Source organism: Rana temporaria, chromosome 6, assembly GCF_905171775.1.
Source record: "Rana temporaria chromosome 6, aRanTem1.1, whole genome shotgun sequence".
Lineage (NCBI taxonomy): Eukaryota > Metazoa > Chordata > Amphibia > Anura > Ranidae > Rana > Rana temporaria.
The window spans coordinates 42,573,162-42,717,340 of record NC_053494.1 but is presented as its reverse complement, the minus strand read 5'-3'; the positions used below and the strand labels follow the sequence as shown (position 1 = coordinate 42,717,340).

At 43.3% G+C, this 144,179-nt stretch overlaps 1 long non-coding RNA gene across 1 annotated transcript; it reads left to right on the top strand.

Annotated features, from left to right (window-relative positions):
- Positions 1-42,173: 42,173 nt before the first annotated feature.
- Positions 42,174-139,458, top strand: LOC120943418. Its single transcript, XR_005750287.1, has 2 exons — positions 42,174-42,269; positions 139,259-139,458. It is a non-coding gene; the product is annotated as an uncharacterized LOC120943418 (long non-coding RNA).
- Positions 139,459-144,179: the final 4,721 nt, after the last annotated feature.

Sequence of the window (144,179 nt, the reverse complement as noted above, 5' to 3'; positions counted from 1 at the left end):
GGGCACAGTGAGGCAGGGAGATGGGCACAGTGAGGCTATAGATGGACACAGTGAGGCAGGGAGATGGGAACAGTGAGGCATGCAGATGGACACAGTGAGGCATGCAGATGGGCACAGTGAGGCATGCAGATGGACACAGTGAGGCATGCAGATGGGCACATTGAGGCAGCAGATGGACACAGTGAGGCAGGGAGATGGGCACAGTGAGGCATGCAGATCGGCACAGTGAAGCTGCAAATGGGCACAGTGAAGCTGCAAATGGACACACTGAGGCTGCAGATGGGCATTGTTGACCCTCTTTTCCACAAACACTCGAGTCAATAAGTTTTCCCAGTTTTTTGTGGTAAAATTAGGTGCCTCGGCTTATATTCGGGTCAGCTTATACTCGAGGATATACGGTAGTCCAAAATGTTGAGTTGTTACCGGAACAGAAATGTAGGGGAAACTTTCAATGGGCACACTTGTTTGGTCGACACTTTAGAGAGACTTTCTCTCACTTCCTGTTGTGTCTTTGAGACAGGAAGTAAAGGAAAATCTCCTCAGTGGGAGAAAAAAATGTGACAGTGGATTTAACCATTCACACTCTATCCATGGGGAGAGCTGTAGGCTCATGTAAAGTGGAACTAAACCCATCAATTTAACAATTTAAAAAAATATGTTTATGTAGCATTACCCCCAGTGGAGCTGCTGGATTTTTGGGTGGCGTGTTACCTCGTGGCTCCTCCGAAATTCCTAGGGGGTGAATGATGCGTATTGCATGTAGTAGAAGTAAAGGAATGTCCAGACAGGTGCTCTTTGCTGTGCTCTTTTTTACCCAGCCGGGTAAATCTTATGGTGAGGAAAGTAAAGTTGAAGAAGAGAGGAGAATAGCAGATTCAGGTGTAATGATAGGAAACAGTCCTGCTCCCAAACTTAACACTCCTTTTCACCACTCCCGCCGGAGTGGGTTTCGTGTATGCGGACAGGCCTCTCTCACTGACCTGGCAGCCGGAGTATCACTTGGACAATTATAGGATGAAGTCTCTGCCACAGACCCTCCTTGGTGAACTTGAGCTTGGGAGAAAGTCTCTTCCACAGACCCCTCTCAAAGAGCCTCAGAAGATACCTCTGCCACAGGTCCCTGCTGGGTTGAACTATTGGAGATATGCCTCCTTAATTGAGTTACGTCTGGATCTCCTTCAACTTGCTGCCCAGGTACCGACCGACAGGTGATCAATCCCTCGGTGTCCGGCTACCTTGATCCCCGGTGGTTTATCCAGGCCCTTTTGGACCGCCAGCCTCTCAATGGCACTCCTCACACCGACTCCCCACCGAACAGCAGTACAGCTTGGGATCTTCAAGAATGGGAACCCAGTCACTCACTGGATCCCCGTCGCTGTTCAGATGTTCCGGGTCAGCATGCAAGGTAGGCCATAACACCGGGGCGCCGTGATGTGGCCACCCTACAGGTGGGTGCCACACTGGACGAAGAAGACCCAGAACCAATGGTGTCTGCCCAATAAATACCCCTCCCCTGCATGCACAGCGAGGACAAACCCCTGTGATTGGCTGCTGGGAAGAGCACCCAAACCTTGACTCCACTGCTGCCACCTGCAGCACTGGGGCTGGAAGAACACCCCAGTACAGCAGAATGGACTCACAGCACATCCAAGCTGAGACAGAGACCGCATTTTGCTACTAAAAATCTGGATCAGAGTTTAACTACACTCTCTACACTCACCTTCCATTTTCCCTTAACCCTATTTCCTTTGGACACTTGGGCAAAAATAAAAAGCCCTGTGTTAACTAGTCCTTCTGGTTGGAGTGTACATAGAACAAAGAACTTTCTCCCAATTCCCACTTAATGGTGTTAGGACCTGGCAACCCTCTGCTCAGGCACCCAGCACTGCATCATAGGAGTGGAAGAGACTTACATGTTCCCCATGTGGGCGAGGCCAAGAGTATGATACCCATCTGATACCCATCTGAGGAAACAGCACAAACAGAGTCCAGGTAAGCTTTTAACAGTTGTGTTTAGAAGATTGCAAGTTGAAGGATAACAGGGACGCTTGTAGAATACAGTCATTATATTTATATTGGTACTGTTAGCAACAAATGTGAAACAGTTGTGGTTACGGGTATGGGAATACTTGACAAGTTTAGTAACACTTGCAGTAACTGGTATGATTGCCACTCCACACAGGGCAGCCCCCTCCGGGTGCTGCTTCAGTGCTTAATGCACAGGAAAGAGGAAGCAATAGAAATTGGCTAGTTAGTTCCAGGAGGTTGTGACCCTTGAACACAGATGGGAAGTGATATATCCTCAGCACAGGAAGGCACAACACAGAAAAGGTCTACATTATCAAGAAGACACTTGCTGGAGAAGTGGCTGACTAACAAGGTGGTGGCAAAAGCAGCACTTAGGGAGGCTGAGAAGGTGGAAATTCTGCAGACTGGTAGTAAAGGAGGTATACACGGGTGTCCCTATACTCCCCCTTCCTTTCACTGGAACCTCTCCTTAAGGGTAATTCACTGTCCCTAGCAAGTGGGGTTCCTCACCCTACTCTATCCACTCGCAAATACGTGCCAAGCTCAGAACTGCTATTCATAAGTACTGACCCAACCAAGATGGCTGCAGAAGGTCACAGGGGTTGCAGTGTCCAATCGGACCACTGCTCCCCAGGTGACACCTACAGAGGCTGCAGGGGAACATCATCCCCATAAGATGCCACTCCATCTCCAAGGAGACAAGGATGGAGTAGGAACTACACCTGCCAACACTCATACCCAAAAGTACACGGCATTTAGGATGATTATAAGCAGCGTGGGGAATGGTAGGGGCGCATAGCGGATGGACCCTGTTTGGAAATCTGTGTTAGAACTTTTCAGATGTATACACCTCTTGCTGGAAGAATAAAGGATTTCCTCCTAAATTAGATTAAATATAAGCCTAATTATACTTATCATGTACAGGCAGTCCCCGAGTTACGAACACCCAAGTTATGAACGACTCCTGCTTAGGAACGGCCTCAAATGCCAGCCACTTGTGCTCCACACTGGTCCTGGATACCTCAGAGTGCCTCTGGACAACATCCCACACGGCAGTACATCCATGCATGGACGGAAGTTAGACTTACGAATGCAGTGTTCCGACTGGAAGTTACACTTACAAATGCAGTGTTTCGCGACTTACAAACAACTTTGACTTACAAACAAACCTACATTCCTTTTTATGTTCGTAAATCAGGTTCTGCCTGTACTGTACAGAAGTTTACAGACAAATATATTATAATTTACCATGCCCATGTCTCTGTGAGGAGGTGGCCATCTCGCGCTGGGTACGTTTTTCTTCCTCCTGCTGGTTTTGCTTCCTCATGTCAGAGCTGCCTCCTTGATGACTGATGATTTCATGACTAGGGGAGAAATAATCTAGCAGCATCAGCACCATAAGAGATTCAAAAAGAACAAATTAATTTGTAAAATAATTTATTAAAAAGAAACGTCACCCTCTGCTTCTGCTTGTGCTAAAAAGACACACTCACTCAATGAATGCAGGTTTGTTCTGTAGGGATATGCTGCTCTGCTTCGGCACACCACATCCCGTGCCACCATCTTCCTTTTCTACATCATTGGGAACAATGTGAGAAATCCACCCCTCCCCCACATAACACATCCTGGTAATATACAATGAACTGTGGATCACCTCATATTATGATAAACATAACATAACATATGATAAACATGTCCAAGCTAGATATGTAAATAATCTGTCACTCAAAGCAAGGAGAGAGGAAAGGACTTTTTATTTAGACAGGTTTTTATCTGGAAGTCTGTTAATTTTCACTGAACAATAAAAGAGGATTGCTCAGAGCTGGATTAACTCTGTGTGGCAAGACTGGAAACAGATGATAGGAAATTTTATACTCTACATTGTGACATAAAAAAAAAAAAAAAAAAATTGGGTTTACATCCACTTCCTCCTGGGATATCCACGTCAGCGGAAACCAGTGTGACATCATTCTCGCATAGGCAAGAATGAAAGCATGGGGGCGGATAGCACTATAGAACCCCCACCAAAAAAAGTTAACAACAAAAAAGAACACATTGGTCAGATACTTCAAGTTAAGGAGAGGGAAAGATACGATAGATGGAAAGGAGTGTTTTAGAAGGAAGGTTCATTTTAAAATAACCACAAATTTAGTTGAAAGGGTCTAATAGACTTGTAAATCTGCGTGTTGGTTGGACTGGTACACTTAGCTGTTAGACAGCGAACAGGGCTGGTGCAAGGATTTTTGACATCCAAGCGAAACCTAATTTGGACTGTGTCTATATATTATATTTTATTTTCAGTGATTATTCAGTGATCACTTGATTCACTTCTTTTTTTGCAGTGTTTTATATGTCATTTTTGGTTATTTACACTAATATTCTTTGCTGTTCACCATCACGATCAGCAGTGTTTATGTTATACACACATATATGATATTCTTTGTATGGGTTTAGTATACACTATTAACTTTTTTCATGTTATAGAGGGGGGCATCCCACCTCTTCTTACACTTAGCGCTGAATTTTATCACTTTTGTTCTGTTACAATATTTGTCCTTTTGTTGTGTTAGCAGCTTTTTTATTATTTATCACTTTTGGCGCAATATTCTATATATATTTTTTAAACCTAATTTTGCCGCCCCGCCCATTGGCTCCACCCCTGACTCCACTCCCTTTGCCCTGCCCATGTATACCCCATTTTTTAATAAAGTGCCCATCACATTCATCCCACCAGAGCCCATCAAATGCAGCCTCGACCCTCAATGCAGCCTATTAGTGCCCCACAATGCAGCCTACCAGTGCCCATCAAATGCAGCCTCACCAGTGACCATCAAATGCATCCTCACCAGTGGCCATCAAATGCAGCCTCACCAGTGGCTATCAAATGCAGCCTCACCAGTGCCCATCAAATGCAGCCTCACCAGTGCCAATCAATGCAGTCTCACCAGCGTCCATCAATGAATGTTTGCTTGCTTCCATTAATTCCGGAGTTGGGAAACATCACATGCAGCCCACCAGAGCCCATCAAATGCAGCCTCGCCAGCACCCCTCAATGCAGCCTATCAGTGCCCCTCAAAGTAGCCTACCAGTGCCCATCAAATGAAGCCTCACCAGTGCCCATCAAATGCAGCCTCAATAGCACAAATCAAATGCAGCCTCAAAAGCACCCATCAAATGCAGCCTCACCAGTGTGATGGAAGTGAAATAAAATGAATATTTTATTCTCTGCTATTTTGTGTTAAGCTAATTCTTTTATTAGAACCACTGAAATGTTTTCTTTTCTTATATTGTTTTTATATTCTTTATATAGATATGCATGTGTGAAACACATATATCACAATAGTGTTTATTTTCCTTGAGAAGTTTTGTCAGATATTAAGTTTTAAAAGTTACAACTCAGCATTGGAGAAGAGACAAAGAAGAGCTATTTAGCTGCCATTTCCCCCTCCTTGCTCCTCATCTTCCAAAACCCCCCTCCTTGTCCTCGTTTCACTGAAGGAACCATATATGGAAAAACCCTTGCAGAGCTGACCAAGGACCCCTGTACATGGACATTCCAGAATGGACTTGCACGAGGCTGCTTGTGTTACGAGAGCCCCCATACCATATATGGACTTACAAGGAAAATGTGTGCAGTGTGCAAAGATCAGACGTCACAGGGGGCGTGTAATAAGGTATTGAATTATATGAAACTGACCAATGTGTATCCTTATGTTTGTGATGTCATATTGTTAATAAAGGAGCCGCACAGGCTCCACCTCTTCCTCTTGAGGTTGGACGCTGCAAAGGTGAGGATGTAGATTTTTTTCTAGTCTACATGTTTCACTATTATGATTTGGGTCAAACGGCAGAAATGGGTTTCGCCCTGAGAATTGTGTCAGGGGTCATCATTATCACCAATGCCTATCAAATGCAGCCTCACCAGCGCCCATCAATGCAGCCTCACCAGCGCCCATCAATAAATATTTGCTTGCTTCTATTCATTTTGGAGTTGGGACACAGAAGCAGTCCTCTGCCGCCGTTGTGCCTCTGACAGAGCACCAGCTGCCTGCTGATGCTGAGATTTAGTTACTTGCTGCAGAGAGAAGAGAGTAGGAATACCAGTGGCTGGGCACCCTAGGCAGCAGTGCGCCTTAGGTGGCTGCCCAGTTTGCCTAGTGGTAGCATCCGCCCTGACAGAGAACCAAGTAACCATGAAAGGCACAAACAGGTTGGAAACCCACCTTGCGCCTGTATGGAAGTCTTTCTTTGTTTTATAGAGTATTGGTCCTCTACCAAAAAATAAAGTCTATCCAAGGCTTAAAGCTGCTGCTGGATCTTCATGGTCTCATTTGTTTATTACACACAACATTGATTAATCCACCTCTAAATCCTTCCCCATCAACAAACTGCGGTACTCATAAACAAGCAATCTGCCATGTTGAACTGTCAGTACTTCTACAACTCACAAACAAAAAGGACCCAAATTGCATATAAATCGAAGTTATTGATGTTTACTGGTGACTTTCACCCTAACCATAGTCTTTAAATTTACAGTAAATTGAATCAGTCCGAAGATGTTCTGCAGCAGCGCGGGTAGCAGAAAACAATCTCCTTTTTTTGGGGGGGGATAAGTCTGATCAGTGAACTGCAGCATCTGCAGACTCCTGATACTCAGCACAGACTCCTAACCAACAGACATCACCCCTCATCCTTGCAGGCAATTTACACAGCATTATTAAATTCCAAAATCCATTCAGCACCCTGGAAAAAACTGTGCTTTGTTATTAAGGCTGATTTCTTCTGCATAACCGCCCAAGGATTGTGTGTGGTGTCTTGACAAATGGATGCCCAACAGCAGAGTAATTTATTACCATCATTAGTTATAGCCCTAGTTAGCAGCATTTTTTTTTATTCTTTAGAGTTTTGGTATTTATTTTTATAGAGTGCAGTCAATGTGCTTCGAGATCTTTGTATGATTGGACTGCAAGCTGCCAGCACACGCAATTATTCTTTCCAAAGGCATACTCCATTCAGATAGGCACATTTTCCACTTAAATAAACACAGTGGACACAACTTACCTACAAATTGCCTTGAGTTTTCACCCAAGTACTGATTTTGAGAACCAGGCCGCCTTTCTCAACAGATACTGCTGATTGACTTTTGATCTGAACTCAAAGCGAACAACTTAATACGTATTTAAAATATATATACAGTAGCTGTTTTACCTGTAAATGGGATTTTATATTTGTTCATCAAATTCTGGAATATGCACAGCCCTAGCAGATAGATACCACAGGTTGATGGCTATACTTTTCTCTACCAAAGCTAAGCCAACAGCCTGTGACTAGACAGTGAATGAGTAGTAGCACGGCCATGAACATAGGTGTGAAAATGCTAATGCACACAGGGTGATTAGGGTGTGCCCAGGCACACTCGGCACACCCTGTGCGCACACCTATGGTCATGAACAATCACTCTCTTCTCTCCTCCTGTCAATATTATTTTCCAGCTAATATGTAGTTGTAGGTGTGTCGCAGGCTCACTGCCCACAGGGGAAAGAAACTCACACAGAGACTGGTCAACGCAGCAAAGTAAATTATGGTAGTAATGTCGAGAGAGAACAGCAAACTCTGCAGAGACGGCCACACCGCACCTGAACGCTTACATTAAACCAAAGAGTATGTTACACACTGGAGAAACCTGACAGCATCCGGCATGGGAGTGGCTGGAAGGCAGACTGGAAACCTTGTCCAAAACAGGAAGGCTACTGATGGTGCAGAGTGGCAGTCCCTTTACTGTTCTTTCTCCACTTGAAACTAAGCCTAAGTTACTCTGAATCTCCCTAGCAATGGGGAGATCTGTCCATAACCTGCCCACATGCTGAATCGCGCGCCAATCCAAATTGGACAGTGCTTTGTGTAAGCACTGCCCACCTCAAAGATGGCCACCAAGTCCCACCATCTGCCTACATACTGCAGTGGAAGATTGGCCCCTAGAGCTGCCTCTTCCTCTCACTATCTGAGTGCTGCTGTACTTGGGATTATAAGTGTAGCGCTACCCCTGCAGGAGCCGCTGGTTAAATTGGGTCGGCATGTTATGTTACCTCTGTGATGTATCTAGGGACGATGAAGATGATGATCGAAGCAATGACGGAATGTCCAAACAGCAGGGCGTCGTTTTCTTTGCTTTTATTCTTGCCCAACACAGCAAACAATTAACTTGAGGTAGATAGAGATAGGTTGGTGAAAGGAGAACTTGCAGATTCAGGCCTATGAATGACGGAAACAATCCTAGTTCCAATGGGACTCTGATCCCTCATCGCCACTCCAGCCGGAGTGGGTATAGTGTACCTGGACAGGCCTCTCACACCGACCTGGCAGCCAGGGTATCACTCCGAACTTTGAGAAGGAACAAGTCTCTGCCACAGACTTGGCTAAAATAGAAATAGGAGTGGAACCTCTGCCACAGGTCCGTGCTCTGGAACATAGATTATAGAACGAATCCTTCTCAATAAATGCAAATTTGCCTGTATCTCCCTCAGGTAGTCTCTCTCACCGACTGACAGGTTGCCATCAAACAAACTGTCAGTGTCCGGTCACCTTGATCCCAGATGGATTGTCCAGGCCCTGTTGGATAGCCTGCCTCCGGGCTCACCTCAGACTGACTCCCCATCGAACAGCACAACTCACTTGGGATCTTCTTTAGAACTTTGGGGACCCAGTGGATGACTGGGGCCCCACCACAGCTTCAGTTGCTCTGGGCCATCATGGTCCCGGAACTAAGGACACTGCGTAGCACTTGCGCCCCGGCCTGGTAGGCCATATCTCCGGGGCCAGCGATGTGCGCACACCCTAAAGGTGGGTGCCGCACCTGGAACCAGGAACAGAACAGCCTAAAAATGGCGTCCGCTCTAGAAGTACCCTCCCCCAGCATGCCCTGCGAGGGAGAAACTCTTCTGATTGGCTGCTGGCGAGAAGCGCTTCAGACTGACCTCCACTGCTGCCGCCTGTCGCCCAGAGATGGAACGGTATCTCTGGAACACAAAATGAACTGGCAGTACAGCCCAGCTAGAGTAGAGGCCTAATTTACATAAATTAGCTGGATGAGAGTAAAGTAACTCTCTCATCCCCCTCTAAATTTAAGATAACACCTGGACTGAAAGTACACAGGCACTACATAAGAGTCTGTTACCAAGTCAAAATCAGATACTTACATTAGTTGCATAGAGCAGGCAATTCCAGGAGATAACTTACATGTTCAAATTTTTTTTTTATGTTATTGACCACAACATATTTATGTGCTCTCACCTTCCCATTGGTCAGCTAATGAGATGGTTTATTTTACTGGCCAAAAGAAAAGCATGGGGATGGTGGAAGGGGGCCATCTGTGGACCAGGGAAGCTGTGGTCAATGTTTATATAATATACCAGAGTGCTCTGATGATAAAGTAAGGCTGGCCACAGATGCTTTGTTTTTTTCCAATCATCCAGTGGGCTAATTGAAAAAAATGAACAGATTCCCCCATCAGCACATTCGAGGGGGATAAAGGAATCCTCTGTGCTGTGCCATTGTATTCTAACAGTGGGTCTCTGATTGGCTGCGGCCGCTGATTTAAAAAAGTTTTCCAACAGTACCGGTCAACAGTTCAATCGTTAGATAGACTTCTGTCAAGCAGAAATGGCCATAGATGGATTGAAATTCGTCCAGTCCCTGCTAAAATGACTGAATTTCAATCCATCTATGGGCAGCTTAAGACTGCAGGTTCCTGAGTTCCCAACACCTCCCAACTGACAATAAAGCACAAAACCACTTATGTATTATAATATGGCTAATAAGATGCCAAACTGCCAACAAAAGCAGAAAAGTCTTAAGTACTGCTGTTCCTGCACAGGTAATGCATTTGTGTTGGTGAAATAGTGTACTGTGTGTAAATTAGGGATGAGATTTGGGTTTGGGTTCGATGTGGGTTCATGGGAATCCAGCTTGTTCATGGTTTGGGGTTTCTGCCAAACTAATGAGGCTGTTGTAATGTAAAAAGACAGGATCCTGCGTGACATCATTGACCAAATTTGGTCACTGACCACATTTGATGAATTATGTCACTTGTGTTCTCCGGCGCCGTGGTAATGTAAACACAACACAACAGTTTGACATGTACACATCGCTGGGTGTTGGGTTCTCGCTATTGATGATGTATTTACATTGTAGACGACGTGATTGATGATGAATTCACATTATTGAAGTTGAATTACATTGGAGGACATTAAAGGGCTTTTTCTAAGGTGTGTGTTTATTTACATTCAACTGTTCATGGGAATGGGTAGGGTACCCTAATGTACAGAGGACAGATAGTTGGAGTTCCCTTTATTATTAAATAATTCCACGGTAAATCTCACCAATATTACGCAATGGAAGTTGGTAAGGGGCCCCTGTCCTTCAACATTGGGACAAGGGTGCTTTGCAAAGGGGAGGAGGCTTTCCCATTTCCCCTTTTTCAAGGTACTCCCCTTTCCCAATGTTGAAAAGCATATAGTCTGATCTGGTACAGGAAGGGGGGGTTGCTCGCTGACTACCCTCCTTTCCTGTATTTTACGTGCTATCACTGGACGGCGATTTTTGATCTTCATACCTCCTTGGCTCCTCTTAATGTGCAGGAAAATGTCTTCCTATACCGCGAGTGCGGGAAAATTGTTTCTATGCGAGGAAGTCCCGCAGAATCCATGCATGTTAGAAGGTATGAGGGATGACAGTTCCTTTTTCTGACCTAGACTAGGAAGTGACATCACTCCGGTATTCCAAGACCATAGAGGCGATCAGAGATGATCTGGTCTCTGGTAACCTCTTTGTCCAGCCGCGTGACCCTTTGGATCTTTTCTCGAGCACACCGGTAAAAACGATAAGGCAGAGAAACACAGATAAGGTAGAAAGCAATCCAGTGGCTTTTTAGCTGCTCAAAGTAAGCATGAGAAAGACAGTTGGCTGGCTGTAAAAAAAAACTACCAGGGTTATAGCTGATAGTTTCAATAATCCACTTGCAGGCTGCAACATATATATACCTATTGCGACCGACAGGTGGTAATGTGCCTACTAAAGATCGATTTTGACCTATCGATTAGAAATCCATCGGTTAAATTTAAAGCAAGTTGGCTTTTTTTTAAACCGATGGTTAAATAACCTATGGGGCCCACACACGATCGGTTTTGACCGATGAAAACGGTCCATCAGATCGTTGTCGTCTGGTTAACCTATTGTGCGTACGAGGCCTGTAATGGTTTTAAAAGAATCTAAAAAAAGGCATCTCCAGTTCCATAGAAAAGTCTGCGCCAGGTAACTTAGAAATTGATTCATCCCATTAGTGTACTCACTGTTACCCTATTGCTCTCTGCAAATGTCACTTTTTGCTGATTAGTGACACGGCGCTCTCCCTATTACTCCGTACAAGAAGATAAAAACGAGGCCAGCCGCCGAAAAGTTCAGAGACAAAGTGCCTTACGTCTTCCAATTTCTAGCTTGTAACTTTTCAGTTAGCGCCGCGTGGAACTAGTTAACTTTCACTTGAAGGGCCCTGAAATATTGATGAATAAATTAGAATACAGGATAGCAGGCTTTGTGAAATCTATTTTAACAAAAACCCAAGAAAGCCTGCCTGTATGATAATTCACGACCCAAGATTTTCTTTTGACTCCTCTTGAGAGCGCTAACACTGTACAATGAGGAGCAATCATTATAAATTCTTTTAGCTTCCTTTTGTCAAAACAGTAATGCTTCCGGACCGTCTTTGACTTTTTATATGCATGTGTGCTGTGAAATTCCATAGGAATCACTCAGCAATGGGTAATTGCTGAATCTTCGCTGCACGGCGACCGCGTCTAGGCCTTATCTCTCAGACATTTTGTTATGTAAATAGCGATTCTCCTATTGTACTGCACAATCGGGGCAATAGCATTGAAGAGATAGTTTCAGCGATGAAAAAGTATGGCTTCCGAAAAAAAAAGAAAAGAAAAAGACATTTTACTGAAAGTTTGCCATCTTTGCCCGCAAACATATGCAAAGACTCCCACATGAACTGAAACAGTCAGCGGCATTGTTTTATGCTGTTTGCACTTTAACTGCAATAAGATAAATGCACCCAATTATAAGAGCTAGACATGTGGTATAGCATATGTGCTGATAACCTAAAACAGAGATTGGAATGTACTTTGCCAGATAACCGACATTGTTTTACATACAAACGGATTAAATTTCCAGTGTGCTATCGGAGATTCTTCAACCTACTTTTTAAACATCTGGCACATTATCAAATGAGGTTAAGAGAGGCATTTTATGCCTGGGAAAGCCCTCTATCCCTGGAAACAGAAGAAACCGGCAAACTCAATCAATACCAAGTATGATAATAATACACAGTCACTTATCTAACAGATCTCATAATTACAGACTGGAATCCTTAAAAAAAAAAAAAATTCAGTCGCGCTGCCTGAGGCTTAAGCCGAGTTCCAATTTTAATCTTTTTCAATTGCTCAGAACGTCAATACCAGAACCAATATTGGAAGAGAAGGATCAAAACCATGTTCAGGCTGTGAAATTGGGATTTGTTTATTTATGTAAAATATATTTTTATTTCTATAGGGAATATTTCAAGAAGTACTTATTAAAAAGGATGTAGGGAATCTATGATGTTTTTAACCACTTCCATACAGGGCACTTATACACCTTCCCGCCCAGACCAATTTTCAGCTTTCAGCGCTGGTGCACTTTGAATGACAATTGCGCGGTCATGCTACACTGTACCCAAACTAAATTTGTATCATTTTGTTCCCACAAATAGAGCTTTCTTTTGGTGGTATTTTTTTTTCTGCTAAAAAAAATAATAAAGACCGAAAATTTTGAAAAACAAATGCTTTTTTTTTTTTGTTTCCGTTACAAAAATTTTGTAAATAAGTACGTTCTCTCCTTCACTGATGGGCACTGATGGGGCTGCACTGATGGGCACTGATGAGGCAGCGACTGATGGGCACCGATGAGGTGGCACTGATGAGGTGGAATTGATGAGCACTGATGAGCATTAATATGCAGCACTGATGGGGCACTGATAGGCGGCACAGATGGGCACTGATAGGTGGCACGGATGGGCACTGATAGGCGGCACGGATGGGAACAGATTGGCGGCACAGATGGGCACGGATGGGCACAGATAGGTGGCATGAATGGGCACGGATAGGCGACACGGATGGGCACAGATAGGCGGATTGACATCCATTGTGGGCACTGATTGGCATTCATTGTGGGCACTGATTGGCATCCCTGGTGGTCTGGTGGCATTCCTGGTGGTCTAGTGGCATCCCTGGTGGTCTAGTATGGGCATCCTCGGGGGGGCTGTGCTGATAATCGATCAGCACAAACCCCCCCTGTCAGAGGAGCAGCCGATCGGCTCTCCTCTACTCGCGTCTAATATACACGAGTGAGGAAAAGACGATTACCGGCTTTTCCTGTTTACATCGTAATCAGCCATGATTGGACACGGCTGATCACGTGGTAAAGAGTCTCCGACAAATAAAGGTTTTTCTTGGTGGTATTTGATCATCTCTGCATTGTTTTTGCACTATAAACAAAAGAAGAGCGAGAATTTTGAAAAATACACAATATTTTGTACTTTTTGCTATAATAAATATCCCCAATTTTTTATAAAAAGAAGCAATTTTTTCCTCAGTTTAGGCCGATATGTATTCTTCTACATATTTTTGGTAAAAAAAATCGCATCAGGTGAATATTGATTGGTTTGCACAAAAGTTATAGAGTCTACAAAATAGGGGATAGATTTATGGCATTTTTATAAAAAAATATATATTTTACTAGTAATGGCAGTGATCAGTGATTTTTAGCGGGACTGCAACATTGCGGCAGACAAATCAGACACTTTGACACTTTTTTGGGACCACAGACATTTATACAGCGATCAGTGCTAAAAAATAGCCACTGATTACTGTATAAATATCACTGTAAGGAAAGGGGTTAACACTAGGGGGCGATCAAGGGGTTAAGTGTTCCCTCAGGAGGTGTTTCTAACTGTGGGGGGAGTGTAGTGACTGAAGGAGGAGAGAGATCGCTGTTCCTAATCATGAGGAACAGCAGATCTGTCTCTCCCCTGTCAGAACCGTTATCTGTCTGTTTACATTGACAGATCCCCGTTCTGTCTCTCTCAAGCCGTGTACACACGATCGGTTTGTCCGATGAAAACAGACATTTCCATCGGTGTTAAAAAATAGAACATGTTTTAAATATTTCCTATGGCTAAAAAAACGATAGAAAAATCTGATCGTCTGTGTGGAACTCCATCAGAGAAAAATCCATGCATGCTCAGAATCAAGTCGACGCATGCTCGGAAGCATTGAACCTAATTTTTTTCAGCTCGTCGTAGTGTTTTACGTCACCGCGTTTTGACATGGTCGGAATTTAGTCTGATAGTGTGTATGCAAGACCGATGAAAGTCAGCTTCATCGGATATCCGACAAAAAAATCCATCGGATTAGATTTCATCAGATATCCGATCGTGTGTACAGGGCTTCAGAAGTGAGCATTGGCTCCGGCATCACGCCACGGGTGGGATACACAGGGCCGGATTTGCGCTCCCTGCCGCCCCAAGGCCAGGTTCCACAATGCACCCCCTCCCCGCCAACCGAACCACCCCCTCAAATCAACGGAGAATGGCAACCGGATGGCAGGGGCGGCACGGTTAGTTCAAATATTTTTCTTTTTTTTTTTTTACTTTCTTATCACTTTTTTTACTTTTATTTATTTGTAGCTTGTCGCTTACTTTTTTTTTTTTTTTGTATAATTTTCTTATTATTTTTCTCATTCTTTACTTTTTATTGACTTTTTTATTTTATTAATTTAATTATTATTTCTTATTATTTATTTATTTATTTTAGCAATTTTTTTTACTTAACTTTTTTGCTATCACACAGGAGAAAACAATTCCCTGTGTGATAGCAATTGGAGGTGACATGTTCTCTTTATTGACCCTGTCACCTACAAAACAGGAGTCCTAGCACTGTGCTAGAACTCCTGTCACAGCTGAGATTGTAAGAGTACAGCTCTCCCCTCTCACTGTGTACATCGGCAGCAGGAACAGGAGACAGACTCGGTGGCCAGGGGGAGGACGGAGTCGCGAAGACAGAGCCAGCAGAGAGAGGTATGTGGGGTGGGGGGGGGGGAGGGGAGGACGGACGGGAGCACACATTTTACATCGCCGCAATCACTTGTTAACAAGCGAGCGGATTCCCCCATAACTTACCGCCCTTTACTGTATGTTCCGGGCATCGGGGGAATCTATGCCACTGCCGCCCCTTGGCGCCCTGCCGCCCCAAGGCCTGGCCTCAGTGGCCTTGTGGGAAATCCGGGCCTGGGGATACAGCGGATACATGGAGGCTGCCATTCAACCTTATAGCATAATAGTATTATAAATATACAGTATGTATTGCTATTGTCCCTCAAGAAGTGCTGTGCATAGACACCAGATTGGCACAAAAACTTTCCTAAAATGCAATTTTACCAACACAGCAGTATAAAAGCAAAAAGCAAACACTGGAAATGTCCATGTTCATAATTTATTGTCCCTCTAGCTCTCGCAGTGCACAATGCCATTATCCAGACAATCTCAACTTCAACAGCAAAATTAAATTAAGGTTGGTTAATCTTGTCCTATTGACCTTGGATCTTAGAAGGGTCTTATTGACCAAACCACCAGCTAGTTTGCGAAGGATTTTGAAGTGGTTAAGTCAGGTTCATTACATAACAGTACAAGGGGTGGAAACTTGAACCTCGCCTCCCCTCCCTCCTCTGACTCTGTCTGTCACTCTGTGAATGCAGGATCTGCCATATGGGAAGCCTTGGCTGGACCAGGCACACAGAGTAGCATCATGGCTCTGATAATTGGAGTAAACATTTGCTTGTGGTTTCCCAGCTAATTTGCCTTTGTTTTCTTTGGCTCCTCTGTCGGCGATGTGACAAAAGCGGCACATCTAATCCAATGATGGCTCTCACCATTCTGACTGGCTTATAACAGACAAAGCTAGTCCCTCCATAGCTCTAGTCATGGCTATTAATATTAATATTATTCAGGATTTACTGTATATAGTGCCAACAGTTTGCCCAGCGCTTTACAATATAAAGTAGAGTTAAAAAAAGGTTCAAGACAAGGGTGAGATGAGCCCAGCTTGTACTATTTTTAATGTTAAAAAAGTATTAAACCTAAAATAAAAATATAATATATTGCAGCTTACTTATCCTTGGCTGCATTTGTTTTCTTTTTTATACTTTTTCACCTAATTTTTAACCTGGTGATCTGGCCATTAACACACTCCCTATTAGTGGCGGCTGCTCCATTTGGGGCCCCTAATCTACATGCAGGGCACCGGAACACATGGATTCCAATGTTTTATTTTTTTTTAAGCACATGATCCGAGGCTCCAATTGGCTTTAAAAAAGGGTAGGCTCGGGGCGCAGAGCACTGCGCCCTGAGCCCACGTAGTTGTAATCCTGACATCCGGTTGGCCGAGATGAGAAGCGACCCTATTGGCTGCCGAGGAGGAGACAAAGGGCGAATCCGCCAAGGAGAAGGCATTGAGGAGGAGACACAGAGGAGGAGACGCAGGCCCACGACCTACATGGGGTAAGTGTGGGGTTTGACAATTACGGAGCGATGGTGGGGGATTTTGACTGACCGACCAAACGTGGGGGGGGGGATTTGGTTTGACTGACTGACCGACCAAAAGGGGGGATAAGGTGGCGTGTGGTTTGTTTGCCCCCCCCCCCCCAAAAAAAAATAGAGCACCAGCCACCACTGCTCCATTTATTAGAGTGCCTACACTTTAGATTAAGGAGCAACAGAGGCACCTTTGGACAGCGGCATTGCTAGTCTGTGGAGAGGGGAGTGTTAGATATACAGATTTAGATACACTATCAAATTGAAGAAAAAAGTCCAGCTAACACTTTTTATCAATCAGTGTATACTGCTATACTATCTCTAAACTGTAGCATGGTGAAATCTAGTGGGTCTATAATTAAAGTGGTTGTAAAGGTCAGAGAGTAGGATTACTGCCAGCCCCTTTGTTCTAATAAGGTATATACTATATTAGACTAAATGTTTTTTATGATGCTGCTAAATACCTTATTTCAGATCGCCTCTGTGTGGACACCGCTCTCCACCCCAGTTCTAGGGGCTACAGTGGGAAGGGCTGAGACTCCCCTCTGAAGTCCCCCAGGATCAATATGCTGTCCGCCTAACCCCTGCCTCCATAGCCCTTAGATTGGGAGTGGTGGAGAGGTGAGAGGTCACGTGACTACTCCGAGGCGAACTGAAATAAGGTATTTAGAGGCATCATTTAAAAAAAAAACATTAACCATGTGTAGTATATACTAGAACAGAGGGGCTGGCAGTAACTCTACTCTCTGACTGTACTGCCAGCTACTAATAGTGGCAGGAGGGGTAGGGAGGAGATTGCTCATACACAGGAGCTGACAGGCAGGGAGGCAGGGGGAGAGGGGGAGATGGGGAGAGAGGAGAGCAGCAGGATGGCAGAGACAAGTAAACTGACCACAGTATCATGGATCAGCAGCCATGATTACCATGGTCAGTTCACCTAGGGGGACACAGGAACAGGCAGGATCAACCAGTTTGTTTTACAGCATAAATAGGGACAGTTTAGACAGCATAAGCACTATGTTTGACCTGTTTTTTTTTTTTTTTATGGTTACAACCTCTTTAAGCATACAAGTCAGATTTGTCAAATCAAATTATTATTTTAAATAGCATTTACCATGAAAAGCCACAGCTTCCAGGTTACTTTTGTGACTAACAGGTGCTTTGTGGATGTTCAACATCATTAGAGCTTGCAAAGTGCCATATGAGGGGAAGCATGGCACAACTATTGTGCAAGAGTACAAAGCCTGCTTATAAATTTAGCAAATAAAGCTGTCTTTATTGCATGCACAGATATTTTTACAAGTTACATATGGAAACAGAGGGGGTTATTTACAAAAGGCAAATCCACTTTGCGCTACAAGTGCAAACTACAAGTGCAAAGTGCACTTGAAATTGCACTGAAAGTGCACTTGGAAGGACAGTCACTGTAAAATCTAAGGGGTAGATCTGAAATGAGGGGAAGATCTGCTGATTTTATCATCCAATCATGTGCAAGCTAAAATGCATTTTTTTTTTCCTTGCATGTCCCCCACGGGTCTACAGCGACTGCACTTCCAAGCGCACTTTCAGTGCATTTTCAAGTGCACTTTGCACTTGTAGTTTGCACTTGTAGTGCAAAGTGGATTTGCCTTTAGTAAATAACCCCCAGAGTATTAAAACACTAACACAATGGCTAAGTGGTTCGTTTTTCTGCCTTGCAGGTTTGGGGAATCCCAACTATGTCACAACCTGCCTGGAGCTTACATGTTCTCCCTGTGCCAGCGTTGGTTTCCTCCCAAAGACATACTCGTGGGTTAATTGGCTCCTGTCTAAACTGGCCCTAGTATGTGTGTGTATGAATGTGAGTTAGCACTCTAGCTATGATTAAGCACTTGGCTACAGTGTGAAACGCGTCAGCTCCTGTTCTATTTTTTGCTGCGGCATGTATTTTTTGTGACCAGTTTTAATAAAAAGAACGTTTTTTGGAGTGCAGGTGTCCAAGTTTTCCTCTACAATCTTGAGTTAGCCCTCGTTGACACTGAACATCGCTTTGAAATTGTGCAAGGTCATTTGAACTCGCACATCTCAAGGTCGCATTTCAGTCCGAATTTGGGGGCTACTTGAAAGACATCTGTGCAGGTTCATGTACAGATGTCTATTGAAATCGCCCCCGAAGTTACCAAAAGTAGTGCAGAAGCTACTTTTGGAAATCAGGGGGCGCCGCAAAGTGGGCGTCGCACCGATTAGGACGCTCCTATTGCCGGCAATAGGCTCTGATTTGACATGCGCTGATGTGAACAGGGGGCTTAGGGACCTTAGATTGTAAGCTCCTTGGAGGCAGGCACTGATGTGAATTCACAATATATATATATATATATATATATATATATATATATATATATATATATATATACGTATGTAAAGTGCTGTATAAACTGACGATGCTATATGTACCTGTAGCACTAACCACGAAGGAGCTGCTGGTTTGATTTGGGTGGCGTGGTACTTCTATTCCTTCACTGTCTAGGGCAGAGGTGTCAAACACAAGGCCCGCGGGCCGAATTCGGCCCTCCAGGCCATTTCATGTGGCCCTCGCACCTCTCCTGCAGCTGCAGGAGAGCTTCAGCCCTCCTCTGGTCTTCCTCCAGACCCTTCATTTCTGCTTTCAAGCAATGCATCCAGCTTCTTCCCAGCAGCAGCATAAGGAAAGGGGGTGCACTGTGATGTAAGGGAGAGTGGGGGACTCAACTTCTGGTGGTGGGGTGGTTCTTGACATCTAGATTATGGGGAGGGGAATGTGCTGGACATCTAATCTTACAGATACAACCGGCCCTTTTGAGGGCAATTATAATGCTCATGCGGCCCACGATAAAATTGAGTGTTACACCCCTGGTCTAGGGTATACAATGAGCGCTGAGAAGAACTGCAATGTCTTTTTCTGTGCTTTATTACCCAATGGGGTAAAATAATAAAAGTAGTAGTTGAAGAGGTAGAAAGAGTAGTAGGTAGTAGGTTCAGGTGTATAACTTTGTTCGGAAACAATCCTGCTTCCAGCGATAAAACTTTCGTCGCCACTCTAGCCAGAGTGGGTATTGTGCACCTGTATAGGCCTCTCTCACTAGTCTAGCAGACAGGGTGTCACACGGAAACTTTAGCAAAGTCTCTGCCAAAGACCTTCCCAAAGGTGGAGATGTATTCGGTCCAGAATCCTTCTCAACACAGGATTAAGCACCCGGATCTCTCTTAAATAAATTCTTGTGAACTCAGAACTGACAGGCGACCATCACTCAGTAGGGTGACCACATGTCCCGGATTGCCCGCATTTTGCAGGTCTGTCCCGGGCACATTCATTCCAGGACAATACAGTGTCCCGGAATGAGACTGACACAGCCACCCCTCGGGCCAATCTGATGCCCCCAAAAAAGGCCGCCACATCACTGATTTACTCACTGACATTACTTGTCCTGGCCAGGAATGCCTGGAGGAGCACAATCCCCGCCCCCTGCTTGTGATTGGAGAAATCATAAATCCCACCTCTTGTGTCCAATCACTGTGCTGTGATTCGTTACAGCACAAGCTGATTTTTGGGAAGTGGGGGTGTCCCTGAATGGTAGTTTTGAAATGTGGTCACCCTATCACTCAGCCTCTCAGTAATGGTGCGTCCTTCGATGAAGTTCAAGGCCTCTCCTGAGATACCAGCCTCTTGCTTGGTGCTCTCCAAGACAGGTTCTTCATTGAGCGGCTTCCTCCCTCAGGACAAACAGCACAGGACCACTCCGTGATTATAGACCCAGTCTGACTACTGGGCCTACTGAGAAGAACATAACCCTGGACCAAGGTGGTCCTGGAGCCAGGAACACTTGAACACGCACCCCTGTCCATGAGGGCCACACACTAGGGACGACAGACCAGCGATCGACAACCGCAACCGACAACCGAACCAATGACGTCTGTCTCTTAAATACTCTCCTCCAGCATGCACAGCGAGGCGATCAACCCCCACTGATTGGCTGCCGAGGAAAAACACCCAATACGCCTGGGGTGGTACCAACACCCCAGACAGCAATAGTGGTCACTCACAGTACAGCCATGGCTGGAACAGAGGCCCAAATTTGGCAAAACAACACGGCCAGAGGTAACTAAATCTCTGACCACCCTCTAAATTTAAAGCGGAGTTCCGGCCACAATTTCACTTTTTAAATCTAAATACCCCTGTAATACACAAGCTTAATGTATTCTAGTAAAGTTAGTCTGTAAACTAAGGTCCGTTTTGTTAGGTTGTTACAGCATTTAGACACTTTATAAAATAGAAATTGACTGGGGGCCATCTTAAGTGTGGGCATCATGAAGCCAGACTGTATGACTTCCTGCATTTCAGCCTTGCAGATCTCGCACATGCTCAGTGCTGCACAAGCAATGTAATCGTTTTCAGATCAGGTTTCAGCACCTGTACTGTCCAAGTCACATGATTCTTCGAGACTGGGGAGTGCACAGACTCCTGGAAAGTTACACCCACTACATTCCCAGGAGTCTGTGCGGTGTAGGTTAGGAAGCTTAAGCACCTAGGTGCAGGAAGAGGGAAGATTAACTATTCTGCCTAGCAACAACACTTTGAAGACATCTAAAAAAAAAAAAAAAAAATTCTTAAAGGACTAATGACATTTTTTTAAAACTACTGATGTAATGTTATATTTATGGGTGGAACTCCACTTTAAGAGATAACCCATAAAAATTCACTGGTAATTCTTGTCTGCGTGTTTGGTAAATTCCCATTGGTGAACTCCCTGATAGCGAGGGTCTGCCTTCTATAATCACTGACTCTCTTGCAGGCTTGCAGCACTGTAATAAGAAATATTGCACACCCAGCATTGCTGTAGATGTGCTGCTTCTATAGCAAGCATATGACCAGCTTGATAATAACATGCTTACTGCAGGTAAACATAAGGTCATTGCTGGAGAAGCCTGAAATTGTGCTACAGGCATGAAAACAAAAGCAGTGAACCAATTACATGAGCAGGGGGATTATTTTTCAATAAACATCTATCTATCTACCAAATTGTATAGTGGCTATTGGTTCAAGGAAGAGAAATTTGAATGACCTTGACATTTGATAGGCACTGGGTTGCTGGGAATTGGGTTAACTACTTGCCTACTGGGCACTTTTACTCCCTTCCTGCCCAGGCCAATTTTCAGCGCTGTTACACTTTGAATGACAATTGCGCACTGCAACACTGTACCCATATGAAATGTTTATCCTTGTTTTCACACAAATAGAGATTTCTTTTGGTGGTATTTAACCGCTTAACGACCGCCGCATGTACATATACGTCCACAGAATGGCACATACAGGCAGATGTACGTCCCTGCCTTTCCGCGGGTCGGGGGTCCGATCGCGACCCCCCCCGGTACATGCGGCAGTCGGTTCTTCCCTGGGAGCGATCCGGGATGAGGGCGCGGCTATTTATTTCTAGCCGCCCCATCGCAATCGCTCCCCGGAGCTGAAGAACGGGGAGAGCCGTATGTAAACACGGCTTCCCCGTGCTTCACTATGGCGCTGCATCGATCGAGTGATCCCTTATATAGGGAGACTCGATCAATGACGTCAGACCTACAGCCACACCCCCCTACAGTTGTAAACACACACTAGGTGAAACATAACTCCTTCAGCGCCCCCTGTGGTTAACTCCCAAACTGCAACTGTCATTTTCACACTAAATAATGCAATTTAAATGCATTTTTTGCTGTGAAAATTACAATGGTCCAAAAAATGTGTCAAAATTGTCCGAAGTGTCCGCCATTATGTTGCAGTCACGAAAAAAATTGCTGATCGCCGCCATTAGTAGTAAAAAAGAAAAATGAATAAAAATGCAATAAAACTATCCCCTATTTTGTAAATGCTATACATTTTGCGCAAACCAATCGATAAACGCTTATTGCCATTTTTTTACCAAAAATAGGTAGAAGAATACGTATCGGCCTAAACTGAGGAAAAAAAATAATTTATATATGTTTTGGGGGATATTTATTACAGCAAAAAAGTAAAAAAAAAAAGAATTTTTTTCAAAATTGTCGCTCTATTTTTGTTTATAGCGCAAAAAATTAAAACCGCAGAGGTGATCAAATACCACCAAAGGAAAGCTCCAATTGTGGGAAAAAAAGGACGCCAATTTTGTTTGGGAGCCACGCCGCACAACCGCGCAATTGTCTGTTAAAGCGACGCAGTGCCGAAACGCAAAACCTGGCCTGGGCATTTAGCTGCCTAAAGGTCCGGGGCTTAAGTGGTTAATCACCACTGTGTTTCTTATGTTTTGCAAAAAAAAACTAAAAGACAGAAAGTTTGGAATTTTTTTTTTCATGATTTGTTATGAAATTTTGCAAACAGGAAATGTTTCTCCTTCACTGATGTGCACTGATGAGGCGGCACTGATTGGCACTGATAGGTTGCACTAATGAGCAGTGATGAGGTGACACTGATGAGCACTGATAGGCTGCACTAATGAACAGTGATTAGGTGGCACTGATGGGCACTGATATGCTGCACTGATGGGCACTGATGCACCTGCACTGATAGGTGGCTCTGATAGGCAGCACTGATAGGTGACACTGACCTGGAGCCACTGATGGGCACTGATGGGCAGCACCAATAGGCAGCACTGATAAGCTCTGGTGGGCACTGATTTGCAGCATTGGTGGGCACTGCACTAATAATCAGGAGACTAAAAATCAGTGCCCTGATTATCAGTGTAAATGAAAAAAATCGCAGATCGCTGTCATTATTAATAAAAAAAATAATAATAATAAAAATGCCATAAAACTATCCCCTATTTTGTAGACGCTATTACTTTCGCACAAACCAATCAATAGACACTTATTGCGATTTTTTTTACCAAAAATATGTAGAAGAATACGTAAGCTGCGGTTTCCAAAGCGAGCAAAGTCCTTTCTTGTATTAAGAGAGGTATGGACTCCAGAGACAGAGATATAATTTTGCCCCTGTACAAATCATTAGTAAGACCTCATCTGGAATATGCAGTTCAGTTTTGGGCACCAGTTCTCAAAAAGGACATCGGAGAACTGGAGAAAGTGCAGAGAAGGGCAACCAAACTGATAAGAGGAATGGAGGAGCTCAGCTATGAGGAAAGATTAGAGGAACTGAATTTATTCACTCTTGAGAAGAGGAGAATAAGGGGGGATATGATCAACATGTACAAATATATAAGAGGTCCATACAGTGAACTTGGTGTTGAGTTATTCACTTTACGGTCAACACTGAGGACAAGGGGGCACTCTTTACGTCTAGAGGAAAAGAGATTTCACCTCCAAATACGGAAAGGTTTCTTCACAGTAAGAGCTGTGAAAATGTGGAACAGACTCCCTCCAGAGGTGGTTCTGGCCAGCTCAGTAGATTGCTTTAAGAAAGGCCTGGATTCTTTCCTAAATGTACAGAATATAACTTGAGTATTAAGATTTGTAGGTAAAGTTGATCCAGGGTAAATCCGATTGCCTCTCGGGGGATCAGGAAGGAATTTTTCCCCTGCTGTAGCAAATTGGATCATGCTCTGCTGGGGTTTTTTGCCTTCCTCTGGATCAACTGTGGGAATGGAGTTGGGTGTATAGGATTTTACTGTGTTTTTTATTTTTGTTTTTTTATTTTTTGTGGTTGAACTGGATGGACTTGTGTCTTTTTTCAACCTGACTAACTATGTAACTATGTAACTATGTAACTATGTATCAGCATAAACTGAGAAATATTTTTTTTTATATATTTTTTTTGGGGACATTTATTATAGCAAAAAGTAAAAGATATTACTTTTTAAAAAAAATGAATTATTCTTGTTTTCACACAAATAGAGATTTATTTTGGTGGTATTTAATCACCACTGTGTTTCTTATGTTTTGCTAAAAAATATATAAAAGACAGAAAATAGAAATAGATGTACATACATGAATAATACAGCATGGTAGCTCAGCCAATGGATTTGCACATAATAAAGGTAATTAAAATTGATACAAATGTTATTCAATACAGTATATACAAATGCACGCATCAGAGAACCCGACGCACGTTTCGCGAGATCATTGCTCGCTCATCAGGGGTGGATGCGGTTGGAATGTATCTAAAATAAATAAATAAGGAGATGTGTCACAGTGGTAAATGCAAGAACAATGGCAGAATGGGCCAGAACAAACTGGCCCAATACTTACCAATGATGAAGCCAGTGTCTCCATTGCTGAACCCCCAAATGAACGGCAGCAGCCAAAGTGTGGTACAGGAGCTGAGGGGGAGAAAACAGACACATATACCCCCAGGGAGGACGTCAGGCGGCAGACATGGCATGGGTAAAGGTGAATGGTCCTAATTGTCTCAGTATGCAACTTGATAGATATCAGCTGTAAAGATAATTGTATGTGTTTCATTGATTTGCCAAAACTAGTAAGATAAATGTCAAGGTATATAGTATAAAAGTATTTTTATGAGAGCATGTATGCTCTGACATGAGTATGTATATCAAACCTTACTAACTAAGCAAAGTAGACAAAATTTATTTGTATAGAAACATATATGGACTAACCTGATCCAATAATGGAGCAGACATAGAGACCATGGGTAAAAAAGTAAATCCTGTAAATCCAGTAATCTGTACATTTTTATAGCACTGATCGCTGTATAAATGACAATGGTCCCAAAATAGCACCAAAAGTGTCCGATGTGTCCGCCATAATGTCGCAGTCAGAATAAAAATCGCAGATCGCTGTCATTACTAATAAAAAAAATAAAACTTATCCCCTATTTTGTAGTCGCTATAACTTTTGCGCAAACCAATCAATATATGCTTATTGCGATTTTTTTTACCAAAAACATGTAGAAGAAAACATATCGGCCTAAACTGAGAAATACATTTGTTTTATATATATTTTTGGGGGATATTTATAACCGCAAAAAGTAAAAAATATTGCTTTTTTTTCAAAATTGTTGCTCTTGTTTTGTTTATAGCGCAAAAAATAAAAAAACCACAGAGGTGATCAAATACCACCAAAAGAAAGCTCTATTTGTGGGGAAAAAGGGACGTACATTTTGTTTGGGTACCACGTCTCACGACTGAGAAATTGTCAGTTAAAGTGACGCAGTGCCGAATCGCAAAAAGTGCTCTGGTCAGGAGAGAGGTAAATCCTTCCGGGGCTGAAGTGGTTAAGAACATGGAAACATTAGCATGGCCCCACAAAGACAATTGGCCAGATTCACGTACAGCGGCTTAAAGTTGTGCGGGCATAGCGTATGTAATTTACGTTACGCCGCCGCAAGTTAGAGAGGCAAGTGCTGTATTCACAAAGCACTTGCGTCCTAAGTTACGGCGGCGTAGCGTAAATGTGCCGGCGTAAGCGCGCCTAAGGCCTCGTACAGACGGGCAAACATGTACGATGAAACCGGTCCGCCGGACCGTTTTCAGCGTACATGCCCACCCGGAGATTTCTGTATGATGGCTGTACACACCAGCCGCGACGATGACGCAGCGACGTGCGCGGCCCTGGCAGTTCAATGCTTCCACGCATGCGCCAAAGTCATTCGACGCATGCGAGGGATGGCGGCCGCTCGGACATGTACGGTAAGTCTGTACAGACGACCGAACATGTCCGACGGACAGGATTCCAGCGGGCATGTTTCTAAGCAAGTTTAGAAACATTTGCCCGCTCGAAAACGGTCTGGCGGGCAAATGTACGCTGGAATCCTGTCTGCTCGGCTGTACAGACGACCGAACATGTCTGCTGAAACTGGTCCGCGGACCAGTTTCAGCAAACATGTTCGGTCGCGTGTACGGGGCCTAATTCAAATTGGGAAGAGGTGGGCGTGTTTTATGCTAATAAGGAATGACCCCACGTAATTTACCTTTTGAACGTACGGCGCATGCGCCGTCCATGGACGTAACCCAGTGCGCATGCTCCAAATTACGCCACAAAGACTCATTGGTTTCGATGTGAACGTAAATTACGGCCAGCCCTATTCACGGACTACTTACGCAAACAACGTAAAAATTTCAAAATTCGACGCGGTTCCGACGTCCATACTTAACATTGGCTGCGCCATCTTTTTGGTGGTTTATCTTTACGCCTGAAAACACCTTACGTAAACGGCGTATCTTTACTGCGACGGGCAAGCCTACGTTCGTGAATAGGCGTATCTCGCTGATTTACGCATTCTAGGCGTAAATCAGCGTACACGCCCCTAGCGGCCAGCGTAAACAGACAGCTAAGATACGACGGCGCCGGCGGTCGTATCTTAGCAACATTTAAGCGTATCTCAATTTGAGAATACGCTTAAATATACGACGGCGCAGATTCGGAGTTACGACGGCGTATCTACTGATACGCCGGCGTATCTCTCCCTGAATCTGGCTAAATGAATGTTAGCACATTATGGTGCTCGTTTCATAACTAGCTAGATATAGCAGATTTCAATTTTATTTTTGGGCTTGAGTGACCCAATAGGCACGTCCTCCCAGTTCAAACAACAATATGCAAATTTTGACAACTCCTCCTCCAACCTGCCGATGATACGTCTTCCATCCACTGATAATGACTTCTAAAGTGGTTGGATGACCTCCAACCCCCCCATCCCATTTTCTCATCAGCTCAAAATCAAGGGAGGGAAAAAAAAAAACAGGAGAGTGTCAACATCTCCATGATTGCAGAAATGGAAACTCATCCTCAAGGTGAAATTTCCAGCGCGACTGAAGTCACTTTCATTCAAGGAGACAAGCCTAACATCAGCCCCCGCACCATAGCTCGCTCCATGCTCCTTTCTCCTATTGCATTTAAATTTACTCCACTTTTCCTTCCTGACACCTGTTTAAATCAATATCTTCCTCTCCAGGTCGCGAGCCGAATGTGCTGGTGCTCTCCGCACAGTGCTTCTCAAATCCACTAAAATCAACACAATAATTGAAATATTTTCAAGCTGATTACACTGCAGCCGGAGGCTAGTCTGGTTGCTAAGGGTAAGCTCCCTGGTTGCTAGGGGGAGTAAATCATCTTGCATTATTTGATTTTTGTTATAGATATGAAACCGCTACTCCCTCGATTAAATGTCTCTCAGTCTAACACCTATGGGACCTGGGGAGAGAAGGAAAAGAAAAGCATCAACCTTGACCCTGTCAAATAAATATCTCTAACTTTTTCTGTCCTCCGGCTTCAAAACCAAACCTGTCTCTCTCTCTCTATATATATTTTTTAACCTGACTTTAAATAACAAAGCTGTAGGGAAAAGCAGATAAGAAGGAGGGAAAGAAAGAATAAAGTCTAGTACGGGTTTTCACAACATGGCTAAAAGCACGAAATGTATACTATTCGTGTTTGCGTTAATATACAGCATGTCGCAAGATGTGGCGAGGGGAAAGACAGCGCCAAAGTTTAATGGATTTCTCTGACACTTTTTAATAAATGCAATTAGTTGACATATGACTGTATTAAATGGCAAGGGTTCAACATTAGCAATTTGTGGTGGCTGGTCCGTAATATATTGTAAGGGGTTAGCTCGGTAGCGGGGGGGGGGGTGACCCCCTGGGTGGGTTCACTACACACGGAACGATACAGAGAAACAGACGAAGACGGTTGAAAACAAAGAATTTGGTTTATTCTTCCATCTTGCTGGAAACAAGTGCAAGCATCCAAACAGCATAAACAAAATCAAACATAAAATAAACCCTGGCCACTTGGGGTGTCTACCTTAACCACACAGGAACCTATCTATTGAGTCTGGCACAGCCTATTGCTGAGCAGACACTGCTGGTCATACAGCCGAAAAACAAATAGTCTTTTTGATCTTTATTACACATAAAAATCAGAAATCAGAAGTATTTCTGATCACTGCTCTTCTTCACTCAAAAAGCCTTAGGACGCAGCACTCAGTAGTAATCCTCTGGATTACTTATAGAGGCCTTAATTGCCTCATTCTGAACAGCTGTAGTTTTCCAACGCCCTTAAATCTTTCTGGCTGCTTAATAATAATTGGTATATTGTCTAAACAAGGCAGAAATGTATCTCCCATTTATAAAAACCCCACAGATTTACCTGACTTCCTGTCACAATATATATATATTTTGTATATATCTCATCATCATTGTAGTTATTTTATTTTGTATATTTATTTGTTTCAGATACTTACCGTATATACTCGAGTATAAGCCGACCCGAATATAAGCCGAGGCACCTAATTTTACCACAAAAAAATGGGAAAACTTATTGACTCGAGTATAAGCCTAGTGTGTCCATCTGCATGCCTCACTGTCCCTCACTTTACCTCACTGTGTCCATGTACATGCCTCACTGTGTCCATGCCTCACTGTGCCCATGCCTCACTGTGCCCATGCCTCACTGTGTCCATGACTAGACTGATGTTTAACATGGGAGTCTATGGAAGGCAAGGATGGACTGGCCATTGGGACTACAGGGAGTTTCCCGGTGGGCGATGGCTCAGTGGGCCGGCTTCAGTGACAGTGGACCGCCGCCTCCCTCCGCTCCTGTGTCTCTACCTTCATGCAGCGCTGACCTCCTCTCCCTCCCCACAGCGCTCACCTGGGGGGAACAAAGAAGCAGGGGGAGGACCGGAGGAGCAGGGGGGACGACAGAGGAGCATGGGGGGAGGGGACAGACAGCTGACTCAACAGCTATGGCCTGGGAGTTTCTCACTTCTGCCTAATCTTGTCCCATAAGGGGGGGCACCAAACTGATTATTTGCCCCGGGTGAAATAATGTCTAGCTTCCCTACTGGTACTGCCTATAAGAGTACCAGTACCAGCCGTTCTACTCTAATAAAGTAGAATGGCTAGTGAAGGGGGAGAGGGTGCTTCTGTGGCCAGGGGGGTGTGGGAGTTGTCCAGAGGGAGCCGTGGGAGAGACCTGTCAAAGTGGGCCAGTCTGGATGAAGTCCAGGGCCAAATTTTTGTCCCAGTCCAGCCCTGATGGAAGGGGTGCCCATCTTTGAAAAATTGGTGCTCCCCAGCCGTAGGTCCCCCAGACAACAATCTTTGCACACGTGTAGAGGAAGAGTGGGGCTACATGTGTGCCAAGTTTGGGGTCCAGGGGACCTACGGCCGGCCAGTACCGGGTCCCCAAAATCCGGGAGATCAGGTGCAGAAAGGTGACTCGAGTATAAGCCGAGGGGGCATTTTCAGCACAAAAAAATGTGCTGAAAAACTCGGCTTATACTCGAGTATATACGGTATATTGCGGCATCAATTTACGCAGCACTTTTACATATACAGTATATTGTACATTCACATTAATTATTCTAATGTAGCACTCTGCATCTCTTATGCCCCGTACTTACGATCGGAATTTCCGATCGAAAAAGTCAGACAGACTTTTTCCATCGGAAATTCTGACCGTGTGTATGCCCCATTGGATTATTTCCATCTGAAATCCCGAGGAATTCCGTCAGAGTTTAGATAGAGAACATGTTCTCTTTAACTAACTAATAATAATAAATAAAATAATAACTATTAAATTAGAGGTATTGGAATTTCCTTTAAAATGTGGCTGTTAGTCAACGTAACAAATACAAATTTATCTGAAGTTGTGAATTATCCGAAATAACAAATGCCACATCTGAACAAATGGAATGGAATGAATTAATAATAATAATAATAAAAAATTGTTATTATTGTTATTTATTATTCATTTGTTACGTTCCATTTGTTTAGATACGGCTTTTGTTATTTCGGATAATTTGTAACTTTGGATACATTTTTTTTGTTACATTCTCTAACTCTTCCCAAATTTGAAAGAAATTTCCAATATCTATATTTATCCGAATTTACGAATTTTCTAATATTCTAATTTACGAATTTACAACTGAAACAACTACAACTGAAAACTACAACAACTGCAAACAACTACAACAACAACAACTACTGAAACAACAACTGCTGAAAAAACAACAACTGCTGAAAAAACAACAACTGAAAACTACAACTGAAACAACAACAACTGAAACAACAACAAGTGAAAACAACTACAACTCAAAACAACTACTGAAACAACGGAAACAACAACAACAACTGAAAACTACAACTGAAACAACAATAACTAAAAACAACTACAACAACAACTGAAAACAACAACAAAATCAACTGAAAACAACAACAACAACAACAACTGAAACAATATAAACTGAACACAACTACAACATTTTCGAATTTACAAATTTTCGAATAATCAAATTAAAAAATGTACAACTGAAACAACTAAAACTGAAAACTGCAACCACTGAAAACCACTACAACAAAAACAACTGAAAGAAACAACAACTGAAACATCAACAACTACTGAAACAACAACAACAACTGAAAAAAACTACAACAACTGAAAACAACTACTAAAAACAACAACAACTGAAAACAACAACAACTTAATACAACAAAAACAACTATAACAACAACTGAATACAACAACTACAACAACAACTACAATTCAAAGGACAACTACTGAATTTTTAAATTTCCGAATTTTCAAATTTCCAAATTTTCAAATTTCCAAATTTTTAAATTTCCAAATTTTCAATATTCAAATTTATGAATTTACAACTGAAACAACTATAACTGAAAACTACAACAAATGAAAACAACTACAACAACAACAACTGAAACAACAATTACTGAAAGAAGCAACACCAGAAACAATTACAACAACAACTGAAAACGACAACTGAAACAACAACTGAAACAACATCTGAAAAAACTACAACAACTGAAAACAACTACTGAAACAAAAACTACTGAAACAACAACAGAAACAACAACAACTGCTACAACTACAACAACAACAACAACTGAAAACAACTACAACAACAACTGCAACTACAACAACAAATACAACTCAAATCACAACTACTGAATTTTTTAATTTACGAATTTTCGAATATTCAAATTTATGAATTTACAACTGAAACAACTACAACTGGAAACAACTACATCTGAAAACTACAACTGAAAACAACTACATCAACAACAACTGAAACAACAAGAACTGGAAACAACAACTGAAACAACAACTGAAACTAACAACAACTGAATACAACAACAACTACAACTGAAACAACAGCACCTAGAACTGAAACAACAACTACAACATTTTCAAATTTATGAATTTTCGAATAATCAAATTTACGAATATTCAGAAAAATGTGTTAAACAGATTTTTGTTAATTCAGGTATTTACGAATTTGTCATAATTTGTTAAACGAATTTGGAACAAAATGAATTGCACATGTCTAGTACATTATAGTGTTGACTAAAATGTACTCAACCTACAAAGAACAGATCATAACTCAGACAGGTTACAGATGAAAACTTACCATGTGCATGAATCCAAGGGCTGCCCATATAACTTTTTTTTCGCATCTAGCACTACATGAGGGGTAGTATCAAACATATTTACCTGTATGTGTCTCCTAACTGGATGCCACTTAAATGGCCCCTTTGGTCTTTAGAAGCTTAAACTTTCTCAAAAATCTGTTTTTGTCTGATTAGAAGGTCAAAGACCCTTAAGCCTAGTACACACTACTAGTTTTCGTTTTACCCAGTGGGCTGAACGAAGAAAACCTGGCAGCTCAGGTCGGAGCCGGTGTACTAACAATCCAGTGTTAGTACATTGATCTCTAATACTGTGCTATTGTGTTCTGACAGGAGGACAGCCCCCCTGCCAGAACACTCTGGTTAGTGCTCCCAGCCATTGGCTGGGAGCCGGTTGGCAGACCGTTTTTGGTCATGCCCCTTTAACGAAAGCCAGCCGAACGGCCAGCTTTCATCTGATCGGCTGCAGTACACACGGGACAGATGTTGGCCGGTTTCTATTGAACATTCCGCCCGTGTGTATGGAGCTTTAGTTAGTATGTTTGATAATTGTTTTAGCAGGTAAAATATATCCTGACAGTTGTTGCCACTAAATGGTGTCTCTTGCCCTTGGGTACCAAATGAGTTTCCAGCAGCCGCTGATCAGCCTGATAATTGACACTGTACCAGGATGAGGGACATGCTCATGGATAGTTGAATCCTTGCTGGATGCATGTCAGGCCCTGTGTTGCTATAAAGGAGAGGGAAAGCTGTCCACACTGTTACATTAGATATACAAAAATCCTCTGGCAGATCCACTAGATATGCTCACTGACACACAGGTATGTAATGCTGTGCTGAAGACATAGGCCCCGTACACACGTCCGAGGAACTCGACGTGCCAAACACATCGAGTTCCTCGTCGAGTTCAGTGTGGAAGCCGCAGAGGAGCTCGGCGGGCCAACTTTCCTCATTGAACAACGAGGAAATAGAGAACTCCGACCGAGTTTCTGGCTGAATTCTGCCGAGAAACTCGGTCGTGTGTACGGGGCCATAGAGACAGAGAATGATGTTCAGAGGGGCATGTGGTGAAAAGGAAGCTAGAGTGTTCTGACACTACCAAAAGGGTTGATTTCCAGATGTGTGTAACGGCGGCTGAATTTGAGAAAATATATGATATCCCAAGAAACTGAAGGCATGGTTGGTGAGGACATTTTTTTTTACCTTCTCTCTGACCTATTCAGCCGCTAAAGTCTAAGGTGGTGACAGGGTCTCTTTAACAGCAGCAGAGAAAATCCAGGTTTCCTGCCCTGTCAGACAGGGCTGTATTATGTGGTAGAGCTGGGTAAAGCTGGCCATCCACGACTTGAATTTTAGCTTATTCCCATGAATCAGCTGATGTTCAACCCGTAGGTGGCCCTGGTGACAAACTTTGATTTGATTAAGAAATTGAAGGACAAAATAAGTCTATTGAACAGTGACTGAAGCCAATCAGCTGCAGGCTCTGTTCAGGTAATATGACAAGCGAGGTTCCGGCTGTGAAGAATATAGTAGCCAGCAGCAGGAGATTTAAACATCCGCTGTTTGCAGTGATTGGCGGAATCTATGGATATTCAGCTTGCTGGGCTGAAGGAGAGAAATGTTTATGTGTGGTCAGTTTTAATCTCAGGACTGGATGTACAGAAATAGAGATCTTTTGGCAGGTAAAACAGTCCCCTTTTTAAATGTTGTCTCTGTGTTTAGCTGTTTCCCTTTTTAATTAGAAATTATAATTTTTGGTTTTAAATTGGCGATTGTATAGATTTATTTTTTTAAGTGTTAACATGATGGTAATGCTTTCAAATGTGAGTTATGGCCCCTCAATCACCACACTGGGCCCCACAAGAAAAGGATAACATCTCACCGCCCAGTGACACCTGTCCTGGTGTTCTGCCAAGATGTGTCCCCCTGGCGCATAATGTCCGCCCTGGACTGTGCAGGTGCAGCGCCCTAGCAAACGGAAATGCCGAAAATTGCCAAACATGAAGAGCGGGGAATCAGCTGTAGCTTGCGTCTGTGCAATGAACAGGACATTGTGAGAGACGTTGCCGCACGCTCCCGATGCTCGCTCCACTCTGCAAGGGGCGGGTGTATTAAAATTATAACGTGTAAGGGGCGGATCGCTACAGCAAGGGGCGGATGTATTATTAGGGTAGTTTTATAAAGAAACTACACTTGTTTGCGGGCCATGTTTAAACAAATGAAGGGCAAAGAGGCCGTATTTTAAATTGATGGACATAGAGGGGCAGATCCACGTACATCGGTGCATTATTGCGTCGGGCGTAGCGTATCTAAGATACACTATGCCGCCATAACTTTTTTTTGGAATCCTCAAAGAATTTGCGCCATAAGTTACGGCGGCGTAGTGTATCTTTGGCGGCGTAAGGGCGCGCAATTCAAAACGATGTGATGGGGGCGTGTTTTATGCAAATACGTCGTTACCCGACGTAAACAAAGTTTTTTTTTTAACGGCGCATGCGCCGTCCGTGGGGGTATCCCAGTGCGCATGCTCGAAATTAAACCGGAACAAGCCAATGCTTACGACGGTGACGTCATTCTACGCAAATCCCTATTCGCGAATGAGTTACGCAAACAACGTAAATAATTCAAATTTCGACGCGGGAACGACGGCCATACTTAACATTGAGTATGCCTCATAATAGCAGGGGTAACTATACGCCGGAAAAAGCCGAACGCAAAGGGCGTAAAAAATGCGCCGGCTGGACGTACGTTCGTGGATCGCCGTAACTAGCTAATTTGCATACTCGACGCGGAATTCGACAGAAACGCCACCTAGCGGCCGGCGGAAGATCCGACGGTGTACTAAGACGTACGCCTGTCGGATCAATCCCAGATGCAGTCGTATCTTGTTTTGTAGATACAAAACAAAGATACGACGCGGGAACTTTAAAATTACGCCGGCGTAATTCTTTTGTGGATCTGCCCCAGACACTGCAAAACCTGCCCTTCATTTGTTTAAACATGCCCCACAAAGACATGTAGTTTCTTGAAAAATACACCCTAATAATACATCCGCCCCTTGCTGTAGCCACCCCCCCTTACACGATAAAATAGTAATACACATCCGCCCCTTGCTGTAGGCTTCCGCCCCTTACACGATATAATAGTAATACACATGCGTAGTGGAGTGAGCATCAGGAGCGTGCAGCGTGTGTTGATTGCGCCGTAATCACGGCAGGACCATCGATCTGTGTGTGTAAACATACAGATCCATCTCCTGTCAGAGGTGAGGAGACTGATGTGTGTTTCCAGTACAAAGGAACACAGATCTGTCTCCTCCCCTTGTGAGTCCCCTCCCCCTACAGTTAGAATCACTCCCAGAAAACATATTTAACCCCTTCAGCGCCCCCTAGCAGTAACCCCTTCCCTGCCAGTCACATTTACACACTAATCCGTACAGTTTTATAGCACTAATTGCTGTATAAATGTGAATGGTCCCAAAAACGTGTCAAAAGTGTCCGATATGTCCGTCGCAATGTCACGGTCACAATAAAAATACTAGTAAAAAAAAAACTATCCCCTATTTTGTAGATGCTATAACTTTTGCGCAAACCAGTCAAATACGCTTATTGCGATTTTTTTCCCCAAAATATGAAGAATACATATCGGCCTAAACTGATAAAAAAAATATTTTTTAAAAAAAATTTGATATTTATTAACTCAAAAAGTAAAAGATATTGTGTTTTTTTCAAAATTGTCTCTCTTCTTTTGTTTATAGCGCAAAAAATAAAAACCTCATAGGTGATCAAATACCACCAAACGAAAGCTCTATTTGTGGGGAAAAAAGCAGATTTCATTTGGGTACAGCGTTGCATGACCGCACAATTGTCATTCAATGTGCGACAGCGCTGAAAAGTAAAAATTGGTCTGGGCAGGAAGGGGGTGAAATTGCCCTGTATTGAAGTGGTTAAATATAAAATTATTAATATATTAAAGTAGTGTGCTTGGGCTATGCTGTGGTGTTCCATACCTTTTTAGAATAACTTGGTTTGTTTCCCCGCAAGGTAGTAAAGTTGGTCAATTCCCCGCTCCATACACTCGATGTGGATAGGGAAACCTCCCCATTGAGCCTTTGCAATCTTATGCCGCGTACACACGATCAGAATTTCCGACAACAAATGTTCATTGGGAGCTGTGTAGGCTCCATCGGACATTTGCTGTCGGAATTTCCGACAACAAAAATTTGAGAGCTGGTTCTCAAATACAGTGAATGAATGAATGAAAATACTTATATAGCCCGGCACATGCGAACCAAATCGCCTCTGGGCGCTTGTTGTTCCTGTCTCCTTTGATATCAAAAGAGATGAGTTTTGATCTTTCTCCTGAAGGCTGAGTGGTTTTCCTCCAACCGAATGCTGGTTGGTAAAGCGTTCCATAGTCTGGGACAGTGATCAGTGTTGTCGGCTTTAGCTGGCGACACTGATCGATTGGGAAAAACCCTACAAGCTGATTAACTTGTGTGCAACCAGCCTGCTTATACATGGATTAAAATTCACCCTGCTGAACTGGCCAAATTTTGATTAATGTATGGCTGCCTTACGTCCATTGTCTCATACAAGGGTCCTGCTCTGGGGTAGCACCAAACTTGGTATACAATCACATCTCACATGTATGATCTCATTCCAACTTCCACGACCATGAGACCTGACCTCTTCTGGCATATATCACCTTAAAACAATAAGTGACATGCGTAGGGTGAATTGGAACCACAGCACACGTAAACTAAGTTACCAAATATCAATCTGTTAATGTATAATGCTACACTAACATTGAGGAAGCTACAGTACATACACATGTTTGTGACGTGAGGTTGTTGATGTGTATATAACTGTGGCAGGGACATTAGACTGCAAGTTCAATGTGGAAGGGAATGTTGAAAGCGATTAACTATTCTCTGTAAAGCACACAGAATATGTACGTTTTATATGAATGGGGTTAATAAATAAAGAAAATGAAATTCATCTCACTCTGGTCTCACTACAGTAAACTTAATCTAATTGGTTGCTAGGGCTTACAGCAGGTTCCACTGTCAATGCTGTCTGGCTTTCTTTATCTTTTTTCAACAGTATTCAGTAATAGTAATGATAATTTCTCAATTATTTTAGAAAAATCTTTATCCATTTTGGCTTTGTTGGAGACATACAAGACTTTGTTTTTTGGGCAACCTATGTTGCCATAGATAAGGGACCTGGGTCTTGTTTAACTGAGGAATACACATTCTGATTACAAGGAACCTTCACTGTTAAAAAAAAGTAAGCACTAAAAGGGTCACAAGTGTGTCATTCATGTGGCTGGAGTGTAAACTGGAAATCCCTGCCAATACAAGCCACTAAACAGCTTTACTCATTTACTGCCTGAACAAATCAATACTCCGGCGGACTGCATGCTGGAAGGCCAAACTGGCTAATATAGCTATAACTACACATGTGCAATGTAGGGTGACACCTTATCTGTATTAAATTACCAATCTGACATCGGAACACACTTACTCTAAATAAAATAAAGGCCAGTCATTCTTTGGGGACGTTGGCCTACTGTAAAAGATACAGTTAAAGGATAAGTTTACACAAGTCATAATATTACCGAAACTAGTTCAGGCTCCGTAACCACTGCTGCTCTACTCATCATCTCTTGAAAATAAACTTATATGGCCAATTACAAAGCCTAGGAAGGGTGGCTTTAGACCCATAGGTGCAGGCAAGAATGGTAATTGGACCAGCAGTCCAGAGACTCAACAGGATCTAGAACGGAGCAAGGGGGCTGCTGGGGAATAATTGGTATACAGGCGGTCCCCTACTTACAAACATCCGACTTACAAGCAACTCCTACTTACAAATGGAGGGAGACAACAGGAAGTGAGAGTGAATCTACCCCAAGGAAGGGAAATTCACTCCTGTAAGAGTTATTATGGGTAAAAGATACCTCCCCTGATGCTTTATCACCAATCCTTAATTCCACAACAACCCAAAATATTCTAATTCCAATTGTCATTGGGACAGAAAGCGAGGTGAAATCTTCTGAACAGGGGCATAGACAGCAAAATAAATGTTACAGGGGTGATAACCCTTTCCTATGCTATCCAAAAAGCTTAAAAAAATGTTTTTGGGCTGGAGCTTCACTTAAAAAATGTACCTGTTCCGACTTACAAACAGATTTAACTTGAGAACAAACCTACAGACCCTATCTTGTTTGTAACCCGGGTGTCATGAACAATTTCGGCCACTAGATGGCAGTAGCGGCACTTCGGCGCGCACGGGCGCGCGCACTAGCAATCGCGGCGCAATCGTGGCACAATCGCGCACCGTAATGCGCACAGGCGCGCGCACCGGCGGCGGCAGCGCGCGTGCGCGTGAGGACGCCGTTTTGGCGCCAAACTTGGATTCAAAAGGATCCTGATCCCTGCACTTCTTGCTGACCTGTCTACAGCGCTCCCTGTGACCCTTGTATCCTTGTTCCTGTTGTACCTGTTCCTGATCACCCGGCTTGTACCTGTTTCTCCTTGCCTGCCGCCTGCCCTGACTACGGATCGTCTGACCATTCTCCTGCCTGACCCACTGTACCTTCTGCTGCCCACCTGTTGCCGACTCTGCCTGGACTTAACTCTGCTTGCCTACCGCACCTGTACCGGATCCAATACCCATCAGTGTATCCCTCTGCTGGGACTTGTCCCCACTGGACTACAATACACCTTCCCCGCTGTTGCTGCCTCGTCTGCTTCCTGCGCCTCCACCTGCCTATTGGGTCCGCCAGCCTGCACCTGCTTCCCTACGCAGTCCGGGACCTCTGGAGCTCCTCTCAGCTCAGCACCAGCGCTGCAACCGGCACTCGTGCAACTCTGTACCCCCGAGCCCCCTGTCTGCTCTACCAGGGGTCTCGTGGTCAGAGGAGCAAAGGCAGCCACTCCTTGCACGTCGGGCTCGTCAACCAGGTACGTGACACCGGGGACCACCTGTACTATAAGTCCTCAAAGTCAGATGGGTTTGGATGAGAATTATGGAGCCAAAAGGATGAGACTTATAGACATATGTACATAGACTGGGGCAGTTGCCAGGAGTAACATTCCCACCCAAGCACTAACACCAACTCAGAGAGAACACACATAGTCAAATGTCACGGGTTAAGGTAGGCAGACTAAAAGTATGGTCTGGATGAGCAAGATCAACAACAAAGGTTAATATTAGAACAGCAACGTTTGGAACTCACAAGACAGAAAGGGAACCTAATGCCGCGTACACACGATAGGTTAAACCGATGAGAATGGTCTGATGGACCGTTTTCATGGGTCAAAACCGACAACTGGACTGCATATCCTTTACTTTTCTAGTTTGGGTGTGCTTACTAACATCAATTTGGAGATATTTTTTGTTGTAGATGCATGTGTAATGCATATTGGTGTGTTCAACTTGATTCACACCTGAGTTCATAGTAAAGATTAATTATCCTTTAAGTGACTCGTCGTAAGTGTGCCCAAGTGTAAAAATGAGTGGCAAACATAGTTTAACCAACAGTGTGTAGATATTCTAGAATAATTTAGTACAGCCAGGTCAAAAATTAACTGCCTATTAATGTTTACAATGTAAAGTCAAAGTCCCTGTGGCATTCCATCCTTTGTTATAAGATTATGCGTATTATTCAGTTAGCCTCAGGCACAGCAGAACGCTATTTAGGAAAACTCAATCTGTTGATCAACTTTTGTCTTTCAGAGTTTGACATCTAGTTTCCTTCACTAGTAATATAATCTCAAATTACTTAAAGCAGAACTTAATGTAAAGTGTAAAACATTACAAACAGCATACCACCCAACTTTTTGAAACGGGAACGAGGGACACCTATTAGCAAAAGTATTAAGGCATAGGATACACCCCCTGCAATGCCCCCCTCAAAAAAGAATTATTAAAAAAAAGGATTAGTTAAACCCACATGGGTGTTTTTTTTTTTGTTTTGTTTTTATTAACATTACTATTTCTTTATACTGGCTCTTGAAATTTACAAATGTAGCAATTTAGAAATTGGATTAAAGGTTTAGCACTGGGAAACACTTTTTGAAAAATAAAAAGTGCATTTTATATACAATTCTATCCACTTGAGGACCAGGCCTTTTCTGGCACTTTTTGCAAAGTTTAATTTAGTATTTTTTGTTAGAAAATTATTTATAACCCCCAATATTATATATTTTTTTTATAACAGAGACCCAGGGGAATAAAATAGGGATCGTTGCAATTAGTTTATGTCATACGGTATTTACGCAGCATTTTTTCAAGTGCAATTTTTTTGGGGAAAAAAAAAAAAAAATATATATATATATATATATATATATATATATATATATATATGTTGCGTCGGCAAGTGTCTATAGATAAAATCAAAATGAGGGACAAATGGGAAGGAAAGAGGGACAGAGGGACTTTGTTCCAAATCAGGGACAGTCCCTCTTAATTTATCGCAGAAAATGTATCCAATATCTCTACAGCCAGAAAGTACACTTACTTGCCAGTTGGCAATTCTTTGCAGAATCTTCACTGAGCTGGGCATGAGCAACTCAGTTTACATTCTGGCACAGTACCAGTGTGCCAGGATGACTGCACTGAGTGCTGTCATCCTGCTCCGGCCAATCAAAATGGTTAAAGGCCAGCACCCATAAGAACCTGGAGGAAGATACCAGTGCTGTGGTTGTTGCAATTCTGTATGTTCGCACAACATTTTTGCAGCTGTTTTTCAAACACAAATTTTCAGAAAAAAATACACTTTAGTGCACCACATAATGCATATAATACCCAATTTGGTAAAATATAAAAGATAAAGTTGCACCGAGTAAATAGATACCAAACATGTCAAGATTTATAGTTTTGCACACCCGTGAAACTATGATAGCTAAAGATCTGCATAAAGTATGCGCTACTCTACATACTGGCTGGTAAACGATGTGCCCCATAATGTGCAATGTGCCCTGATGTGCCATGTGCCCTGATGTGCCATGTGCCCTGATGTGCTATGTGCCCTGATGTGCCCTGTGTCCTGATGTGCCCTGTGTCCTGATGTGCTATGTGCCCTGATGTGCTATGTGCCCTATGCCCTGAGATGCCCTGTGCCCTGATGTGCTATGTGACCTGATGTGATCTGATGTGCCCTGTGCCCTGATGTGCTATGTTCCCTGATGTGCCCTGTGCCCCGTGTTCTGATGTGCTATGTGCCCTGTGCCCTGATGTGCCCCGTGCCCTGATGTGCCATGTGCCCCAATGTGCTGTGCCTCAATGTGGTGTGCCCTGATGGGCTGTGATAGGCCCTGATGTGCTGTGCCCTGTACCCTGATGTGATGTGCCCTGTACGTGTTGTGCCCTGATGTGCCCCATGCCCTAATGTGCTGGGCTCTGCCCCCTGATGTGCTGTGCCCTGTACCCTGATGTGCTGTACCCTGATGTGCTGTGCCCTGTAACCTGATATTCCGTGGCCTGATGTGCTGAGCTCTGTACCATGCCTTGATGTGCACTTTACCCTGATGTGTTGTGCCCTAGGCCAGTCTGGATGAAAGCCCCCTATGTGATGGTGTATGTGTGGGGGGACGGCATTGAAGGACCCGGCCTTGGGGCAGCAAAAGGGAGTAAATCCGAACCTGTGCACAATGCATTGCTATGCCAACTATGGACAGTTGGAGCAAAGGGGCAAAGAACGGGCGCAGGGTGGTAGCCCATTCTACATAATACATTAGGAGAAGAAGAGGGGGAACAGATCGGCTTCCTCACCATTGGTGGTGGAAGAACCTGTCCTGGTACTGATTGTCAGTAGTTGCCTAAGCATCTGGAAAGCTCCCGACTTTCTGGATGAGCAGTCTGTACAGGTAACTGTATATATCTAGAGGAGAATTAATAGAAAACAGTTCTCAGTCTAGGCCTAAAGGAAAAAAAGCAAAGAAAAAAACCCATCAAATTAATGCATTTTTACAAGTAAAATAAAGACAAGTATAAAATAAATGACACACACTTGCTCCCACATTGAAAATCATATCATGTTCTGCAGAGGAGATTATTAATAGCTCAGAATTTATCAACCTTTAACTGGAGTCTCCTGACCTTTACTGAAAAGTCTATCAATCCGCGGCATGAAAAGTCTTTCCCAGTCATTAACAAGCTCTCTGCTGTCGGCGGTGACCATTTCCTTTTCCATGTCATAACAACAATTCCCTGAAGGAAGTTCAGGTATTATGTGTCTGTTTTATGTGTACCTTCTGGTAATGGGTAGGTACTGATAACCTTGTTTGTCCTCAGCTCTACTTGTCCTGTACTCATTATCCTTTCGCTGTACCGGTGTGACTGTTGCGTGTTCCCAGAATCCTTCGATTCCTGTACTATGGAAAGCCATGATGCTGCACTTTCTCATGCATGTACTTTATCTACACAGAGCCAACAGATTTAAAACGTCTTCACGGAGACTAGTCACATAAATCTGTAAAGGGGATGGTAGCCTACTGGCCTTTTTATGGTGCTGCAGGCACGATAGAGTTAGTTTGGGCAGATGAATTTTAACTTACTTGTGTGTGTTTTGGCTTGCAGGAGAAAACTGGAGCAACTCAAGAAAGAAAAAACATGCAAAACCTCACCCAAGTGAATATCATTGTTATACACTTACATAGTTAGGCCTCATTCACATGGGCATACTACAACATAAACCCTCCTGAGGGCTGTGTTTGACCACACAGGGATGCACAGGTGTTCCATGGGAAACTGATGGGAATCTGTTATCTAGAAAGTAGTGATGCTGCTAATCAAAAGGGACCACAAGGGTGTTGGGTGGGCATTTAATGGGGTGTGTGGGACCATGGAGCCCTAACCTATAAATTCCCTTTAAAGTATATCTATACCCACAACTTTTGTTTTGGATAGAATGTCAGCCTGCTATCTACACGTGAGAACCCCAGTGAAGGTTCCTGTTATTAGCTGCGAGTAGGCAGCCTTGATCAAAGCAATGGGAGGCTGCTGGCTAATCACACCAACTTGCATGTAATCTGTCATGCTCTGATCACATGCAGGTGAGTGGCCCTGGACACAGGCTGCCTGCATCTGGGGCCAATCACTTGCATGTGATCGCAGCATGACAGATTACGTGCAAGTGGGGATGATTAGCTGTGAGAACCAGTAGCCTCCCATTTCTTTCAGTTGGGATGCCTACTTGCAGTTAATCACAGGAACCTCAACTGGGGTCCTCTTATTTGCCAGCAGGGTGCATTCACAGGTGCAAATGCACCCTAAACCCCCCCCACTATTCAAAACTTTAAAAAAAGTTATACAATGATCTGTTAGATACCAAACACCCTGATATTACAAAGTGCAGAAAACTGATGGGGCACATTGCCCTTTCTGAGGAAGTTATATATAAGATCTATATCATGACTGGTCTCTATCAAATCATGATTTCATTCTAAGCAATAATATTATATTAATATAATATTCTATGCAATAATACTTTTGTTGTTGACTGTACATATATGGGCATCATGAAATAGTAATATAGTTCCAAAAACTGTCAATGAGGGAGTGTCTATTAAAATATATAAATAAATACTTTAACACTCCTATATCACACTCTTAATGCTCTTGATTGGATAACACCCTCTGGATGGTCAAAAAGACCATTTGGCAGCTGGAGGGCTTGTTTTCCACTGGAACCATTTACAATGCTAAGACTAATTTCTGAGGGCCAGTGACTCTGTCTGAATCATTAGGGATGTCTAAACCGGAACGAGCGGGACCACACAGTACGCATTCCAATACCTAAAAAAGTGGAATCTTTAAATACTCTCATCAGAAATAAAAGAATCCTTGCCTATGTGTGAGCTAGCATATATAAAATTCTGCTATATTCCTGTCTGGTTTGGCAGTTTTAATAAAAACACATAGTGGTCTCTACGATCTGGTGTGAAATGGGTTAATTGCAGAGTTAACCAACCCCAGGAAAGATCACTCTTAATCTAGCGGTGCTCAGATTGTTGTTTCGCAAGCTTGAAAATCTCTACACAGGGTAAGACTGGGTGTGCAATTGTCAAATTCTGATGACAGAAGTGGAATTTGAGACTGTCACCCTCACTGGTAAAGCTACATTTTACAAACCTTTGTAATTGAAATCACATTCTGGTTCTAACACATAGCTGAACGCACATCTTGCATATTCTAAAATTTGCTTCCACTGCACACTCACCCAACTCTCACAAAACATAAGTTAAAGCGCAATTAAACTCGCCCGGATTCAGATAGGAGATACGGAGGCATATCTCCTGTGGGCCGTCGTATCTATGCGCCTGATTCAGAGAATCAGTTACGCATAGATTTCCCTAAGATCCGACCGGTGTAAGTGTCTTACACCGTCGTATCTTAGGCTGCATATTTACGCTGGGCACTAGGTGGCGCTTCCGTATAGTTACGCAAGGAATATGCTAATTAGGTATTTACGCCGATTCAGAAACGTACGTCCCGCCGGCACATTTTTTTACGTCATTTACGTTAGGCTTTTTTCGGCATATAGTTACCCCTGCTATATGAGGTGTAGATAATGTTAAGTATGGACGTCGTTCTCGCGCCGAGATTTGAAAATGTTATGTCGTTTGCGTAAGTCGTTCGCGAATAGGGCTGGACGCCATTTACGTTCACGTCGAATCCAATACGTCCTTGCGGCGTACTTTGGAGCAATGCACACTGGGATATTTTTCGGACGGCGCATGCGCCGTTAAAAAAAAACGTCAGAAACGAGGGGTCAAGTGAAATTTAAATAAAACACGCCCCTAACAACCCCATTTGAATTAGGCGGGCTTACGCCGCAACACATACGTTACACGGCCGTAACTAAGGGCGCAAGTTCTTTCTGCATACGGAACTTGCGCCCAAAGTTATGGCTGCATAACGTATCTCATATACGTTACGCCGGAAGAAAGATAGAGCATTCTATCTGAATCCGGCCCATGGAGTCCAAGCGAAGTGACAGAAGTATATTGTAGCAAAAATTCTCAAAACAGTACTCAACCAGCTCAGTGGGAAGACAACCTGCCCGCGACCACTTACTAGGTGCAACAGTGAGAGAACAGAAGTCTGGAGACCCAGGAATGGCAACGGCATCTGCCACAAGGAGCAGAATGAAGCTATACCCAAGGGGGAGGCTTTTCAGAAAGGGTAGAGTAGCCCCTTTGTTTTCTCTACTCCTACGGAACCTTTTCTTGGTTCTAATTACTGTCAGATGGGTGACCTATCCCCACACTAGCCACTGACAAAATGCACCCCGTATCTGGGTGACAAAGTCTTAAAGAGACTCTGCTTGACCCAAGATGCCCACCAAAGTCCCATGGGGCGCCAGTATCCATTTGGATAGTTGCCTCCCTGTGACCGAGGAAACCATAGAGGAACTAGGTTCCCCATCTGCAACAAGCGCCACCTTCATCGAAGACTATAGACTGCACTTGCCTACAAACCTGTCAAACGATCCCCTCTAGTGCTGCATTACTGGTCATGGGTACTTCCTTCCTTCTCCCGATCTTTCTTCCAAGTTTGGCCACTTGAATAGCTGGGTCGTAGTGATGTCACGCCTTTGCATGTGCCGAGTGGTGACGTAAATGTGTAAATGAGTGTACATTACCGCTGACAGTTAGGGCAGGGTCCCTCCTGTCATAAAAACCCAACCTGCCCCTACCCTGTTAGCCGTTTTAAAAATTTTAGGTTCAATTCGGCTTTAAATGCTGATTGGTTGCAGTGCATTATAGTGATTGTTATGACTGAGCAATGTAAGGAAAAATAACGTGTATTGTCACATAAAATAAATAACTACATAATGGCTTAGTAAAAGTGTCCATTCGTTTGCAGTAATACTGTTATCGAGCCGCAATCCCAATTTCCCCAGATAAAAAAGCAGTAGTATACAATGAGCCTTGACACAAAACAAGACCTCGCCGACCTGTTTCCTCAAATAGATGTACATGCCAATTCAATTAGCCCATTCCGCGAGATAAGAACGCTGCGCGACAAGGCTTGCCTGGATGGAAGGAGTGATTGAGAATGGTGAGCACTAGTTATTACCAAACAACTGCTAACTCACATATTTATCTGTGTTTGCGGAATTTTCTGCTGCTTCACTACTCTCTTCCTAGAAAAAAACACTTCTTACAAAAAAAATAAAAAAATCATTGAACATGTTACTATATCAATAAAAATCCAGAGCTAAAATGTTCTTTTTACATTTCTTATGTTCTACACCTAATGTCACAGGCATCGGGAACTGTCCTTTTTTCAGACTTTGAAAGCTGAACTCAATGCAGATATAAAAGCCACAAATTAATACAGTGCTGTATTACTAAAATACCATTAAATGTATTTTTTATTTTATTTTTTCTAAATACCAGAATCTGACTTGATAGCAATATCATGCAGTCCCTGTACAGCTCAGACCAGGAGAGAAAGAAGCAACACAAAGAGGCTGTGATTTGTGCTGTAGTGCTCTTGGGTTAACAAGGAGAATGCTAATATGAGAAGAGAGCAGAGTGACAGAGAGATGACCTTATCAGTCTGCCGCTTCTCCTATTGCAGGGGAGGGGTGGGAAGGAGATCTGTCAGGACCCATTGACTCTGGTGCATTGTAATACATTAAAAAAAAATCTGAAAATGCAAATCTGTTTTTAGCGTGTTTTTTAATGTATTGCGTTATAATTTAAAGAGGTTGTATACCCCAATGTAAAAGAAAAAGGGCTAGATTCAGCATTGAATTATGCCGGCGTATCTATAGATACGCCGCGTAAATTCAAAGCTGCGCCGGCGTATCTTCTTTCTGTATTCAGAAAGCAAGATACGCCGACATTAGCCTAAGATCCGACTGGCGTAAGTCTCTTACACCGTCGTATCTTAGGGTGCATATTTACGCTGGCCGCTAGGTGGCGCTTCCGTCGTTTTCCGCATAGAATTTGCAAATTACCTAGATACACCAATTCACAAATTTACGTACGCCCGGCACTATTTTTTTACGTCGTTTACGTTAGGCTTTTTCGGCGTAAGGTTGCTCCTGCTATTATGAGGCGTACGCAATGTTAAGTATGGATGTACTTCCCGCGTCGAATTTAGATTTTTTTACATCGTTTGAGTAAGTCGTTCGCGAATAGGGCTGGACGTAATTTACGTTCACGAAACCAATAACGTCCTTGCGGCGTACTTAGGAGCAATGCACACTGGGAAATTCCACAGACGGCGCATGCGCCGTTCGGGAAAAACGTCAATCACGTTGGGTAACCAAGAATTAACATAAAACACGCCCCCTCATCCTCATTTGAATTACGCGCGCTTACGCCGGCCCCATTTACGCTACGCCGCCGTAACTTAGGAGGCAAGTGCTTTGTGAATACAGCACTTGCCTCTCTAACTTACGGCGGCATAGCGTTAATACGATACGCTGCGGCGCCGTAAAAATGCGCGCCCCTACCTGAATCTAGCCCACAGCCTGTAAGACAAAAGCATAATGAGCTGGTATGCATCGCATCGCATGATGAAGTTGGAAAAACTTTGTTTTTTGAGCAGGGTGAAAAACGTTCGTTATACGCGGCATAAGTGTTACTTGACTGCAGAAAGGAAAAATCTGGTCCTCTTCTTGCCAGACAAGGCTGTGCTGAGTTGTGTAGATCTCAGGACTGGATGGACAGATGTACAAACCCTTCAGCAGCTAAAAAAAGTTCTCCTATATGCCTGTTAATCTCTCTATTTAGCTTTTTGCTAGGAGTTTAGGTTTAAATGCCTAACGTTCTCAGTTTATTATATCTTGTGTTGCAGCAGTTGACAACATTGCCTGATGTTCGGGAATAACACTCAGATTTATAAGATCTGTTCAAGGAAAGTGTTTCTAAAACCTTTAATTAGAGTAGGTTTACATGTCCGCATTTGCGCAGGCACAGGTTCGCGACTACAGCAACCGATTATTTGAATTGGCTGCTGTACCCATGAGAAATGCCAAGAAATAAGTCGTCGACCATTTCTTAAATTGTGCTGAACGTGCCGAGGCACCATGCAATTTCACACACACAAAAATGCGCTGCATTCTCTGATGCATGGGGGTGAATTAGGAATTAATGGAACCCTTAAGTTTCTGCCAAAGAGCAATGCATATTACCTGCGGGTGAAGAAATCATGTGATTAGGAACGCATTCCCGTCCTGCACATATGAATACTTAGGCTTAAAGATGTGTTTAAAGTGGTTCTAAAATTCTCTCCATGTGTGTGTTCATATACAGTACTGTGCACAAGTTTTAGGTAGGTGTGAAAAATGCTATAAATTAAGAATGCTTTCAGAAATAGAGGTATTAATAGTTTATTTTCTTATCAATTAACAAAATGGAAAGTAAATGAGCAGAAGAGAAATCCAAATTCGAATCAATATTTGGTGTGACCGCTCTTTGCCTTCAGAACAGCATCAATTCTTCTAGGTACACTTGCACGCAGTTTTTGAAGGAGCTCGGAAAGTAAGGTGTACCAAACATCTTGGAGAACTAACCACAGATCTTCTGTGGATGTAGGCTGCCTCAAATCCTTCTGTCTCTTCATGTAATCCCAGACAGACTCCATGATGTTGAGATCAGGGCTCTGTGGGGGTCAAACTATCACTTCCAGGGCTCCTTGTTCTTCTTTACACTGAAGAAAGCTCTTAACTTCTTCAGACCCGCGCTATAGTCGAATGACGGCTACAGCGCGGATCTGAAAATCCAACTGGACGTCAATTGACGTCCGCCCCTTTGCGCGTTCCCCACGCGCGCTCCAGAGCGCGCAGCGGGGAAACTCTGTGTTGCCAATTACAGATCGCCGCGAACGGCCAATCAGAGTGGCCGTTTGCGATGCAATCTGTGCGGCCAATGAGAGATGATCTCATATGTAAACATATGAGATCATCTCTCATTGCCGTTTTACACAGAGACAGCGTCCTGTCTCTGGAGAGGAGACCGATCTGTGTCCCTTGTACATAGGGACACAGATCGGTCACCCCCCCCAGTCACCCCCCCTCCACCTACAGTTAGAACACAATGCAGGGAATACATTTAACCCCTTCCTCACCCCCTAGTGTTAACCCCTTCCCTGCCAGTCACATTTATACTGTAATTAGTGCATATTTATAGCACTGATCGCAGTATAAATGTGAATGGCACCAAAAATGTGTCAAAAGTGTCCGATGTGTCCGCCATAACGTCGCAGTCCCAATAAAATCGCAGATCGCCGCCATTTCTAGTAAAAAAAATAAATAATAAAAAATAATAATTCTGTCCCCTATTTTGTAGGCGCTATAACTTTTCGCTTATTGCGATTTTTTTTTTTTACCAAAAATATGTAGAAGAATACGTATCGGCCTAAACTGAGAATTTTTTTTTTTTTTTAAATTGGGATATTTATTACAGCAACAAGTAAAAAATATTGTATTTTTTTTCAAAAATGTTGTTTTTTTTTTTGTTTTTAGCGCAAAAAATAAAAACCGCACAGGCGATCAAATACCACCAAAAGAAAGCTCTACTTGTGGGGAAAAAAGGACATCAATTTTGTTTGGGAGCCACGTCGCACGACCGCGCAATTGTTAGTTAAAGCGACGCAGGGCCCAAAGCTGAAATTTCACCTGGGCAGGAGGGGGGTATATGTGCCCTGTAAGCAAGTGGTTAATGACATTGGCTGTGTGTTTGGGGTTGTTGTCCTGCTGCAGAATACATTTGTTGCAAATCACACATCTCACTGATGGTATGGCAAGATCAATATGTATCTGCCTGTATTTCTCTGCATTGAGGACACCATTGATCCTCACCAAATCTCCAACTTCATTTGCAGAAATACAGCCCCAAACTTGCAAGGAACCTCCACCATGCTTCACTGTTGCTTGCAGACATGCATTATTATACCGCTCTCCAGCCATTCACCAACAAACTGCCTCTTGCTATAGCCCCAAAGCATAATGTTTCTACCTCCATGCTTGACTGTAGGAATGGTGTTCTTAGGGTCATAGTCAGAATATTTCTTCCTCCTCAAGAAGGCACTTGTACAGTTATGCCAATGAACATCTAAATGATTTAGAGAAGGATTATGAGAAAGTGCTGTGGTCAGATGAGACCAAAATTGAGCTATTTGGCATTAACTCGACTTGCTGCGTTTGGAGGAAGAAAAATGTTGACTATGACCCTAAGAACACCATCCCTACAGTTAAGCATTGAGGTGGAAACATTATGCGTTGGGGCTGTTTCTCTGCTAACGGTACAGGTCAACTTTGACGCATTGAGGGGCCAATGGATGCGGCCATGTATTGTAAAATCTTGGATAAGAAGCTTCTTTCCTTAGCCAGAACACTGAAGATGGGTCGCATGACAATGGCTAAAACATACCACCAAGGCAACAAAGGAGTCGCTCAAGAAGAAGCACATTAAGGTCATAGAATGGCCTAGCTAGTCTCCAGACCTAAATCCTTTAGAAAAATTGTGGAGGGAGCTGAATCTTCAAGTTGCCAATAGACAGCCAAGAAAAATAAGGATTTAGAGAAGATCGGTAAAAAAGATTGGACCAAAACCCTCCCCAGGATATGTGCAAACCTGGTCACCGACTACAAGAAACGTCTTACCTCTGTGCTTGCCAACAAGGGTTTCTCCACCAAGTACTAAGTCATGTTTTGCTTCATGATCAGATACTTATTTTACTCGCTGAACGTGGAACTCAATTTATAGATTTTTTGTTGATATTCTGTCTCTATCATTTAAAATACATTTATGATAAAAATCACAGACCCTTAATTTCTTTGTAAGTGGGCAAACTTACAAAATCTTTAGGGGATCAAATAATTATTTCCCCCACTGTATGTTAGAATGTGTCTATAACATTGTATGTTTACAACTACTTTACTTTTTATATACATATAATATATGTATTTTCAGCAATAAGGGCCCATTCACGCTAGGGGTGCCATTAATGCTGATACTATGTGTTGTACTGTGTTGTTAAAAATTTTCAAGCAAGTTTTTCATCTATTAACTTATCACCCGTTAATGCGTGCCATCACATACGTGCATTAACACCGCAATGTAACACTTAAATATGAATGGTCCCTAAGTGTATTTTTACTTTGCCAAATAAAATATATGAATATATACCACTCACAGCCTGTAGATGGCAAGCTTCGGGCAGAGGCAACCGCCTTGTCCAGTTCCTTCTACAGTGGACTTTTTCCAAGGAAGAGGATAGACCTGTGCCCTGTTCTGGGATCCAAACATTCCCCCAGAAAGTGTATTGCGGGTTGTGATTCTCTGTATTTTCAAGAGGATTCACTTAAGGCCCATACACACCATCAGATTATCTGCAGATTTTTGTCTTCAGATTTACCAAAACCATGTAGTACAAGGGCCTGCCTGATTGCATACAAATTGAAAACTCTTAGGCCCCGTACACACGGCCGAGGAACTCGACGTGCCAAACACATCGAGTTCCTCAGCCAGTTCAGCCCTGAAGCCGCCGAGGAGCTCGGCGGGACGAGAGCTCCCATAGAACAACGAGGAAATAGAGAACATGTTCTCTATTTCCTCGCCGAGGTCCTCGTCGGCTTCCTCGGCCGAAAGTGTACAGACGGCCGGGTTTCTCGGCAGAATTCAGCCAGAAACTCGGTCGGAAGCTGAATTCTGCCGAGGAAACTGGTCGTGTGTACGGGGCCTTAAGGTTTGACCTCATATTATATGGTTTTGGTAAATCTGAAGACAAAAATCTGCAGATAATCTGATGGTGTGTATGGGGCTTTAATCTTTAGTCAAAAAGCACAATCAATTTACAGTCACGTGAAGGCGTTAGTACACCTCTTTGGAATTATTGACTTTTTCAACACATTTGAACAGGCAAACATTAGATCTTTATTCAAACCATGTCTACAAATAAGAGTGATATACTTAAATAACAACACAAGGGAAATTCTCATTTTCAATTATCTATTCAAAAAAATATCAATAAACGTAATGAGGTACTGTGTGAAAAGTAAATACACCATTGGCCTTTAGAAGCTGGTATTGCCCCCTTTGGCATCAATGACTTCTTGAAGGCATTTTAAATAACTACTCACCTCTCTCAGACATTGTAACAAACCTAACCAGGACAGGGGCTTTTGGAGGGGACTAGGGGTTAGCATTCTACCCACTGAATATGGCCCATGGAGGAGACCGAGGATTTTGTCTGCTTCTCCTGGTCAGAGCATGGAAAAGAGCTCTGTTCAACCTCTGACCCCATGGAGAGAGCAAATCATTCTCTAATGATGGACAACAACGTGATGAATGCCGAGAGCGAGGCTTGGATTAATTCTCTGAATAAAGACAATAAAACTTCCCTTCTTTAGTGGTTGGAAAGGTGTAATATTAATCTTGTATAGGTTAATGGCCAGAGGAAATATGGTGGCCCTCCTCCAGAGTTAAAGAAGCTCATCCACTTGGGACAGCAATATTTATCAACAAACTTCCTAAAGAAATAAAGATAAATTACCGTATTTATCGGCGTATAACACGCACAGGCGTATAACACGGACCCTAACTTTAAGAGGGAAATTTCAGGAAAAAAACTTTCCACAGCCCCCTACGTATATCACACAGGCACAGTTTACCCTCTATTTTCAGGGTAAAAAAGTGAGTGTTATACGCCAATAAATACAGTGCTTCCACTTTTTCAGACTGCTGGAACATTGTATGAGTTTTGTCTTCTGATAACTTGTCTAGTGGACAGATTTGCACAAGTGAAAGTTGGTCAATGAGATTTGGATAGCCCTGGGTCTTCTTTATGGGGAACTGGTGCCAAACTGTCTGGGTGGGCACTGACCTGAGTCACCTAGGCTTGTCTAGGTGAATAGTTGTTAAAGGGGTTCATGTTTTTTCACCTTAATGCATCCTATGCATTAAGGTGAAAAAAACATCTGATGTTTTCCATCCCTCAGCCCCCCGGTTTACTTACCCGAGCCCTCGAAAGCCCCGCGTCGAGAACGTGCTTGATCTCGACCCGGTCTTCTCAGCTCTTCATTGGGTAGATTGATAGCAGCGCAGCCATTGGTTTGCGCTGCTGTCAATCAACTCCAATGACGCGAGGGCTGGGGGGTCGAGTCCTGTAGTTGGCTATGGACGCTGCATACAGGACCCAGGAGCACGCCCGCAAGGTAACCCCCTTGGGAGGGGTTACCAGAAGTGGGGAGGAGCTGAGACAGCCGCCGAGGGACCCCAGAAGACGATGATCAGGGCCACTCTGCAAAACGAGCTTCACAGTAGAGGTAAGTATGACCTGTTTGTTATTTAAAAAATAAAAATGTAAAGCTTTACAACCACTTTAATTAGATCACTGTTAGCTGTTAGTTACTAGCTTTTGATTAGCTTACTATGTATGTTTATGTTAACTGTTCATTAAATGTACAGTTAGATGTACTAATGATAATACTGTTTAAAGTATGCATTGTTTAGGATAATGTGATCAAGTTCTTATACTGTGGTATATATTCTGTGTGAGTTTATAATAAAGGTAGCTCCAGTTTCTAGCTTAACTAGTGGTGATACCTGGTTCCTTGTTCCAGAATGGAGGAAGCTGTATCTTGGTGAAAGCTCCCAAGCGGGGTGACAGGTGGTTCGTCACAGACATCAACTAATTTTTGAGACCCTCACCCATTTAAATTTTCTTCAGTTGTAAGATTTGGGGTTTGTGCTGCCCATTTTAAACCCCACCACAACTATTCAATGTGTTTCAAACCATTTAAACCAGGGCTCTGACTAGGCCAGTTCATATCCTGACATTTCTTTATTTTGAGACATTTATTTGGGATTTGCTAGTGTGCTTTGGATTATCATCACATTGAAGATTTACTTTTAAATTGCAAATTTCAAAAGATGGCTTCACATTCTAAACAATCACACTTTGATATGATGCAAAACTCATAGTTGACTCAATGACTGCAAGCTGCCCAGGCCCTGAACCAACAAAGCAATCCCAAACCATAACTTTTCCACCATGCTTTACAGTTGATGCAAGGTTGTTCTCCTGACATGCTGTCTGTGGTTTGCTAAAGACATGTCTACTGTTACTGAGGTCAAGCAACTTCACCTTTTGTTCATCAGTCCCTGACAAATTGCTGTAGAAGGCTTGGTCTTTGCCTAAATGTTGAATGGTAAACTGTATTCTTGCTTTAATGTTCTTTTTGGACAGCTTATGCCCTGTACACACAAGCGGAATTTCCGTCGGAAAAAAGTTGAATGTTTTTTCCGATGGAATTCCGCTCAAGCTTGGCTTGCATACACACGTCACACCAAATTCCGACAGTCAAGAATGCAAACCCGGAAATAACTCCGGGAGACACGTTGCCAGTCACATCGGTATGCAGGGACCGCTGAAACAGCTTTGATCTAAAGTAAGGTATGCGATGCATACTAGCTCATTATGCCTTTGTCTTACAGGGTTTTTTGGAGGAGTTTACAACCACTTTAAATGTGTGAGGTAGTCTAGCTCAGTTAATTTAATTTTCAGTTTTCATTAAGGTGTACCTTTAAAACTCTTGTACTAAGATAATATTGTCAAAACAAAGTCCCTAAGAGCCGGTTCACACTGGGGCGACTTGTTAGGCGACTTAGCCGCCTGACAAGTCGCGTCCCATTCTATTCAATAGAACCGTTCTAATAGGAGCGACCCAAGTCGCTCCGACTTAGAAAAAGGTTCTTGTATGACTTCGGGGGCGACTCAGGGCGACTTGCATTGACTTCTATACAGAAGTAATTTTTCAAGTCGCCTCTGAAGTCGTCTTCAGGATGCCTTGCCGAGTCGCCCCCAAAGTCGTACCGCCCCAGTGTGAACCGGCTCTAAAAAGAGGATTGTAAATCCCAAAGACTTCAGAACCTGACACTTCTGAGAATGTTGATATCATGGTCTCCTGCTGCAGCCAGTGGTTTGATCCAACAGCTCCTTCATTACTACTGTGGCCTGTAATGAAGTAGGGGTCAACAGGAGGAACCACAGAGTGCAGTAGGGGGACCAGGAAACTAATGCTTCTAGAAGAGCTGAATTCTGAAGAGTCTTTGCATGGCTGTTTCTCTTCATTACAGTGACATTTGTCAGGGAAAGGAGGGTAAATTCAATCTTTATTCCAGGAGACCCTTTTTCAGTCTTATTTTAGCAACAGAGCCGCTTTAACTCCAGCATATGGGTATCATTTTGTACTGCTGAATCAGGCCTTGTTAATTTTGGTGACAGATGCATTCTTACAGCCAGATGTGTGTCACAGGTGCTCTCCTTCATCAATAGCCGAATAATTTCAACATTATTCACCTTTTTCCCACCATACGAGCTGCTATGGAATTAAACAGAATCGCCCATTTGTACAACCCAGCATCTGTCCAGAATTTCAAAAATTTAAATTTGTCCACGCTCTCACTTACAAAAAGAGAAAAAAAAAGGTTTTATAAAATAGTATTATGTCTGAGACTCACCACTCTCACCATGATATTGTATTGTGTGCATTTGTCGAGTGCCTCGGAAGAGATTTCTGGAAATATACTTTACAAATTGTATCTGAAGACAGCGGTAGCATTTCATCCTCTGCAAATTGTTTGATGCCACCTACCTACTTCAAGAAGTTTCAGATCTCTTTAGGACAGATATAACTGCCAGCTAAACTTTAACTACAACCATACCCAGATTCCATCTGTGAGACAGCAGGTGGGCCTATGAGACCCTCAGTCCTGCTGGGAAACTACCAGCTGTTCCTACGAATGTTTAGAAGCTTGGATAAATTAACAAACACTACACAGGCCTGTCAATTGAATCATTCCCGATTCTCTGAAATCAAGATAAGGCCAGCTGAAGCACAGAGTGTGTAGTGTGCAGTCAAATATGCTGCTACCTAAGCTCCTATCTACGTGTTTCACAAGGGCTAGAGGATGAGGAGTTTTAAATGTTTGCTTTGTATTAAATTAGAACTGAGATTATTATTTTTTAGAGATAGTCTCATAGGAGGGAAAAACATCTAAACAACATGCAGTTTCTGTACTCGTTTTTCAACAACTTATGGGTATTGAAAATAAACGCATTTTGGAATACAATTTTGGAGTGATCACCTGATTCGCTATTTGAGAACACTTCTGGTCCTTCACTGATTCTCAAATGTCCAAACTGTAGCTGCAATTCACCAAGTATTAAAACAAGGTTATGATCTTCCCCTCGAATTCACATTTGACTAAGGCCGGGTTCATACTGGTACGACACGGCAGTCTAACCACTTTGGATCTGACTTTGCCTTGCGACTTGAAGTCCGAAATGCGTCCGAATTCAATGAACAGGGATCCGACTTTGATCTCCGACAATACTAGGCACTGTCTGGTATGAATCTTTAGGGGGAACTCCATGCAAAATGTTAAAAAAAACAGCATGGATTCCCCCTCCAAGAGCATACCAGGCACTTGCGTGGGGGTCCCCCCCAAAATCCATTCCAGACCCTTATCCGTGCACGAAATCTGGCAGGTCAGGAAAGGGGTTGGGGACGAGCGAACCCCCCCTGAACCGTACCAGGCCGCATGCCCTCAACATGGGGTGATGGGTGCTTTGGGACAAGGGGCACGCCAAAGCACCTTGTCCCCATGTTGATGAGGACAAGGGCATCTTCCCGATAACCCTGGCCGTTGGTTGTAGGGTCTGCGGGAGCTTATCAGAATCTGGAGGTGCCCTTTAAAAATCTGATTAGCAGATCCCAGTCATAAATTGTTGGATGGGACCTGCTGATAAAAGCCCGCTGTTGCCAGTGACATTGCTTGCCCCTAACTCAAAACAGGCTGAATGACAAACATCAGGGGTCAGCAACCTTTTTCCACTTAAGGGCTGAATTCAATGTATGTGAATGCATGGAGGGCCACATTCACCTGCTAATAAATGAAGATAATAATAATCCTAACATAGTAATAATAACAGTACAGGTTTACCCCACTTTAAGGTGCTTCACTAATACAAAGCCAGTTCACCCTGAGGGAGAATGCAGGTTCACTCCCTTGAGGTTCTTGCATCACTGCAGGGTCTAACACCTACCCACACTCCCCTTACGTTACACAGCCCTGCACCTCTGGACCCTTTTACATTACACAGCCCTGCACCTCTGGTTCCCTTTACATTACACAGCCCCCTGCACCTCTGAACCCCTTACCATTACACAGCCCCCTGCACCTCTAGACCCCGTTACATAACACAGCCCCTGCACCTCTAGACCCCTTTACATTACACAGCCCTGTGCCTCTTGTTTCCTTTACATTACACAGCCCCACACCTCTGGACCCCTTTATATTACACAGCCCTGTATCTCTGAACCCCTTTACATTATGCATCCCCCCTGCATATCACACAGCCCCCCCTGCATATTACACACCCCCCTACACACAGACCCTGCATATTACACAGCCCCCCCTGCAGTTCTGCCCTTTCCTACCTTGCGCCATGCAGATAGGGAGACAGAGCAGAGCGCAGCAGGGAGCAGGAAGCTGAATGAGAACACAGGAGAGACACACAGCAGCGCTGATAACACAGTGGGTGCTTCCTTAGTTAATTTTTCATATTAACAAGCTGGTGATTGGTTGCTAGGACCACCTAGCAAATCAATCACCTGGAAAGTTAATTCCAGAAGCTCCCTCTGTCTAATCAGCGCCGCTGTTTGTCTCTCCCATGTTCTCATTTAGCTTCCTGCTCCCTGCTCCGCTCTTACTTAAATTGTCCATGGGTCGGGTGAGCGTGAATTCACCATGTGCACTGACAGGCCGGACATTTGGCGGTGGTGGGTCGGGTGCAGCCCACGGGCCGTAGGTTGCTAACCCCTGATGTACATGTACATAATCCAGTCTGCCCGTGCTAAATGCAGGATCTGGCAGGACCTTACTTGGAGTGCAAGGCTTACATAAAGTATATTTGAACACTAAGGTTGGATTTTAACTATTCTGTGAGCATACAGTGTGCATGTAATGCACAGGTGTAGGTATGACTGTGCCCTTAGTTTACCTTTGTCTTTCAAACTAAATTGTAGCAAATAGATGCAAACCTGCCACATAGCAAAGAAAGGTATTTTCATGCAGTAAAATGAAAGAGTTTTGTGGCATCAAAGCGGACACATGTAAATGGATGATATTTAGTTGGCTAAAGAGCTTGCTTATCGTAAACAATCATGCCTTTTTTTTTTTCCTTTTATGGAATGCTTTTTCACTCTTTTATTTTGTATTATATTTGCATCTCAGTGCTGCTGATCTAAAAGGGAAACAGTACAGTTACAATATAATAAAATACAAGAGGGTTACGAGGGCCCTGCTCATAAGAGCTCACAATCTAATAGGGTGGGTAAAGAGGTACAAAAGGTGGTAACTGTGGGGATGACATCACAGAGCTGATAGAAGTGATAAAAGATTAGTTGGAGGTGTGATAGGCTCAGTGTTGCTAGCCCCCCCCCCCCCAGTGAAATTTACTGACAAGATGCCAAAATTTACAAATGACACCAATTTTTTACTGGCACTGCAAAAAGGTACCTACAGTTATGGTTTTTGGTGCTAAACTGTGCAACTACAGTGGAACCTCGGATTACGATCATAATCCGTTCCAGGAGAATGCTCGTAATCCAAAGTACATGTATATCAAAGCGAGTTTCCCCATTGAAGTTAATGGAAATGAAAATAATTTGTACCGCATTGACTTCAATGGCATGCAATACCGCATGCGGCCAGAGGTGGGGGGGCGTCGGCGAGCCTTGGAAACGTCCGGACAGGCCAGAGGACAGCCGTTTTGTAATAGGAGCTGCTCTCTGCTACTCTATTTTAGCAACCTCCTTTGACAAAAGATTCAGGCTAATTTCTCTATTTACATGAAGGTCAGGTTAAAGCGGGGGTTCACCCTATAAAAAAAAAATATATATATTTTTTTCTTCTAGCATAAAATTCGGCATAGTAGCGCGAGCTACCGTATGCCTGTCTTAATTTTTTTATCCCCGTACTCACTGTTATATCGTACATAGAAGATTCCGACTGCCCACGGGGAATGGGCGTTCCAATCCAGACGGAAGGTGATTGACGGCCGGCTCTGGCGCGTCACGCTTCTCCGGAAATAGCCGAAATAGGCTTGGCTCTTCACGGCGCCTGCGCATAGTCTGTGCGCAGGCGCCGTGAAGAGCCGAGACCTACTCCGGCTGTCTTCGGGGAGCGTGACGTGCCAGAGCCGGCCGTCAATCACCCTCCCTCTTGAAAGGAACGCCCATTCCCCGCGGGCAGTCGAAATCTTCTATGTACGATATAACAGTGAGTACGGGGATAAAAAAATTAAGACAGGCATACTGTAGCTCGCGCTACTATGCCGAATTTAATGCAAAAAAGTTGTTCTGCAGGGTGAAACACCGCTTTAATATAACCCAGCCAGCAGGTTCACACTTAGGCGGCACGACTTCGTGGGTGACTCCGCAAGGCGTCCTAAAGACGACTTCAGAGGCGACCTGCAAAATGACCTCTGTATAGAAGTCAATGCAGGTAGCCCCGAGTAGCCCCCGAAGTCGTACAGTATTGCATAGAATGGGACGCGACTTGTCAGGGGGCCCAGTGTGAACAGGCTATTACATGACACCAAGGAACTCTGTGGACCTTGATATAAAGGACAATGCCACATGATCTAAGGGAGAACTTTGATGTAAGGGGGGGGGGCTCTGCGCTCCCCTTTACATCAGAGTTCCCACGTACATCAGGGTCTGCAGAATTGTCCTTTACATCATGGTCCTTTACATTTATTTACATATGAATGCTGCCGACTGCCACTATTTACATATGAATGTCGGTTATTTACATGTAAACACAGGGTCTGCAGGTGAGTCATCTGTACACAACAATAAGGCAGAGCTGGGCAGCATTAGTAGCAGCACTTTACACTGAGATATCAGGATGCAGCACAGGACTAAAATTTCAAGGGACAAGGGAATTTAAACTGTGATGGTTGACAAGTATGAGGCAGCTGCTTTGGGCCCCACAACGACAGGGCCCAGGGCAGCTTCCCCTTTTGCCCTGCCTTAAAAACTGCCCTGATGGCAGCACTGGGCTATGACCAATTTTATATAGTGCTGCACACTACTGTATCTGCCTCCCATTTAAAATGAATGGTATTACAATTCACCCCAATACAGTATGTGTGTTGCAGTAATGATTAGTATTTTACCTCTCATTACCGCAACACATAAGCGTGAACAGGCCCTAAAAGTTTGAGTGATGATTACGAACACCTCAACAGAAAAAAAGTGCTTATATGTAGAAACAGAGCTTGTTCAAACCTATTGAATTCAATGTTTATGTTATAAGGTATCCAGGGAGATACACACCAAATAAAATATACATTTCACATAAATTTTAGATTACTTTGAACGAGAGCGTCCCTGTATCAGGAAATTGCATTGGGAGGCTAATTAATCATATCTGGAAAAACAGAAAAAGCATTTTTCATAAAACTATACTGAAAAAAGCAGCACTATATGGATTCGTAAAGTTTAATACTGTCAGGATGTTCCCGCTACCAGTGAGGTTTTTGAAGATGAGCTCCAAGCAGAGATAATTAAAACACAGATTAATCCAAAAATAAAAATAATGAAATTATTTTAAAATAGACATAGCTCTAGCCATTTATTTTTATTTTTTAAGCTTTGAACAGTGTTCTGTGTTTCCATTGGGGATATTTTACCTCACTTCCTGTCTTGGAACAGACTGCAGAAAAACTAAAATTTTCCAAAAAAATAGAGGCGCCATGAATTCATTGCTTCTGGGGAGGGAAAAAATGTATGAACATTTTTTTTTCAAAAATATTTCCCTGTCTCAGGCCTAGTACACACGAGAGGATTTATCCGCGGATACGGTCCAACGGACCGTATCCGAGGATAAATCCTCTCGAGGATTTCCACGGATTTGGATCCGATGGAGTGTACTCACCATCGGATCGAAATCCGCGCCAAAATCCCCTCGCGATGACGTGTCGCGCCATCGCCGCGATGATGACGCGGCGATGTGCGCGACGCTGTCATAAAAGGAATTCCACGCATGCGTCGAATCATTACGACGCATGCGGGGGATCCCTTCGGACGGATCGATCCGGTGAGTCTGTACAGACCACCGAATCGATCCGCTGGTTCCGATTCCAGCGGATAGATTTGTAGACATGTCTACAAATTTTTATCTGCTGGAATTCGGAAATATCCGCGGATAAATATCCGCTGGAATGTACACACCATAGAATCTATCCGCTGAAAACGATCCGCTGAGATTTTTCAGCGGATGGATTCTATCGTGTGTACGGGGCCTTTGTCTTGATGTCCTAGCAACAGGAAGTGCGTTGAAAATCCCTTCACCAGGGTCCCTGAAAATAATAAGAAATAGCTACATATGTATATAAAGCTAAAAGAATGTTGGGCCTTCAGTTCCTATATCTGTCTTGATATCAGGTTCTTGTAACACCCTGCACAGTGTACTGAGACAAGGAGGGTGATCATTCTAAGCCGATGTTTACAGGAAACATTCTTACAGGAGGGCGTAGCACAAGTATGACCTCATCTTTGTGCTTTAGCTCCTCCCACAGTGTCCAATCACATGGTGGGGCAACTTGGTGTTCAAGTTGTAGACCTTAACGTAAAGGATATTGTATGTAAAAAACCCAAACCGGGGAGGTGCATGGGATTTTAATGGCGCCTAAACATATAGTTATACTAGCATTCAAAGAGAAAGAATATTCATTAAAAAAAACACCGGTATGTTTTTTTCATATATAAACATTAAAAAATGCGGAAGGAAATACAATGCAGTGTACTTCCTCTGTGAAAAGTCACAAATTTGCTGTCCTACATGTTTCGCCTAAAGTTAGGCTTGTTGGTGGCAGAGGGGGATAGAGGCAATGGGTGATGTGACTAAATAATTTACCCTTATTATATTGAAAATAACAAAAATATGTTTTTTTACCTTAATATCTACCTTAAATCACATTGCTATTTGCCTAGCGTACTTGTTTGTAGCCTAAATACTGAAATTTGCACCCAAAAATGTAATTTAGTAACTTTTGTGAAATGCCAGTAAAAACGTGGCTGCGCCAGTAAATTTCAGGTGTCGCGCCAGTAAATTTTAATCTGGTAGGTTGGCAACACTGGAATGGGCATTAATAGCAACATTGTAAGCTGCCTACTAAAACACACTTTATTTGAAAAGCTGCTATGACTACTAGGACTGGTAGTCTCAGAATGGTGACCACATGTGACATAATGACACCTTAATCACCTCAATACAGGGCACTTTCATATTGATTGGTTTGCGCAAAAGTTATAGCGTCTACAAAACAGAGGATAGATTTATAGCATTTTTTTTTTTTTTTACTAGTAACGGCGGCGATCTTTGACACTCCTTCGTGCTGCCAACACTGACCAGGAGCAAGATGAAGCTTTAATGATCAAATAGCCACTGTTTTGAAATAACTTAAAGGAGTTGTAAAGGTTTGTTTTTTATTTTCTAAATAGGTTCCTTTAAGCTAGTGCATTGTTGGTTCACTTACCTTTTCCCTTCATTTCCCTTCAAAATGTTTTTTTTTCTTTGTCTGTATTTCACACTTCCTGTTTCCACCATCATCCGAGCGGTGGTTAGTCAGCCAGAACAGCTTACTGAGGAGGAACAGGAAGTGAGAAATTCAGACAAAGAAAACAAAGAAAAAAAAACATTTAGAAGGGAAATCGAAGGAAAAGGTAAGTGAACCAACAATGCACTAGCTTAAAGTATCCTATTTAGAAAATAAAAATGAACCTTTACAACCCCTTTGAAAGAAACAAGGGACTTAAAGCGGGGGTTCACCCATAAAAAATGTTTTTAACATTACATTCAGGCGAGTTGTTAGAATCACAATTGGGTGTTTTTTTTTAAATCGTTGCCGTACATACCATTTTATAGATATATGTTCACCGCAGCTTCCGGGTATAATCTGCGGGACTGGGCGTTCCTAATTGATTGACATGCTTCCGACCGTCGCATACAGCGCGTCACGAGTTGCCGAAAGAAGCCGAACGTCGGTGCACAGGCGCCGTATAGAGCCGACTCGCAGTCCGGCATCTTTCGGCAACTCGTGACGCGCTGTATACGACGGTCGGAAGCATGTCAATCAATTAGGAATGCCCAGTCCCGCAGATTATACCCGGAAGCCGCGGTGAACATATATCTATAAAACAGTATGTACGGCAACGATTTAAAAAAAAACACCCGATTGTGAACTCGCCTGAATCTAATGTTAATTTTTATTTTTTTGGGTGAACCCCCGCTTTAAAAAAAAAAAAATCAGTAGAGTGGGTGGAGGTTAGAAAAAAGCTTTTTTAAAGATACAAGAGTTCTTCTTTGACGCAATGTGCCGCGTACACACGACTGTTTTTAATGTCATGGAAAAAACAAAGGGCCAGATTCACAAAAGAGATACGACGACGTATCTCCTGATACGCCGTTGTATCTCTGTGATCCGCCCGTCCTAACAATGCGGCTGATTCATAGAATCAGTTACGCATAGATAGCCCTAAGATCCGACAGGTGTAATTGACTTACACTGTCGGATCTTAAGGATGCAATTCTAGGCCGGCCGCTAGGTGGCGAGGCCATTGCGGTCGGCGTAGAATATGTAAATGACTAGTTACGGCGATTCCCGAACGTCCGTGCTGCCCGTCGATCTAACTTTACGTTGTTTCCGTCGAGATACGCTGCGTAAAATTAGGGCTGAGCCCTAGGTGTTCTAAGCCATGTTAAGTATGGCCGTCGTTCCCGCGTCGAAATTTAAAAAATCACGTAGTTTGCGTAAGTCGTCTGTGAATGGCGCTGGACGCCATTTACGTTAACGTCTAAACAAATGACGTCCGTGCGACGTCATTTAGCGCAATGCACGTCGGGTAATTTACCCGACGGAGCATGCGCAGTACGTTCGGCAGGGAACGCGCCTAATTTAAATGGTGCCCGCCCCATTTGAATTGGGCGGGCTTGCGCCGAGCGCTTTTATGTTACACCGCCGCAAGTTTACAGGCAAGTGCTTTGTGAATCAGGCACTTGCGCTGCAAACTTGCGGCGGTGTAAAGTAAATGTATTACGTTACGCCGCCGCTGCGTAGCGGAAATGTATGTGAATCTGGCCCAAAGTTTTTCTCGACGTGATTCTTGTCAAGCCTGCCTTGCCTACACACAATCGTGAAAAAAAAAATGCTTGAGCAAAGCGCGGTGACATACAACACGTACGACGGCAATGTAAAGGGGAAGTTCCATTCGGATGGCGCCACCCTTTGGGCTGCTTTTGCTGATTTCGTGTTAGCAAAAGTTTGGTGAGAGACGAATCGCGCTTTTCAGTCTGTTACAGCGTGACGAATGTGCTATCTCCATTACAAATGCTAGTTTTCCAGAACGAGTGCTCCCGTCTCATAACTTGCTTCTGAGCATGCACGTTTTTTTCCCCGTCGTTCAAGCCTACACACGACCGCTTTTCACGACATGAAAAACAACAACGTGAAAAACAACGAGAAAAAATATAGCATGTTCTAAATTTTTAATGCCCATTTTTCACGTCGAGAAAAATGCTCTGGAGCCCACACACGATCGTTTTTAACCCTCCTAGCGGATTCTCGAGTCTGACTCGGGGTGAGATTTTCATACCAAAAGCGGTAACCCTGAGTCAGACTCGGGCTTGCCTCGCTGCAGCAGCAGACAAAGTTACTTACCTTGTACCTGGATCCAGCGATGCCACCGCACTGTGTGAGCGAGCGGGACCTCGCTCGATTCGCACAGTGTCCTCCTGTGCCGCCGATCTCCGTTCCCTGCGACGTTACAAAGCACGGGAGCGGAGAACGACGCCAAATTCAAAAACGTAAACAAACACAATACATACAGTATACTGTAATCTTATAGATTACAGTACTGTATGTAAAAAATACACACCCCCCCCTTGTCCCTAGTGTTTTGCCCAGTGCCCTACATGTACTTTTATATAATAAAAACTGTTCTTTCTGCCTGCAAACTGTAGATTGTCCATAGCAACCAAAAGTGTCCCTTTATGTCAAAAATGGTTTTAGAGCAGCTAGGAAACAGCGATAATAAATTATAATCACTTGCAGAATTGAGCGATAGCGATTTGTGGGGAAATTCGTCATAAAAAAATAAAAGTAATGACAGCGACAATTCTGCAACTGAGCAAATGATTTTGATTTTGAGTTGATTACATTATTGAATAATTTTTCTTATAATTATATTATTACTTGTTATAATTATTTATAATTATTTATTATATTGTAATTTATCATTTTGTTTTTAAAAAAAATGTCATACCCGGGATGCCTACTAGACTCTTGTTTGGTCAGATTTAAGTGAGTTATTCCTAAAAATTACAGGCCTACAGTATAAAACGCCAAATTTCCTTGCAAATAATTGTACCGCTTTCAGCACCTTTTTTCTGAAATAATCATACCGCCAGGGAGGTTAATGACCAATTTAAAAAATTGCATTTTTCACGTCATAAATAACGCTCGTGTGTACGCGACATAACACATACCTCCTGGTTTTCTTTCCATATTGAGATCTCATTTAACATAATGAGAGCTATCATTAACAAACATATAGCTAAATGAGTCAGTGCCACAATTATTTTCATAAAAAAATGTTACGGAGTATCAGCACAAAATGAATGCCATGAAAATTCACAAGCTTCCCCTCCGACTCAATATTCCTGAAAGTGTTAAAGCCAGCTGCGAAATACAATGTACATAAAATATTATTGAAAATCAGCATGCAGTAAAGTGTTTTCACGACCAGAGGAGATGACAGTAGGGGAAAATAAGAGTATACAGGTATTGTAAATGCTCTGATTGTTCGTGGTGGGGGATCCCGTTCCCGGCTTTGATAAGTTAATTTAGGTGGCTTGGAACGCTGACAATAGAATAGGTCTAAGTGTTTACGTAGAAAGGAGTTGTTGGCATAAAGGACAATAAATCTGCAGAACAAGTTGCCTTAGGAAACATTACTATTGGATATTGTACCAGAATTCAGATGAAAACTAAATAGGCCTTTTTTTTTTCTGATCAATAATCCCAGCCAGGCAACGAGGCCGGAACACGGCGGCCATAGTTTTTTTAGATGGATGGAAGAGGTTGGGAGAGCTAGGGGCACAAATATCAATTATGTTCCACCGGTTAGGAGCGCTACACCCTCATAAATCCTTTTATGATTGCACGCAGCCTGAGTCAATGGTAGATGGGATTCTGCCCAGGAAATACTTTCTCATGTTGTCCTTTATTCAATTAAAGCCACAGTGAAAAATCAACAACGAAATACATGGCAAACAATCGCTACGTCTATTTTTCAAAAATACTTGTCTAGAAATAGGTTAAGAAATATGTTGGATAAGCTTAGTAAATAGGCTCCCTAGGATGCTGTTCAACAATTTTACCTACCAAATATTGCTTTTTAGATACACGTACTACAGTGGGGGTTCTTCATGTCATATGTCACTGCATTGTAATTAAGGACTTGTGCTGTGTACGCTCCCATGTGTCTGCAATACTTGCATTGTATCCTTTCTGCACTCAATGTCACAGTGATCAGCTGGAAAATAAGTTTTTCTTAAACATAGCTTTGTTTTAAAAAATGGCTTTAACCAACATTAAAGCAAACCTGTGCTTTGCCCATGAAGGTATAGAGTCTATGGCCCGGATTCACAAAGCACTTACGCCGACGTATCTCGAGATACGCCACGTAAGTGTAAGTATGCGCCGTCGTATCTATGCGCCGTGCCCATAAACTGAGATACGCCTGAAAATAGGCTTCATCCGACCGACGTAACTTTCCTACGCCGGTGTATCGTGGGCGCATATTTACGCTGGGCGCATTTGCCGCTCCCATTGATTTTCTATGCACATATGCAAATTTATTATTTATTTATTTATTTATTAAAATGCTTATTGGGAGCGCAGTCATTACCAGAAGGCCTCGATGCGCTCATAGAACCAACATATACAAGTACAAAACACATCTCTCATTACTGTAAGATAACAATATAAAACCACATAATAACATTTAAAAGAACTAAAAAATACTACTATCTTACCCTAATTAGGGCCATACACTTGAAGAAATAAAAAAGTTTTTAAAAAAATGAGGGAGATATGCCGATTCACGAACGTACTTGTGCCTGGCGCATAATATACGCAGTTTGCGTAAGTCGTACGTCCGGCGTAAAGTTATTCCCCATATAGGAGGCGCAACTCATGCAATGGTATGGACCAGGGAACACAAGCCGTCGTATCCGTTTTCCCTCTCCACTTTATTCAAAGCTAAAGAAAAAGTTTTGACTTCTTGGGCCGCTTCCAGATATCTACAAACCCCTTTAACCACTTGCTGACCGCCGCACTTTTACGTTGACAGAATGGCACAGCTGGGGAAATGAACGTATATATACGTCCCCTTTAATTTGCCGGCCATGTGGTCGCACGCGTGACCCTGCCGCGAGCTCCGTGACCATGCCCGTGCCTCGATGTCCGCTGGTGTACCGCGATCGGGTCGCAGGGCTGAAAACACAACATCTCCCCATTCTGCCTAGTGACATGTTACTGATCGTCTGTTCTATATCATCGGGATCAGCGGTCAGTGATGTGTCACGGCAAGCCACGCCCCCTAACAGTTAGAAGCACTCCCTAGGTCACACTTAACCCCTTCAGCGCCCCCTACATGTTAACCCCTTCACTGTCAGTGTCATTTTTACAGTATACAGTGCATTTTTATAGCACTGATCGCTGTAAAAATGACAATGATCCCAAAATGGTGTCAAAAGTGTCCGATGTGTCCGCCATAATGTCGTAGATAAAAATCTCTGATCATCGCCATTACTAGTAAAAAATATATATTAATAAAAATGCCATAAAACTATACCCTATGTTGTAGACGATATAACTTTTGCGCAAAGCAATCAATAAACTCTCATTTCGATTTTTTTGCCAAAAATATGTAGAAGAATACATATCAGCCTAAACTGAGGAAAAATAATGTTTTTTTATATATTTTTGGGGATATTTATTATAGCAAAAAGTAAAAAATATTGATTTTCTTAAAAAATTGGCGCTCTATTTTTGTTTATAGCACAAAAAATAAAAACCGCAGAGGTGATCAAATACCACCAAAAGAAAGTTTTTTTTTTGGGGGGGAAAAGGGACGTCAATTTTGTTTGGGAGCCTCGTCGCACGATGGTGCAATTGTCAGTTAAAGAGACACAGTGCCGAATCGCAAAAAGTGGCCTGGTCTTTGGCCAGCAAAACGGTCCGGGGCTTAAGGCTCCATTCACACCTTGGCGACAAAACGCCCAACGCCCGACGCTCGATACGCTGGAGGGGCGAATTTCCATTGCTGTCTATGAGATGGTTCACATCTCACGCCGAAACGCCGTACGCCTGCCGCCTGAAAACAAGTCCCGGACCCTTTTTTTCAGGCGGCATTGGCGTTCGGCCATAGACAGCAATGGAAATGATTTGTTAAAAAAAACCAAAAAAGTTAAACGAATCGCGGCAAAATACGCCGCATACGCGGCGTTACTTGTCGCCTAGGTGTGAATGCAGCCTAAGTGGTAAGTAAGCACTGGCACCTTGTAGTGCCTACACCCGTGTCAATTTTTATTTCTCCCCCATCACAGGTTTGTTAAGCACTAGGTATTCTTCCTATAGTTACAAAATGTTGTTGTGCTGCTGAGCGCCGCCTATTATAATTACTAAAGACTAATAAAGCAATTTTTTGATTCAGGGAATTGATCAAGCTGCCCTGGGGGAAATCATTTTTTTTTTATCTGGTGGTTTAGGCCCCCTTCACACTAGTGGACTGATCAGGTCCACCTGTCAAGCCTCGTACACACGGCCGAGGAACTCGACGTGCCAAACACATCGAGTTCCTCGGCCAGTTCAGCACTGAAGCCGCCGAGGAGCTCGGCGGGACGAGAGCTCCCATAGAACAACGAGGAAATAGAGAACATGTTCTCTATTTCCTCGTCGAGCTCCTCGTCGGCTTCCTCGGCTGAAAGTGTACACACGACCAGTTTCCTCGGCAGAATTCAGCCAGAAACTCGGTCGGAAGCTGAATTCTGCCGAGGAAACTGGTCGTGTGTACGGGGCCTCAGTTTTTCAGGCGGACCTGATCAGACCCTTCATTATCCTCTATGGAGTTGCCTTTGCCTTTCTCTGGCCCAAAAATGTGTTGTTAGAGCGTGAACCTGGCCTATAGGCTTAGAAGTAGATGTCTCCTCCATTAGAACATATGGAGGAATGGCTGCATGTTAGGACCAGAGAATTGTCTAGAATGGCACAAGCTGGGGATCCTGGTCCACATTATTGGAGATCTGCAGATGGGGGGTACACATGGCTTGAGGAGGGTAAGGAGCAGTGTTGCCAACCACCAGTATTTTTACTGGCAGCCAGTAAAAAATGGGCATTTTCTCCTGCCAGAAAATGCCAGTGAAAAAAAAGTTTGCCAGTAAAAAATATGGCTGTGATGCTTGGCCGAGACCATCCGAGTGCCTGCTACAGTGTGTTCGGACTGTGCCGACCGTGTGTCACATATAGTCATAGTGCAAGGGAACAGAGAAGCCGGAGCCTCATGTGCAGGTCTGTGGAACGGGAGGAAGGCAAGCAGGGAGTTGACTGAAGGGACCACCTGGCATGCAGAGAGAGGGTCACTGTGACTCAGGAGGGGACATGGCATGTTGGTGAGGTGCCATCATCATCTCTGCTGTCAGTTTCATTTTGAGAGTAAATGTCATGTGTATGTGCCTGTCCCTGAGCTACTTACTATATCGCAAAATAAAGTAAGAAAAATGTTTTTGCCTTAAAGCAGAGGTTCACGCAAATAACATCTATATCAGACCAACTTCTTTATACTTCTAACATGTACAGTCCGCATTTTAATTTATTTTTTTACGCTGTACATACCGTATAATCTTTATTTGCAATCTGGCTTCCGGGTACTTCTCCCCGCGGGAGTAGGCGTTTCCAAGCTGAGGAGGAATGTCCTCTGGGAGGTCGCCCAGATGATTGACGTCCTTTCAGAAAAAGTTCACCCCGGTGGATAAGGCCCCGCCCCCAGGATTGCGTAGGCGCGTCACGAGTCGCAGTGTTTTCGAAAGAAGCCGAACATGCAGCGCTGCGAGTGGGCTCTATACGGCGCCTGGAGAGCCGTGTAGAGCTGACTGCGCAGGCACGGTATAGAGCTTATTCATGTTCGGCTTCTTTCGGAAACGCCGTGACTCGTGACACGCCTACGCAATACGGGGGGCGGGCCTTATCCACCGGGGTGAACTTTTTCTGAAAGGACGTCAATCATTTGGGCGACCTCCCAGAGGACATTCCTCCTCAGCTTGGAAACGCCTACTCCTGCAAATAAAGATTATACGGTATGTACAGCGTAAAAAAAAAAAAATAAGTTGGTCTGATATAGATGTTATTTGGGTGAACCTCCGCTTTAATACATACCTTAAATCATTTTTCTAATTGCTTATTGTACTTTTTTGTAGCCTAAATACTGAAATTTGCACTTAAAACTGTAATTTGGTAACTTTTGGATATGCCAGTAAAAACTTGACTGGGCCAGTAAATTGTGGGTGTTGTGTCAGTAAATTTCAATCTGGTAGGTTGGCAACATGGGTAAGGAGGGTGTTAGGATTATGTTTATTAAAGATATTGTTTGAAGGATGTTTTATTTTGTCTTGTTGTGTCTGTTTGTTTACTAAGAACATTTTCTTTTTATATTTTTAATTTGAGTGTTATTGCAATAAATTCACCAAACGTTTCACTGTGCTTTTAGATGGGTGGGGCTGTTACCTTATGTTATGTAGCCAGGGTCGGCTAATATGCCTATAATCTAGAGACATTTTCTGTGTTGTTAATGTGAGGTTGGCTCCCTCTAGTGTTTGCTGGACTCTATGTGTTAATTTCCTTTTCCTGTTTGAGGTTTTAGAGCAAAGCATCATGGGATGTGTAGTTCAGAATGCTGAAGTGACTATGCCAGCAGGAGTGATCTGAACTACAAACAACAGAATGCTGAGTGAACATAACAGACTGCTGGGAAAGGATATAAAAGGGGCTGACGGGGCCTAGATCAGCTTCTCTGGGCGCCATTTTGACTCTGCTAGCAGGAGGTGTCCTCGGTGTCCTTGATGCTCCTCGATGCCTTCTCTCTTCCCGTCCTCTGCTATGAGAAAAAAAGAGCCTATGGCTCTAATCAGGTGCTTAAAAAAAAAATCCTGCCGCTGTAATTCAGGCGCCTGAATTACATTGGCAGGATTTTTTTTTTAAGCACCTGATTAGAGCCATAGGCTCTAATAAGCGTCAAAAAAGGTGACCTGCGAGCGCCATTCTGGGCGCTCGCAGGTCACTCAGCTGTGTGTTAGGAAAGCGAATTAGTATTCGCTTTCCTACACTAAACCGCCTCTCCGCCAATCAGGTGCTGGGATCTGTTACTCGTCACCTGATTGTCTGAAACAACAGGCGCTGTGATTGGACGCCTATCAGGTGTCCAATCACAGCAGAGGACGGGAAAAGAATCTATCTATTGGTGATAGAGGGGTGGCTGGAGAGAGTGGGCGGTGCCGGTGTGCCCTTATGGACGCACCGCCACTACTTCAAACTAGTAAGAGAGGGCAGCATTGGTCTGAAAGGAGCATTTAGGATAGGAAAATTAGGAAACCAGAAACCACAAGTATATTTAGCTATCCAGATGCAGATGAAAATATTTGCACAGTACCAGAACTTAGGCTCTTGCCCTGATTACAGTAAATCTGTAATTACAGAGTCTGTCATTACTGATCGGTCATTCAGAAAATACCAATTTCCTAGCTGTCATGCTGATCCACTCGCTTCAGTACTTTCTACATCACTAACTCAAAAAAAAAATTGCTATTCTGCTTTCACGCTGGCTTTCCTGATCAGCATACTTATCCAGGGTCAGAGACTCAGGACGCCAGGGACAGCCAAGGAACCAATATTCTGAGAAGGAGGTCAACAATGGCAGCCTCCTTATTTTGTCTCCTTTAAACACAACATTTTCCTGAGTTTTCTTCTGTACCCAGTCTGGCCTTTTTATAGAAGCCAACTTACCATTTAGGTTCACCGGTAATTTCAACAGCATGTAATAGGAAAGTACGAAATCGTTATCTGACATATTGTATTGCAAATCGTTTGCGCTTTTTCTTTTAATTGTTGTCATTTTGTTATACAGAGCCGCAAATTTCGTCTTTTCTCTTTTCCTCTGTATTTAGCAAGCTCTCCGAGCCCACACTGCAATCCAAGGAGCTACCGAATTCACCCATATTTAATGTGTATGTAAATGTAGTTTGAATTCAGGATTTTAATAAAACACAGCCTTGTAGAGTGCTCGCGCCCGCACTGTAAGAAAAGCTGCTTTGTGCTATAGACATCTTTAATCCGTAGCCTGGCTCTGTCAGAGGCTTTAGGCAGTGTAATGCACTGATGCAGCAACTTAATGACATCCATGGCTAGTTGCTGTGCATCAGAAAGGAGGATTTAACCAGCAGTTTCCAGTGTGGGACAAAGTGCAACTCTACTGTATACCACACTGCAGTATTACAGTTCTAGCCAACGCAGTCCAGAGTGTGAAAGAAAATATTTTCTTGTCCAATAATAAATGACATCAGTTACTACATACAGTACACAAGAAACAACTACATAAAGGGCATCCCCACTTTCTTTCACAGAGTGGCAGAGTATTGGGAGAAGACGAATGCATTGTGTAAGGCCCCGTACACACGTCCGAGGAACTCGACGTGCCAAACACATCGAGTTCCTCGTCGAGTTCTGTGTTGAAGCCGCCGAGGATCTCGGCGAGCCAACTTTCCTCATTGAACAACGAGGAAATAGAGAACATGTTCTCTATTTGGCCCGACGAGATCCTCGTCGGCTTCCTCGGTGAAAAGTGTACACACGACCGAGTTTCTCGGCAGAATCCAGCTACGATCGAGTTTCTGGGTGAATTCTGCCGAGAAACTCGGTCGTGTGTACGGGGCCTCAGACTAATCGCCCAAGTGTTTCAAATCTCCTTATCTGTCACCTGTCTAGGCAGGCCCATCGCTACAAGGCAGGCAAACCAAGCAATTGCCGCCCTTGCCGCGCTACCTACAGCCGCCTGAGCGCTCTATAGAGAGCCTGCAGAACTCCTGCCTCGAGTCGTCACTTCCCCTTCTCTGTGTAGCATGGCCGAGTAGCTCCTCTTCCTTCCTCCTGTCAGTCCGGACTCCGGCCGGGTACCACGCGGTACAGGAGATTCAGTTTCCTGTTCCCGGCCGGACTGACAGGAAGTGCACAAGTTCTCACTTCCTTTCAGGCCGGCCGGGAACAGGAAACTAAATCTCCTCCCGTGCGGTACGGACCCGGAAGGGAGGGGGGGAGTAAAAAAAAAATAGGGAGGGAGGGGGACTCGGGGGGAGTAAAAAGAACACGGGGGAGTAACAAAAACATAGGGAGGGGGAGGAGGGGGTAAAAAGAACATAGGGAGAGGAGGGGAGTAAGAAGGACACAGGGAGGGGGAGGGGGTAGTAAGAAGGACACAGGGAGGGGGAGGGGAGTAAGAAGGACACTTTTTTATTTATATAAAGTGTGGGTGAACTTAAACTGTATCGCTATGCTGTGGTTCCTGTAGGCTTTGCATGCGTGCATGAGGGGGGGTTGGGGGGGGCCTTCATGTCCATTTTGCTTGGGGGCCCCAAATTCCTTCAAACGGCCCTGTGTCTATGTGCCTGTGAACATAAGGGAAGGCTTGCCTGAACCAGCTATTTATGGTCATAGAGGGGGAGGAACCCCTATTATAATTTCTAGGCATTGGATAGCCATTACTAAAACCAATTCATCATGACTCAATGACAAAATGCCTCTAAGGCCCCGTACACATGTCCGAGAAACTCGACGGGCAAAACACATCGTTTTGCTCGTCGAGTTCCTTGTGAAGCCGCCGAGGATCTCGGCGAGCCGAAATTTCCCATTGAACAACGAGGAAATAGAGAACATGTTATCTATTTGGCCCGACGAGATCCTTGTCGGCTTCCTCGGCCAAAAGTGTACACACAGCCGGGTTTCTCGGCAGAATACGGCTCCGATCGAGTTTCTGGCTGAATTCTGCCGAGAAACTCGGTCGTGTGTACGGGGTCTTACATTGGTGGTCAGTAGGAAGAATGCAACCCTCATAATAGTGGTCTGACTGTCTATGTCAATTCCTATGACTGATTATGTATTTGTTCCATTGAAATATTCAATAAACTTTTGTAAACAAAAAAAATAGTGGTCTGAATGCCACCCTTACAGTCAGCTAAAAATATCATTGGTATCATGTTGCTGCCATTTCCAATTGGCTTTGGTTCTGGAAATATGCAGGCTTCATTAACCACTTCAGCCCTGGACCATTTTGTTGGGCCACTTTTTGCGATTCGGCACTGCGTCAATTTAACTGACAATTGCGCGGACGTGCGACTTGGCTCCCAAACAAAATTTACATCCTATTGTTCCCACAAATAGAGCTTTATTTTGGTGGTATTTGATCACCTCTGCGTTTTTTATTTTTTGCGCTATAAACAAAAATAGAGCGACAATTTAAAAAAAAAAATCAATATTGTTTACTTTTTGCTATAATAAATATCCCCCAAAAATATATATAAAAAATTTTTTTTTTCCTCAGTTTAGGCCAATACGTATTCTTTTACTTATTTTTGTTAAAAAAATCACAATAAGCGTTTATTGATCGGTTTGCGCAAAAGTTATAGCGTTTACAAAATAGGGGATAGTTTTATGGCATTTTTATTAATATTCTTTTTTTTTTACTAGTAATGGCGGCGATCAGCGATTTTTATTGTGACTGCGACATTATGGCAGACACAACAGACACTTTTGACACATTTTTGGGGCCATTGTCATTTTTATAGCGATCAGTGCTATAAAAATGCACTGATTACTGTGAAAATGACACTGGCAGTGAAGGGGTTAACCACTAGGTGGCGCTGTAGGGGTTAAGTGTGCCCTAGTGAGTGTTTTATACTGTAGGGGGGATGGGCTGTGTGTGACAAGACAGTGATCACCGCTTCCGATTACAGAAAGCGGTGACCACTGTTATTGTCACTAGGCAGATTGGGGAGATGCTTGTTTACATCAGCATCTCCCCGTTCTTCCTCACTGTGAGACGATCGTGGGTATCCCCGTGGTGATCGAGTCCGCGGGACCCGCAGTCAGGCTCACGGAGCTCGCGACACACGTGTTCACAATGCCGCGATCTTAAAGGGGACTTATATATATACGTCCTTCTGCCTGTCCGTGCCATTCTGTCAACATATATAGTCGTGCGCTGGTCGTCAAGCAGTTAAATGAGAGGTCAATCAGCCAAAGCTCATGGAACCCCTAGCAACCTCTTGAGGAACCCTAGTTGAGAATGGCGACTCAAGACCCACCCTATGGGCCAGGAACTGTAATTTAAAGAAATCAGGTGAGACAAAGTTTTTAGATAAATATAATGGGCCGGATTCAGATACATCAGCGCATATTTCTGCCGGCGTAACGCATCTCATATGCGCTACGCCGACGTAACACAGAGAGGCAAGCACAGTATTCACATAGCACTTGCTCCCAACGTTGCACCGGCGTAATGTAAAATCGTAGGCGTAAGCCGGCCTAATTCAAAGTAGGTGGAACTGGGCGTGATCTATTTAAATGAAGCGTGACCCCATGCAAATGATGGGCCGAACGAACGGCGCATGCGCCGCCCTGTGGACGTATCCCAGTGCGCATGCTCAGAATCACGTTGAATATACTCCCTAAGATACGACGGCTCAATGCCTATGACGTGAACGTAACCTACGCCCAGCCCTATTCACGTACTACTACGTAAACGACGTAAAATACGACGGGCCATACCTTACCATGACTTACACCTGCTTTATGAGGCTTAACTTTACGCCGGACGTATGACTTACGTAAACCGCGTATAATAATGCACCGGGCGCAAGTACGTTCATGAATCGGCGTATCTCAGTCATTTGCATATTCGAATCGTAAATCAATGGGAGCGCCCCTTGCGGCCAGCGTAAATATGCGCCCAGGATACGACGGCGTAGGAAACTTACGTCGGTCGGAGGAAGCCTATTTTCAGGCGTATCTATTTCTATGGCCACGGCGCACAGATACGACGGCGCACATTGACACTTATGCGTCGTATCTCGAGATACGACGGCGTAAGTGCTGCGTGAATCCGGCCCATTGAATAATAAACAGTACATCAATCTGGTGGTAAACCTAAACTGTTATAGCAATATAGCATAGCAATTTTCAGTTCATTAACAAGACAGCTCAATATTCAGAACGTACATGTGCAGTGTGCTTGAGGCTTTTTTTTTTGCATCAAGTAATTTTTGTTGAAGATATTTTTTTTCTGTTATACAACAAAGAAACAAGACATACAGGGCCTTATGCCGCGTACAGGGCCGCCATCAGGAATTATGGGGCCCCTTACACAGCTTCAAGCATGGGCCCCCCCTGGAGCAGAGAACCAGGGGGGTGCTGTCGCCTGAAATTGAGAAGCGGGGGGGGGGGGGGGCTGCCGCGAATTGAGAAGCGGGGGGGAAGGAAGAAATAAAGAAAAATATATATTAAAAAAAGGGGGGGTTGCCATCCAGGGCCCTGGGGCCCTTTAATAAAATATATATATATATATATATATATCTCTATATATATATATAAACAAAAGTAAAAAAATAAACATTTATAAAAAAAAAAAAGGGGGGGGGGGTTGCCACATGGGGCCCTGGGGACCTCTGAGCCCTTTAATAAAAATATATATATATAAAAAAAAAAATTATAATATAAACAAAAATTAAATTTGTTTATAAAAAAAGGGGGGTTGCCCTGGGGACCTCTGGGCCCTTTAATAATATATATATATATATATATATATATATATATATATATAAAAAATACAAAAATATATATAAAAAAAAAATAAAAAAAATTAAGCCCTTTAATAAAAAATAAAATAAAAATATATTGAACAAATATATTTTTTCTATAAAAAAAGGGGGGTTGCCATCCGGGCCCCTGGGGACCTACGGGCCCCTTACAGGTGTACTGCCTGTGCCCCCCTGATGGCGGCCCTGGCCGTGTACACACGATCATTTTTCGGGTTGTAAAAAACTAAGTTTTTCAGGCTCTAGAAAAAAACAAAGTTTTTTTCAACTTGATCATTAAAACGGCCTTGCCTACACACGATCGTTAAAAAAAATGCTCTAGCAAAGCGCGGTGACGTACAACACGTACAACGGCATTATAAAGGGGAAGTTCTATTCGGATGACGCCACCCTTTGAGCTGCTTTTGCTGATTCCGTGTTAGTAAAAGACGATTCGCGCTTTTCTGTCTGTTACAGCATGATGAATGTGCTTACTCCATTACGAGCGCTCCCATCTCATAGCTTGCTTCTGAGCATGCGCAGATTTTTCACGTCGTTAAAGCCCACACATGACCATTTTTTGCAACCCGAAAAACGACAATGTTAAAAACGTCGTTAAAAATTAGAGCATGTTCGAATTTTTTTTTGCCCATTTTTCAGAACCCAAAAAATGCTCTGAAGCCCACACACGATCGTTTTTAATGACATTAAAAAAAAACGTAATTTTTTACAACCCGAAAAATGATCGTGTGTACGCGGCATTACTTACTATCTTTTTCTGCATTTGTTACCAAAAAAGCAGTGAATTGTAGTTCAAAACAAATGTTGCTTGCTTATTGATGTACAATATGTTTTTCTGATTTGTGCATTCACTGTAGCAAGCAACTGTATTATGTTGCTACTCTTTACCGCTAAAGCTGGCCATACACCAGTAGACTTTCGCTCGAACAGTCAAATAGAAATTCTGAAATATCATTTGTCAGAGCATTTGATCTTGTCATCATAGAGCCAGCTTTGTCTGAAAGCCCTTACAATTTTATCCAGACTTGTTACAGAATCCCAGATATATTAACCCCTTGGAGCTGGTTCCTCCCGACCCTTTAATGGGTTTGTAAAGGTTTGTTTTTTATTTTCTAAATAGGTTCCTTTAACTACTTGCCGACATGCCGCCGTCATTCTACGGCGGCAGGTGGATGTCCTGCGCGAGAGCCCGTAGCTCTACGTCGGCTCTCTCGCAGGCCACTAGGAGCGCCTGCGCCGCCGGGGGCGCGCGCTCGCCCCCCGCTCGCCCCCGACTCCCGTGCGCGTGCCCGGCAGGCTGATCGCCGCCATTACTAGTAAAAAAAAAATATTAATAAAAATGCCATAAAAATACCCCCTATTTTGTAAACGCTATAACTTTTGCGCAAACCAATCAATAAACGCTTATTGCGATTTTTTTTTACGAAAAATATGTAGAAGAATACGTATCGGCCTAAACTATATATTTTTGGGGGATATTTATTACAGCAAAAAGTAAAAAATATTCATTTTTTTCAAAATTGTCGCTCTATTTTTGTTTATAGCGCAAAAACTAAAAACCGCAGAGGTGATCAAATACCTCCAAAAGATAGCTCTATTTGTGGGAAAAAAAGGACGCCAATTTTGTTTGGGAGCCACGTCGAACGACCGCGCAATTGTCAGTTAAAGCGACGCAGTGCCGAATCGCAAAAAGTACTCTGGTCTTTGACCAGCAAAATGGTCCGGGGGTTAAGTGGTTAAGCTAGTGCATTGTTGGTTCACTTACCTTTTCCTTCCATTTCCCTTCTAAATGTTTTTTTTCTTTGTCTGAATTTCTCACTTCCTGTTTCTCCTCAGTAAGCTTTCCACCATCATCCGAGCCGTTCTGGCTGGGGGTTAGTCAGCCAGAACAGTTTACTGAGGAGTAACAGGAAGTGAGCAATTCAGACAAAGAAAACAAAGAAAATAAAACATTTAGAAGGGAAATCGAAGGAAAGGGTAAGTGAACCAACAATGCACTAGCTTAAAGGAGCCCCCTAGTGTTAACCCCTTCCATGCCAGTCACATTTATACAGTAATCAGTGCATTTTTATAGCACAGATCGCTGTATAAATGTGAATGGTCCCAAAATTGTGTCAAAAATTTCCGTATGTCCGCCACAATATCACAGTCATGATAAAAATCGCAGATCGCCGCCATTACTAGTAAATCTATCCCCTATTTTGTAGACGCTATAACTTTTGCGCAAACCAATCAATATACGCTTACTGCGATTTTTTACCAAAAATGTGTAGAAGAATACATATCAGCCAAAACTGAGGAAAAAAAATTTGGATATTTATTATAGCAAAAAATATTGGGCTAGATTCACGTTTCCTGGCGTATTTTAGTGCGGGCGTAGTGTATCCCATTTACACTACGCCTCCGCAACTTAGACAGGCAGTGCAGTATTCACAAAGCACTTGCTCCGTAAGTTGCGGCGGGGTAGCGTAAATCAGCCGGCGTAAGCACACCAAATTCAAATTGAGAAGAGGTGGGCGTGTTTTATGTAAATAAAACATGACCCCACGTAAATGACGTCTTTAACGAACATCGCATGCGCGGTTCGTGAAAGAATCCCAGTGCGCATGCTCAAAATTCCGCCGCAAATTGTCAATGCTATCGACGTGGACGTAATTTACGCAAAGCCCTATTCGCGAACGACTTATGCAAACGACGTAAAAATTTCAAAATTCGACGCGGGAACGACGTCCATACTTAACATTGGTTGCTCCTCATATAGCAGGAGCAACGTTACGCCGGAAAAAGCCTTACGCAAACAACGTAAAAAATTCCGCCGGGCGCACGTAGGTTTCTGAATCGGCGTATCCAGCGCATTTGCATATTGTACACTGAAATCTACGGAAGCGCCTCTAGCGGCCAGCGTAAAATTGCACACAATTATACGCCGGCGTATTCAAGTTACGTCGGCGGAGGAAGCCTATTTTTTCAACGTAACTGCGTTCGAGAATCGGCGTAAAGATTTGAAATTACGGTGGCGTATCTAAAGATACGCCGCCGTATGTTGTTGCTGAATCTAGCCCAATGTGTTTTTTTTAAAACTTGTCACTCTTCTTTTGTTTATAGCGCAAGAAATACAAACCGCAGAGGTGATCAAATACCACCAAAAGAAAGCTCTATTTGTGGGAGAAAAGGGACGACGATTTTGTTTCGATACAGAGTCGCACAATCGCGCAATTGTTAGTTAAAGTGACGCAGTGATGTACCGCAAAAAATGGCTTGGGCAGGAAGGGGGTGAAAGTGCCCTGTATTTAGGTGGTTAATGACAGATTCATAAATCCTACTGTATTCCATTCTTCACAAAAAATAAAATAAAATAAAAAATTCTACGTTCTTCCTTTGTGCCAAAAAAACAATATCAGTGTAATTGTTAAAATAGTAGAAAACCAGCTAAAAAAAGCCAACCACACAAGCAAGAAATAACATTATAGTAGTGTACAGAAAGCCTCTGGTTGCCATGGTTACAAGGAAGCTACACTTAAATTTTTCATCAGTTTTACAAATCCAAAGCTGGCTGTAAATTGAAATGGAAAGGTCATTTTTAATAACATTAAATTATAAAATGGCTTGTATAATAAAAGTATGCTATATTGATTTTTTTTAAGGAAAACGTGGAGTTATCCTTTAAGCAACCTATATACGGTATTGTAAATGGCATGGGGCCATATATGCCTGAACAAGAATGTGTGTGACACTGGAGAGAAGAGGGAGAAGACTCTGAAGACATCCCTAGTACTGGCCTATCTTGGAGGGAAAAACAAAATTTAATTACAATCAGCTGCCAAAATCTAACCTGGTTAATTTAATTCATATTTGATATACTGTATATACCAGTGATGGCGAACCTTGGCACCCAACCCCAGATGTTTTGGAACTACATTTCCCATAATGCTCATGCCCATCTGCAGTGTATTTGAGTATCATGGGAAATGTGCTTCCATGGGGTTCCACGGTTCACCATCACTGGTACACAGGGTCGCCATCAGGAATTATGGGGCCCCTTACACAGCTTCTCATTCATGGGCCCCCTGGAGCAGAAGTCTGAAATTGAAATTGAGAACCGGGGGGGGGGGGGGGGCCTGGCGGGGATTGAGAAGCGGAGGGGGGCCCTTTACAAATTATTAATAAAAATTTAAAATAAAATAAATAAATAAAAAAAAGGGGGGGTTGCCATCCAGGGCCCTGGGGACCTCTGGGCCCTTTAATAAAAAATAAAAAAAACATTTATAAAAAAAAGGGGGGTTTGCCACATGGGGCCCTGGAGACCTCATGAGCCCTTTAATATATATATATATATATATATATATATATATATATATATATATGTATGTATATATAAAAAAAGGAATAAAAAAATAAATAAAAGAAATAAAATAATATAAAAAAAAAAAAATTATAAAAAAAGGGGGGTTGCCATCCGGGGCCCTGGGGACCTCTGGGCCCTTTAACAATAATAATATATATACAGTATATATATGAAATAAAAAAATATATAAAAATGTATTTATTTTTTTATAAAAAAGGGGGTGTTTTCATCCCGGGCCCTGGGGATCTCCGGGCCCCTGGGGACCCCCGTACCCCTAAGAAAAAAAAATTGGCCCTTTAATAAAAAATAGAAAAAAAATATATTAGAAAAAATATATATTTTTATAAAAAATAAATAAAAAAAAGGGGAGTTGTCATATGGGGCCCTGTGGGCCTCCGGGCCCCTGGGAACCTCCGGACCCCTAAAAAAAAAAGGGGGTTGCCATCCGGGCCCCTGCTGGCCCGGGGCCCACTACAACAGGGCCAGTTGTACTGGCTTATCAGCGGCCCTGCTGGTACATACAATTAAAGGTGAGTGACTCACCACAGGCCTCACGCCTCCGGATGATGGTCAGACTCATTGTACTCCTGCATATCAGTCATGAAAATAAATAAATAACCACATTCAAAACTGCATAAACTTTTCTTCTTAAAAAGTAGCAGGAGTCACCTCTGACATGTTTTATACCTATACAAAGAGTGTGTAAAATGTGCTTTTTCGTGTGAAACATGTCAAAGGTGACCACTGCTGCAGTCCAGCCATGTGTTGATTCATTTTCATTTCTGACTGACCTATGTACTCTTTCCCTAGTGGGCATGGGCAGGGATGCCTATCTCAGACAGGGTTGTAAAAGAGTGTCTTTGGCAGCCGCCGCCACCCCACTGAGCACCGTTACCATTCAATGAGTGTCAGCACAGACAGTGAGGCATCGATTGCCCATTCACTTCCTGGTTAGCTGACAAAAGTAAACACAGTGAACACAAAACCACTTCTTTCCGGTTTCTCTAGGGCAGGGGTGCCCAACCTTTTGAAGACCAAGGGCCACTTAAGCGACTTGGTAACCAGTTGTGGGCCACAATGAGCGGAGTGGGCAGGTGACAGGTCTGTGTCAAGTCTGCATATGCAAAACAGACACAGCCCAATCTACTCTATGGGCCCTATGATCCAATCAGATGGAAGAGGAGGGATCCACTTCTGTTTTTTTTTTTAACAGATCGGATTGGAGGTAGGTGGGTGTAAACAAAAGTCTGTTTACATCTGCCGCTCCATAAAGGTGAATGGAGGGTCCGATTGGGTTGGACCGATCGTGTGAAAGGGGCCTAAGGCTGCTTTTACACTGATGGTCTGCAGTCTACCCACACTTTGGGTGCGGCGCAGTGTACCTGAGGTTTTCCCAGCAGTTAGTTGCGCTTTGCCATAGATGTCTATTTAAACCTGCAGTTGTTGTGCCCTTTTTGAAAAGTTGCTTGCTTCCTCTACCAGCCATCCTAGAGCAGGAGGTCGCAGGCCACATCAGAGGGCTTCACGGGCCACATGTTGGGCACCCCTGCTCTAGGGGAACCTTTAGAGCAGTGGTCATCAACCCTGTCCTCAGGGACCACTAATAGGCCAGGTTTGCAAGATACATCACAGATGATACAATTTGCTGCTCAGTGATTGCAGTATTCTAGTCTGCTTCTCCCCAAGGTAATACATAAAACCTGGCCTGTTAGTGGGCCCTGAGGACAGGGTTGATGACCACTGCTTTAGAGGACTTACTGGGCTAACAGGGGCCATTTTGGAAGAGCCTGTGTCTGATTGCACACTGAGCTCTCCTGAGCCTTGGGTAGACATATTAGACTCAAGTGCTATATATAGCCCCTGCTGGGTCATTCTGGCACTCACTGCAGTGTGGGGTGTGTGAGAAAGGGGAAGAGACCCGCTGGCAAGGGACAGACAGGCTCAGCATAAGGAAAGGTTCTTGTGGAGGAGGGTAGTTTAGGGCTGGCCCTGCAACCCCTGGAAAAAAAAGTGTAAAAATAATGTGAATATCACGCTATCCATGAGCATGAAACAGTAGTAGCTGTAGACGTCGTCTTCTTAGATGAAACGTGCGTCGGGTCGTATCTACAGCTACTACTGCATGGAATCTACTCATTATATACAAGCGCTTGTTTTATCCTCTCAAATGTGAGTGTAAATTTTAAATGTTTTCAAATAAATGTTTTTCCTGTTAAACGGATTTACACTATGTGCATACCTTTTCCTTATTTTTGGTGAACCTGAACTCTGCCACGGAACCCATTGTTAATATTGTGGTTATGCTACTTATTGCTGAGGTGAAATTGTGACTATCTTACTATGATGTTTGCCAGTTCCAGTACTGAGGTCTTTGTGTTTTTGGCTTAGTGTCACCATACAGCCCTTTTAGACTCATTTGGTGTATGCCTTGCTAAGGCCATTTAATCCAGGAAAGCCTCATTCCTATCAGTGGTGGCAGATTTTCTTCTATAATCACATTTGTGTTAACTGAAGATCAACTTTCACCCATTTGGATTATCACTTCACTCCTGCAACCCCTGGAAACTTCCTAGTTTAGAGAAGGACCTTTTCACAATCCTGCATCTGGGTTGGTGCATCCTTGCTCCCCACATAGACAGCGCAACAGCATACTATCCAGGAGGCCCATTAAAAGCTGGAGGGAATTGGATAAAGAAGGACAAAGCACAGCTAAGAGATATAATAAAAAAAGGAGAAATTATATCACTTCACAAGTTAAAGCACAAGGATGACTTAATGGCAATAAATGAATGGCGGTATCTCCAGTTGTGCCATTTTGTTAAGAACCTACCTCAACCAATAAGATCAAGAGAAGAGCTCACTCCGTTAGAACGGCTATGTATAGCAGATAGCTCAAAAAGAAGTATATGAAGGCTATATAAACTATTGTTAACCATGGATGAACTGGATATCCCGCCATATATAAAAAAAATGGGAAAGGGAATTGGGGTCACAAAGGGACAAAACCACTATAGGAAAAATCTTGAAATCAACCCATACTTCTGCCGTAGATATTAAAACTGCCGAAATTAATTACAAATGTTTAACAGGGTGGCTTGCAACCCCCTATAAAATTAGTCAATTCTAATTGGGTAAATCGGAGGACTGTTGGAGAGGCTGTAAGGCAGCAGGATCGATGGCCCATCTGTGGTAAGATTGCCCCAAAATTAAAAAATATTGGGAGAAAATCTTACTTCTGATAAAGGAAATTACTAAAAAAGAAATAACAAAAGACTCACGGATAGTTCTATTCCACGGAGGGGAATCAGTTATGCATAGATATGCCTAAGATCCGACAGGTGTAACTGTGTTACCCCGTCGGATCTTAGGCTGCAATTCCAGGCCGGCCGCTAGGTGGCGTTTCGGTTTATTTACGCAACGAATATGCAAATGAGGAAATACGCCGATTCAGAAACAAACGACCGCCCGGCGTTTTTTTTTTATGTCTTTTGCGTTCGGCTTTTTCCGGCGGATAGTTACCCCTGGGTCTATGAGGCGCAGCCAATGTTAAGTATGGCCGTCGTTCCTGCGTCGCGATTGAAAAATTTTATGTTGTTTGTGGAACTCGTCCATTTACGTTCACGTCGAAACCAATGACGTCCTTGCGACGTCATTTAGCGCAATGCACGCTGGGTAAATTTGCGAACGGTGCATGCGCTATTCGATCGGCGCGGGAACGCGCCTGATTTGAATAGTACACTCCCCCTAGCCGCGGAATTTGAATTCCGCCGGGGGATTTACGATACGCCGCCGCAAGTTTTGAGGTAAGTGCTTTGTGAATTACCCACTTGCCACAAAAACTTGCGGCGACGGATCTTAAATCAGATAGGTTACGTGGATCTAAAGATCCGCTAACCTATGTGAATCTGGCCCAAAGAGTCATTGATTCCTCACTTGCTAAACACAGCAAAAAGACTTATCCCCAAAAAATGGCAAGAGACAGAAAGCCCCTCAACCTGGGAATGGATTGACTCAGTAGAAGAGACATATAACATGGAAGGTTTAAAGTAGAGGAGAAAAATATAGGGCTTAAAGACAAAGGCGGCTCTAGGCTTTGTGAGACCTTAGGCAAAACCTAGACATAAGCCCCACTTACACCCATAATGGGAAAAAGAATTCAAGTGATAAAAAATGCATATATTAAGAACTTTAAATTGCTGGTGTCAATTCTCTATCTTGTTGCTGGTGTCAGTTCTCTCTATATCGGTCCTAGTGGTCTCTATCTCATTGTTGCACTCAGTGACCTCTCTCTCTGTGCTGGTGTAACATAGAGCTTCTTGAACTCAGCCTTGTAGAAGAGAAGGGGGTGTGTGAGTTTCACCACCTCAGAGGTCTCTTCATCCCCGTCGGGCAGCAGTAGGTCTCTTAGGAATCCCCATAGGGGAAAAGCTGCTGGCCAGAGATTGCAGAGGAGAAGATGATCAGCAGGCAGTGCCGATTCAGGATTTGGAGCGCCCGGCCCACCATGGCTGAGGATCAGTTCTGGACTGGGCTGGGACCTCCCAACACCCTACAGTGGAGCCCTGCATAGGAGCGGGTGAGGGCATAGCGGAGGGAGGGGTCAGAAGCTGTCAATCACAGGTGGGTACACTGGGACACTGGCAGAGGACTGAGCTGTCAATGCCAGCATTGGCAGCCGTGGGGCCCCTGTGAGTGCGAGGCCTTAGGCGACCGCCTAATTTTTCCCTAATTAGAGAGCCGCCTCTGCTTAAAGATAAATGGGAATGTTGGAAAGAATAAAAAAAAAAACATGGAGCTATGCAGAGAATTTAAGAGCCTAGATCTACAACGGGAACGGAGCACAAAGTTAAATAAAAACCATTGAAAGAACAAGAGTTTAAATAAAGAGCAAGAGGGGGGTAGGGTGGTTTAGAGTGGGGGGGGGGGGGATTTTCTGTTAACCTACTCTTGAAAAGGGAAGACCTAACTTATAAACAAAGAGTCTGTAAGAAAACATGGAATCCAATCAAGGAGTTTGGATGGTGGTCTCATACCTCCCAACTTTCTTAAATGGGAATAAGGGACACCTATTAGCAAAAGTATGTAGGTATAAGACACAGCCACACCATTCCCCCTTAAAGGAAAAAAAAATGATTGGTTAAACCCACAAGTGCTTTTTTACCACTACTATTCCTTTATATTGGCTTTCGGAATTTACAGATGCAGCAATTTAGAAATTGGATGAAAGGTTTCAAACTAAGAAACACTTTTTGATGAATAAATAGTGCATTTTATCGGCAACTGTACAGATCAGACCAAAATGACGGACAAATGAGGAGAAAAGAGGGACAGAGGGACTTTGCCCCGAATGAGGGAAAGTCCCCCAAAATCAGGGACAGTTGGGCGCTATGTGGTCTATTAGTGTAGTATGTACTAGCTGGGTGACTGAGAAATGATGGAAGGTAAAGTGGGTAATGGGTAGTATGGTGTTTTATGTCTTAGGCCTCGTACACACGACCGAGGAACTCGTCGTAAATGAAAAATCGTTTTCCTCGACGAGTTCCTTGTCAGGCTTGTCGAGAAACTTGACAAGCTTTCTTTGCGTACACACTGTCGAGACCAAATCTCGTCGTTCTCAAACGCGTGACGTACAACACATTCAATGGCAGGGGAAGTTCGATTCCACTGGCACAACCCTTGGGGCTGCTTTTGCTAATCTCATGTTACTGCGTGTTAAGTAAAAGTTTGGTGAGAGACGATTTGCACTTTTCAGTCTGTTACAGCGTGACAAATGTGCTATCTCCATTACAAACGCTGTTTTTATCGAAGGTGCGCTCCCGTCTCATACTTTATTCTGAGCATACACACGAACGTGTTTCTCGTCGAAAACCAGCCCGACGAGGAAATTGAGACTCCCGTCAAGGAAAAAGAGAACTTGTTCTCTTTTTTTCTCGTCGAGTTCCTCAACAGTTTTCTCGATGAAAAACATACACACGACCATTTTCCTCGGCAAAAAAGCTCTGCCGCCAAGTTTCTTGATGGATTCTGTCGAGGAAAACGGTCGTGTGTACGAGGCCTCATGGGGTTATTGGATGTGGGAAAATTATACTTGGCCTGGGAGTCTATTCTTCGGAGTGGTAGCCTCATACAAGGCTAATTCTCCTTTAATTCTTCTGTTCTTTATTGTGTCCATATGGTCTTCTCAATTTTTACTTATTGCTGTTGTTGTCACGTTTTCACATTTCCATACTGAAGCTATTTCAATGTCTTTGAATGCTGGAATGATTGCAGTACAAACCAGTTTAAATGGCCACTGGTTTATCTCATTGTACCCAGCAATTAGTGCTGTAAAGTACCACCTGCTCACGTCAATCTTCATTCTCTCAGTGGAAGGATCCTTTTTCTAAATGACGGTTACACCTAAGCATCGCACTCATTGTTTTCTCTGTCACCTAATGCTGCATGTGATTAGGATCGGATTACATGTTCCTGATGTGCATTTATTTTAAACTACCGGTATATGTGCCATTGCACAGCCAGATATAGAGGCCATGGAAGACAATGGAAGTTTTGATTACCCAAGACAACTGGGCCTCAGGCGATTCACGCTTTAAAAAAATTAAATTCCACCTTTTTACCTCTGAAAAAAACAATGACATTTGGACAGGTTGTGCTCACTATTTGGATAAAGAAAATTACATTTTTTATTTGAATTAGTAAGTTATAGTGCAACATTATACAGTATTTCATAAAGTGCATAGCACCGTTGAGATCATTCCATACACGAGCAGGAGTTTGCCGTTCTAATGTTACTCTCATGCACATATATGTGGTTTAAAGGGGTTTTATAGGTACAATTTTTTTCCTAAATAGCTTCCTTTACCTTAGTGCAGTCCTCCTTCACTTACCTCATCCTTTCATTTTGCTTTTAATTGTCCTTATTTCTTCTGAGAAATCCTCACTTCCTGTTCTTCTGTCTGTAAGGAAGCACTCCGCTGGGGACACCTGAGATGTAAGGAAGTACTCCGCTGGGGACACCTGAGATGTAAGGAAGAACTCAGCTGGGGACACCTGAGATGTAAGGAAGCACTCCGCTGGGGACACCTGAGATGTAAGGAAGCACTCCGCTGGGGACACCTGAGATGTAAGGAAGCACTCCACTGGGGACACCTGAGATGTAAGGAAGAACTCTGCTGGGGACACCTGAAATGTAAGGAAGCACTCCACTGGTGACACCTGAGATGTAAGGAAGAACTCCACTGGGGACACCTGAGATGTAAGGAAGAACTCCGCTGGGGACACCTGAGATGTAAAGAAGAACTCTGCTGGTGACACCTGAGATGTAAGGAAGCACTCCACTGGGGACACCTGAGATGTAAGGAAGAACTCCACTGGGGACACCTGAGATGTAAGGAAGAACTCTGCTGGGGACACCTGAGATGTAAGGAAGCACTCCACTGGGGACACCTGAGATGTAAGGAAGAACTCCACTGGGGACACCTGAGATGTAAGGAAGAACTCTGCTGGGGACACCTGAGATGTAAGGAAGCACTCCGCTGGGGACACCTAAGATGTAAGGAAGCACTCCGCTGGAGACACCTAAGATGTAAGGAAGAACTCCGCTGGGGACACCTAAGATGTAAGGAAGCACTCCGCTGGGGACACCTAAGATGTAAGGAAGCACTCCACTGGGGACACCTGAGATGTAAGGAAGAACTCTGCTGGGGACACCTAAGATGTAAGTAAGCACTCCGCTGGGGACACCTGAGATGTAAGGAAGCACTCCGCTGGGGACAGCTAAGATGTAAGGAAGAACTCCGCTGGGGACACCTGAGATGTAAGGAAGCACTCCGCTGGGGACACCTAAGATGTAAGGAAGAACTCCTCTGGGGACACCTGAGATGTAAGGAAGAACTCCGCTGGGAACACCTGAGATGTAAGGAAGCACTCTGCTGGGAACACCTGAGATGTAAGGAAGCACTCCGCTGGGGACACCTGAGATGCAAGGAAGCACTCCGCTGGCTGGGGATAGTGACTCCTGAGATGTAAGGAAGCACTCTGCTGGCTGGGGTCACCTGAGATGTAAGGAGGCACTCCGCTAGGGACACCTGAGATGTAAGGAAGCACTCCGCTGGCTGGGGTCACCTGAGATGTAAGGAAGCACTCTGCTGGGGTCACCTGAGATGTAAGGAGGCACTCCGCTAGGGACACCTGAGATGTAAGGAAGCACTCCGCTGGCTGGGGTCACCTGAGATGTAAGGAGGCACTCCGCTGTGGTCACCTGAGCACTGGGGCACTAATCCTCCCACTGACACCAATGATGGGGCACTATTCCTATCACTGATACCAGCACTGGGGCACTATTCCTCCCACTGACACCAGCAATGGCGCACTATTCCTCCCACTGACACCAGCGCCTGCCCCCCCCCCCTAAAGTCTGAAGGACAGTAAGTGGGCCCTTTGTTTAGATGATACATTGATATATTTCCCGGAGCTAAAGCAGAAATCTTCATGTTCTTATCACAATGTTACATTCTGAGTGATCACTAGGAGAGGAAAAGTTTCTTCCTCCTTGAATCAAACTGATGACATCATTTTCCCAGAATGCCCCTCTCAGACTAAGCACAGCCACTTTGATAAAAGGTAGGGATTATTTGAGATTTTATTCTGTTGCTATATTGTGGTATTTGTGCAGATTTGTAGTTATTGATAAATGTGATAAAAGATGATTTCTGAGGTTTCCATGAGTTACAGAACATGATCACACATCGCAGTGTTAATAAACAAGAACCTTTGTGTATTTGCTGTGCACTAACATCATGCTTGTGTTTAAGTTCATTCCTTCCAGTGCACTATTGCTCCAGCTCATTATTATATGTGTTTGCTTTCCCGCTAGTTGTTTATATATTTAAGTATTTAATTATGTATGAGAGCAGGTGTTTGGTTAAGAGCGCCAGCAGTCTGTGGATCTGTGAGATGCACTTGTTGATCTGTTTAGTCTTCCGCATTTTGCTGCATGTTGGATAAAAGGGACGATAATTTTGTTGCACAACGTCCAGTATACAGCGGAGGAAAGGAAATATTTTTTAGCTGTCATTTTTTTTTTTTGCAGTGTCAGTTAGAAGATGGAAGAAATAATTATTTAGGGCGCCTTTGACATTCCTAAGGTGCATTAACGTATTCGTGCTAATGTGTGTTAAGTTGCGCGTTAACGCGTGTTGTGTTAACGACACTCATTGAAATCAATGAGCAGCCAGCACACCAACACAAAAAAATAGGGTTTGCCAAAAATTTGTAACGTGATGCACTGTGGTGAATTGCCATGTGTAGCCTGAGGGCCAGATTCTCGTAGATCGGCATATTTTTGTGCGGGCGTAATGTATCCTATTTACGTTACGCCTCTGCAACTTAGACGGGCAAGTGCTGTATTCTCAAAGCACTTGCTCCGTAAGTTGCGGCGGCGTAGCGTAAATAGGCCGGCGTAAGCCCGCTTAATTCAAATTTGGAACAGGGGGGCCTTGGAATATCCCAGTGTGCATTGCTCCAAAGTACGCCGCAAGGACGTATTGCAGTGGTTCTCAACCTGTCTAGTGCCGTGACCCCTTGATAAAATTTCCCAAGTTGTGGGGACCCCTAACGGTATAATTATTTTCTTATCGTGGGTTGTTGCCACCCAAGGTAAGACAAGAAATTTGCGCCCCTTACCCACGGACATTTAGCGCTCACTGAGTCCCTTCCACTCACACAATATTAAAACCGCTTATAGTGCATTTTAGGATGTACCACTCTCTTTGTTCTCTTTCTTTCCCTTTTATCTGTCTCTATCCTAATTTCTTGTTTGTTATCCCCATCCCTCTCTAGACGTCTTTCTTGTTTTTTCTCTTATTCTTTCTCTCCCTTTTTCTTTGTTCCTCTCCCTCTTTTCCTCTCCCTTCCATTTATTCTCTATTTTTATTCCTTCTCTTACTCCCTGGTGGGGAGTATGGGATCAGTGGCAGTGCTGGTGGGGAGTTGGGATCAGTGGCAGTGCTGGTGGGGAGTTGGGATCAGTGGCAGTGCTGGTGGGGAGTTGGCATCAGCCAACTTAGGTGCTCTTGATCAAGGTCATCTGCTGATCTGAGAACTGTAGTGGGGACTTTTAAAGGCAACTCTAATCACAAGTAGTGTTACTCACTGTGTCTCTGACTTTGTGATTTTTCGTAGCAGTGACACCTATGCTGAAATCAGCAGATGGGGTCTCCTCCAGCCCCTCCCACTTCACATTCCTCACCAGTCAGCTGACCTCTAGTCCCTGCCCCCCAGCTATGCCATGAACTAAATGGGCAGCTGTGAAGAGGCTGAGTGGGCGCCTGCAGGCTTCAGGAACAGCCCAGGCTTTGGTGAACCCTGGCAAATCCTCATTTGACCCCCAAGGGGGTCCCGACCCCCAGGTTGAGAACCACTGGTCTAGACATACACTTTAAATGCGTATGCCATGTAGGAGTAAATCTGCTTTAAGTTTACACTGTTAACCTTGAGAGAAGCCTAGCTAAGTCACACGCCCAGGGAGGGGGTAGTATTGTAACATGCAGCGTACACTGATCTTTGTGTACATGTGCAGAAATTCAAACAGAAGCAAACAAAATTCCATAAGCTGGTGCTTGGAAGTCAGATTTCAATTATACATATCCATACATATGCTGAAATTCTTCTATGACAACATGCTGAACAGGTTATTTTAGACCTGCTGCTTTTCTTGGAGATTGCACATTTTGTTGCTTAGCAAGATGGTCACATTTGTTTTTTTTTTTTGTCTTTCTTTGTATTTTTTTATTTTTTTTTTGTCATACATTAATTGCACAGCAACTCACAAAGGCCTCATCTACACATGCATTTGAGTGGGGGGAGCAGTAAAAAGGCGCAGTTGAACCGCATCCCCTACGGGGAGACGCTGTGAATGTTCACAGCAGGGATGTAGTCCCAAGGGAGGGGGTGAGCACGCTGACTAACCCCCAGCCAGAACGGCTCGGATGATGGGGGCAAGCTTACTGAGGAGGAACAGGAAGTGAGGAATTTAGATGCAGCGGTACCCCCGAAGAAGCTGCTGATTAATATTTGGGTGGCATATTACCTCTGTGACTCCGCCGTCTAGGGTAGTTGATGAGAGCCGTAGTAATGGAATGTCCAAACAGCAGGTGTCTTTTTCTTGTTCTTTTATTTACCCAAAGAGGTAAAACAATAAAACTTTCGGTGAAGGGTAAAGATGCAGTAGGAGAATAAATAGCAGATTCAGGCATAACGATACGGAAACAATCCTGTTTCCAGCAACACTTTGTTTTCGTCGACACTCTCGCCAGAATGGGGTTTAGTGTACCCGGACAGGCCTCTCTCACTGACCTGGCAGCCGGAGTATCACTCGGAACATTAAAGGAAACAAGTCTCTGCCACAGACCCTCTTCAGAGTTTAGATCACTGAGACAACTCTCCTCGATAGACTTTGTGCCTGGATGTCCTTCAGGTAGTTTGCAGTTAGGTACCGACTGACAGGTGACCAACGTCCAGCCTTTCAGTGTCTTTCAGTGTCCGGCTACCTCGATCCCCGATGGATTGTTGAGGCCCTATTGGATTGCCAGCCTCTCTTGGCTCTCCTCAGGCGAAATCCCCACCGAACAGCTTCCTCAGAAAGGAACAATGCTTGGGATCTTCTTAGGATTGGGGACCCAGTCAATCACTGGGGCCCTACCACAACTTAGATATTCCGAACCAACGTGGTCCCGGAACCAGGAGCACCGCGTAGCACGCGCATCCCGGCCTGGTAGGCCATTTCGCCGGGGGCCGTGAGATGTGGTCACCCTGAAGGTGGGTGACACACCAGAAGAAGACCCCGCCTCCCAGGCGTCTGTTCCAGAAGTACCCTCTACCAGCATGCCCCGCGAGAGAACACTCCCTCCTGATTGGCTGCTGGCAAGAAGCACCCAAGCCTCGACTCCCCTGGTGCCACCTGTCACCCCGGGGTGGTACAACACCCCAGCAACAACAGAATGAGCCCACAGCACAGCCGAGCCGAAACAGAGACCCCTTCTAGAATTGAAATTGAAATCACAGTCACTTACACTCTGATTATCCCTTAAATTTTGACAAGCACTGGTACCTGGAAGTAACCCGGCGCTACACAGACAAAGAACATTTTTTTTTAGAAGGGAAATCGAAGGAAAAGGTAAGTGAACCAACAATGCACTAACTTAAAGGAACCTATTTAGAAAATAAAAAACAAACCTTTACAACCCCTTTAATCTCACTTATACATATACAGTCAAATATGGTAGCTTTGGCTTTTAGCATAAGCTACAATTCTCTTTTAAAATGTGTAATTTCTCAAACTGGAAATATCACAGGTATGAAGTTGTTATTGTGCGCTTAATTCACTTTGTTTATGCCTTCATATGTCCTTGTTGTAGAATATAATAATAGGGAAGTATCATTTGCTTATTAAAATGGACTTTCCAAGACTCATTATGAGGTTATTGTTAGACAGGAAGTGACAGACTGAATCATCATTACATTATTAAAAAAAAATGGCTGCACCCCTCCCACCCGCCTCGCCACTCTCTGCTGAAATGTCAAAATAATTGTATTTGCTGATGCTTGGAAAAGTGACTTTTGCCGTGGAGAGGCTCTAATAAGTGAGCTTGTCTGTGGACATATAAGAGATTTGTGCATTACTAAGTGATTTTGTTATAGATCCATTCTATCCTCGGCTGGCAGATTCACAGGAAAGGTCAAGACAACAGACTGGCCTCTTCACCCGACAGACAATCTGAAGATGAAATGAAAAGCTTCCTCTGTGTGGCAGTGCATTACGCAGCAAAATGTGACCGCGGCAAAGACCCGAGTCTGTCGTTAGGCGGCACACAACGTTCGTAGAGCAAAGGTTGCTGGGTAATAATACCACTCTTACAGCGCTGCCTAATCTAGGTTTACTTTTATCTACCCCATGTCTGTTGTGCCTAACTAATTTCATAATTGCAAACAGGAATATATTCAATAACCCATAGTAATCAATAATATTTCAGCATTCATTCGTTTAGAGGTGTCAGAACTAGAAAAGGTGCCATCTGCTTTAACCACTTAAGGACCGCATAACGCCGATGTACTTTGGCAGAATGGCATGGCTGGGCACAGGCACGTACAGGTACGTTGCCCTTTAGGTGTCCAGCCGTGTGATGCGCGCCCGCCGCCGGCGGCACGCTCTCGGCCCGGTCCGAAGATCCGTGACCTCGCCCGCGGGACCTGATCACCGCCGGTGTCCCGCGATCGGGTCACAGGAGCTGAAGAAAGGGGAGAGGTGAGTGTAAACAAACCTTCCCCGTTTTTCTCTGTGGCTTGTCACTGATCGTCTGTTCCCTGTTATAGAGAACGACGATCAATGACGTCACACGTCCAGCCACAACCCCCTACAGTAAGAATCACTCTGTGAGGGTCACTTTTTTTAGTGCAGTTGCTCTAGAGCTTAGTAAATAAGGTGATGGTTCACTTTGTAATGAACACCCAATCACATGTAAGGAAACACAAAAAATATATAATTTTTGCTTGTACATGATTGTATGATGGAAGTAAGCAGAGCTTCCCCTCATTAGCTAAGCTCTGGAGCAACTGACCATGCAAAGTGCACAGTCGATTTGCCGTTAGCAAATCAACCCCAAAGTAAAAAATATATATATATATATATATATATATATATATATATATATATATATATATATATATATTCAAGTATGTATTTTAAGCCAGCCATACATTGATCGAAATTTGGCCGGTTCAGCAGGGCCCTAGCCCAATTTCCATCCCTGTATGGGCAGGTTGATTGTACACAAGTAGACCAGCCTATTTGAAAATGACTACGGTTCGTGCCGAAACGCGTCAGCTTTTTATTGCTTATATGTAGCCAATACATTTTTGTAACAAGGACTTCGGAGTTGCCAGCTCCTTTCTCTTATATGTTGGCAAACGTTATCTCAATCAGTGCCACCAGAATACAAAAGCTCAGTGGAAGGGACTCCCCCTTCAACGTCGAGTGTGTGGATGGAGAAATTTAGTAATTTTCTTATTTTTTTTTCAAAACACTGGTTGAATGTAAAGAAAAAAATTGATCATGTATGGCCAGCCTTACCCCCCCCCCCCCCTAATAAAAAAAATTAAAAAATTCCATGATGAATGCACCTTTTCATGAACATCCAAAATCACCATTCACTTATTTGCATCCTAAAAGCATCTTTTGAATTCCAGGTATGGTTACTTTATACAGAGTTACATTGATCCCGGTTGGACCAATATAACTATTTATACACCATACCTGGCCAATACTCCTGAAAGCTGGAAATAGCTGAAGTACACACTGCTGCTCCAGTAATCTCCACTCCCATGCCGATGACGGCCACTTGACACGGGTGCCATTTAATAAACGTTCCTTGGAATCCTCATGTCCAGTGCAGGCTATGGGCTCTTCATCTGTCTTGACGTCAGGGCTTCTGACTACTACAGCATAGGGGAGAAGAGGCTTCAGGGTCCAGGCCAGTGCGGAGGAGTCTGTCAAAGTGGAGGAGCGGCTAAGTAAAACTGCCTTTCTCGGGCCCCTGAATGTAAATGCAGCGCAAGGGGAGCCCACTGTGTGAGGGGACTTTTACTTTCCATGGAGTTCATCTTTATTGCTACAGAAACCTTGTCACTGGCAAAAAAAAACGTCCGATGACATTTTTATGACAATTTTTATTGTTAACATTTTAAATAACAAATAATATTTTAACATTGATAGTGTTACAGTGATATTTTTACAACAATTTTAAACATTTTGGGCCAGATTCACAGAAGAAGTACGCCGGAGTATCTGCTGATACACCGGCGTACTTTCAAATTTGCCGCGTCGTATCCTTAGTTTGAATCCTCAAACCAAGATACGACGGCTTTTGGCTTCGATCCGGCAGGCGTACGGCTTTGTACGCCTTCGGATCGTAGGTGTAATACTTTGGCGCCCGCTGGGTGGAGTTTGCGTCGTTTTTCGCGTCGGGTATGCTAATTAGCTTTTTCCGGTGATTCACGAAGGTACGCGCGGCCTACGCATTCTCTTACGTCGTCGCTAGTCGGCTTTTCCCGGCGTATAATTAAAGCTGCTATTTTGTGGCGTATAGATAGACCTGCCATGTTAAAGTATGGCCGTCATTCCCGCGTCAAATTTAGAATTTTTTTTTTGCGTAAGTCGTCCGTGAATAGGAAAGGACGTAACTCACGTCGACGTTCAAAAAATCACGTTGGTGCGACGTAATTTCGTGCAAAGCACGACGGGAAATTTCAAAACGGAGCATGCGCAGTACGTTCGGCGCGGGAACGCGCCTAATTTAAATGATCCACGCCCCCTACCTGGATCATTTGAATTAGGTGGGCTTGCGCCGGAGGGATTTTCGCTACGCCGCCGCAACTTTACAGGCAAGTGCTTTGTGAATCAAGCACTTGCCCGTAAAACTTGCGGCGGTGTAACATAAATGCGATACGTTACGCCGCCGCTTTTGTACCTGAATCTGGCCCTTTAAATAACAAATTATATTTTTAACATACATCTTTAATAGTAAAAACAATTTTTTATGACAAATAATATTTTTTTTATTTTCAATAAATACAATTTTTACCGTTTTGTAATGTTACAAATTCGATTTTTAAGTCAATAAATATTTAAAAATATATAATATTTTTAACAAAGTGCAAACCTAGGTGCAGTTCAATTTCAGCCTATTCGTTTTAATGGGCTGAAATCTTGCCAGACCTCAAAAGTAGTACATGCACTACTTTATAAATTGTATACATTTTTATGACAATTAATATTTTTTAAATTTCCAATAAATACAATTTTTACAGTTTTTTTTAATGTTACAAATTAGATTTTTAAGACAATAAATATTTTTTTGCAATCCAGGTGCAATCCAAGTGCAGTGCAATTCCAGCCCATTCATTTTAATGGGCTGAAATCTTACCAGACCTCAATAACTTTTATTGCATGCACTACTTTATACATTTTATACTAATATTTTAAAAAATTCCAATAAATACTGTTTTTACAGTTATTTAATGTTTCAAATGAGATTTTTAAGACAATAAATATTTTTTTTTAAATAATATTTTTAACAAAGCAGCAAGACCTATAGGATAAAAGTTTTCAGTCTCTTTTTTTTTTAAATGGTAAGAAACATACAATCACTGTATTTATCGGCGTATAACACGCACTCTAACTTTAAGAGGGAAGTCTCAGGAAAAAAACTTTCCACAGCCACCTGCGTATAACACGCAGGCACAGTTTACCCTCTATTTTCAGGGTAGAAAAGTGAGTGTTATACGCCAATGAATACAGTAAGTGGTTTTGCAACGTAAGGCCGCGTACACACGATCGGTCAAACCGATGAGAACGGTCTGATGGACCGTTTTCATTGGACCGAACCGATCGTGTGTGGGCCCCATCGGTTATTTATTCATAGGTTAAAAAAAAAGCAATCTTGTTTTAAATTTAACCGATGGATACCTACTGTAACCGATAGAAAAAAAACAATCGTTTGTAGGCACGCCAATCGGTTAAAAATCCATGCATGCTCAGAATCAAGTCGACGCATGCTTGGAAGCATTGAACTTCGTTTTTTTCAGCACGTTGTTGTGTTTTACGTCACCACGTTCTGACACAATCGTTTTTTTAACTGATGTAGGTAGATAGGACTAAAGTTAGGGCGGCGTAGCCTAGTGTGTTTAGGCTACGCCGCCGTAAATTAGCTAGGCTAGTAGTGATTCACAATCTACTTACCTGCTAATATACGGCGGCGTAGCCTAAAGCGGGCGGGCGTAAGGGCGCCTAATTCAAATTGGTTGGAGGGGGGCGTGTTGTATGGTAATGAGGCTTGACCTCACGTTTTTTTTACGTTTTTTGCTACTGCGCATGCGCTGGGCGCCTACATTTCCCAGTGTGCATTGCGGCTAAGTACGCCGTACGGGCCAATTGATTTCGACGTGGACGTAAACGACGTAACTCCCGATTCGCGGACGACTTACGCAAACGACGTAAAAAATTCGAACCTCACGGCGGGAACGGCGGCCATACTTTAACATTGTTATTCCACCTCATAGGTGGAATAACTTTAGGCCGCCTAAGGCCTTACGGAAACAACGTAATTCGACTGCGGCGGCCGGGCGTACGTTCGTGAATCGGCGTAAAAGCTCATTTACATAATCTACGCCGGCCGCAATGGAAGCGCCACCTAGCGGCCATCCGAAAAATTGCAATCTAACATAGGACGGCGCAAGCCGGCCTATCTTAGATATGTTTAAGCGTATCTCTGTTTGAGCATACGCTTAAACATACGTCGGCGTAGATTCTGAGTTAGGTCGGCTTATCTACTGATAAGCCGGCCTAACTCTTTCTGAATCTACCTAATAGTGTGTAGGCACGACTGACCATCAGTCAGCTCCATCGGTTAACCGATGAAAACGGTCCATCAGACCGTTTTCATCGGATGGACCGATCGTGTTTACAGGGCTTAAGGGAGGAGGAATAATAAAAAAAGATATATATATATATTGCCAACTGAGTTTTATTTTTTTGTAACTTATGGAATACATGTATACATTCTACAATGATAAATTCCTTAATACTGCATAGGGGTCTATTGCTAATGCTAACTAATGTCTGTTGGGTTTCTTCTTCTTTTTTTTTTTTTTATCTCCTGCAAGTCTGGGCAAAAGATCAATCACAGCTGCCGCACTGGACACTCAGTAAAACTTGACTCCGGCGTTCATGGCCTGCCATGTAGACGCACTTGTGGGCAGTGAACGGAATCAATAAGACACCTCCGACTGCCTCTATTTACAAACTAGCTGCCTTGAGCAGCCAGCCTGTTTAAGCACTTCATTCCCATTCAGCAAAGGCCATCTGCTTCCCTTTGCTGTAAGTCTTTCGGAGAAAAAAAAAAAAAACCTCAGCCTTGACAAGCTGGAGATATGTCAGTGCAGTTATCAGCAGAAAGCAACATCTGCCATGCCTGACACCCACTATTGTAGGCCCTTTAATCTGTCCCCCTCCTCCCTTTAACTGCAGACAACAGCTCCCTATATTATATTTTGCCACTCAATTAGCACTATCATCCTGCTGAAATAGAGGCCAATTTACCTTTAATGACATCATTGTTAGGAGAGTGGCAGCGGCTGGTTGCTGGCTGTCATTGGTTTGCAGAAGGCAAGCTTGTCTCTCTTCGCTAACCCCGACAGAGGCAGGGAGAGGCTTGGTGGCCTATCACAGGCAGCCTTCACCCCCGACCATAGACATTGTTTTCGACAGTTCGCAGAAGCACTGTGGCGGAAAATTGAGTCCAGATTCATTAGGTTTTTCAGTGTGCTGCTCAAGTCAGTTAAATTGATACATTTCCTAACAAAATTGAAGTGCTTTGTGCTGCCAGCGGAAAGCCTGGTGACCCTGCTCGGCCCACTGAGCAGCCGAAACGAGTTGATGGATCCATTAGGCCGCTCAGAATGCTTTTCCCCCCTCTCTTTCCATTCCTGAGTGACACTGTAAATCTGAGCCAATTTCAGGCCCTAATCATCATTACAAAAACTCTCCACTGTTCATTTATTACTCTACAATTCTAATACCGCCGCGCAAATGGGTCAGCACACGGAGAGGCACCGCGGAAGCAAAGGCAGGCTTAAAGTGCCAGAGTCAAACCGGTATTACCGCCGACTCCTGGGGTCATCGGTAAGCACTGGGCCGGACCCTATTTTTCTTCTTTATAAACAGAATTCTTTCCAAGCCTGCAAGTAAAGATGGCAGAAATTTGAGCTGACCTGTCCCATTAACACTGCATGATCTTTTGGCCTCGGCTCGATGAAACAGGATAACCATTTTAGGGGAGAAAAATGTTTTATTGGCTTTTATTACCCATTTTCTTCAGCTGTTATGTTTTCTACTCTATCTGTTTTTTTCTGATATCTCCTGTTTGTGACTAGCTGCAGTTGCTCTTTAAAATTTAAAGGGATAGAAGAAAAAAATATGGTTACATAAAGGGACTTGGTAAGTAACACACCAGTAAAAACTGAAAGGCTACCTGCTGTCATTTTGCTGGCTTGATTTCCATTAATGATGAGGTCCAGCAGGGCCGTTTTAAGAAATTTGGGGGCCCCAAGCAAAGCCCCCCCATGTTTTTTTTACTCCCCCTGGGCCTCTCCTTCCTCCCTATGTTCTTTTTATGCCCCCCCTCCATACCGCGTCCATACCGTGCGGCAGAAGATTCAGTTTCCTGTTCCCGGCCGGACTGACAGGAAGTGAGCACTCAGTGTGCACTTCCTGTCAGTCCGGCCGGGAACAGGAAACTGAATCTCCTGTACCGCGCAGTACCCGGCCGGACTGACAGGAGAAAGGAAGAGGAGCTCCGCCACGCTACAGAGAAGGGGAAGTGACGACTCGAGACAGCAGTGCTGTAGGCTCTCTATAGAGCGCTCAGGCAGCTGCAGCATATAGGAAGCACGGCAAGGGCCCTGCTTGGGTCCCCAGGCCAGATTGGGGCCCCAAGCAATTGCTTGGTTTGCCTGCCTTGTAGCGACGGGCCTGGGGGTCAGGTGTGTTCAGACGCCTGGCACAGTGCATGGACAGGAACAGAACATGGGGTACAGCTAATGCGTTTCAGGGGCGCACCCCCTTCCTTCCGGGAAGCCATCACTGCACACCGCCAATCATAGGCAGCGTGTCTATGTGCAGCTGCGGGCTGGGAAATGCCTCACTGCCTATGATTGGCGGTTTGCAGTGATGGCTTCCTGTCAGGTACGATCCAAACACAGAGTCTAGCTCTGAGGAAGAGGGTGCACCCCCTGAAATGCTTTAGCTGTACCCTGTGTTCTGTACATGTCTGTTCACTGTGTTTATGGCCTTTTGTCAGTTGCATTTTGTGAGTACCCACTTCTATACCAAGATTTCTTCTTATTAAATTATCTCTTATAAAGCACTAGGTGTGCGCGCCTTCCATTTCTGTTTTCTTACGTCCTGGACACATCTGAGGACATCCCTAGTTGCCATTTAATTTTAACTTCTAGAGTTTTCCACTCTCACTGCTCCCAATCCCTGGGGCATTTTTTGTATTTGGATTGGAATAGTCCAAATCTGAGTATGGGAAAAATGTATGCAAAGGGACTATAATTTCTCTACGGCCACCCAGTCTCTTTCACAGACTAGACTACGAGAGGGAGGTTGCATTGCACAGAATCATGTGACACGTGGAGACAATCCCACAAAATATGTAATTTATCTGGCTGCATTCAATTGTAAAGAAATTACATTAGTGACAATTACAAATAAATATGTATCGCTTGTAGCAGCTAAAATTAATATTGTGGTGAGTAGAAGGGATGTCGTCCCAGACACAGCTCACTTCCCATCCAGTAATCCCGCTAGTAAGCCTCCTTTAGGCTAAAGGGGCTTATGACACAGGAAAACCGTTTTTAGAGTAAAGTTAAAGCTCAATTTTAGGCAAATATTGAAATAATATTATTTAATCCAGGAAAGCATTTATTAAAAAAAAAAAAAAAACATATTATAAATATATAATTTATATACAATTAGCATAAGCATCAAAATCCATCAAGGTATCAGCTTTACGTGATCAACAACACAGCAGGACTCCCACTGAGAAAAGGGGGGACAGAACTCTAAGCCAATCAGAGTTCTGCTGTTTTGCACAGTGCTGTTAGTCAATAGAAAGGGCCCTCAATTATTTTTATACAAAGAGCCAGCTCACTGTCCTTCAAACATTATGGGAGTAGAAAATGCTCTGGTGTCAGTGGTCAGTGGGAGTAGAGACAATGCCCAGACTTGGAGGTGAGTGGGATTACAAAATGTCCCAGAGGTTGTGAGCTGTGGGAGTAAACTGGCCTGGCCTTTGTGGTTAGTGGGAGGAGCAATAAAGCCACATTGTTTCTGTTAGTGGTAGGGATAGTACCCCATCATTGGTGTCAGTGGGAGGATTAGTGTCCTATTGTTAGGGTCAGTGGAAGAAATAGCTTCCCATGATATAATCGGGAAGAATAATATCCCATTGTTGGTGCCAATGGGAAGAATAATGCACCATCATTGGTGTCAGTGGGAGAAATAATGTCTTATCATTGGTGTCAGTGAAAGGAATAGTACCCCTTCATTGGTATCAGTGGAAAAAATAGTGACCCAACATTGGTGTCAGTGGGATTATTAGTGTCCTATTGTTAGTGTCAGTGGAAGAAATAGCTTCCAATTAATGGTATCTGTGGAAATGATAACATCCCGTTGTTGAAGCCAGTGGGAAGAATAGTGCCCATTATTGGTGTCAGTGGGAGGAAAAGTGTCCCATTGTTGGTATTAGTGGGAGGAATAAAGACTTATCTTTCAAGGAAAGCTAATAAAGGGACTGGAGGATATCAGTTACAGTATGAGGAAAGGTTGCGAGCACTGAACGTATTCTCTCTGGAGAAGAGACGCTTGAGAGGGGATATGATTTCAATTTACAAATACCATACTGGTGACCCCACAATAGGGATAAAACCTTTTTTGCGGAAGGGAGTTTAACAAGACGTGGCCACTCATTTAGATTAGAAGAAAAGAGGTTTAACCTTAAACTGTGTATAGGGTTCTTTACTGTAAGAGCGGCAAGGATGTGGAATTCCCTTCCACAGGCGGTGTTCTCAGCAAGGGGCATCAATAGTTTCAAGAAACTATTAGATAAGCACCTGAATGACCACAACATACAGGGATATATAATGTAATACTGATGGACTTGTGTCTTTTTTCAACCTCACCTGCTATGTAACTATGTAGCTATGTTAGTAGACGGAATAGTATCCCATAATTGGTATTAGTGGAAGGAATAGTGCCCTATTATTGGTGTCAGTGGGAGGAATAGTACCCCATCATTGGTGTCAGTGGGAGGAAAAGAACCCAATCACTGTATCAGTGGGAGTAATAGGGCCCCTTTGTTGATATCAGTGGATGGAATATTGCCCTATTGTTATTGTCACTGAAAAGAATAGTGCCCATGATTGGTGTCAGTGGGAGGAATAGTGTCCTAATGTGTGAATTAGTGGGAAACATAGTGTTCCATTGTTGGTATCAGTGGAAGGAATAGTACTCAATTGTTGGGGCCAGTGGAAAGAATAATGTTCCACCATTGGTATTAGTGGGAGGAATAGTGATTCGTCACTGGTGTCAATGGGAGGAATATTCTCCAAATGTTGGAATCACTGGTGTCAGCTGAAAGAATAGTGCTAAGTTATTAGTGTCGGTGGGGAGGATTAGTATTCCAGTGTTGGTGTCAGTGGGAGGAATAGTATTCCATTGTTGGTGTCAGTGGGGAAATGAAGCCCCATTGTTGGTGTCAGTGGGAGGAATAGTATTCTATTGTTGGTGTCAGTGGGAGGAATAGTATTCTATTGTTGGTGTCAGTGGAAGGCATAATGGTCCATTGTTGGTATCAGTGAGAGGAAAGGTGCCCCAAAGGCCAGATCAGGCAAGTATATAGCTATACCCGGCCCCTGGAACATAGTCTGAGGACCACTGGTCAATACTTTAAACATGCTCACAGGAGAAAAGGGGACAGGCATAACCACAACATGCTGCTTCTCCTTTATTGTCCAGTCACGGACATAGGACAGGTTGTTGCCCAAGTTAATTTTGTTTTGCTGAAGATAATTAGCCAGACAAAGCATCAAGTGTCTGGATTAAAAGCTTATCACAATTATGCAATAACAAATCCTTTGGCAGGTAAAACAGTTTATGTACCGTATTTATCGGCGTATAACGTGCGCCGGCGTATAACGCGCACCCCAATTTTAAGAGGGAATTTTCTGGAAAAACAAATGTTTTTAGTCCAAATAGTAAATGCAGTTACAATTAAAAATAAGATAAGCAGCAATGTACAGCAAGCAACTCAGAGAGCAGCTCATATGTTCAAGGAGATACACAGTACCTTAGGGCTTCTAACTGTCAGCACTCGATGGTGGAAGGGAGGGAGCTGGAACTTTCTGTCCTCCCAGTTTGCCTAAATGCAAGGCTTTCCTGATTGGGTAGCGCTTAGGTATTTCCTGGTAAAAGCTGGAGCTCCCCCATCCACCTTACACACATTCTTGTTGACCACTGAGGCAGCCATTACCTCGGCGGGGAAGGAGGGGGACGAGCGCCCGCCGGAAATCACCGAGCCGTCATCTCCACTCGGCTCTCACTCGGCTGTCACGTCACACACGCACAGTCCCGCCTCCACCATCGGCATTCGACCATCTCCTGTGACAGACAGAACACTGGTCCAATGCTGGTGGCGGAGGCGGGACTGTGCGTGTGTGACGTGACAGCCGAGTGAGAGCCGAGTGGAGATGACGGCTCGGAGATTTCCGGCGGTCGCTCGTCCGTGGGCGCTCTTCCCCCTCCTTCCCCCTCCTTCCCCTCCTGTGATTTCCCCCCTATTTTCAGGGGGAAAAAGTGTGCCGTATACGCCGATAAATACGATAATTATGCTATTTAGGTGTTTTACCAGGAGTATTGCTTTTTACCTTTAAAATACTGCATGTAGAGAAAACATTATTCTTATAACATTATTATTATACTTCACTTTCCTTCACAGTTGGGAGCATGCATCTTTGACCACTACTAGCTGTGAGATCTTACTACCAATGACAATTAGCATAATATGACCATTATTTCAGCTCTGATATGATGATCACATGGCTTTGTTTATAGACAAAGTCACGTCAATGACAGCTGTCATTGTATTTATTTCTAGGAGCACGTTTGCTGTTGTGAACGTTTCTTATAAAGAAAATATTTTTGAAAATAATTTTATTTTTTTGTTTTTACATTTTCGGCTATTTGTTCTAATAAAACATTGGAGCAATTTATTAATACATTGTACTAAATGAAAGCCTCTCGAAGCCTGTGTCTAAAACAGATTATTTAAAATAATCAACAGAGTTGTTGTCAAGCTGACCAAAGCCTTTTAACACTACTAAAGTTGACCCGGACATCTAAGCATTTATTTGATATTTGGATTTTGATTTTGAGCAGATTTTGAAGAGATAATACATCCCGCTGGTTTCTGGCAAGACCCAAGTTCTCAATCTAGCTCGTTTGTTCACCATTAGGAGGAGGTCTGACTGTGGGATTACAGTACAGACATTTTGGCAAGTCAATCCCTCCTCTGGAGTCTATAAGAGATAAAAGTCGTTCAAGAGTGAGGTGGCCCATCAGTGTTCACTCATAAATGAAAGTGAAGGAACTAATCCATGGAACATATACACTCAGGCCTCGTACACACGACTGAGGAACTCGTCGGGCCAAACACATCGAGTTCCTTGTTAGGCTTTTAAAAAATATATATTTTTATAACATTGTCCATAATTAATATTTGTATTTACATTGTTTTAATGTTATGTTTTTGCTTGTCCGATGGTTGCAGCGGCTGACCTCATGTGTTGTACTGGTCCTGTTTTTTCTATCTTCCATTTTGTCTAAATGGGACTTTTGTATATTTTTATATTTTTTATATTTTTTCTTTGTCGTTGCTAAACATGTGTATCCCGGGGCTTTTAAGTAATATTCACTCTCCCCTTGCATATTTCTGCTGACAGATTTGAATAGGTTTGATCCCCGCAGTAAGTGATTTGCTTTCTGTTTTTTTGCGGTGCTTTTTGTCCTGCATGCTGATCCGTAGCCAGTGAGCTTTTTGTCCCACACACTGCCCTGTAGCTAGAGACCTTTTTGGTCCATGTGCTGCATTGTAGCCACTTACTCTCTATAGCAACATACATGTATATAACTGGGTGCACGTTTCCTCTCCCCTACATCCGCTGAAGAAGTCCCGCCCTTGGGACGCAACGTTCGGTAGGGAAGTACGTGACGTCACCCGCTGCCATCTATCGGACCATGCTGTGCGTTTTTGTTTGCATTTGATTCCTAGCACTGGATATAGTGCTTTTTATGTAAGTGTATTTTCACTATTAAATGTTATATTGGTTATTGCGGAGAAACACTATGTTTTGTTTTTCTTACATCGGATTCCATGGCTGCTATCCATGTTGATATTATTCGAGATCTGCCATCCATGCTGATATTACCTGAGATGTATTCCTTTCCTGCTTGGATTGTGCTGTTACATGCCTGGGATTGACCCTTATGGGAAAGTGATTTTTTTTATTATCAGTTAGGTGAGCGGCCATTGTTACTATTGGTGGAGGTCTCCTGCTAACCCACGTTATATCACCTGCATGCTTCATATTGTCAGTCACTAATAAGAGAATCACCTGGATGATCTTTATTTGGACTTTTCCTCTAGCGCTGCACTATCTACTTTACCTTGTTAGGCTTGTCGAGGAACTCGACAAGCTTGCTTTGTGTACACACTGTCAAGACAAAATCTCCTCGTTCTCAAACGACATACAACACATACAACGGCAGGGGAAGTTCGATTCCACTGGCACAACTCTTGGGGCTGGTTTTGCTAATCTCATGTGTTTGCGTGTTAAGTAAAAGTTTGTTAAGAGACGATTTGCACTTTTCAGTCTGTTACAGCTTGAAAAATGTGTTATCTCCATTACAAATGCTACTTTTACTCCCGTCTCATACTTTATTCTGAGCAAGCGTGGTTTTCTTAGCATACACACGCTCGAGTTTCTCGTCGGAAACCAGCCCGAGCAAATTGAGACTCCCGTCGAGGAAAAAGAGAACTTGCTCTCTTTTTTGCCAGTCGAGTTCCTCAACAGTTTCCTCAATGAAAAATTTACACACGACCAGTTTCCACGGCAAAAAAAGCTCTCCCACCAAGTTTCTTGATGGATTCTGCCGAGGAAACCGGTCGTGTGTACGAGGCTTTAGACAATGGCTTAATGGTCAGCCTTAGGCCTCGTACACACGACCGAGGAACTCGTCAGGGCGAAACACATCGTTTTCTTCGTCGAGTTCCTTGTTAGGATTGTCGAGGAACTCGACAAGCTTGCTTTGTGTACACACTGTCAAGATAAAAAAGCTCTCCCACCAAGTTTCTTGATGGATTCTGCCGAGGAAACCGGTCGTGTGTACGAGGCCTTACAGAAATGCCTTTGAATCCTACAAGGGACAAATCTATATGTAGTAAACTATATATATTCTTATCATGTCTGTGCAAATTTCCTCTTTAGTTCTTCAGTTCCGCTTAAAAGTAGATCTTAACAAAATCAGTAAAATTTCATCTAAACGTTTTAACATTTTAATATAATAATAAAAAAAAATGTTTTCAATGTTTTTTAATCTGTAGCTTTCACTAAAAAAATTCTTCTGCCATATTTTTTTGAGCTATTTTCTGTTATGGTGATACAACTGTGTTCCGGCAGAATCACCTTCCAACCCTGGTTGAGATTACAAGCTTCTGTGCTCACAGACATTGCTCAGACGTGGCTCATTGTTGGCACTATCAGAAAACTGGTCAAGTTCAATGGCATGCTGCCGAAGCTAGAGTTAAGCTGGGTACACACGGGCCGGAATCATTTGCCGGTTCAAAAAAAAAAGGGCGAATAAAACACGACATTCGGCCGTGTGTATGTCGGATGAGCATGCTGGAAAACTAACAGTCCACCGGCTTCCAATCAGCGCTCTCAGCCAATGGCTGAGAGTGCTGATCAGAGTGTTCTGCTGGGGGGTGGCCGTCCCCTGTCAGAACACAACAGCTCAACAGGGGAGATCACTGTACTTAGTACAGTGGCTCCGACCGGAGCAGACAGTTTTATTTTGTTCAACCCGCTGGGTTGAATGGAAAAAAAGCTCATAGTGTGTACCTGGCTTTAGTGTATGTAGACAGGAAGTGCCCGATAGAGGCTAGAGAAGATCAGCAGTGCTGAGACACAAAAAAAGGATTAAAACATTGAAAACAGTATGTGGGCGGCTACGTTGAGAACCGTGGACTGGGTCACTCGCCCTGCAAATGGAGTACCTTTACTCATGTACACATGAACAAATAAACTGGACTCCATGCATGCACATAGTTTTTACTACGCAAGTAAAAAAATTTCCTCCTTCCTACTTGTGCACAGGCAAATCGTCTTTTACTAACATATCAGCAAAAGTAGCCCCAAGGGTGGCGCCATCCGAATGGAACTTCCCCTTTATAGTGCCTTCGTACGTGTTGGAGGTCACCGCGCTTTGCTAGAGCATTTTTTTTTCACGGTCGTGTGTGCAAGGCCGTTTTAATGATCGGGTTAGAAAAAACTTTGTTTTTTCTAGACCCTTAAAAACTTACGTTTTTAAAACCCGAAAAACGGTCGTGTGTACGCGGCATAAGGCCCCTTTAACACATGCGGACCGTATGTCTGCTTTTTCATACATCCATCTACGGATAAAAAAGGATGAAAAGGGAACATACATTAAAGGGGCCTTAAGCTAGTCATACACTGTTTGAAATTCAGATATGTTGGAAAATTACAGAATACATGAATAGTGACAGCAGTTGACTGGTTCAGGTCACTTTTAGGCCAACAAAGTTTCTTTGATTGTCAGATCAAAGTTTGTTTAGCCAGGTGGTGACGGCAGGGCCACCCCCCAATCAAATTTTTGTTGTTTCAGCCAGTTCAGTAGAAAATGGCCACAATTGTATCTACATATGACTAGCTTTATTCTAACAAATCAAATGACAACTAATTTGGGCTTAGATCTAATGACTCAACATCTAAAAAAACTGACCTTAGGCCGGCCATAGATGGAACAATTGTTGATGCGGGAATCCCTCCGGCCATTGACTGCTCCCAGTGGGGGAAGCCATCCAGGCAAATCCGGCAGGCTCGTTGTACCCAAGTTGATCGATTGATCAACTTGGTACATTCAGCCTGCCCACTAATGATTTGAATCTCATCCAGTTCCTGCTGAACATGCCAATATTCTAACCATGTATGGCCAGCCTAAGTCTGAATTTCCAGGGTAGAAGGACTGATAATCTACTTTTCTATCTATAGCTTGCCAAGATATCCCGAAAGATAGTTGCAATACGATAGATATTAAAAAAGACAGACATCAGCATTCACAAGTGTATATGTTTTTGTACATCATCAGCATATATTTTACAAGACTTGATTTTTTGTTTTATTGTTTTTTTCAAGTGATTTGAAAGTTTCAAGTTGACTGTCCCTAATAGAAAGTCCTCATTGGCCGCCACTGGTGCTGCTTTGGAAAACAAGGTTTATAGCGCGTGGAAGATTGCATTCCGATCCAAACATCTAGCAGGGGCACATAGAGGATTCATGTTTGTTTATATGTTCACTTTAAAAATGTACTGTTAACTGCATTACTTGTTTATGAATTAAAGCTGCTCCATAGTGCAATTTTCGGCATACAGTCATTAAGACTAATAGTGATTGCCTCTGCATAATTAAAACATACTTCTGTCAGATCGCAGATCTTTAAAAAAACATTTGCGACCTCTTTGCAAATTAGCTCTGTCAACACCACCGCCTGTGCATTCTGTCATTTCTTTAGCCCCTCCAGTTTAAAAATAAAAATTAAATTAAAGGCTGGTATATTTTCAACAAATTTTTATAAGCCGCAAAAGAGAACCTTTCTTGTTAACGCTTCATGTTTCTAAACTTAAATTTCCTATTAGCCCAACAGGTCATGTTTTCAAGATTTTCCTAGTCTTCGGCCTCATGGGCTGAGTCAACCAATGGATTTGTATGTGTGTTGTAGATTTAAAGTCTAACTGAAGGCAAAACTTTTCTTTAGATAAAGTGGAGAGGGATTAGAATAGGTTTTAATGCTGCATGTGTCCCTGATATGGAGATTCACCCCTCGATTTGTCCTGGTGACCGTTATCATCAAAAGTGAAGAAAATCCCAAATTGTGGCCACCAGAACAGGAATCAAGGGGACATTTTCTAATGGGAGCTCTAATTCTGGTGAACCTGGTGACTACGTGGGATTTCCCTTACTTACTTAATTTCAAATCACTTCCTGTTATGGCTACAGGACAGGAAGTAAAGGGAAATCTCCATTATGGGACACAAAACTGAAAGGGGTTATAACCCTCCCTTATTCTTTCTAAAATGAAAAAAAAAAAGTTTTGCCTTTAGTTCTCCTTTAATCTGTGAAAACTCCCCGCTGTTGCTAGTGGATCTGTTTCTGTCTACATTACAGTCTCACTTCTGCTGTCACAACAGGGCTGTTCTTAGAGCCCATTCACACAGGGACAACACGACTTCTAGCACGACTTTGGGAGGCAACTTGGACACGACTTGAGTATGAATACTCAGGCAACTTACAGGGCAACTTCAAGTCGCCTCCAGGACAGGAGGCTTTCCAGTGGCCAATCAAACAACAATCAGCTCTCTGGGAGGGAGGGGTTTTCCTGAGAAATGTATGTTATCTTCCTGTATTGTTGCTTCAGTTAAGACTGTGATCCGACTTCTGAGGCGACTTCCATTGAAATCAATGGGTACAAGTTGCCTAGAAGTCGGATTGAAGTAGTACAGGAACCTTTTCTGAAGTCAGAGCGACTTCAGTAGTGTACATTAAGAAGGCTCCTATTCACTTCCATTCATTTTCTCGACCGTGCGACTTTGGGGCAACTTGGGGCGACTTGAAGTCGGATCCCAAGTCGCCCCAGTGTGAACCGGCTCTTAGATGTTCCAACTCATTCTACTACATGGAGGCAGACTGAAAATCCAATATGCTGTCATATTTACCATGGCAGGGGTGTTGCCTTGGGGGCTCAGTATAGATATCCCACTCTGAGTATCCCAAAGAGACATTCAAAACTACTATGTCATTTTTAATGGGCTGAAGTAGGATCAATGTCGGATCAAAGTAGTACAGGGAGCATTTGCAAAGTCGCTCCAACATGTGTCGGACCAGTTAAGACGGCTCTCATAGGGAAACATTGATTTTTACACGTCATGCGACATGAGCTCCCAATGTCGGACCGTTTGTCGGACAAGTGTAAACCCAGCCTGAAGTCGGACCAAAGTAGGAGCCTTGTCCTTACCATCCGACTTTTGACATCAGACATGTGATTACACCAGCAGTAAAAGGAATTTATCTCACTCTGGGATTGTTTTGATTGGTCAAAGAACAAGTCAGACTATCACAAAGTTGGATCAAAGTAGTATCCTGTTCATGAAAGTCAGATCGATGTAGGACCAATGTAGGACCAATGTCGCAGAGCAAAGTAGGATGAAAGTCGTACTGCTGTCGTATAGTATTGTGTGAACCCAGCCTAACACCCCAAACACACTTTAGGCAAATCCAACTTCTCTATGTGGCTCAAAATGGAAAATCAGGACACATTAAGCCCCTCCCTGAACTGCCCACCCATCCCTTCTAAATTTGACCCATATTTGAAAAACTAGGCCCACTTAAGGCAAGCCCCAACTCTTTATGCATCTCAAAATCTAGATTGTTTGGAGTTCTTGTAATTGATGTAATATAAATTTGAATGGATAATTTAAGATAAAGCTCAACTCCAGAGAGTGTGGATAGAGTGAGGAAAATTGACATTTCTATCTGATTTGTATTTCTCTCTGTAACTCCATTGCAGAGATTTCCCTCACTTCCTGTCCCAGTGATACCTGTAAAAAGAAATTGGTGGTGTGAGCATCATGGAGACAGGAAAGCACAGACAGGAATAAAAACATGTTATAAATTCTAACCCTTTCGCTTCTAAACATGTGTTATTTTTGTGTGTACCCCTCTATCTCACATATGGAAAAGTTTGAGGAAATTTCCCCAAAAGGGTCACAGGTGACAGTAAAAAACTAACAGAGGCTCTAACTGTTCCCCACTATCCAAAACAAAAGTTTTTCTTAAGTTGGGCTTTAAAACAAGCAATTAAACAAAAAATAAATAAAAAAAACATTCTGTCTTTTTTAACCTATTTCATTTTTCTATTTGGGCCCTTATTTTGATAGTTGAGTTGAAGTGATGATATGTTCATTGATTATTTTGGCAAAGTGCAAGGGTTTGGACATGGTAGAGAATGGAAGATATTACGATTTCTCTATAGAAGTGTGTGACATCTATCTGATAACAGCTGGGAAGTGTTTCATGGGTGTTAATGGCAAGTCTGTCGGAGTTGTGTTCAGTGATATTTATAATCCATAGTGTGAGAATGATAAGCTTTTGATGTGGGTCTACCTGTTTTTTTTTTTTTTTTATTCAGCATGATGTTAGTGAATGCAAAGCCCATAAGCATAAAATCCAATAGGGTTCATTTTTTATCTGCAACATTCAACATACAGTACTCCCTAACTTTCTGAGATGGGAAACAAACAAACTTATCGCACATTTTTGCAAGCATCATAGCAAATATGGAGCCCTGTGACTGTAGCACAAATCACACTAAACTCTGTTATGTGAGAAGATGTGGGTGAAACTACCTCTCAAGCCTCGTACACACGACCGAGGAACTCGACGGGCGAAACACATCGTTTTCCTCGTTAAGTTCCTTGTTAGGCTGTCGAGGAACTCGACAAGGCAAGTTTCTCCATTCCCGTTGAGGAAAAGGAAGACATGCTCTCTTTTTGGCTCGACGGAATCCTCAACAGTTTCGTCGTCGAAAAATGTACACACGAGCAAGTTTCTTGCTGGTTTTTGCAGAGAAACTCGGTCGTGTGTACGAGGCTTGACTCTCACTAAAATGAACGTATAATTGTCTTTCACCTCTGTCAGATTACTACAGGTACAATTACTAAGGCTCAGAGCCAGCTATTGTTCTGTATAGAAACGGATCCAAAAAGCACAGGGTTCCTCCAAAAATCAGTAGCAGACCCTTATCCTTGATGAAGGTCTGGTAAGGATTTTAAGTGGTACCCCATGCATAAACATTTTTAAATCATACCTAGCCTTTAGCAGGGCATGTAGCCTAGCTAGCTAAGAAGAGGAGGTGTCAGAAAACTCATGCTGACTGTGAAGGCCATAGATAGACGTGCATATATTCTCAAGAACAGGAGCTTAACAAAGTAAAGATGTGCAAATATGAGAATGTGCACGGTGATAGGCACACACGTGCCATGGCGAGCATGTGGATGCACAGACGCGCCTCCCATAAGTCCTGGCACATGATGTCCTATTTAAACCTGAAACCTGCACAGTGTCATTGCTGGATGGTCTTCGGCTTTTACCCTGTGTTCTTGAAAGCCTGATTGATCTTGTTACTGACCCAGCTATGTCTGACTCTTCTCTGGATACCCCTTGTTTGCTCATGTCTGCTGCTTACCCATGTTACCGATCTTGGCTTAGAATTTTGACTAAGATTCTGCCTTCTGATTTTGTACCTTGGTGCCAGGACTTTGCAGACACTTGCCTATCTCTGATTTGGACTCTGATTGTGACTCTGTACCTGACTCCATGCTTCTGTTTATCGGAACTCAGCATCTCTAAGCTCAAGTTTGCTGATTCAACTTCCTGGCACCTGAACCCTTACCGCTGCCCTAGCAGTTCCTGTCTCTACCACCAGGGGTGATTGGATGGAAATTGTGCGGGCGGCCACACTCATCAACTCGTGCTCCACTGACAAATACATGGGTCAGTGAGCGTGAAGCCCCCTCCTGAACCATACAGAGCAACAAGCCCTGTTAAATTAAAAAAAAGTTTTTACCTTACAACGTTAACCTTTAAGCTTCATGTCACGTGGCTCTGTGGCTTACGCATGCATTTGTAAATGCATGCAAACTAAACCCCTGTTTTTAATGCATACTGTTAGACAGGTTTAATTGGTTGTCTGCAAAATGGTCGGTAAGTAAGCTTGTTTTTTTTCCCATGGATTTAACCATGGCCCTGTTTATATCCTATGTAGCCTTCCAATGCTGCTTACTGCGATGGCCAGCTATAGGTGGGGGCAGCGGCAAAACACCAAACACTGCAAAATCGCGGTCAAAAACGTTCCTATCCTGAACACAATTCTTCTGTGTTCAGGAAATGGAGGTTGAACCTCCCCTTACCGCAACAGCTCCTAAACAATCATAAAAGCCTATGATTACATTGACACAAAGAGGTTGATTTACTAAAACTGGAGTGCAAAATCTGGTGCAGCTGTACATGGTAGCCAACAGCTTCTTACTTCAGCTTGTTTAATTAACCACTTACCCCCCGGAACATATTGCTGCCTAAAGACCAGAGTACTTTTTGCGATTCGGGACTGCGTCGCTTTAACAGACAATTGCGCGGTCGTGCGACGTGGCTCCCAAACAAAATTGGCGTCCTTTTTTTCCCACAAATAGAGCTTTCTTTTGGTGGTATTTGATCACCTCTGCGTTTTTTATTTTTTGCGCTATAAACAAAAATAGAGCGACAATTTTGAAAAAAATGAATATTTTTTACTTTTTGCTGTAATAAATATCCCCCAAAAATATATAAAAAAACATTTTTTTTCCTCAGTTTAGGCCGATACGTATTCTTCTACATATTTTTCGTAAAAAAAATCGCAATAAGCGTTTATTGATTGGTTTGCGCAAAAGTTATAGCGTTTACAAAATAGGGGGTATTTTTATGGCATTTTTATTAATATTTTTTTTACTAGTAATGGCGGCGATCAGCGATTTTTTTTTCGGTATTGCGACATTATGGCGGACACTTCGGACATTTTTGACACATTTTTGGGACCATTGGCATTTTTATAGCGATCAGTGCTATAAAAATGCATTAGATTACTATAAAAATGCCACTGGCAGTGAAGGGGTTAACACTAGGGGGCGGGGAAGGGGTTAAGTATGCCTGGGTGTGTTCTTACTGTGGGGGGGGGGGTGGCCTCACTAGGGGAAACACTGATTTTCTGTTCATACATTGTATGAACAGAAAATCAGCATTTCCCCTGCTGACAGGAACGAGAGCTGTGTGTTTACACACACAGCTCCCGTTCCCCGCTCTGTACCGAGCGATCGCGTGTGCCCGGCGGCGATCGCGCCCGCCGGGCACACGCACGGGAGTCGGGGGCGCGCGCCCCCTAGTGGCGGCTATACGATAGGACGTATAGCTACGGGCTCTCGCCCAGGAGAGCCGACCTGCCGCCGTATAATGACGGTGCGCGGTCGGCTACTAGTTAAGCTTTGATAATAAAACCTTGAAGCCGATTGGTTTCTATGCAGAGTTACACCAGATTTTGCACTCTTCAGTATTAGTAAATCAACCCTATAGGCTTTTATGGAGTTGAGTTTAGGAGCTTTGGCTAAAAAGAAGCCAAAATATCCTAAACTTAAGTTTAGGAGCTCTAGTGTACATGAAGCCTTAGGCCTCGTACACACGATAAGTTAACCAGAGGACAACGGTCTAATGGACCGTTTTCATCGGTCAAAACCGATCGTGTGTGGGCCCAATAGGTTATTTAACCATCGGTTAAAAAAAAGCCAACTTGCTTTAAATTTAACCGATGGATTCCTAACCGATGGGAAAAAAACTATCGTTAGCAGGCACGACCATCGGTTAGAAATCCACGCATGCTCAGAATCAAGTCGACGCATGCTTGGAAGCATTAAACTTTGTTTTTTTAAGCACGTCGTTGTGTTTTACGTCACCGCGTTCTGACACAATCGTTTTTTTAACCGATGGTGTGTAGGCACGACGGACCATCAGTCAGCTTCATCGGTTAACCTATGACAACGGTCCATCAGACCGTTCTCATCGGATGGACTGATCGTGTGTACGAGGCTTTAGAGGAAATTTAAACTTTTTCCATACAACTTAATTTACCTATTTTTCTGTATCTACTATGTTTTGACATGCGGTATTCACAGATGGTAATCTCTTATATTTTTTCATCATATGTTCAGTTTGAATTGCCAGGTTTGTGACAGCTTTTCCTTAAATAACAAAAAGTTTTTAGATTTCCTTTAGCTTTGTGTTAGTCTAGATTCGCTCTTATGCACTGTGGTAGCTGAAATTCAAGTTAACACATATTACAAGCATTTAATTTTTGCACCCCAATGTACTAAGAGAATGCACATACATTGGTGAAAATGGTGCTTTTCCCCTTTTTCGTGTTGGAAGCCCATTCATTTGAATTGGTTGCTCTAAGACAAACACAATGGGGTTTATTTACTAAAGGCAAATCCACTTTACACTGCAAGTGCGCTTGGAAGTGCAGTGGCTGTAGATCTGAGGGAGACATACAAGGAAAATAAAAAAAAGCATTTTTGCTTGTACATGATTGGATGATAAAATCAAAAGAGCTTCCCCTCATTTCAGATCTTCCCCTCAGATCTACAGGGACTGCACTTCCAAGTGCACTTGTAGTGCAAAGTGGTTTTGCCTTTAGTAAATCAACCCCATGGGTCCTAAGTAGATGTACACCATAACTGAATGACGTTTTTTTTTTTTTTTGGGGGGGGGGGGGTGCATGTGATTAGCACAGGGCCAATCAGCTTTGTCCAGACAGAGGGTCAGGGGTCATGCATCCTCATAGGACAGTCGGGTCAGAGGAGAATAAAAACGACATGCTTTATCCAGACACTGATATGTCATAAGACTGCTATATACTGCTGATGAGAAAAGGTATTTAGCAGTTTATATTTACTAAAATAATTGCATTTCCATGTTCTGTGTACTGCGGGAGACCAGATATTGTTAACCTCCCTAGCTGTATGATTAGTAATGTGTGCTAAGATTGCCACTTATAGCTTCTATTGGAGGCCCATGTGACTGGGTCACAAACAGGCTTACGACTAGGAGACAGGTACAGAGTATTTTCACCCTATACATTTCATGGCAGGATCAACAGGTATTTAACCACTTTAGCCTCGTAATTTACCCCCTTCCTGACCGGGCCATTTTTTGCGATATGGCACTGCGTCGCTTTAACTGACAATTGCGCGGTCGTGCGTCGTTGTACCCAAACAAAATTGGCGTCCTTTTCTTCCCACAAATAGAGCTTTCTTTTGGTGGTATTTGATCACCTCTGCAGTTTTTAACAAAAAAAGGCCGACAATTTTGAAAGAAAACACAATATTTTTAACTTTTTGCTATAAAAAAATATCCCCCAATTAAAAAAAATAAACATTCTTCATCAGTTTTGGCTGATATATATTCTACATATTTTTGGTAGAAAAAATCGCAATAAGCGTATATTAATTGGTTTGCGCAAAATTTATAGCGTCTACAAATTATGGAAAAGATTTATGGCATTTTTATTTATTATTATTTTTTTACTAGCAATGATCTGCGATTTTTAGCGGTACTGCGACATTGCAGCGGACAGATCGGACACATCGGACACTGGAAGTTCAACATGGCAACTCATGGAAAATAACTCTCTAAGGATCTGAAAAAAATAATTGTTGATCTACATAAAGATGGCCTAGGCGATAAGAAAGATTGTCAAGACCCTGAAACTGAGCTGCAGCACATTGGACAAGATCATACAGCAGTTTAACAGGACAGGTTCCACTCAGAACAGGGCTCGCCATGGTCAACCAAGGAAGTTGAGTGCAGGTGCTCAAAGTCATATCCAGAGGTTGTCTTTGGGAAATAGATGTATGAGTGCTGCCAACATTGCTGCAGAGGTTGAAGAGGTGGGGGGTCAGCCTGTCAGTCCAAGAATGTCTCCAGACCGAAACCTTATTGAGCATCGGTGGGGCATCCTCAAAAAGAAGGTGGAGGAGCGCAAGGTCTCTAACATCCACCAGCTCTGTGATGTCATCATGGAGGAGTGGAAGAAGACTTCAGTGGCAACCTGTGAAGCTCTGGTGAACTCCATGACCAAGAGGGTTAAGGCAGTGCTGGAAAATAATGTTGGACACACAAAAAAAAACACATTGACACTTTGGACCCAATGTGGACATTTTCACTTTTGTTGCCAGCAGTTTAGACATTAACCCCCCTGGCGGTATTCCCGAGCGTGACTCGGGGTAGCTATACAGAGCCTGCAGTGCGCGCTGGCCTACCTTGTTCCTGGATCCAGCAATGCCACCGCGCTGTGTGAGCGAGCGGGACCTCGCTCCATTCACACAGTGTCCCCGTGTGCCGTCGATCTCCGTTCCCTGTGACGTTATGATGCACGGGGGCGGAGATCTGCGCCAAATTCAAAAAAGTAAACAAACACTATACATACAGTATACTGTAATCTTATAGATTACAGTACTGTATGTAAAAAAGACACCCCCCCCCCTTTGTCCCTAGTGGTCTGCCCAGTGCCCTACATGTTCTTTTATATAATAAAAACGGTTCTTTCTCCCTGCAAACTGTAGATTGTCCATAGCAACCAAAAGTGTCCCTTTATGTCAAAAATGGTTTTAGAGCAGCTAGAAAACAGCGATAATAAATTATAATCACTTACAGAATTGTGCGATAGCAAATTGTGGGGAAATTCGTCATAAAAAAAATAAATAATGACAGCAACAATTCTGCAACTGAGCAAATTTCAGTGATTTTGAGTTGATTACATTATTGAATAATTTTTATTAGAATTATATTATTATTTGTTATAATTATTTATAATTATTTATTATATTATAATTTATAATTTTGTTTTTAAAAAAATGTCATACTCGGGATGCCTATTACACTCTTGTTTGGTCAGATTTAAGTGAGTTATTCCTAATGCCGCGTACACACCATCACTTTATGTGATGAAAAAAACAACGTTTTTAAAAACGTCACTTTAAATGACCGTGTGTGGGGAAAACGTTGTTTTATGTCTTGTGAAAAACGACAAAACAAAATTGAAGCATGCTTTAATTTTATGTGTCGTTTTTCAAAATGTCGCTTTTTGCTTCACAGAAATTGACCGTGTGTAGCAAAAAACGACGTTTAAAACGACGTTTTAACACCCGCGCATGCCCAGAAGCTAGTTATGAAGTGAGCTTCAATGGAAAAACGTGGTGAACGTAACCTCGCTTTGCTAGAGCATTGTGAAAAAATGATGGTGTGTAGGCAACATCGTTTTTGAAAATTGATGTTTCAAAAACTTCGTTTTTTACTTCACAGAAAATGACTTTTTTTTTCATCACATAAAGTGATGGTGTGTACGCGGCATTAAGAATTACAGGCCTACAGTATAAAACACCAAATTTCCAATTTGCAAATAATAGTACCGCTTTCAGCACCTTTTTTCTGAAATAATCATACCGCCAGGGAGGTTAATTGCTGTGTGTTAAGTTATTTTGAGGGGACAGCAAATTTACACTGTTATACAATCTGTACACTCACTACTTTTCATTGTAGCAAAGTTTAATTTCTTCAGTGATGTCACATGAAAAGATATAATAAAATATTTACAAAAATGTGAGGGGTGTACTTACTTTTGTAAGATACTGTATAGGTAAGCTTTAGTATAGGCTTACCAAATTTAGCGATAGAAGTTTACTTCCACTGTAAAGCTTTCAGATTTTATTAATTGCTCTTATATACATTTAAAACTATGGTCACTGAAAGGTGGCTCTTTCCATCTCAGAAAGTTGGAAAATATGGATTGTCGGTAAAAATCTATCATTTGGGATTGTGCTGTTCTGGTAAGGAGTTTAATGCCACTCAACATTTTGCTGTGTGTGAAAAAGGCCAGGTTAATTGTACACATATACAAAACAAATGACAGGTGTGTATATTAATACGCCACTTTCTCTCACGTTACTGTCTACAAGCAGATCCCCCGGGGGATTGGGAGACGTTTAACATGGACAAATTAACCCCCCTAGACTAGCAAACACTTGTTTACACAGCAGAAGAAGCGCAAAGATGGAAATTTATGGCACCACTGATAGAGCTTCTCACCTATTGCTCAGGGAAGAGAGTACACCCAGCAATATTTCCCAATGAAAGGAAATAGAAAAGCTCTTAAGAAATCAATACCCTTATTTAGTCAATAAACCAACAAAACATTCCCTTTGGGATGGAAAATGTTTGTTACAAGATCTCTCAGATTCTGGCTTTCATCTTCAGCTTGAATCGGCTTATGTGGAAAAAAAATTCCTCTGGTGCTAAATATTCAATTTTCCATAAACCACACGGGAATTTGTAATATTTAATCATTTCTCTTTTCATTTCTGGGGAGAGTCTAACCAACAGAATCAGAGGAGACCAGGAACTTCTTGTTTTTCCGCAATTCATTCAAAGGGAAAAGTGTACCTAGATGCCAGGTATAGAAATACGGGGGGGTCTTCTATGTGACAATGCTGGGCCAGTCACTAAGCACCCAGCGCTATCAAATGCTCCTCCATTCTTGGGGGTTATATACGAAAGGCAAATCCACTTTGCACTACAAGTGCAAACTACTAGGTAGATTCAGTAAGAGTTAGGCCGACTTAACAGTAGATAAGTCGACCTAACTCAGAATCTACGCCGACCTATGTTTAAGCGTATGCTCAAACAGAGATACGCTTAAACATATCTAAGATAGGACGGCTTGCGCCGTCCTATCTTAGATTGCAATATTTCGGATGGCCGCTAGGTGGCGCTTCCATTGCGGTCGGCGTAGAATATGTAAATGAGGAGATACGCCGATTCACAAACGTACGCCCGGCCGACGCAGTACTTTTACGCCGTTTACGTAAGAGATAGGCCGCGTAAAGTTAGAGCTGGGCCCTAGTTGGAATAGTAATTTCAAGTATGGCCGCCGTTCCCGCCGCGAAATTCGAAATTTTTACATTGTTTGCGTAAGTCGTCCGCGAATCGGGATTTACGTCGTTTACGTCTACGTCTAAATCAATAGGCCCCTGCGGCGTACTTAGCCGCAATGCTAACTGGGAAATGTAGGCGCCCGGCGCATGCACAGTGACAAAAAAACGTCAAAAACGTAAGGTCAAGCCTCATTACCATTAAACACGCCCCCCTAACACACATTTGAATTTGGCGCCCTTACGCCCGCCCGCTTTAGGCTACGCCGCCGTATATTATCAGGCAAGTACATTGAGAATCATTACTTGCCTAGCTAACTTACGGCGGCGTAGCCTAAACACGCTAAGCTACGCCGCCGTAACTTTAGTCCATTGTACCTGAATCTAGCTATACAAGTGCAAAATGTACTTGAAATTGCACAGAAAGTGCACTTGGATGTGCAGTCGCTGTAGATCTGAGGGGGACATTCAAGGAAAGTAAAAAACAGCATTTTAACTTGCACATGATTGGATGATAAAATCAGCAGAGCTTCCCCTCATTTCAGATCTACCCCTCAGATTTAAAGTGACTGTACAGCCATGGCCAAAAGTTTTGAGAATGACACAAATACTAATTTTCACAAAGTCTGCTGCCTCAGTTTTTGAGATGGGAAATTGCATATACTCCAGAATGTTATGAAGAGTGATCAGACGAAGTTCCTCTTTGCCATGAAAATTAACTTAATCCCATAAAAAAAAAATTCCACTGCATTTGTGAAGAAGGCTTCAGGGTGCCCAAGAAAGTCCAGCAAGCGCCAGGACCATCTCCTAAAGAGGATTCAGCTGCGGGATCGGAGTGCCACCAGTGCAGAGCTTGCTCAGGAATGGCAGCAGGCAGGTGTAAGCGCATATGCATGCACAGTGAGGCAAATACTTTTGGAAGATAACTGAAGATAACAAGAAACTGAGGCTACAATTCACCCAAATTGGACAATAGAAGATTGGAAAAACATTGGGCCATATTCTCATAGAAGTTACGATGGAGTATCTCAGGATACTCCATCGTATCTCCCTTTTTTGGCCCGTGTATCTATGCGACTGATTCTTAGAATCATTTTCGCATAGATACACTTAAGATCCGCCATCTGTAAGTCACTTACACTGGCGGATCTTAAATGTAATGACGCCGGCCGCCGCTTGATGGCATTTACGTGAAGGACTCATTTGCGTATGCAAATGATCCTTCTACGCCGATTCCCGAACGAGTTTGCGTCGCGTAACCGTCGCTAACGTCGTTTGCGTAAGCGGAAATTTAGTCCTGCTATTATGAGGAGTAAATTTCCGCAAGTCCCACGTAGGCCATGTTACGGATGGCGTCGGGTCCGCGTTGTGTTTTTTCGTCGGGTACGTCGTTTCCGTAAGTCGTTCTTGAATACCACTTTACGCCAATGACGCACACGTCGGCGTCATTGACGTTTTCCGCCGAAAACTGGAGCATGTGCACTGGGCTTTTTGAAGCCCGGCGCATGCGCAGTTCATTAGAATCGGGGGCGCGCTTAATTTGAATACAAGCCGCCCCCTTGGAGATCCGCCAGGCTACGCCGGGGCATTTACACTCCGCCGTCCCAACTTATGGAGCAAGTGTTTGGGGAATACAACACTTGCTCCTGTAAGTTGGGACAGCGGAGTGTAAGTGCCTTAAGCGCAGCCCGCGGATTTTTAGAGAGAATATGGGCCATTGCCTGGCTGATGAGTCTAAATTTCAGCTGTGACATTCAGTTGGTAGGGTCAGAATTTGGCATAAACAACATGAAAGCCTGGATCCATCCTGTCTTGTATCAACAGTTCAGGCTGGTGGTGGTGGTGTAATGGTGTGAGGGATATTTTGGGCCCACACTTTGGGCCCCTTAATACCAATTGATTGTTATTGTTACTGACCATATCTATTCCTTTATGACTATAGTGTACCCATCTTCTGATGGCTACTTCCAGCAGGATAATGCACCATTTGGCAAAGCTTAAATCATCTCAAACTGGTTTCTTAAACATGACAATGGCTTCCATAATCACCAGATCTCAATCCAATAGAGCACCTTTGGGATGTGGTGGAATGAGAGATTCGCAATATGGATGTGCAGCTGATAATCTGCAGTAACTGCGTGATGCTATCATGTCAATATGGACCAAAATCTCTGAGGAATGTTTCCAACACCTTGTTCAGTCTATGCCATGAAGAATTAGGTAGTTCCGAAGGCAACTCGGTACTACAAGGTGAATCGAATAAAGTGGCCGGTGAGTGTGTAAAGCACTGCATAAATTGACGGCGCTATATAAGTATCTGTAATAAATAAATAAAATAAACTGATGCCTGCATGTATAAATGTGTTGGCCTGTATGCCAAATGTGAATTTTTTTTTCAACAATATTGCTGTTGTTTAATTAAAGGGTCACTAAAGGAAAACATTTTTTTTTGCTGAAATGACTGTTTATTGGGTATAGAGACATAAAAGTTAACTGATTCCTTTTAAAAATGATTAAAAATTGAATTTAATCTATCATATAATGTGCCTCTAGTTTCACTTTAGGTTTTGAAGGTACATACATGAAGTTCCGGGTGAGAGGTGAGTCGGGAAGACTCACAGAACAAAAACAAACAAATCCAGGGCAGTGTTGAAAATGAATCTGATTGGTTCTGAGGAGTTTTAGACACACAGTAATGACAGCTTAGACCACCGTGAGAAAGCTCCCAGTATGATGGTTATAAGGAAACAGGCAACCAGGAAGTGTGGAGATCACAGCAGAATTACAGCTACTTCAAAGCAAAAACGAACAATGAGGACATGAAACCAGTACTGCAGTAAGGTAAAGGAAGCTATTTAGCTAAAAAAAAAAATTCCTTTAGTGACCCTTTAAGTGTAATCATTCACTCTCCAAAAATGTTTTTGTTGATTTGCCCCAGGGGTTAGTGATATTGTAGGGGCGCATACACACTGCAAATCTAGCATTCTTTATAAAACAAACATGGTCCTTAGAAGAGAAAATCACCTTCTATGGCGAGGTAAACATAGTTAATACAAAATATCCAATGTAATACATAAAAATGCGGATGCACAAGTGGATCCAGATTAATTGGAAAAATGTTTTTGAAAATATAAAAGGTACTATTATAAAGTTGGCTAGTGGCTTTCCAGACATCCTGTTGACACCACTTTTCAGTCCGGCAGCTCCTGCATTCCACACTGGTTGCTGCTGTGATTCACTGGTGCTTCCTCATTCATTTACAAGCCCATTAGCTGCAGGATTACCAACCATCCTTCAGATGTGGGCAGATGACATCAGGCTCACCAGCTATCATGGCCGCCGCGTTAATACACAGATATGCCTTTATATCTATATCTATTTTTATGTAAGTCTTTTATGTAAGTTGCCAACTGGCTTTTAATAGACTAAAAGTTTACATTGCTAAACTTAGTTTGGCGCCCCTTGTGTTCCTTTTTAAATTTATGGGACTAGATTCAGATAGCCCGCCGTAACTTTGTGCGGGCATAGTGTATCTCAGATATGCTACGCCACCGTAACTTAGTGAGGTAGGTTCTGTATTCACCAAGAACCTGCGCCCTAAGTTACGGCGGCCTAGCGTAAATCTGCCGGCGTAAGCGCGCCTAATTCAAATTGTAAAGAGGTGGGCATGTTTTATGTAAATAAAACATGACCCCACGTAAATGACGTCTCTAACGAACGGCGCATGCGTCGTCCGTGAACGTATCCCAGTGAGCAATGCTACTAATCACATCGCCAATAGTCAATGCTTTCGATGTGAATGTAATTTACGCTAAGCCCTATTCGCGAACGACTTACGCAAACGACGTAAACAACGTAAAATTAGACGCTGTCCCGACGTCCATACTTAACATTGGCTATGCCTCATATAGCAGGCATAACTTTACGCCGGAAAAAACCTTACGTAAACGATGTAAAAAAATCCGCCGGGCGCACGTACATTTCTGAATCGGCGTATCTAGCTCATTTGCATATTCTACGCGGACATCAGCAGAAGCGCCACCTAGCGGCCAGCGTAAATATGCACCCTAAGATACGACGGCGTAGGAGACTTACGCCGTTCGTATCTTAGCAACATTTAAGCGTATCTCAGTTTGAGCATACGCTTAAAGTTGCGACGGTGCGGATTCGGACTTACGACGGCGTATCTACTGATACGCCTGTCATAAGTGTTACTGAATCTAGCCCATAATGTTTGTTTGAGGGTAAATTATGCTCTCTTTCTCCAGGTTTGCGGCCTATTTAAATGCTGTGGCACAGGTGCCATACAATGTTTCTGTGTCATGAATCTGCAGTAATGTTTCATACCCTGTATTTTTGCTTACCTCTCTGATCTGTGCATCAGCGTAGGGACCATGGCCTCACACCTGTGTTTAACTAATCTTCTCTCAGCAAGGCTCCACCTCAGCCTCTAACAGGAAACACTATTTAACCCCACGTCCTACAAGCCCGCAACAGTTGTGTTTAGGCTTCTGTGTGGTGTCCTGCTGTATGTATATCTCTGACTTCCGTGTACCGACCTTAGCGTGTCCTTCTGACCATTCATGTCTGCTAGTTGCCCCGATCCATGGCTTGTTTTCCTGACCAACCTGTGTTTTACCCTGAAATGCTGCTTCCACTCTGTCCACCAGAGCCAGTTTGTGAGCATGAGCTGAGGGACCTCAGGGGCTGCAACCTGGAGTCAGCTGCAGCCAAATCCATCCTCCCCACCCGAGGGGGAATCTTACGATCTAGCTTCCTGTTTGGTCTGTGTCAGTGTTCAGGTGGAGCTGCTTTCCTAAACCATCCAGAGCTCCATCCACAGCAGTCAGCCTTAGGCCCCGTACACACGGCCGAGAAACTCGACGAGCAAAACACATTGTTTTGCTCGTTGAGTTCCTTGTGAAGCCGCCGAGGATCTGGGCGAGCCAAGTTTCCCCATTGACTAACGAGGAAATAGAGAACATGTTCTCTATTTGGCCCGACAAGATCCTCGTCGGTTTCCTTGGCCGAAAGTGTACACACGGCCGGGATTCTCGGCAGAATACAGCTCCGATCGAGTTTCTGGCTGAATTCTGCCGAGAAACTCGGTCGTGTGCACGGGGCCTAAGTGTCCAAAACCTTAGCGGTGCGCTCCTTACCCCAGCGGTGTGCAGCTGTCACCTGGCCTTAGGTGACCTTACAAGCGGGACCTCAGTTGTCAAATTTAAGTTTTCTGCAGGGCAAATCATGCTCTGTATTTCCAACTTTGCAGCCTATTACAGGGTACCAGCACTTAAAAATATTTGTGACTATTATCTCTCAGGTATAACCTGCTTCATCTTTCCCCTTCAGTTGTGACCTAACCAAGCTGTTTACATAATGCACAGTGACTGTAAATATTTTCTACAAAATAAAGCACTCTAATATTTAATTCTGGATAAAACTTGCCTCGTCTCTCCTTCTTACTTTGCGGCCAAAAGAAGATGCTTACACACTGTCCAATGACTGTACAATATTTGTGGCTATTGTCATTGATATAATATACTCAAATTTGTATTTCAGGTAAAGCCTGCCTCATCTCATTATCTTATATTGTGGCCTAATGCAGCTTACTTGTTTGCCAGCCGCTTTACAGTATTTATGGCTATTGTTTCTCAGATAATAAACTTTTAAATGTTATTTTGTGATATAATTTGCTTCTTTGCTCCCTAGTATATTGTGGCCTAAAGACGCTTTTTACATACTGTCCAGCTACTGTTCAATATGTGAGGTTATTGTCTCAGTACACTATAATGTTTATTTTAAGATAAAACCTAGCCTCTTTCTTTTACATTACAGCGCAATCAAGCTGCTTACATACTGTACAGCCACTGTATAATATGTGTGACCATTGCTACTGAAATAATACAAGCTAATGTTTAAAATATAATGAGCCTCATCCATCCCTGTTATATTGCAGCCTTCTCAAGCTGCTTACATACTGTCTATATACTGAACACTATTTGTGGCTATTATCCCCCTAATTTTTTCTTGCAAGGCAAAATCTGCCTTATTACTTTCCATTTGCTTCTTATTCAAGTGCTTAAATACTATTCTAAAGTCTATGGGCCAGATTCACGTAGGAGAGCGCATCTTTGTGTGGGCGTAACGTATCCTATTTTTGTTACACCTCCGCAACTTTGACAGGCAAGTGCAGTATTCACAAAGCAAAGTTGCGGCGGCGTAGCGTAAATAGGCCGGCGTAAGCACGCCTAATTCAAATGTGGAAGATGTGGGCGTGTGTTATGTAAATTTATTGTGACCCCACGTAAATTATGCTTTTTACGAACGGCGCATGCGCCGTCCGTGAAAGTATCCCAGTGCGCATGCTCCAAATTAACCCGCAAAAAGCCAATGCTTTCGACGTGAACGTAAATGACGCCCAGCCCTATTCGTGAACGACTTACGCAAACAACGTAAAACGTGAAAAATTAGATGCTGTTTCGACGTCCATACCTAACATTGGTACGACTCATCTACGCCTCATAGAGCAGGGGTAACTTTACGCCGGAAAAAGCCTTGCGTAAACAGCGTATCTCTACTGCGACGGCCGGGCGTACGTTCGTGAATAGGCGTATCTAGCTGATTTACATATTTCTAGGCGTAAATCAGCGTACACGCCCCTAGCGGCCAGCATAACTATGCAGTTAAGATACGACGGCGTAGGAGACTTACGCTGGTCGTATCTTATACAAATTCTGGCGTATCTGATTCTTTGAATCAGGCGCCAAGATACGACGCCTCAGACTCAGAGATACGACGGCGTATCTGGAGATACGCCGTCGTATCTCCTACGTGAATCCGGGCCTTTATGTGCAATATTTTGGGAATAACCAGGGATATAGAAATGGGAGGGGCTTGTGGAGCTTGGTTCACTGTGTTTTTTTTTGTGCACTATCTTTTTTTTTTGCTGTCTGTGCCCCCCATTAAGGAGATCACCCTCTCTATTTGTCCTGTTTACTTTTATCAATGAGAGTGAAAGTAAAAGAAAATCCCACATGTCTGGTTGTCCCCAGAAAAGTAATAGAGGGGAAAACTTCTAAAGGGGAAACTAGTTGGGGTTCTCAAGGAATTCCTTAAATTTGCAGGGATTTCCTCTCACTTCCTGTTTGGCTATGGGACAGGAGGTGAAGGGAAAATTCCTCAATGGGACACATATGGCGAAAAAAAAATATGATATGGGTTATAACCCTCCCTTGCTCTATCCAAAATAATAAAAAAAGGTTTTGCCTATAGAGCTTTTGTTTTTTTGAGAGTAAAATTTCCTATAGCTTTTAGATCTGTAGTAGCTGCTACTTCCACCATTCAATTTAGGCCTATTAGTGCTGGATAAAATAATAAGGTGCTCCAGTATTTTTAGGCTGCAATGAATTAAATTGGAGTGCTGCTGCTGTACTTAAGCCAAGCAATAACATAAAGTAAAAAATCATTACACACCAAAAATATGTGAATATGGTGTTACTGATGCTATCTGTGAAAATTGTCCTGTACCATTATGCCACATAAACATATCTCCTAAGCATGTCATTGAAGAGATTGCCTTTTTTTACCATTTCAATCTCAAAGTTGCATTAAATGGAGGACCTCCTCCCCTGCATAGTATTTTTGGGGGATTGGTAAATGTCCCCCTATGGCAGTACCCAACACCCTATGTACATTTTTGACTATCCCTTACTCAGTACATTGAAAATGTCTAGAACTGATTATCAATAATGGCTCCCATAGACTTAAATGGGACAGTTTGAGGTTTGGACGTTATGCACATTCGCTCATTCCTACAGGCCTTACCAGTTGACATTTCACTGCAGTTGCATTACCCCGTGTACAAACAAAAGGTTAGTGTTTATCAATAAATTGATGGTAACCTTATGGGTTAGCGTTAACATTAGAGTTGCAATCCATAAACAAATTCCACCCCAGGGCCAGCAAGAAGCAGTATGGGTGCAGACACTGCAAATCCAAACAAAATTAGAAGATGAAGTTAGCATACCAATGATCCTAGACAAACAACCTTGATTTATGGTATTAATGTTTTGGGCACCATAGAGTCCCCTTCATGAAAATGGCCATATGGTTTATCAAAAATAAATTATGGTTAATATAAGGTTTAGCCTTGGGGTTTGGGTTTACCTTTAGGAATTAGGTTGGCCCTGGGGTAAGGGGTTCCTTTAAAGACAGGTATAGCATTAGGGTCAGACCTGATATGAAGGTCATTTTGGGGGTTAGGGATAACATTAGGGTTAGCCTTGGAACTGGGGTCAAATTTAGGGTTAGGTTTAGCATTTTTGTGTCCCAAAATCCAGTCCAGGATGTTTGAAAGACACACCTATAACACTTAGGAACCATTTTAAGATCATAGAATACTTTAAAAAAACACTTTAATTTTTCCTTTCTCCTTGGTGCAAATGCATTTAGCCAAAATATTAGGGCCCGGATTCAGAAAGGATTTACAACGGCAAATCTCCAGATATGCCGTCGTAAGTCCAAATCTGCACCGTCGCATCTATACGCCTATTCAGAAAGGCATTTATGTTTGAATTTGTTCAAGATACGACTGATGTAAGTCTCTTACGCCGTCGTATCTTGGGTGTATATTTACGCTGGCCGCTAGGGGCGCTTCCGTTGATTTACGCGTCAAATATGCAAATGACCTAGATACGCCGATTCAGAAACATACTTGCGCCTGTCGGATTTAGCTACGTCGTTTACGTAAGGCTTTTTTCGGCGTTAAGTTACCCCTGCTATATGAGGCGTAGCCAATGTTAAGTATGGACGTCGGGACAGCGTAGAATTGTGCGTCGTTTACATTGTTTGCGTAAGTCTACGCGAATAGGGCTGTGCGTAAGTTACGTTCACGTCTAAAGCATTGACTATTTGCGGCGTAATTTGGAGCATGCGCACTGGGATACTTTCACGGACGGCGCATGCGCCGTTCGTTAGGAGCGTCAATTACGTGGGGTCACGAGTCATTAACATACAACACGCCCACTACATGCCTACTTTTAATTAGGCGGGCTTACGCCGGCCCATTTAAACTACGCCGCCATAACTTAGGGCGCAAGTTCTTTCAGAATACGAGACCTGCCTCACTAAGTTACGGCGGCGTAGTGTATCTGAGATACGCTACGCCCGCCTAAAGATAGGCGATTGTATCTGAATCTGGCCCTGAATTTTGCCAATTTCCTAACCAAAATCACAGAAATTTGTCATAATCTATAGAACACACCTTTTCACTAGTGAAACAAAACCAATAAGTATAACACTCCTGTAGAATGTGGATGTATTAATTTGTTACTGATGAGTACATTATGCAGGTGTTCATGACATTAGAGCCAATCACACCTAATATGTATATTACTTTTTAATAGACTGTCTTTTTTCTCTTCATAACACATATCTAGTATTTTCTGATGTAACACTGTACACAGAATTAGCTCTTTACTGTGTGAAATATATTCACTTGGCCTGGACATTTTCTTATCTCTCCCCTTGCCAGCAGATGGGGGTGGCAGGGGAAACATCACAGTTTGTGAAAATAATTTTTCCATGATAGGTAGAGATCTTCAGAACACACTTATTATCTATGAAGTGACTGAGCTTGTGCGGCATAAGTGGATTTACAATGGAAGGTGATGGGAAGAGACTTGGGCCTCTTAAGCTGGGTTTTATTGTTAACCCCTTAGCTATGCCCTGCTTCCATGAAAAATAAGTGCACGTCTATGATAAAAATGAATCGCTATATTGCTCCTTCTACACCTTTAATTTAAAGGCAGCAGCCCAAGACATGGTTTCTCTAAAGAGCACACCTTCAATGAAGTGTTCTCAAGTATACCCAAGAGTAAATGAGTTAAGGAATTGCTACAGACGATCGGATTTTCAGATAGGATTTTTTTTCCGTCGGAAAATTTGAGAACCAGCTTTTAATGCTTTGTTGGCGGAAATTCCAACAGCAAAATTCCGATGGAGCATACACACGGTCGGAATTTCCGTTCAAAAGCTCACGTCAGACTTTTGCTGTCGGAATTTCCGATCACGTGTACGGGGCATATTGCATATTTATTATCAGTTCTCAAATGTAATGGCTACACTAATTTCCTTTGTTTTTAGCAAGTGATCCTGTCAGTAACACACTTCCTGGTGCACTCTCCAGCTTTAGTAAATCAACCCCCCTTGGGGAGGAAGATAGCTGGGAATGGTAATAAAGTTGTTTCTAGAATCAGTTTAGTGCACAGGACATTGACATTGGTGTAATGTATTATTCTGTACTAAAAAAAAAAAGGACCTATCCTAGAAAAATAAAAAGTACTGCAGCCAACACATCTAAGGACTAGTAAGATGCCATATATACTCAATTTTGGTTAATTTTGATATCCTTTAACCACCTTGTGCCTAAGGGTAAAATGTTAATGCCTTAGCACAATTTTGCAACTTTGACATGTGTTAGTAAAAATGTACATATCATCATAGCTTCTTTATGCATACATGTGAATTATATGGTATATTTTTCAGGACAAATTGAGCTTTCATTTGGTGGTAAATGGTAATAGATATCTCTTGATTTTTCTTATTATCAAAAGAAAACTGGCCCAAAATAGTACAAAAATATATATTTTTTTAATTTAGCAGCATATTTCTTGCTACTACCATAACCTTCCACCAGAAAACCACCCAAAGTAAATTTGCCTGCTCCTGCCGATCACAACGATACCAAATATTTGTATGTTAGTTGTTGTCTGTACCCGTAGTACAGCCCAGGAACAATAGTGTGCATTTTCCTTATTTTTTTTATCCTACCTAAACACACTGACAATGACACTAACTGATACTAATACTAATTTAAAAAAATAAAAAATAAATCCTGCCCCCAAAAATATTGACTCTGTCCTTTAACCTTGACCTTGACCTTGACCCAAACACTACCCATGTCATTGACCTAGATCAAATCTGGATCTAGGTATTTTTTTAAATTTAATTACATTTTGTTATTATTATTATTATTTTTATTGTTTTTTTATTTTTTTACGCACATTTTTTTTATTTTATCTCTGCAAGGAGAGAGTGAGAAAGATACAGGGCCAAATTCTCAAAAGAGATACGCAGACTTAACTCCATTTTTCTAATTTTACACGGCGCGTATATTTGCGCGCGATCGTCAAAATGACTTAAGCAAAGATTTCCGTATTTTCAGCCGTACTTAAAGTAGTTACACCTGCGCATTCCCGGGCGCAAATTACGCTAGGCTCGCCGCTGTTTTTGATAGGCAAAGATGCAAATGAGGGAGTTAGGGCGATTCTCAGAATTAAGTGTGTGTGCCGTATTTTCCGCCCTGTGCGCACCTGTTAGTTTTTCTGACTAAATTTCCACATTATAAAACCAGCCCTAATTTTACACATGCTGTGGAAGGGTTTGCAGAAGGAAGTGACTAGAGGTTACAGCTCTAGTTGTGAAGGTTGTTGTTGAAAAATGCCAGGACCAGCAATGATTTTGACGGCACTTGCTGCCTTACAGGCACAAAGGAGGAGGAGGGCACAGAGGAGGAGGATGAGGGCACAGGCGCGTGTTTATCGGCCACGCCGTGATATTTGGCAAATGCCAGTTTATGAGGTCATTGGCAACTACCGATTTGATAGGGAGGCCATCCTGGAGATTACCCAACTCCTTCATGAGGATCTAATCGCCCCAACCCTACGTTCCCATGCCCTGACACCTCTTGAAAAAGTTATGGCAACACTGCATTTTCTAGCGAGTGGCTCCTTCCAGCGAGCATCTGGAGGTGTGGCTGGGATGGTGCAGTCAACCATGAGTAAATGCCTACATCAGGTGGTCCCTGCCATACTGCGGCGCATGAGCCATCAGTTTGTCATGCCCACCCAGGAGGACCAGCGTGTGCAAGCAATGACAGACTTTTACAATATTGCTGGCTTTCCTAAGATCATCGGGGCGATTGACTGCACCCATGTGGCACTCCAGCCCCCCCATGATACTGAACACCTGTTCAGAAACAGGAAAGGCTGGCATTCAATCAATGTCCAGATGATCGTAGATGCACATGGCCTCATCTGGCACGTTTGTGCCAAGTTTCCCGGCTCGTGCCATGATAGTTTCATACTAAGGCAGACCAAGATCTACAGAGACTTGGAGATGAACGTGTATGGAGACAGCTGGCTGATTGGTGAGTGACATTGGGGTCAGGTATGCCCCCCCCATGATGGAGACATCACAAGGGGCACATGCATGACTAATATTCTCCTGTCTTTTCCCTTACAGGTGACTCAGGATATGCATTGGGACCCCACCTGATGACCCCCTTTAGGAACCCCCAAACACCCGGAGAACGAAAATACAATGAGGTGCACGTCCAGACCCGGGCTATAGTTGAGCGGACTTTTGGCATGCTAAAGTCACGATTCAGATGCCTGGACAAGACTGGGGGTACACTATTGTATTCCCCAGACTTTGTATGCAAAATTATTGGTGCATGTTGCATACTGCACAATTTTGCATTAAGAAGGGGCATGCATGTGGAGATATCTCCTGACCTAACCCCCCACCCAGGCAACCCCCCCCCCCCAAACCCCTCTACCCGGTCTGCTGAGGGCCAGGCAATCAGGAGACAACTGTCTGAAGGCATCTTTGCCCAGTAAATGCATCCTCATACAATTTTTGTTTTTGATTTTCCAAGACCAAATCACAGAGATTATGTGACCTTTAAATCTTTATTTTGGTAAATAAATGCACATTACTTATATGCCAAACAGAATGTTTATTTTGATTTACAAAACGCACATTAATTATCTCACAATGAGAATGCATGAATGCACGTCACTGTGGTCCCTAGCACAGACACATCACATGCACATAGAATTGGATTAGATCCAAGTACCCCCCCCCTTTGGTACTTGGGAGCAGTAACGCCCCGCCACGGCTCCAATTATGTCACTGTGCATTCATACACCATTCAGGAACCTAGGATGACTTCTCCCTGGTCCTGGGGATCCCTACTCCACCAAAACTGAGGGTGACACCCTTATGTTTTCAGGAATGCCATCCCCCCACATTCACACATCATTCACACACATATACCAAATCATAAGTACAGTGTAAAAAAAAAAAAAAAAAAAAAAGTACCCCTGCAAATTAGGGATGTTGCCGAGTGCTCCTTCTGGGCTGCCCACGGGAACGGGCACGGTCACGGGGACGGGCACGGGGACGGCCACGGGGACGGCCACGGCCAACTGGGGGATCTTCACGGGGGGGGTCTGTGCAGGGGAGGGAGTATTTTCAGGGGGGGGGGACTGTGCAGGGGAGGGAGTATTTTCAGGGGGGGGGACTGTGCAGGGGAGGGAGTATTTTGAGGGCGGGGGGACTGTACAGGGGAGGAAGCAGCCTCCCCTGGTGTCTGTCCTCCTGCTGGCCTTCCCTCCAAGGCAACGGCTATCCTTGTCAGACAGGAAGTTATGGCAGCCGTATTGGCCTGCACAGCCCGGGTATTGGCCTGCACAGCCTGGGTGAGGGCAGTCACCTCCTGGGCCACACCTGTTGTGGCGTTCCTCAGGTCCCACAAACAGGTGATGACCCCCACGGAGTTGGTGGCCACGTCACCCAGTGACTCCCTCATTGCACCCAGGCTGCGCTCCACCTTGCTGATAGTTTTTTGTATTGCAGACAGACTGCGGGTCTGCCGGACATTGTCCCTCAACAGACTGACCGGCAGACGCACCAACCCCCCCCTGTTTTCAGGGGTCGGCATCCTACTTGCCCCTGAGGCTTGTGGCCTTGGAGGAGGAGTTGGAGTGAGCCATGGGTGCTGCTGCATGTTGGAGGAGGGTTGGAAGGGGCGACCCATGATGGTGGCCTGACTTCTGGGCGCCTGTGGGGTTCCCTCAGGGGATGATTCAAAAGTCATATCTTGGCCCATCATTATTTCCTGCCCAATCAGAATATTGTCATCTTCCTCCCCCTCATCCTCCTCCCACTCAACATCCAAATTAGGGGAGTTGTGGGCACTCCCCTCCCATGGCGAATCCTGCCCTTCTTGGGACTCTGCATGAGCCTGTCTTGGGGGTGGTGCAGCAGCCTGCCCTGATGGGCCTGCAACCTCCTGACCTGATGGGCCTGCAACCTCCTGACCTGATGGGGCTGCCACCTCCTGGGCTGATGGGCCTGCAACCTCCTGACCTGATGGGGCTGCCACCTCCTGGGCTGATGGGGCTGCCACCTCCTGGGCTGATGGGGCTGCCACCTCCTGGGCTGATGGGGCTGCCACCTCCTGGGCTGATGGGGCTGCCACCTCCTGGCCATCTGGGGAGGACACAAAACAATCACAGGTTGTTGGATCCATACACTTGGCACATCTTCCCTTCCCCCACCCACACATGCTAATCACCAGATAGAAATTCCAAAAAATTACCTGTCCTCATAAGAGGATCATTGTCAAAGCCAGGCAGGCCCACCACCTGCTGTGGGTGGAAACACTGGGCCACTGCCCATTCCTCCTCACTCATCCTGACTGGGCAGGGTCCCCCTCCTCCAGTGCCCCTGGTATGGGCATGCAGCGTTGCCAGCTTGTTCCGGGACACGCTCCTCAAGTCATTTACTTTTTTTTTGAACTCCAGCGATGGTCCTGGTCTCCCCCCCCCCCGCCGCATTGATCCGATCGGTGATCTTTTGAAGGATCTCCTTCCTCCTGGCCGGGGTGGTGGTGTGGCTCTCAGGGCCATGGAGAAATCGCCCAAATTTAATGACGCCCTGAGCAAGTATATGCTTCTCTGCCGGTGAAAAATTTAGCTTCCTGCGCTTGGGAGCCATGACAGACAACACCCAGCAACAGGGAACTCAGCCAACAAACAAACAACAATACACACACACACCAAAGAAAATACAAACAAGCCAAAATAAAAAATAGACAGACAGCTACTATTAATTCGAAAACAAACAGGCAAAAAAGGAAAACAAAAAATATAAACAAAACCCAAAAAATACTATTAGGAAAAACAAACAGGCAAACAATCAAAACAAAAAAAAAATTAGCAAAAACAAACACCAACTATACCCTCCAACTCCACAAACACTTTTCTCACAAAACAATCTTACCAACAAACACTGACAAACGTTCAAAGCAGAAGCAACTTGCTTTAGGAAGGGAACACAGGGAAATACTTTTGCAATTGAAGTGTGTTTGACTGGGGCTATTTAGACACAGGGCGATCTTCAAACTAAGTACGCTTGGCCTTTTACCTATCTCACTGATTGCGCTGACCAAAGTTCTGCACATGCGCATTGAGGTCCAGATTCGTGCGCGCATGCGCAGTACGGCCGGCACTTCATTTGCATGGGGTCACGGCTCATTACAATGAAGCACGCCCACTTCATTCCCACTTGCCATAACCACGCCTTAGGCATTGAAACTTAAGTTAAGGATGGCGCAGTTTTGTGCGCAAATGCACTGAGAATACGGTAGTTACGACACCAACTTAGGGCGCCGTAACTTAAATGACATAAGTTAGATAATCCTAAATTTACACATGGTTTTGAGAATTTGGCCCACAATGTATTTCTCTCCTCCGTTCAGAGAGAGAAAACACAGGACTATCACAGCGATCAGGTGACCCAGAATCAGAAGTCGTGGGTCCCAATCGTTAGTACGGGGCTGGAGAGAAGTTGTATTGGCAAGTTGCTTGAGTTGTATATATATATATATATATATATATATATATATATATATATGAAAAAGATTGCAGTTTAAGAGTGTATTTATTATTTAAAGTGTATGTAAACCCAATTAATACAATTTTATGTAAATGTAGGGGTGCTGCCATAAGAAGGGGGGCCCTTAGTCTAGATTTGGTATTGCACCTAGGCTATAGCCAGCCTGAGCTCTGTTTGCTCATGTTATCTGGGTTTGTTAGGTTTCCTCTAAGCTTAGGAATATTATTTGCTTGCTTCTGGGGTGTGTTCTCCAGTAGATAAGGTGAAAGGATAAAATGTCATGGGTTACGAATAATTGTTTTAACCTGGCCAATCACTGAGGGGTTTATGATGTGGGCTGGAGCAGATAATAAATATTTGGGGAGACCCTTTGGTTGGGTGAGGGTTTTTTCTGGAGAGGATGTAGTATTGGAAGGTCCTCGGTCTCTCAGGTCTGCTGCCTGGGGAAGGTGTGAGTACAGAGGTCCTTGCCTTCTAGGCCTGCTACCCTGGGAAGGTATAGCTACTGAGAGGTCCAGTTGAAATTCTTCAGGTCTACTGTCTAAAGAAGGAAGCTGAAGAAGAGTTCTGCTTAGTTAATTAACCCATCTAGGCTGTTGAAGCAGATGAAGATATTTAAAGATAGCTGTCCATCCTGCAAGATATGCCTGGGGGGGGGGGGGTTGCAATGTTTAGGTATCCTATATCCCAGCCCTGTCCTCCTTGAACAAATCAGCCAATAAAAAGGAAATAGAAAAGAAGAAGATTGGTGGAGTGTAAGTCTGTCTGAGGGTCTCTGTGAGTGTCTGGTCAGAGTGCCAAGCCAAATCATCAGTAGAAAGGCTATGAGGCTCAATAAATTCCAGCAGCTCTTTTATTGCTAGTGCTACTACTGGGTTTTAAAGTGTAATTAATTAAAAACTGTCAGTACATGCTGTATTCCATGCTATACATACTCTCTCAGTCACTGTGGGATTTTTTTTCTGTATTCTGCAATACAGTATCTTACTAATACTTCCTCCATGTCTGTGTCTCCGCTGCAGCCTGAGATTATGTAGACCAGTTGTTGCCACATCTACCAGGCATGCTCCAGTTTCAGTTCCCTTCTAAGCTGCATTACCTCCTTTTTCTTATATGTGTGGACCACATGACTATAAAGTCACACATGAATATATTTATTGTCGCCGGCGCCGCTGCTGCCCACTATTCAGATGGCCGTCCCCCTGTCGAGCGCTGGCCATCTGAATTACAGCGGTGGCCGGCGGTGGGGTTGTTTTGGAAGTGTCTATCAGAGCCAGCGGCTCTGATAGGCTTCCCAATTACAGCCTGTGGGCTGTAATCAACTTCCAAATAGTTAACCATATGGCGCACAGCCACACGCCTCTCAGCCAATCAGGTTCACCGTGTCTTGTTACCGGTAACCTGATTGGCTGAAGCGACATCGAGGGCGGGAGAAGACATCGAGGGAGCGTGGAGGTCTGGAGGAGAATGGCTGACCCGAGAAAGGTAAGTGTCGGGTGGAGGGGGGGCAAACTGGCAGTTTTTGTGGGGGCAAACTGGCAGTTTTTGTGGGGGCAAACTGGCAGTTTTTGTGGGGGCAAACTGGCAGTTTTTGTGGGGGAAAACTGGCGGCAATTGATGACATGACAGTGGTGACAAATGACGGCATGGCACAGTGTCGACAATTGATGGCATGGCACAGTGGTGACAACTGATGGCATGGTACAGCGGTGACAATTAATGGCATTGCACAGTGGTGACAACTGATGGAATGACACAGTGGCGACAATTGATGGCATGGCACAGTGGTGACAATTGATGGCATGGCACAGTGGTGACAATTGATGGCATGGCACAGTGGTGACAATTGATGGCACAGTGGCTGCGTTTGATTGCACAGTGGCGACAATTGATGGTATGGCACAGTGCCGACAATTGATGGCATGGCAAAGTGGTGACAATTGGTGGCACAGTGGCTGCGTTTGATTGCACAGTGGCGACAATTGATGGTATGGCACAGTGGCGACAATTGATGGCATGGCACAGTGGCCTGGGGGAAAATAACAATAAAACGGTATGTACGGCAAAAAAAACCCAGCATACTGTAGATGTCGGAAGTATGCTGGATGTAATGGTATATAGATGTTTTTTAGGGTGAACCTCCGCTTTAAAATCCATTGAATGATAAAAAAAAAACTGTCCCACTGTTAGATCTTTAATAGGGTAATGTAAAATGGAGAAAGGAAAGGGATATCTTTAATATATGTTTATTGTATGGAATACTTATTTTAGATTTTTTGTCAAATGTCTTGTATGCATGTTGTTTAAAATGAAAAAAATATATATAAAATAAAGCTAAAAATATAGGTAAAAAAAAAATACAAGGTAAAAAAATAAATACAGTTCCAATTATCCATTTACATAAAGAGAAGGGATAATGTGTATTTAGTATCACTGTAACATGTTAATATTATTTCAAAAGTCATTTTTTTTTATATTTTAAATCTACGGCTTATGTTAAAACAATACCTGGTGATAATACCTATTTCAAATGCACATGGGCAATTTATTTTTCATTGTGTCTTTCAGGGGGATGATGGATTCACCAATGAAGCAGCCATATTGGGAGGAAATTTGATCACATGACATCATTCTAACACCATTCTGACATGTCAAGCTTATGTCAGGCACAGGCAGACACATCCCATCACTGGTAATGAATCCTGAAATTGGGAAAAAAACAAAGGTTATTCCTTATCCGTATGAGCAATAAACACCGGCTCTATTTATCTTTTCCTAGTTTTGAAATTTATTAAATGGCAATTTGACCTAAAAATCCTTTAACGTTTCCAGCCAGTCCAGCTGTAAATAGAGACTGACAGTTTATTTCCACAGCCCGGTTGAGGAAGGGGAGAAAAAATAAAAAAAATCACATTTGGAATAAAATCTTCTAGGCCCATGACACAGTAGAGACAAGAAGCTGATAGTATTTAGCAATCTCTCCTAGCTGTCACACTCACTGATCGGCCCTCTTACAAATACAAACAGTGCTTTCTTATCAAATGTAAAACCAACACAGCTCTTTCTTAAATGGTTACCCCTAGCATGAAATTGACATTGCGAATCGCATGTGACACCATATTGTCTATTTCGTAATTGATCAGTCCTTAGAAATAGGTTGGAGCAAGTGCCATTTTGGCTTCAATCTCCACCTAGTTTTGCTGCCGCGGTATTGAGTAATCTGTTCCCGGCCTATAAATTGTTCCAAATTACTGGGAACTGTAAGAAAGACTTCAGCAGTACAAGTTCGGCTGTTTAGGATGCCGGCGTAGGCGTCAGTTCTTATTTAGTTACAACTCTGATTGCTACGCATGTGGTAATGGAATCTGAATACAGAAGAGAGAAAGCCCAGAGTGGAAAAGTAAATTGAAGAGGTGGGAGGAAAAGCCTTATTTTCATACAAAAACTTCTCCCAACTGCTCCCGTTTGGTCTCTAAAATGTACAGGGAAAAGAGTTAAAATAATGTAAATGTAATGTAAATTAATACCCATCGATCCTGCCAGAAATACAGTGAGCTTGAAGGGAGCTGGAACTTGTGGTCTCCTTTAATTCTTGGGACTCTTCCCTGTTTTGGGTAATTTCCTCTAGGTAGGCACTGCCTGTTACCTATTATTTAACCACTTAAGGACCGGACCAATATGCTGCTAAATGACCCAAGGGGTTTTTACAATTCGGCACTGCGTCGCTTTAACAGACAATTGCGCGGCCGTGCGACGTGGCTCCCAAACAAAATTGGCATCCTTTTTCCCCCACAAATAGAGCTTTCTTTTGGTGGTATTTGATCACCTCTGCGGTTTTTATTTTTTGCGCTATAAACAAAAATAGAGCGTCAATTTTGAAAAAAATGCTATATTTTTTACTTTTTGCTATAATAAATATCCCCCAAAAACATATATAACAATTTCTTTTCCTCAGTTTAGGCCGATACGTATTCTTCGACCTATTTTTGGTAAAAAAAAATCGCAATAAGCGTTTATCGATTGGTTTGCGCAAAATTTATAGCGTTTACAAAATAGGGGATAGTTTTATTTATTTAATTTTTTTTTTAATACTAATGGCGGCGATCAGTGATTTTTTTCGTGACTGCAACATTATGGCGGACACTTCGGACAATTTTGACACATTTTTGGGACCATTGTCATTTTCACAGCAAAAAATGCATTTAAATTGCATTGTTTATTGTGAAAATGACAGTTGCAGTTTGGGAGTTAACCACAGGGGGCGCTGTAGGAGTTAGGGTTCACCTAGTGTGTGTTTACAACTGTAGGGGGGTGTGGCTGTAGGACTGACATCATCGATCGTGTCTCCCTATAAAAGTGATCACTCGATCTATACGCCGCCACAGTGAAGCACGGGGAAGCCGTGTTTACATACGGCTCTCCCCGTTCTTCAGCTCCGGGGAGCGATCGCGATGGGGCGGCTATAAGCGAATAGCCGCGCCGTCGTCCCGGATCGCTCCCCGCGGGAATCCGACTGCCGCATGTAGCGGGGGGGGGGGTCCCGATCGGACCCCCGACCCACGTCTAGGCAGGGACGTACAGGTACGCCAATGTGCCTGTACGTACCATTCTGCCGACGTACATATACATGCGGCGGTCTGGAAGTGGTTAAGGTTTGTTTGGAGTCCCCCAGGATCTTTTGGGAAAATGTTGGCAGTATGAGGAGTGGAGAGTAATTTTCCTCATTGTAGGGTGGCTCCCCTGTGCCTTGGGTGATGCCAGGGAAGGACCAGTGGAGGCCTCTGGCCCGATGGGACAATAAGCAGCATGCCCTAAACCATACCTCCCAACTTTCTGAGATGGGAATGAGGGACACCTGTCAGCAAAAGTATGCAGGCATAGGACACACCCCTTGCCACGCCCCCTTAAAGGAGAATTGTACAAAAAAATAAGATTGGTTAAACCCACAAGTGCTTTTTTTACCACTACTATTCCTTTATATTGGCTTTTGGAATTTACAAATGCAGCAATTTAGAAATCAGATGAAAGGTTTAGCACTGGGAAACACTTTTTGATAGATAAAAAGTGCATTTTATATACATCTGTATAGATCAGATCAACATGAGGGACAAATGAGGAGAATGAGGGACAGAGGGACATTGCTTCAAATCAGGGTCAGTCCCTCGAAATCAGGGACAGTTGGGAGGTATGCCTAAACAATGAGTACCACCACAGCACACCTCCGAGAACTGTACAAAGTCTAAAGTACCACTCAGTAAATCAAGTTAAAGGGGTTGTAAAGGTACATTTTTCCCCCCCTAAATAGCCTCCTTTACCTTAGTGCAGTCCTCCTTCACTTACCTCATCCTTCCATTTTGCTTTTAAATGTCCTTATTTCTTCTGAGAAATCCTCACTTCCTGTTCTTCTGTCTGTAACTCCACACAGTAATGTGAGGCTTTCTCCCTGGTGTGGAGTGTCATGCTCACCCCCTCCCTTGGACTACAGGAGGGTCAGAACGCCCACTAACACACAGCTCCTTTCTCTATCTGCAACATAGAGAGTGTCCTGACACTCCTGTAGTCCAAGGGAGGGGGTGAACACGACACTCCACACCAGGGAGAAAGCCTTGCATTACTGTGTGGAGTTACAGACAGAAGAACAGGAAGTGAAGATTTCTCAGAAGAAATAAGGAAATTTAAAAGCAAAATGGAAGGATGAGGTAAGTGAAGGAGGACTGCACTAAGGTAAAGGAAGCTATTTAGGATTTTTTTGTTTTTACCTTTACAACCCCTTTAAGGATTAGACATCACTGCCTCTTTATTGCCATGTGTATTGGACTGTTTAAAATGTTGTTGTGCTGAAGATATAACAGATTGAGAATCCTTGTAACCTGTTATAGTTCTTTTTTAATTTATATCGTAAAAAATAAAAACGCCCAGTGGAGATTTAGACTGCGCTGTTATAGGGTGCCATTAGAAGGGCATCGCAAACACGTTCCGCGTTTTGCAGCCATCTGAAATTATTCATTTGTGAATGGAGCCTAAGGCACTGCAGAGCTTTTTGCGTTTTTTTTTAACTGCAATTTTGCATCGATTTTGCAGCGTTTTATGTTTTGCATTTATTTTATGCTTTTTTTCTGTCAAATTTTTTGTTGGGCAGTTAAAAATTGCAAATCGCAAATCGTGGAAAAATCATGGTAAAACGCGGTAAAAACACACTCCATGCTTTTTTGCAGCTTCTCCATTGAAGTCTATTGAACCTAAAAATGCACCATTTTGCGTTTAAAAAAGTTCCTGACCCTTTCCAAAAACGCAGAGGTACAAAAATGCATTGATGTGAACATTTTCCATAGGAACCCATGTTAAAAACAGTGTCCTGCGTTTCTGCAAAAAACATGAAATAATGCATTGTTGTGAATGGACTCTAAGGCACTGCAGTGCTTTTTGTGTTTTTTAAACCGCAATTTTGCAGCCATTTTGCAGCGTTTTATGTTTTGCATTTATTTTATGCTTTTCTTTGGTGGCAAATTTGTTGTTGGGCAGATTAAAAATTGCAAATCGCAAATCGTGGCAAAATCATGGTAAAACGCGGTAAAAACACACTACATGCTTCTCTGCAGCTTCTCCATTGAAGTCTATTGAACCTAAAAATGCACCGTTTTGCATTTTAAAAAGTTCCTGACCCTTTCCAAAAACGCAGAGGCACAAAAAAAAACAGTTGAAAAAGGTGTCCTACGTTTCTGCAAAAAGCATGAAAAAGCATGAAATAACGCATTGTTGTGAATGGAGCCTTAAGGTTTGTTTGCGCCTGTGTTTTTTTTTTTTTTTGTATGGCAGAATTTACATTGCATCTGCACAGCAACGTGGTGCGAATCACATACGATGTCTATGGCCCGGATTCACAAAGCACTTGCGCCGACGTATCTCGAGATACGCAGCGTAAGTGCAAATAAGCGCCGTCGTATCTGTGCGCCGGGCCCACAAAACTAAGATATGCCTAAAAACAGGCTTCATTCAACCAACGTAACTTGCCTATGCCGGCGTAGAGTGAGCGCATATTTACGCTGGACGCATGTGGCGCTCCCATTGATTTTCTATTCAAATATAAGATACGGCGATTCACGATTGTACGCGCGCCCGACGCAGGCTACGCGATGTGCGCGTAAGTTGTACGTCCGGCGTAAAGTTAAGCCCCATAAAGCAGGTGTAACCCAGCAGCAGACATGCAAAGGTCTGCACCAGGGAACACAAGCCGACGTATTTTACGTAGTTTACGTTGGACGTGAATATGACTAGGCGTAGGTTACGTTCACGCCGTAGGCAGTGATCTGTAGTATCTTAGGCAGTTGTTCCGACGTATTTGTGAGCATGCGCACTGGGATGCGTCCACGGGACGGCACATGCGCCGTTCATAATACGTATCTGTCTGGCGCTCGGCCCATCATTTGCATGGGGTCACGCCTCATTTGCATGACTCACGCCCACTTCCACCTACACCGGCTTACGCCTA